General features: G+C 43.4%; 2 protein-coding genes and 1 long non-coding RNA gene across 8 annotated transcripts in view; 1 reads left to right on the top strand and 2 right to left on the bottom strand.

The window, feature by feature from the left end:
• The first annotated feature begins 63,209 nt into the window (after positions 1 to 63,209).
• Positions 63,210 to 119,720, top strand: ARHGAP20 (Rho GTPase activating protein 20). 6 transcript variants are annotated; one of them, XM_053935394.1, is made up of 15 exons: positions 63,210 to 63,346; positions 73,389 to 73,474; positions 90,796 to 90,966; positions 96,064 to 96,213; positions 97,993 to 98,034; positions 98,996 to 99,080; positions 101,769 to 101,846; positions 105,320 to 105,386; positions 107,277 to 107,459; positions 111,615 to 111,793; positions 114,810 to 114,971; positions 115,967 to 116,076; positions 116,309 to 116,498; positions 116,949 to 117,060; positions 118,609 to 119,720. In XM_053935394.1, the coding sequence occupies exons 1-15, from the start codon at positions 63,248 to 63,250 to the stop codon at positions 119,694 to 119,696; spliced, it is 2,802 nt and encodes a 933-aa protein (XP_053791369.1). In that variant the 5' UTR covers positions 63,210 to 63,247; the 3' UTR covers positions 119,697 to 119,720. The 6 variants fall into 6 exon arrangements, with proteins under 6 accessions (XP_053791369.1, XP_053791372.1, XP_053791374.1 ...); XM_053935397.1 differs by lacking the exons at positions 63,210 to 63,346; positions 73,389 to 73,474 and adding exons at positions 77,793 to 77,866; positions 78,450 to 78,521; XM_053935396.1 differs by lacking the exons at positions 63,210 to 63,346; positions 73,389 to 73,474 and adding exons at positions 78,063 to 78,248; positions 78,450 to 78,521.
• Positions 74,335 to 77,749, bottom strand: LOC128784100 (uncharacterized). The gene is made up of 3 exons (XR_008429359.1): positions 77,660 to 77,749; positions 77,236 to 77,496; positions 74,335 to 76,132 (listed from the first exon to the last, which is right to left on the bottom strand). It is a non-coding gene; the product is annotated as an uncharacterized LOC128784100 (long non-coding RNA).
• A 22,826-nt stretch (positions 119,721 to 142,546) lies between the features above and the next one.
• FDX1 (ferredoxin 1) overlaps positions 142,547 to 144,179 on the bottom strand; it is a 15,590-nt gene continuing 13,957 nt past the window's right edge. The window contains exon 4 of the mRNA XM_053936050.1: positions 142,547 to 144,179. This exon is cut by the window's right edge and continues 1,402 nt beyond it. The gene's annotated coding sequence lies outside the window, so the exon portion shown is untranslated.

The raw sequence follows: 144,179 nt of genomic DNA, 5'->3' as shown, positions 1-144,179 counted from the left end.
GAAGGCTTATTTGGGGCTGATCAATCATCCCCAAATATTCCATGTCTTTCCTATAAGCACTTTGATATGCTGGGTCATATGAATGTTGGAGAACTTTAGCTAAGATACAAAAGCAGAATTGTACTGTTCAAAACAGTTTCTTCAGAAATATTGAACAAGAGGAAACTGAGTAGTGGAGGAGGTATCTATACCAGAGGAGAGAGTCCCCACGGTGATTTCCGTGGGTGAACGCTGTCCCATCGCTGATGGCCAGTGTACCTGTCACTCCTCCCCCGTGCTCAACAGCCTGAGATGGAAGGAAAGAATGGGTGTGGGAGGACCATCCTGCCCTTCATTTCACACCATAAGCTTTTACCTAATTTCATTTGAGAAAACATAAATCTCCCTGGAGTGGGCTGTCAGTGAGCTTGTTTGGGGAGGAGGTTGTAGAGAGGTTGCCCTGGGCTAAAATCAACTTCCCCCTCCTTGTTTGTTCAAATATTTGGCAGCCCCATGGAACATAAACCAAGCAACTTTGTTGCTGTGCCTTATTAAGAACAAGTTCTACAGAACAAAAGGAACAAGTTTAAAAAGTGATAGGAGTGGTGACATGTTCCAGACCTGGTCCTGAGCGGCAGGTGGTTAACAGGAACCTTCCGAAGAGCCATGCTAGGAAAGGTGCCCCAGGTATGGTCTCTGCAATCATATATGTTAGCAATAATTTCTCCAGCAATTCTCTGAGGTTGTGAAATAAATATAGGCTCCAATAAAATAGATGGTGCTTGTATTTAATTATTACTGTGCTCAGAAAGAGCTTGCACGGTGTCAAGAGGGCCATAAGGTGAACAAAGAAAGTGAAATGTAACCTGAATATTATGCAGCTATGAATTTTGATTGATTAAATGGATGAGGAGAGGAAAAAAAAATCAATGCAGTTCTTGCACTCTGGGATAGGACTGTGAATACTTTACTCTTAAATCCTCCAAAGACACATGCCAAACAAATTCTCATGTGGGCATTTTCATTTTTCACTGACTGCCCTCAAAACAAAGTCCATTCAATGAACTCCATCACAATGCAAGATTTTTCCAGGGAACTTAGATCCCAAAAAACCAGCCTGCTATAATTTCCAAGTACAAAGCACAGATATCAGCTCTGGTTGCAGGTTCTGGGTTTGCTTCCAGGGTAATGAAAGTTGAGGTGGTGGTTTCTGCATTCAAATCAGGTGCTTCACCCAGTCTTCTGTGAAATAATGACCTATGAAAGGAACAGTGAATTTGGCCAGTTGTGAATGAAGTGTGCTTAGATAATAGTGCTAACCAACATGATACCCCTATGTCACAAATGTTTAGACAAACTCTGGTCTGTTAAAGGTTATTTCTGCTAAGAGGATAAAATTATCCCACCAAGAGGTTTTACTGTTGAATCATTCTGTTTACTTATTGAGACTGAAGAAGCTCTGTTTCTCGAACAGAGAGAAGTCAAATAGCAGTTAGCCATTCGTTTCATTTGCTTTCCGTTTCAAGTGTCTATCAATCATCTCTCAGCCCCTCATCTCTAGAGGCCTCCCTTTCAGGTTGTTCTGGGCACTATAACCTTCCACCTTTTTTTCCCATTGACACAAACTTTTGGGGATAATGCCCAGTGGCACTTCTTCATTAACATGTCATTTTAGTTTAGAGAGTTGTGCCACAGAAGCCACTGTTATTTCAGCTATTTGAGTTTGCTATGGAGTGTAGCTGTTCCTTCACAGTTTCGTGTGTGGATCTCAGCAGTTTGTAGCCCATGGATAACACTAATTCACTAGAAATAGCTGAATAACTATAATTAATTAGACATAAACTTTGTCATCAGCTAAGGTGGCTGTGCAAGGACATTAACCCAGAAGAAGAATGGTAGCAATTACCAAAGTCAAAAACTGCATTGCAAATGACTACATTGCTTGAGTAAGTAAAATCAGTGAAATATTTGGAAAGTCTCCTCAAGATGAGCCCAATTCCAATCCCCACTACCCAAAGGCTTCTGAACCGTAGTTTTCAAGTGGGATGAAGGGTTGAGTATTACAGATGGTATTCATTTTTTCTCATACCATTGTATAAACTAAATTTTTAAAAATGGGACAGTGCTGATTTTGTTGGTTTTTACCTTAGAACTTAGTCCAAATACAGTAATTTTTAAAGTTATTTTCATTATTCTGTAATCATTTTGCCACTGACATTTACTTCTCTTACAATCTACCTTGGGATTGTGGTATACAATAAAATTAAAATGTCAGCCTTCTATTTTGCTGTGCCCTGTCTTTTTTATTAAAGAGAAATTAAACTCTGTAAGGAAACACATATTCTTCTAACAGCCATCTTTAGATACTGTGTCTTATTTGATGTTTTTGGTTGGAATAACAAATAATTTAGAAAAGGCCCAATCTGTTTGGGTGTTGTGGGGTTTTAATTGAACACCTTGAATAAACTGCTATGAATCACAGTGCCACTGCAAGAGGAAGCAGCAGGTCTTGCAGCCAGGAGAGCACCATGTGAGACATACTACCTGGGCTTGGTGACACACTCCCATACTCTGTGGCTCATGGGGAGCCACTACAGACTGCCTGGGGCACTAGCACTTTATTTTGTCTGCAGCAGATGAAATGTAAAATTCCATTTTGCAAGGAAGCCCTTAAAACTCATGTCTGGTTTATCCATTTGATGCTAAGCTGCTCTGAAGAGTAGTGCCTCACTGCTATGTGGAGAAGAGGAGGTCAGTGTGAAGGTCATGCCTGGTTTGCAAGGCTGTGTGATGGGTTCACTGGGACCCACTAGCGACAGGGGCTCACATCACAGCTGTGTCACTGCAGCTGATGTGTACCGAGGGCACGGCCACCTCTGTGGGAGCGCTGACTGTGGCCCAGCCACGTTCACATACAGCTGGAAATTTAAAAGCAGATCATGCCCAAGGGCAGGGTTCATCCCTGCAACAGAAGAGCATCAGAAAGAGCTTTGAACTTTCAATAAATAAAGATGAAGCTGTTCAATAAACTTTCAATAAACAAAGAAAAGCTTGTAGTGTGCAGGCCTTCTCCAAACCTTCAGAGCTTTCACCTTTTCCACATTCCCACCAAGCTTCTCACAAATGCTGGCACCTGTGCCCATGTGTATGCCTGTGCAGCAGGCAGGAGAACATGCTAGAGACTATGCTTGGAGCAATGCCAATAAATATTTAAAAAAAAATACTAAATTAGAGGATAGTAGAGGCCAGGTAAATGGAGACAGGAGAATGCCACTTGGGAGAAAATGTACAGTGGAGAACAGGGTCATTAATGTGAAGGTAAAATGGTTTGGAGACAAAAGCATGAAGATGAGAGAGAGTTGGAAGACGTGAGAATGCAAGTCTGCTGTGGGAAATAATGAGGAGCTGGGGAAGGGCATGCCTGGCTGCACCTCTCCTAGGAAATTCAATGGGCCAGGAAACATCCTTGAGCACAGCAATTTACCTGTCTGTATTAGCCCCAGTTACTTATCAAGAGTAGTTTTCAAATGGCTACAGTTTTGGAGGCTAAGAGATCTACCTTTGGGTCACTCTGGGTCAGCTGGCTATTCGTTCATTGTCCAGTACAATCATTTTGTGTATGTTTTTTAGATCATGTGCCATCTCAAGAGGCCCTGGGTGTGACTGAAGTGCCTGCAGAGTCATAAAGGGTTGCCCTTCTTCATTAGACAGGCAATTTGGAGTCTAGTTACACTGCTCACATGATGTGGGTTGGGTTATCTTTGGAACATGAAGCCAGGTTTCAGGAAGCAGGGATCAAAGCCCCAGCCAGAGCACACACAGCAGTTCTGGTCCTTGGTGCCTTTGCAGAGTGTTGCTTGGTGTGTGTGTGTGCAATAGAGGTTTTATCAGTGGCTCAGGATATGTCCACATAAGTCCTGCTCCAAAGGACTTAGATTTTTCTGTTTAGATGAGGCTGAAGAAGTCAAGTTGGAAAACAGAAGGACAAAGGCTGCAGGAGGATGAATGAGATAATCATAGTCCAACATAAAGGTTTGTTCAGAGAGTTGAGAGGAGCCGCAGAAAAGCCCAGACCCATCAAAGCATACACAGAGGAAACATCAAATATGCTGAAGGTCCACCAAGGTGAGAACAAGAATGTGAAGCTCACTGGAGATCCTGGAAGTGGGCAGCCTCAAGCATGCCATGTTGGCAGATACAGTAGTTTAGGGTATCAGGAAAGACTTAGAAGAGGTTTGGGAGGACAGGTCTGTAGGATTTTAAAGATAAAAGGAAGGGAGAGAGAAGAGTGTTCTCTGCATGTGCTATGTGAAAGGTCGTCAGAGGGAATTTAAGGAAGAATGAGAAGATTCAATAGAACATTTGTTTGATGATATTGATGAGGTAAGGCTTTCTCTGTAACAGCACTTACCTGAAATAGTGACATGCTGCTGCAGAAACTATTCCTTCCTTCCTTCCTTCCTTCCTTCCTTCCTTCCTTCCTTCCTTCCTTCCTTCCTTCCTTCCTTCCTTCCTTCCTTCCTTCCTTCCTTCCTTCCTTCCTTCCTTCCTTCCTTCCTTCCTTCCTTCCTTCCTTCCTTCCTTCCTTCCTTCCTTCCTTCCTTCCTTCCTTCCTTCCTTCCTTCCTTCCTTCCTTCCTTCCTTCCTTCCTTCCTTCCTTCCTTCCTTCCTTCCTTCCTTCCTTCCTTCCTTCCTTCCTTCCTTCCTTCCTTCCTTCCTTCCTTCCTTCCTTCCTTCCTTCCTTCCTTCCTTCCTTCCTTCCTTCCTTCCTTCCTTCCTTCCTTCCTTCCTCCTTCCTTCCTTCCTTCCTTCCTTCCTTCCTTCCTTCCTTCCTTCCTTCCTTCCTTCCTTCCTTCCTTCCTTCCTTCCTTCCTTCCTTCCTTCCTTCCTTCCTTCCTTCCTTCCTTCCTTCCTTCCTTCCTTCCTTCCTTCCTTCCTTCCTTCCTTCCTTCCTTCCTTCCTTCCTTCCTTCCTTCCTTCCTTCCTTCCTTCCTTCCTTCCTTCCTTCCTTCCTTCCTTCCTTCCTTCCTTCCTTCCTTCCTTCCTTCCTTCCTTCCTTCCTTCTTCCTTCCTTCCTTCCTTCCTTCCTTCCTTCCTTCCTTCCTTCCTTCCTTCCTTCCTTCCTTCCTTCCTTCCTTCCTTCCTTCCTTCCTTCCTTCCTTCCTTCCTTCCTTCCTTCCTTCCTTCCTTCCTTCCTTCCTTCCTTCCTTCCTTCCTTCCTTCCTTCCTTCCTTCCTTCCTTCCTTCCTTCCTTCCTTCCTTCCTTCCTTCCTTCCTTCCTTCCTTCCTTCCTTCCTTCCTTCCTTCCTTCCTTCCTTCCTTCCTTCCTTCCTTCCTTCCTTCCTTCCTTCCTTCCTTCCTTCCTTCCTTCCTTCCTTCCTTCCTTCCTTCCTTCCTTCCTTCCTTCCTTCCTGTTACAAACTGGAACATGGCAGGTTTAAGGCAAGCAGATGGTCAGAAGGAGATGCTTAGGCTGCCTGGCCCAGAGACATCACCACACATTTATTCAGACCAGGGTCTATTTTGGGCTTGGCCCCCTTCTTGGCACAGTCCTGAGCTTCTCCTGTGACTCTGCCAAAATGTGAGCTGAGTCTCCTTTTTTTTTGACAGAACTGGCACATGTTGTTCTTCATTCACAATCTATTTTTAAGAGTCATTTTTACAGCAAATAGCCAAAGGAAACAACATTTTATTGCATAATGAGACAGCTCAGAAATAGTGATATGGAGGTGAGAAATACGTTATCAGGAATTAAATTAATAATTTAAAAAAGAGGTTTGAGACCAGATTAGTTCATGCCTTTGTGCTATTTTTGTGACTCCTACTATTGCATTGTCAGGTCCTGGCATAGCACTGTGTCTAGAGCTTCAGCTTGTGGTGCTGACTGCAAAATAAGCACTCACTTTCGAATGCTTTTCTCATTTTATAAATCATATTTCCCTAAAGAAAATCAATGAACAAGTGACCCAGACAGTCAGGTTCTCTCACTCCAATGGTGCTGTAAAGCCTGGGATGCCAAGGACCGGCTGTGCCTGGTGCTTGCTGTTCCCACCATGCATTTGAACACTGATTAAATGGAGCAGGAACAAACCCACCTCCCCCAGGCTCAAGCAAGATGTGCACATGCAGGCTCCTCTTTTGGGAAGGCACCTGCCGTGCTGCCAGGTTTGAACAAGCCACAGCCACTCAGCTGCTGAGGCCTGCATTTCCAGCATTGAATTCTCCAGCAGCCCAGCCTGAAACACAAGGATTGCTCCAATGTTCCTCTTCTTTAACATGTGCCATCAGCATTCCCCAAAGCGGTTCCATATCTCCTGTCACTGCATTTCTCCCAAACCTCCAGATGCTCCTCTGGTGCCTCCTCGCAGTGGCAGCTTCTCCTACACGAGTAGCCATGGAGCAGACAGGTTGTTCTCTGAGCCCAGGGACTGTGTCTGTTCTGGCACGTGGGGGCACGCCCAATGCTGGCTCTGAGCTGTGTCCAGCAGTTGGTTTGGGTGGGTTAGCTATTCTGCTCCAAAATGATGCTGGGATTGTGCTAACAGCTTAATGGGGTGGATGTGTTCCCAGGCACTCAGACACAAACCAGGCTGTCTAACCAAGTGGAAGTGACGATGTGGGTAAAGCGTCCTCCCTGGGTAATGGGCTAACTGGCCCCTCTGAACTTCTGTAGGGCTCAGGCTCTATGTGTCTCAGAGCAGACCAGTCCCAGTTTTCCCTGTCTTGGCCATCCTGAAGTTTCATCCATCAAAAAATGGAAAGTTTACCCAATGAAAGTAGGAACAGGCAGAAAGAGTGAGAGCTTTAACATCATGCAGGTTATTCCTACCTATAGACTGTTTTGCAGAAGGAAAAGTGCTGGCATGATGAAGGGAATCCATTTTTGGGAGGTTGTGTGAATGGATGGGTAGATAGATGGATGGATCAATGAATACATGATGAGCAGGATAAAGGCAAACTGAAAAAGAACAGTAAAAATATCTAAAGCCTGTATTCACAGACATACAAATATAAAAGAAAGGTAAGGATAAGAAAAATGCTGTCTTTTCTAGAACCATCTTTTCATTTAGTCACACCTTCTGACTGTAGGGATCCTATTTGACAACCCTCTTCTAACCACAGACCAAAGGTAATTTCCATCTATGAACATGTAAATCAGGATTAGACACATGGAACTGCCCTTAAAGTCATGGGAGACATTTCACATATAACAGCAATTATTTTTAGCCTAAAACTTATGCTACCTACCCTTATATGCTCTTAAATCTTGTTCTCCATGTCGATGCAGACAAGTACTATTGTAAACAGACCCCTGTAAACATACATCAAGAGAACCAAAATTAAGGGCACACTTTCACCTTCACATGTTTTGTTGCAAAGACTAATATAAAATGTAGTGAGTACTTTGCCGAGTGCACCACACAGGTCAAACCTAACATGCTTTGTTACAAACTGACCTTGGCTAGACTGTAACATTTTTAGAAGGTTTCAAACCTCAATGAACTGAAGAACTACAAAGACAGCTGGAAAAAATTTAGCATCTAATTTCTCTTAGAAGCTTCTGTGGTAGAAATTCAAAGTTCTCATTTTTGCCCATGGACAGGATGATGTATGTGAGAATTTATGTGACATACGCTCTAGTTCATTAGGAAAGTAATAAAACTTAAATCTTTCTACAGTCATAAAACTATTTCTCACCTGAATCACCACTGTAGAAGTTTGTGAATGTTTCTGTCTGAATTGTACTTGAAGTATAAAATGTTATTGAATCAAAATAATTTTCAACCATATTTGACATGCGCACACCAAAACACCAGCCTTACTATGTCAAAAATTTCATCCATTTATTTCCTTTGCCTCTCTTTCTTCTCTTTTTATTTGTATTATTAATTAATAAAACTCACAAAATCTATGAGGGTAGAAACAAATGTTTCAATTTCTTAGGACATTGCTTTCCATTTTTTCCACAGCAGAAGGAATATACATTCCTTGTCTTCTGTCTCCTGGCTCTCAGCCTTGAATGTCAGGTTGGGTTTACTTGGTTGGTGCAAGGAACCATGTCCCAGCCTTCTGTCTTTTCTAATGCTTTTGTAAATAATTTAATAGGGGATACCAGGACTATTCCAACACAAAAGTCCTCCATTTGATAGAGAAGGAATCATCTTCCATGCTGGCAATGGGGCTGGATGCAATAGCGGGCAGTCAGCTGCTTCTCCTGTGCTGGACAAAGCTCTTTGCATAGCAGGAGAATGTCAGGGCACAATTACGACCAGATGCCCACAGGTCTAGCCCAGAGCATATGCTTTTTTTTTTAATGTAAAACTCTGGATCTTTTTACTCCTTGCTCTAGCATACAGGACCACATCCACATCTTCCAGTGCACACAGGCACGCTGCACTCCCATCCTGTATAAGGATATCTCTACAGAGATATCAGGACTCCTGTCTCTGCCTTGGTCCTGAAGTAGTAAAGGCTTAGCTGATGCTTTCAGGATCAGTCAGTTCCTCTTTTAAACCCCAGGATGGGGTTGCTGTTTTCATGCCTCTGCATCCTCTAATGAATTTCTTTGTTTTTATGAACAAGTGTCACCAGTGCCATCATGCTGGGTCTTAGCCTGTGTCTGGTCATGCAGTAGCAGCCACAGTGAGGCTGAACAAGCAGTTTGGCAGTGGGACAGGATCCTTAGGACTTTGTGCAGCAGGCATCCCTGAAAGAATGGGAATGATCCTCACATTGGGGGAGTGGGAAAGTATTCAACTGCTGGGAAATCAGCTGAATTTAACAAATGAAAATTGTTTCTTCATTTGGATAGCGCAGACTGCCAGCTTTTCTCAGTAGCTGCCTGACAATCAAGTCCTGCACCCGATATCTGGTATGCCAAGTGTTTTCCAGTTTCTTGACTTTCACCCCAGCCTTTAGCTGTGCTTGTTAGAGCCATCACTGGTTTCTCTGGGTTCTGCCTGGTGTTTGCTTTTGACTTGAGAGGTGGATGTTATTTCCAAACTTCTGCCACAGACAGCTGATGAAAGGTGAGCCTCTTTCAGACAAGCATCACTAATAGCTTCCATTTCTTACAGGTGTTGTAGCAGGAGGTCCTTACCTCTTGCATCAACTGCAGAATCTTCTCTCAAGTTGTCTTAAATGTTTCAGCACTCCTGAACTGTGCTCAAGCTAAAAAATTGCACTGAAGAAGTTTGTGCAGATTGATCTTCTGGACAATATGTCAGAAGCATAAACCCATGGTTTTTCCTGCATCATTTCCATGCATTTTCCTTCAGTGCATTTCCTTCAACTATCTCCTCACACAATCTGCTGTAGATTAACATTGGAATGGCAACTTGTGTAGCATCTTTTCTAACACAGAAAAAAGCAACTTGCTTACACTGGTATTTGACATTTCAATGTGCATATCATCCATAGAAAATGTCAATAGCTGGGATGAGCAATTTCATCAGAGGGAATGAAATTAAAGTGAACAAATGTAATTGTAGCTAACTTCCATTCTCTGAAAGAACATGTTATTGAAAGTTGTTATAGATTAAAAAATATCTTAAACTACAAACACTGACAGGCAGCAGATCATTGGGTATGTATGTGTGAGCAAGTGGCTGTCCAAAAATGAACTTTTGAGTGCTGAAGAAGAAACTACCTGCCTGTGGGAGGCCTGGGGGGAAGAAGGGAAATGACTGCAGGATATAATGACAGAAGGCAAGAGCTTGAAATTAGGCTCTTAAATAAACCTCAGTACCCAGATCCACCATGTGTTGTTATTTACTATGTCTCACTTCTGACAAAGTTGTAATTAAACCTTGAGCAGAGCAGAGAGGACTCAATAGATGAGTAATGCAAGGAGGTTTTATTTAGACAGGCATCTGTGGAACAGAAAGAGAAGAATGTCTGACTGGACATTTTCTTTTATAAATAAATTTTGGGGTTTGTTTTGGTTTTTTTTGGTTTTTTTTTTTTTTTAATGGGAAACAGTTGGCTCAACAGCTGCCAGTTATTTGACTGCACAAGATTTTCAATGATGATATGATGAGCATATTTGGAATAAGTTTTTGCTACACTATTGAAATACGCTGGCAGGGGAAGAGACACTTAAAACTACTTTTTTAAAGTGTACAGATTTTGTTTTCTACATCTGAAAGCATTCTTATCCCAAAAGATTTCTGTCAGATTCTGAAGCAAATGGTATAGCAGGAAAATGAAGGCAAGGTAAAACCCAATAATCCTGTGTCAAACAAAATGTAGGTGTGTGAAATGCAGTTTCCTTCTGACAGGTGAGAGGAAGCAAGCTGCTCCCACAAAAAGAGCACTCCTTTTTTTTTCTGACCAGCTTTACAGTCAAAGTGTGTCTATAGTTTGAAAGAGGTGGAGGGCTCTGCATACAAGTACAAGACCATCAACTCCCCCAGCTCACACTGGTTATTCCACCTGGAGCTGTCAGGAGCAACTGGGAAAGGTTTCAATACAGTTTGTGATAAATAAACATGAAGTTCTCCGAGCTTCTGCCAATGTTTGCATTGTGCTGGATTGCAGAATCTGTTTGCACAAACTCCTGTCACCTCAGCAGCAGTGAGCTCAGCATCATGAATTTTGGGATGTGCCTGCAGAGGGATGTTGTCATGCCCTGCTGTGCCATGCCACTGATGCCTTTGGTCTCTGAGGTGTACTGATGGGTCTCAGGGATTTGGTGGGGCAAGTGAACAGGGAGGCTTGTACAGCCTGGATCAAATCTGAGTAATGCACAACTATTTACAGCTTCTGGTCCTAGCCCTCCCTTTTCTGAAGCTGACAAGACAGATAGTGAAATAATTCCTTTCAAGTTATTATCACTCTGTTAAACTATCTACTTGATGGCTTTTTTCCCATTCTTCCCTTTTATCCAGAGGGTTTGTGCTTAGAAGCATTTTTGCTGTTGATCATAGGGTTTAAAAGAAGGGTTACCCAAAATAGAAATCTTGCTGGCTTTATGTGTGACTTAGTCTTATCATTCCTGATTTTCATTTGATGAGGCTTATCCATTTTTCACGTGCTGGAAGCCCTGAGATACTCTTGGAAAACTCCAGTGTGATGAGCTTAGGAATTTTTCCATTTCAGTTGATAATATCTCTTCTCTCCTCCTCCATAATTTCTAAAGGTAAGGCTTATGTCAGACACAAACAGTGCTGCTTCTCAAATAATTCAACCTCATAGAAGGAGGTGAGCTGTCATTTATTTTTCAATCTTGCCCAAATAACTCATATAATCTGAATGACTAATTTACCCTGTGCTTGGAAAAGGACAGGAAATGTCAGGGGAGTGCAAATAAGCAGACAGATTTTGCAAAGTCAACCTTCATGTAGGCTAGATTTCTCCACTTTTAAATTAATGTCCTAGACCCCCTTCTCTCACTCCCTACACCCGGTGTTCCCAGCCTCAAAGGGTTTTGGCACAGCTGTGTGCCAAAACAAGCCCTGTGTGTTGTGCTTTACCTTAAAACACTGTTTATATGCTACCAAGAGGGTGCTCAGGCTCCATACCAGCTCTCTGGTTTCCCCTGTGCAGGGGAGCCCTCGTGCAGCTGCCAGACTCTTGGGGACTTGGGAAATGCACATTGCTCACATGGGGGACATCCAGCAAATCTGCTGCTAGTCATAGATGGTTTAATAAGCTGGATAAATGGCTGATTAAAGCCTTGCCCAGCCCTGCTGGAGGCTGAGCTTGTTACTCTGCTTAGATGGTGCCTTGGCTGAAACAAAGCACCTCCCGCAGCTCCGCGGGAAACGCCATCGTGATCCTGTGAAGGTGTCATGTCCCGAAATGTCAGCAGGGAAACGAGCAATGATTTTTCTGGCACTACAAAGATGGTTCTGCATGTACTGCCTCGTATCACAGCGGGACTGGGCAGATGATAGACAGGGCTGGTGGGAAAAGCTATTTTCTCCTGAAGCTCACAAAGCCAGAGAATGCTCATGTCACTCCAGCCAGCTTGGTTGTGCCAGCTCCTCAGATAAAAATCAGCTTCTTGACTGTGAGCTTTTAATAGCCCTTAAAAGGCATCACAAGATGGAAGAAGATTAAGGTGCTTCATAGCTTTCATTTGCTTGTAAAGCTTTTGGAGCAGGAAATTTCCTCTCTCCCATAAGTTGTCCAGCATCTACTGTGGTATAAATCTTCCCAGCAAGCAAATACATGGAGTATCCTTCCTGGCAGGGCTGCTCAACCCCTTCATCTTCCATCCATCCTCTATTGATACCAGGGGTTGCTCTGACCCAGGTGCAGCACTTTGAACTTGGCCTTGTTAAATCTTGTGAGGTTCTTATGGACCCACTTCTTGAGCTTGTCCCCGTCCCTCTGGATGGTGTTCCATCCTTCAGATGTGTCAGCCATGCCACTCAGCTGGGTGTTGTCTGAAAACTTGCTTGATCCCACTGTCTGTGTCATTGATGAAGACAATAAACAGTCAAACAGTCTGGTTCCAATATGGACCCCTGAGGGACACCACTTGTCTCCCATTTTCATCTGGAAATTGAGCTGTTGACCACTGCTCTCTGGATGTGACCACACAACCAATTTGTAATGTGGTAACAAAGTGAGGGTTTTCTGGAGGCTGTCTCCATGGACAATGACTTGGGACCAGCCCAGAAGTGGACATGCTCTCCACTGTCTCTGAGGATGCTGTGGGTAAGAGGCGAGGGACAGGATACCTTTTACAGGTACAGCGGTTCATCCATTACAGGGAGACTCTGGCTGTGGGAGATACTTGTATATTTTAATTACAGCTTGTATATTTAATTACAACTTGTATATTTTAATTACAGCTGGTAAAGCCTCGCACTGACAAGTCACAATGTTTGTGGCCAGCATATTGGGGGCAATCCCAGTTCTGACACTTCAGACCTCCTTTAATACCCAAAATTTGTTTCTTTTTAATAGTGAAACAAAATATGTCTTGCATCTACACATGCAGGTGCAATTCTGTCAAGGTTTAAAACTATTCTAAACTCGGAGAGAAAGTTGGTGCCTGAAGTGACAGCTATGTCAGTGTGAAAACTGTGACGACAAACATTGGTGGAGGTGGACTGAGAGCCTGAGCATAGTCTAGCTGCTCCTTAAGAAAAGCAGTGGATGCTCCTTCCCAGAAAGACAGCAAGTAAATTCATGACAGCAGATTTTTCCCCATGACAGTTCTTCCCTTGGCAAAGCAAAATGAATTAGAAACAAAATCCCAATACAACATCCACCCTGCCCATGTGGTGTGCAGCTGAATGAATTGGAACAGATGTCTCTGATGCCCTCTAAGAGCACAAGGACATGATTATTTTCAGCAGAGCTGAGTCCTGAGTCAGAAAAAGAGAGCACAACACCGTGGCTATGGGCTTCATGAGATAGACAGAGCCAGAAACAGACTGGAAAAAGGCAGACATCACTCCTGTCTTCAGGAAGGGCATGGAGGAGGCTGCAGACTGGTCAGCCTTGCTACAGCTCCTGGGAAGATAATGGAGCAAATCCTCCTGGAAGCCATAATTATCATCTGAAGGAAAAAAAGATGATGGGGATCCAGCCCCACTGGACTTACCAAGAGCAAATTGTGTCTGGCCAAACTTGTTGCTTTCTGTGGTGAAAACTCTGTGATTAAGAGAGAGTTGCTGAAGATTTCAGACAGATCTCAACAGTCTGGAGACATGGATGGTAGAGCCCTCATAAAATTCAGTAAAGCCAAATGGAAAATAGCTGGAAGGGAATAACCCTCTAGCACAGTGCAGGCTGGGAGCCCACTGGCTGGAAAGTAGCTTTGCAGAGGACATGAAGATCCTGGGATCAAAAAACTGGACATGTGCCAGCACTGTGTCTTTGCAGCAAATAAGTTCAACAGCATCCTGGGTTGAATTAGGCCAAGTGTTGCCATCAGATCAAGACAGGTGATCCTTCCCCTCTACTCAGCTCTGGTGGGACTCATCTGGAGGGCTGGATCCATTTCTGGGCTCCTCAGTATAAGTGAGACATGGACACATATGAGTGAGTCCAGAAGGAGCTACCAAGCTGGTGGGGACCTTCAGCACATGGCCTGAGGAGAGGCTGAGGGAGCTGGGCTTCTTCAGCCCCTGGAAGAGAAGCTCAAGGGGGACCAAGGTGCATTGTTAGTTACCTAGTGGGAGTTGCAGGAAAGATGGAGCTGGACTTTTCTTGAAGGTGAACACAGAAAGGCAAGAGACAATGGAGACAAGTAGCAAAACAGGTAATTTCTCCTGCACAAGGAGAAAATTTTCTGAATTAGGATAAAGATCAGAACAGAGGCTGAGGCAGTGAGATCTCCACCCTTTAGAAGGTTCAAAACTCATCTGGGTAACCTACTGTAACCTTGATTTGAGTGGCTGGTGGTGAAGCAAGAGTTCTTCCAGCCAAGAAGAAAATAGAGTTTCAAGATTTTAACAGGAAGATTCTATACAAAATGGTTCCTACAGTTCATCAGTTGGAGTTCTGATGATTTCACTGGTAATGTTGCCTGTCTCCATCTTCTCAGCAGTGCAGAAATTGTTAGGGGTTTGTTGGGCTTCCCTTGGCAAATGCTGCCACCAGAAAGCAGAGTATAAATACTGTGACTATGCTACATGGAGCCATCAATCCTGCTTTGTTTTTAAGGCAATTCCCATTTCTTGAAAAACACCCGTTATTTGCTTTTCTCTCCCCACCTGAGTGGGGTGACACAGGCTCCTATGGAGTTTTACATGGCGTTTGTTGTCACTAATGGACAAAAAAGAGGTAACACAATAGGAAGGACTATTTCTGCTTTGTATTTGGCTCAGTCTCTTTTTTCCTCAGCAGCTGGGATAACTAACTTGTGATGGAAAGATAGATGCACTTAGTCCACTGGCTTCACACGTGTCTGACACAACCGGATCACCAGATTTGCCCTTGAATTCAGAGAGTGACTTTGAAAACAGACTTTGGAAATATGGGTCTAGCTCTAGTACAGCTTGGAAAATCCCATGTGGCAGGGACATTTTGTACTGATGTCAAGTCTGCTTGACATCAGCAGGAGAGTGTGAATGCAGCCACAAAGCCTGTTCTCACACCAGGGGTGCATGATGGGAACGTGCCGGAGAGCTGGGGAGCAGCCTTCCTTCTCTGCAGCCTCCCTCTCTGCTGCTGCAGCAACACTTCTGCACTGCTGGGGCCTGTGCCAGCATGCTCTCAGCTGTCACTGCCCTGCCTCCTGCCCTCAGCTCCAAAATTAAATTGACAAATCACCAAAACTAAACATATGTGGCCTGACTTGCAAAATGGAGATTATTAAGTGTTTGGATGAAGGATTGCATCAACTCTGTGATGTTCAGGAGTGTCTGTGTCTGCTGCAGATATGAATTTCCTGGGGACATTCGTGCTGAGTGCTGTGGTGCAAGGCTCTAATCCATCAGGCTGAACAGCAGCTTGAGCATGGCTGGTCTCTGGACCACCAGGTAACCCAATGCATCCTTTTATTTGAGCAACAGCTGAACACAGTCTCAGTTTCTTATTGCACCCTGGCCAAAGCAGAAGGGACAATCAACTTTCAAAAAAGGGCAAATTTCCCAAAGCTGAAAAAATGTTTATGAGAAAAAGTGACTGTTAGGAAAAGTGACACAGATAAATGTGAGCAATATTTGGAAGTTAAAATCACTTTACCATGTGGTAAAAAAACCCCACGTTACTATGTGGTCCTAAAACCATTATGCCACAAATACATTAGGAGCTGTAGATGTAGGTTAAAAAAGCCATGTGGTGTAGAAAAGAGGAGAAAGAGAATAAACACAGAAGGATGTAAGTTGATCTACCTAATTTAGACACCTGACTGCTGGCAAATAATAGTAAAGCATCCCTTGAATCAACCCATTTCCCACTGCTGAGTGAGGGAGACACATAGACACCTTCTTCAGGAGGGTTTATCCATTCACTGCAAATTAGGGTCCCCAGCTGGCTCTCACAACTGGAAAAACATTCTGTGGTTAAGTAGGGAGGTTATAGAAGTGAAGATCAAAGCAATGATACCAATAAGAGCAATGAAAACAATAAGAGAAGCAGAAGAGACCAGTGAGAAATTGGTGTCCAGTGAGAATAACAAGGAGGATGTCCTCCCTTCCCACCTGAGTGGTCTTGGCATCCATCTTAAATTTAAAAATGCCTCAGTGCAGAGCTAGACATCTGGAACACAAGATCAACAACAACTCAGACAGGATGCACATGGTTAATAAACTCTGCTGGGCTGCATTTAAATGATATTTAGCACTATGTAGTGACAAGGAATTATTTTCTGTCCAGCATTAACTGAAATGGACATTAAACAGTAACTGCTAACAGATTAAAAATCTGGTCAGTGTAGCTTATATCCAAAAGATTGAGGTGCACTGGCTCTGGTACAGCAGATGTTACTCTTGAGTGAATCTTTGACACTAAGGCAGGTTCCAGCATGCAGCCCTAAGGACGAGGCTGGAGCGGTTTTCAGAAGGGGGAGAGAAATGGCCAGACAGCTTTGCTAACACCACATGCCTCTTGTACAAAATGATGGAATACCCACCTCCTCCCTGCAGCCTCCAAGCACACAGTAAGGAGCACAGAAATAGCAGGGAAAATCACACAGGCAAAATAGTTTCTGTCCCAAATCATCAGCCCTACTAATCACCCAGGAGCTGTTCCCTTACTTAGTAAAACAAAGGTATAAGAAATTATTACATTTTTCAGGATTTGTAATGGATCCAAGGGATCCATAACTACTTCTTGATTTCACTTGTGTTCGTTAACATGCACTATGCTATGCTAGTAGTGCCATATTAGCTAAAGTGGTCTAAGTTCAGTATTTTGGAGGGTGTTCTTTCCTGGATGACTCTGATACTGACTTCTTTCCAAACATTTGTTATATCCTCCATTGTTTCTTAACTGATTTTGTGTATGCATGCATTTTTCACATGTTTGTATATTTGGATTCTGTTTTTTTTCTTTACATCCATTTTTAGAAAGTAAATTTGGATTCTGTTTTGTTCTTTGCATCCATTTTTAGAAAGTAAATATAATGATTAATGCAAACATTTCCATATTCTCAACAGAGACATTTTAATAGTGGTGCGAACAATTTTCTCAAGAGAAAGAGCAGAGTTGAGGCTGTTTTATGTTAAAGCTTTCAAACACAGTTGTTTACCTTCTTTTAAGTGTCAGAAATTTATTCTTTAAATAAAGGAGAGCTCCAAAACCCTAATGGGAACTAGAAAAGTACTTAAGTGTACTGTTTAAATGTCACCTGTTTCCATTACACACGTTGTAAGGAATCCATGCAGGCTCTTCAGTAGCTGTGGTTTATGTCCTGTGGTGCCACGTCCAGCTGTGACACGGGCACAGAGGCTCCAGAGTGCACAGGAGTTCCCATGGTGTTCTCTAGAGGCAAGGACGACGTGTCTTCTAAATGACATGTACCTGAGGACCACAGCTGTGTGTTTCAGATATCCTCAGCAGGCAGCCTGATAGCAGGCTGCTTACAAAATAAGAAGCAGAAGGTGCCTTTAAAGAACATGTACTCCAGTTTGGAATGGCCCTCAGATATTGCTTCATGACCTGGAACAAGTAGGAAACAGCTTATAATGTGGACAGAATTTTCTGGACCTTGCCAGTACAATACTACTTAGCCTCATGGCTGGGATGTGTTCAGTCCGAAAAGTTGTGAGACACAGGTGTGATCCAGGGAGGGAAGAGATACAGGATTGACCTTCCTGAAAACCTAAAAAGAGTTTCATGGATCTGCTGGGACACCCCCAGGAATGGTCCCCCTCTGGCTGTCCACCAACGTCAAAGATGGGTAGGGAAGTCTAAAGTGATTGAACACCAAATTTCAGGTGTCCAAATTAAGTGCTTAAATGTAGGTGAGATGACTCTGGGCAAGGGCAACCTTACTGCAAAATGCAGGCAGTTACCTAACTTTTCCCAGCAGATATAAGGAATATTTTGATAATAAACCCCATCAGCAACAGGAAGCAGCACTTTCCTCTACCTCTTCAGCTGTGAGCAGATTACTGAGCTGGGCTGTCTGTAGGTCTTTGCTGGTCAGGGCTCCCATCTCCAGACTGGTAGGCCCTTTCACAGTCTTGATGTCTTCCAGCTCATTTTGCATGGCACATTAACTTAGAAGCAGATTCTCATGCTTTTATTCTTGATGAGAGATGCTATTCTTCACACACAGCCTCATGGATTTACCTGAAATAATTTTTGTTGACATCAGCCTCAGTAAGCATATTATTTCTGCATGTGGAAACTGCAATGAAATAAGAGGGCGTTTATATCTCCTGTCTCTGAGACAAGCATCAGCCTTGGAAGCTCCATGTACCATTTGATTTTTGCATTTCCTTGTTTTATGCAACTCTTCTTTGGCTTAGGGAAAAAGGTGCCGATCCTGATTCCTACATCCTCTTTGCTTCTGCTTGGGCCTGTGGGCTGGAGGCACACAGGTCCTGGAGAAGGGGCTGATGGCTGTTTGTTTGCTATACCATCATCTGCCTGACAATACAGATCAAAACCTCTTGACTGCTGTAGCATTTTACAAACTCATTCTCTCAAAGTCCTGCCCCTTGGGATTTCAAGAGTGGCAGGTCAGTGACAGACTCTGGGTTTTTTTTTTTTTTTTTTTTCAATCTGTCAGTATTGTGATAAGTTATTTTAAAAACACAGCCCTGGCAAGCAGTAAATTTGCCAGAAAGTATGACCCCACACTATCCTGTAATTAAGCATAAAATTAATTCACTAGAGGACTTCACTTGGAAAAGTATTTGTCTGGTTAGGACTTCCGTAATCAGAGGGCAAGATGCCGCTATGCCTCCTGCATCCCAGGGCACATCACGTTCCTCCAAAATATGCAGTCTATATTTAGTGACCCCCTGCAGCCCGAGGGAGTTGAACCCTGCCCATAGACAGCTGACTGGCAAGTGTAAGGCAGGGAGCCCTCGGGGTGACCCGGGGTGATGTGCTTGCTCTTGGTGTGGGCAGTACTTGACCAGTGCAAGCACAAGCAGTGAGGTGTGGAACAACTGCCCTGGTGGCCTTCAAACCCTCAGTGCAGGACAAGTGATGGGCACTGGGAACCCAATTGCTGGTCTTGGCTTTAAAGAGGTTGTCTCCTACTCACATGTGTGTCAGGGCTGTTTTATTGAATTCCTGATGGCAGCTTGGGGCCAGACAGCAGCTTTGGCTGGGGGTGGGCTCCTGACAGCCTGTTTGGTACCTCCTGTGCTTTATTCCTCTCCTTCCTTAGCACTGCCTCATGAGGATGAGCTGCCTGCAGGAAGCTGCACTGGGGATGCAGGGCAGCCACTGAGCAGTGCCACACGAGGCCCTGCTCACACAGGGTGGATGGGGCAAGCCAGCAGAGCTGTGCTTCCTTGGCACCCTTCTCAGGGAAAAAACTTCTCTCCATTCACCCCACAGGTTTTAATGGGCAAAGCAATGACACCCATGTGAAAAACAGCCGCTGGGATCACAGCGGGGTAAGCGCAGCTGGCTGCAGTGAGTCACTTCTCACACCTGTGTGACACTGCTGACTTTCATGGAGAGCATTCAGATTTACAGCCCTGTTGGTGGAGCAGAGCTAGTATGTCTTTATTTCTTCCCGGGGCATAATCAGCCCTAACCACTGAAGTCTCTGCAGCAAATCCTCTGGCTGACACGAACCATAGCTTGGGGCTGGTGATGACCAGAAGTATCATCAGTTGATGCAACTTTTCCTATGGAAACTGATTGTACCTCCTCAATTCCCCAACCTGTTCCAAAAATAATCAAGAAAATATAAAACCTAAGCTGCTTGAATGGCAGAAAAAGCTACAGGCACGCTCCATGTCCCCCTGCCCCCCAAATACCTGAGATCTTTGGCTGAGATCAGCTGCCACCACTGAAAGAGCAGGCTTTAAACCAAATACCTTAGGCAAAACTCTCACACAAAACTGACCTAAGCAAGTGGCTTAAAGACCTAAGGAACCTGCCCAAAAGAAACAAAGTTCCAGCTCTAATAACTACATAAACTTTACCTAAGCTGTTTTAAAAATCTTCCCTTTCCTTGTTTTATGAACACGGTTGGTTTAAAAACTCACTGATACAATAATTACTGAAAGATAGCCTGTTATACTGTTGTCTAATACAAACTGACAAATAGAAACACACTGGAGGTCATGAAGTCACCCACAGTTGGTCACAAACGCGTCCTCCATGTTGAGCAAAGGACAAGTTAGGGATCCAGCAAAATCGTCCACCCAGCGTCCACAGGGACGGGGGGTTGCCAAAATGCCAAACAGTAAAAGAGCCAGTTTCTCCTGTTCTGCAACATGACCAGGAGCACACAGCGCTCCAGGAGCAGAGATATTGTCCCAGACCACACACTTTTTATGTGCTAGGTAAGCATAAGCTGCTTTGAGTAAAAACAAACACCAAGATAGGTGTGTTCTCACTAGAAAACAGCCAAGGAAGAAGCCAAGGAATGGCCCAGTTTTGGTTACACCTTTTAGGTTTATTGAATCAAACAGGGTCCTACTACGGGCTTGCTTTGTTCCCACAGTGCCCTCATCATGTGCATGTCATTAAAACTTACTAAGCAAAGATAAAGTCTGACAGTGAGGAGCCTTTATAGAATGTGTTCCATGTAACCATATCCCTGGCAATGCCTTTCTGTTCAGATCAAAGTCCTGCCTTGACCTGTAGGGGTGAATAATGAGGGACAGGGGAGTATTTTTAACTCAGCAGCTGGAGCTGTGGGTGCATCCCAGAGAGATGCCCAGAGCAACCAGTCTATAAAAGGGATGGGAGAAGCAGCCTGGCCTTGAGCTCATAGGGCTGGGGGCAGTGACCTGGATCTGCAGATCCCCTCAGCCCCTCCCCAGACAGTGACACCACTGCAGGAATGGGAAGGAGATGCTAATCTTTAGACAGGAGCTGAATGAAAGACCAAAGTGAGAGGGCACTGGGGAGGTGACATACATTGTTATACAGGTGACATACATTTCATTTCTGACAAAGAAAACACACTTGTGTGTGATTCACACTTGGAGAGGTGACTTGGGGTCCCAGCACCACTGCTGGTTTGGAATCAACCACCCACGCTGCTGGTAGCTAGCAGTGACACACACCTGATGTGGGAAAGACAGATACGTAAACAAAAACTTCCAATTTCATATTTAAACATCTGAGTATGTCACCCAGAAAAGTTCCTTTTGATCTGCCTGTTACTAAGCATCCCAGAAAACCAATTTAAGTACCATTGGTATGAACTGTGAAATTAGTGTGAATTTAAGGGTCTAATTGTTGGCACCCAAAAAATGAAAATCTAAGTTTCCCTGGTCTAATCCATAAGGGAAAATTATTCTTTTCAGCTTTTGTGAGATTTCTCTCCTGATGTAGCTATGTCTGAGTAGTGTCACGTATTTCACTTCAATCTGTGAGACAATTTGCAACAGGGGCTAAATGTTACTTCCTATTAATACTAAACTGAAATGCTAGGAGCATTTCATTTAAAAACATTTAATTTCATAACATTTCATAACATTTAAAAAATAAATGTTATGAATAGGTGAGGAGAAAACAAAGAACAGGGGAAAGAGTGGAGGTATTTTTAACAAAGCAAAAATTGCGACAATACACTATGTATTGTACTGTATTTATTATTAATGGGACAAATCAAATGAAATGCAGATCTGCTTTCCAAGGAGACCACTGTGTGAGCCTAGGAGTGCTTACAAGTGCATGCATTTCTCATCCCCTGACGTCCTGGAGGTTTGGGAATTGGTTGATTTATGGCCACTGACTCAAGCTGCAATTCTCTTTCATGGGTTTTATTTCAGCGATATGGGCAGCACTAAATTCAGTGTGGTCATAAATCGTGTGCTGGTAATTCAGTGACAAGTGGTGATGCTTTGTCAGCCCTCATCAGGGCTGGCATGGTCCCCACTGACACTGTACCTGCAGCCCTGCCTGCACTCTCCACCCTCTCTCAGAGGGTAAAGCCAGTGTCCTGGGGAAGGACCCCTTCTGGAACAGGGAGGGCACAGCTGTGCTTGCAACAGAGCTGTTTTTTTCATGAAGAAATACTTGATTACAGTATTGTTCTCACTTAACATGAGAAATGAAATGAAGATCCTTAGATGTGAGACATATCTTAAGCATGGTGGCCCAACTGCCCCCAGTAAAGCAGGAAACAGCAATTTTATTCTAAGGGATCTGACTGCAGTATACATTTTAAAAGGGGATTACAGGATTATGTGAATTAAAAGTCTTTCTGCCCTTAGGAAAAAGCTGCAACACCTTCCTTACCATACAAACATACTCATCTACCCCTGTGCCCAATTGTTCCAATGCCTGGTCAGAAAAATCCCTCTCTAGAATAATGACAGAGCAAATGACTATGGCCAAAAGAGGGATCCCTTCCAGAAAATATATCCTGGAGATATGTCAAGGACTCCATGAGGTCTGCTCACTTTTTGTGTTTAGTTTCACATGAAAGACACTCAGCTATGACAGCAGTGGGGGCAGGGGGAGGCAGTGATGTGTTCAAAAAACTTTGCATGAAAGGGTGATGTAAAATGGGCCTAAGCATCAGAGGCTCAGCCTGATGAAGGTGTCTCATCCTTAGCAATCCAAAGTACACATCCCATGCCTCTTGCCCTGCTGTAATGGGAGTGGTGCTGCAGGTCCCCCACACAATCCACCCACATGAAACAGAGAGGGGTTTGCTCTTTGGAAATGCCTCATTATCTTGGAAATTTATATTTAAGTAAATTATCTTAATCAATTAATTAATTGTCTTAAAGTTGCCTTTACTAAAGAGGAATTGAAATTTTGTCAGTTCACATTAGATTAGACAAATGTCCCTTGATGTATTTAGCTCAGATAAACATATTGCAAGCCCTAAAGTGTTAATATTTACAGTAAGCTGAGAATGAGAGGCTCTGAGACAACAATCACTGCAAAAGTTTTAAGCATGGTCACACAAAGGTACTGAGCCATAAACAGAGCATCAGACTTTCCCACTTGAGGTTGATTTGGGTTAGAAAGCTTTTAGGAGATAATCTTTCTTTTTGTCTGAAAAAAAAAAAAAAAAAAGAAAAACCAACACATAACAAATTTCTTCTCTTTGTTGAGATGTAAGATTACATTCCTTTCAACTTCACGTTTTATGATATGCTGTCACAGCAAAGGGGTGATAAATGTCCTGTGTACAAACTATTTCCAGCTGTTGATAAAACCACACTGATCAGTGGCTTGTCCTGGCAGAATGCTGTAGGTAGCCTCTGCAGCCAGATTTAGAGCAAAGGAGCTGCTGCCTTTGTCCAGCTCAGGAAGGCAGTTTTACTGATGGGCTTTGCTGTGGCACACAGAGAACTGACTGAATTCAACCTAACCCACCAGTTTTCTGGAGTTGGGGTTCACCTAATTTTTAAGTCTGGATAGTTAATATATTTTTTTAGCACTCTTTCTTCATGTCTGTCTTTGAAAGCATAAGCAAACCCAAAATAATGCCCTGCACCACCCTCTCCTGATGGCTGCTGGTTCCTAAGGTCACAGAGGAGATGGGTTTTGCAGCCACTCGTTTGATGCAACTGGAGAAGGAGGAGAAGAATGACTTTTCATTGCAGTCCCCTGTTGCACAGGGCTGTGTGAAGGAGCCTATTCTTTGTGGGCAAGAGAGAGCAGTGACACCACTGTGCACAACAGGCTGTGTTTTCCAGGGACTGGAGTGGAGAAAAACAGCATATTGCTGACACCCTCCCAAAACTTGCACCTCTGTTCACTCTCAGTTCTGGGAAATGCCATGATGGTTTTGCTCCAGAGAAGTTTCTCAGGCTGGAAGGGCATCCACACCCACAGGGGCAGGACAAGAAGTCCGGATGCCTTGCAAAGCAAGGGGGGCACTCTGGGCCCCCAGGTGCAGGGCCAGTGTCTAATGGCACAGGCAGTGAGCAGAGGTGTAGGCTGCCCAGGGAGGCACTGGCTTGTGCACTGCTGGAACTATTGAACTAAACAGGTCAGAGGAATATATTGGGAACAGTGGTTGCCCCCCTAGGGCAAGTGGGATGAACTAGCAGGAGGCAGAGCCTGCAGATACCCAGAAAATATATCTCTAATAAAATACCTCGTGGGATCCAGAACACAATGTTTCTAAGATCACTAATATATCTTTCTTCTCCACTGGTGCCATTGCAGCTGGGGGTAATAAATATGTCTACTTAAGTAAATAAGTATGTTTGATTTTATTAAGGATTGCAGAACTGGAAATATGATATGAGATGTAAAGTGTCGTAGTGCCTTCAGTTTAACTCTTCCCTTTAAAAGTACCAGATCCCATTTATGCTGTTAACAGGAAAAAAAAAAAAAAAAAAGAAGAAGCCAAATTATTTATTGTTCTTTGAGTCTGTCTGCCAACAGTGACACCATGTTTCTTTTCCACACTTTTGGAATGATGCTGTCCTTACTTCACCAATCACAGCTGTTTTTCCAGGCTGTGCAGGATTCACAGATGTCGACAGGCAGGTCACATGCATTTCAGTGACTCAAGGCTCATCTCCAAAGGAGTAACTGCTGGCTGGAGACATTTAGTTTAAAGTAATAGAAGTCTGAAATTCTGCAAAATATATCAGGAGCTTGAGCAAGGCTAACACATAGCGCAGCCATAAGACAATTCCTCCCATCACTTGGAAACCAAAGCAGGCTCTATGCTGAAGTTTCTATACTAATTCTTTAAGTATTTTTGAACAGCAATCATATTTGTGGTTTTTTCCTTGCAGTTCACTAACATGTGTGCATGCATGTTGGTTGTGTCCTCACCACCCTCTGGTGAGCTTGACGTCTCCATTGTTGGGTGATGGAGATCTTTCATGTCTCTGTTTTGATAAATGATTTCTGACAGGGAAAATCTGAAGTCATTGTATCACAAACACATTCCCATGGGCCTCTTCTAAAGAGCAGTGGCAGAGTGGAGAGTCTGAAGTACATCTAAGTGTGATTGCTGCCTGCTGAAATTTATTCAGAGTTTTCTGGTCTGGAGAAAAGGTTCAATATGTCACGAGAACGAGATGTTCAGTTCTTACTGAGCTTTTGGCCTGGTCAGTAATAATTTAAAAACTCTGTCATCCTGTATATAACCTTATCTAGTCAACCTGCCAAGGCATGTGTGCTGTGCTTATTACACTCTGGTAATAGAGTGCTCTGGCTGAGAAAATAATTACCCGGAGAGCCTCAGAGTGCAGGGCAGGATATATTGGAAGAGACAGTATTTTCTATTAAACTTATAGACAGAAATTATGAAATGTGGACAGGCCACCCTTCCCTTGGAGCTGAAATGGGGCGGGGGTCTTCCCATCTTTTCTCTGGTGACACCTTCTGCTCTCCCAGATACTTTTTTCTAAGTGCCTGACAGATTCGCATAGCCAGACCGCACCCAGAACAGTTGCTCTGGGCCTCTCTTGGATTCTTTTGCTATGCCAGTCCTAAAGAAAGCACTGGTTTCTTCAAGACTTGTCTTCTCCAACTGTGTAAAGAGGGTATTAGCATTGCCTTAATTTGCCTCAGAAGGTGAAGATCATGAAGATCCTTCAGGCCAGAGATCACCCCAGGGCACAGAGACTTTAATAAGACATTAGTCACAATATACAGCAATATGCTGTCCACTAGCTTGACCTGTTACACTGTGATTTTGCACTATGCCTCTACTTGCAGAGCTCTTGACCTTGTAAATAGCAGCAGGTTGCTCTTTACAGCTGGCACAGGGCAGCCTCACCAGCAAGGAGCACCCACATGCTCCTGGATGGGGAGCAGCCAAGTGCGGGCTTCAGGATGGCCATCCCATCCTGCCTGTCCCTGAGGAAGCTGTCTTGTGTCTGCAGGCAGCAGTGACAGCTGCATGCCCCCATGAGCCATCCCACCAAACACCCACATCCATGGGAGCTTGCATTGGGAGTAATAGATGGGTTTATTTCAATAACCAGGTTGTGCAAACAATTCCTTTAAGAATTCCTCTTCTTTTTGTCAGTTCTCAGGGTGTTTTATTATTCTCTCTCAGCTCTTCCTTAGACTTTATCTGCATGTTTTTTCTTACTGATTTGGACGTGAATGCTAGGACGAACTATTAGGACATCAGCAGGAGCTGTAATCTGGGTATAGCTGTATTCATGTAAATGTAATAATAAATAACACCATTATAGTGCAGTGCACTTACACCACCATGCCAAGTAGATGCCACTAAATAGCAGATGTCACCCTCAGCCACAGCTTATCTCTGCCCTCACAGTTATGTAGGAAAGTCTTGCCCAGACTGATGCAGCTGAGATAGTAGTGAAAATTCATACATAGCCTGTGCAGACAGGGTGTGCTTTGACAAGGATAAATTATTTTCTCTGGGCAGAACAGGCAGCAAAGACAGGAGAGAGTCTAGACCCACCTGCTGTAGGTCCAGCATGTATACTGCTAGCAGTGCACTAGCAGGGTGCTCTTTACACTGTCCTGGCCAGGGAGTGATCCTCCTTTGAATGAATTTGCTTAGAGCACTACAAAGTTACAGTTCTTTCAGAAATACTGCCTCTGGTACAGTGATGGAGCAATGCCCGTGGGACTGTACTAGCACCCATCACCTGGCAAGCAGCATTCATCCCGCTGTTTGAGAAGGTCTAGCATGGCACAGGCTCCTCTGTGAGCAACAGAAATTACTGGAAGGACTTTGTTTTCTTTGTAAATGCCCATGACACTTCATACATGTGTGTGCATCGGATGGCAACATTTTAATTTACTGCAGTGGGTATTGCATGCCTTGCTGGTTCCTGTTACCATTCCCTTGGAGGTGGAAGTCCTATCCATCAGTGTTTTAGGCCAATAAAAAAGATATTGGTTTTCTATTTCTTTATCCAACTTCAGTCTTTCTTTGAGCATCTGTTTCCCAAATTTACCCCTCTTGTTCTGCACTGGAAACTGGTTCAAAACTAGGTAGAAGGTTTGATAGTTAGGTTACACCCAGGGCTCTAATTTCAGGGGAAAAGATTGAATAGAGGCTTGAAGGTGTGGGCTGCTTCTAACTAGAACAGGGTTTAGGGGAGATATGCCCAAAATCTGATGATGCCTGTATCTGGGAGAGGAAGGATGGTTCTAGGGAGGCTGTGGGAGTTGTGCAAGATGGATTGCCTCTCGCACATGTGTTTTTGTAAACTTAACAGGATGCTTTGCTTCACTTTCCCATCTTTACCTGAAACCTTGCTGGGTAGGACTTAACATCAAACATGCATTGCCCAGATACTGCAGGACTTTGTTCATCACTGTTGGCAAAGCACTTGGAGGAGCAAGTGTTCCAGGCATGCGTAGACATATCTTGATGTCAGATGATGTTTTTGGCAGAAAACATGAACTGTACCACTCTTGGTACAACCCCTTGTGCACATTAAGTCCTGCTTCCCCTTCCACGTTGTTGCAGCCAGGCACGCCAAGACTCGGTGCAATTCTTTATGGACTGCCAAAGAAACAAATTATTATGCACTACAAAATGAAACTGGCATTTTAAATCTAAAACATATGACATCATCATTACATGTGGAACCAGTACCATCAAATCACATGCCACCTCATAAATATTCAGGCTGGTGGGGCAAAAGAAATGAGTGGTGGATTGCTGGACAGCAATGTTCCCCAGGGTGTACTGCTTCATAAAAGGCTCTTAAGCAATATGGGGAACATACATACAGCTCATTCTGGATAACCCATGAGGAGCTGACTCTACAGTGCTTGCAGATTTGCTTGGGAGGCTGTAAGAGGGACCTTTTTGCATCAGAGCACTGGGATGGCTGTGTGTATTCAGCACAAGGCCCATAGGAGAGGACAAAGGCCAAATAGCCATTAGCAGGAACAGAAGTCATTTGGCTCAAAATCTCACAGGAGTGCATTGCTACTCAGCATCAGTCTGCCGACCTGATGGTACATGGGGGAGTGTGTGAAAGCACCTGTTCGCTGCCCCTTCCCTACAGCATCCTTCAGAACATGGAGGAATTGTCCCAAAAATTACCACTTGTGGCACTTGCTGGAAGAGAATGGGGCTTCATGTCTGCCTTGTCAAGACCCCAGAAAACTGATGTACAAGCTGGAAAATGTGGTTTAGTTTTGTTGAATCAGCCCCTAGTGCAACCTCCTTCCAAAGCAGCTTCTAGATATTTTAAAACTAACCTGAATAAACTTAGTGTTTTATTAAAATATGATTCACCAGTTTTTATGGGATTTTTTTGGTAGCAATGGAAAAAAAAAAAAATTCAGAGAAGGAACTCATCCAGAATTCAAAATGGCTTGGTACATTAGAAATTTAATCCTCCCATTATCTCCCTGCACAACCTTTGTGAGAAATTCTATTTAAATCCAATTTACATATTTCTAAGAATAGACTATTCTGCTCTTAGGATCCATCCATCCTGAATTTATTATGGGTTCAACAAATATTTGCCTTTTTTTTCCGAATGTAAAAATGATTTGAATTCAGAAAAATCTTACAGCATAACTGGAAGCTAAGCTTACAGAAGATTTGGAAAGCATACTTTTTATAAGGCACTTCAAAATTTCTCCTAAGGGCCATGACAGGGCTCTTCCAGCATTTTTGATATAACCTGTATATCAAATATGTATCAAATATGCTGCAGTAATAACAGTTCCCTGATTTTTATACTTTACTTGTGGAGGACTGTTCCCCCAAACTTAGAGCTGGCAAATAGAGCAGAGTGCTTGAAGAGAGGATGAATCAGGGTTTTCTTTGCTACTGAAAGATCTCCACTGATCTTCTGCTGCAAGCTGTGGAAGGGAACGCCTCCCCTAATTGTTCCAAAGAGAGGCATGGAGAAGATGTGTGTGTCCCCTGTAAGAGGCAGGGTGCTCCAGTTGGGCACCTCACTGCAGAGACCTGGCAGAGCTGTCACAGCCACGGCACTCCCACATTGGCTCTGTCTCCAAAGGGGAAGGCAGAAAAGCTTTCCAATGAACAAAGTTGCACAGTGTCTGCAGCCCAACATCCTCAAACCAGGTAGGTGGTGTGTATCCAACAGCTTGGGTGTCGGATGGGGGTGGAGATAGGAAAAGTTTGAGCTAAAATTTAATGCCAGAAAAAAATGTTTGATTTCATCATGAATGATCTTGCTGGAATTTTGCAGATACTTTTGCTGTCTCTCTGTGTTGTTCTAGGACAAGGAGTGGTGGTACCTGATTCTGCAGTGGTGGGCAGGAGACTCCTGTATGAGGTCCTGCTTAGACAGGGGTTTTATGTGGTGCAGGGGAAGCTGTGGGATCAATCCTTGAGGCATTGCTCCCTAAACAAGTTCCCCTGAGGCTGATTGCCAGAAAGGGCTGTAGCACACAGCAGAAGGTCCCTCAGCCAGAAACACTGGGAGCATGAGAGCTGGCTCTGGTGGCCCTGGGCTGGGATGTGCCATCTCTTGCACAACCATGGACAGGAGAATGGCAATTTTCATCTCACGTCTTACAAACAGTAGATTTCCTAGTGCAATGATTATCTGGAAAACGTGACCTGCAGAGGGTCAAACACCAGAAGGCAGGAACAAGAACCTGCTATTCATAAGTTTTATGACACTTAGAGCCAGCCCATGGCTGGGCAGCAGATCCATGCTGTTTGGACAGCTGGGGCTGGGAGCAGGGCACAGGGCAGCCTGCACCAGCCCTGGCCCGTGGATACTTCTGCCCCACCCCAACAGGCCCTCTGCCTTTCTAGAAATGAACATTCAGGAGCAATTAACAAAAATGAGGGATTAAGGCACACAGCAACAAATGACAAGCAATAAATTCACTACTAGAAATCATAACAAGACAAAAAATTAAGCTCTTTTCATTTATGTTTTGCCTTTCAATTTACATTCAGTTGCTTACAAATGCAGGAAGGGTCCCACCTTGTAATACTTTTTTTTTTTAAATGAAAATCTTTTCTCCTCTTCTGCAACTGTACAACAAACTTCTGAAGAGGGAGAATGACTGTAGATACAAAGAGGCAATAGATTGCTGCAAAGAGATAGAGAGGGCTGTGTGAATGCACGAACTGGTGTGAGGGGAGCAAAATAGCAAAGACTTCTACCTCTTCTTTTCTTTCATTTATATTGAGCTACAGCTTTATTTGTGGCAAGGGACAGTAAGTACTTTACAGGCAGAGATTCAGTAATTTTAACATTGACAGTGCCCTTGTGAGTACTTACTTGTGTCTCTAATAAATCTATTTAGGACAAGTCAAGAGAAAGGAGGTGACTTTTTTATAAATATGGCTTTTTGCTATTCTCCCAGACTTCTGGGTTCTATAATTTTCCTTGCAAGGCCAAGGGCAAAATGGCTTTTCCCCTCTCTGCTGGTAGAAAAGACAGAAACTGAAACTGAAGTGGCAGGTAAAGAAAAATATTAAATGGAACAGAATAATACATATTAAATTGCCATCACCTTTAACAAGCACAGGGAGGATTACAGAGGTTAATAAGGATGTATTTTAGAGTGTCTCCTTATCCTGAGTTCTACTCACTGTCAGTGCAAATGTTGATTAACTCAAGAGGGAGGAGCAGAGCCTTTTTTAAATGCACTTGATGAGAAGAAGCAACCAGAGAAATATAAGAAATAATAAGATAGATCCTACGCCACAGTTCTGTTCACCTACTTTTTTGTTACTCTCTCTCATGAGCACTTTCCAGCATTTGTTTCTTAAGCCTCATCTTGTTTAGGAATATAAGGCCATACAAGCAAATTTGCTTACCTGCAGTTTAGACTTTGACTTTCTCCTCTTCCCTGCCCATGGGCACTTGGAGGCTGCTCAGTTCTGGTAGGATGAGTGTATGATTTATGGGGACATCCCAAGCTGTCACCTCCTTGTTGAGGTACCAGAGCTGGCGAGCAACAGCTGCACCAGGGTTAAACTGCTGTAACCAAGCACTGAGCACATCTCAGCCTGTGTCTGATCAGGGGAAAGGAGGACATTTGGCGAGAGGACTCGTGTCCCAGAAATCTTGTTCCTGTGTGACAGCTTTGGGTGAAGCCTCCTGCAACATCTCACTGAGACGTGGCTTTTTGGAGAAGGGGAGCACACACATGACTGTGAGTGCTATCCACAAATATCACAATGCTGATAAGCCTCTTGGCAGCTCACACCAGGACCTGGCTAACCTTGCCCTCAGCTGGCTCAGGGCTGGGGTAACAGGTGAGGGGCAGGGATGGTGACCTGGGAAAAAAACTCCCACTTGCAACAAGGGGCGTGAAGCTCGCAAAGCACTTGGGAAACATCTCTACATTGCTGCTGGTGCTAAGTGAGCACCCACTGAAGGATGGTGTCTGCACACTGTCACTGGGGAAGTTGGCAATTCCTTATCCTGCATATAAACATCATTACTGTGCAAAGGAACACCATCAGTCTGCCTGCCCCTCCATACAGACACACGCAGGCAACACTCTCTGCTCGCGAGGCTCGCTATTTCCAGGGAAACAGAGGGTGTCTCTGTGAAAATCAAGGTATAGTGTGAGGCTGTGGCTTCGTGCTCTGGCTGAGTCAGTGCTATCTGTGACAAGAGGGACAGTCTGGCCCCCCTGCAGTCTGTTCCTTGCTGTGAGAGAGGGGAACACAGAGGAGCAGAGGAGGAAGGACTGCTGGGCTATTAACAGGTTTTATACTTCAGCATACACACATCCTGGTAACACAGCATGATGGGTACTAGTAGAAATAAAGTCCACTTCTGTCTGTGGCAAAATTTACTGCAATACTTGTAATATTTCCATTTGGCAGTGACGACATCACACATACTTAGTATGGAAAATGTGCTTTTTTTCCCCAAATTATTCCATTACATACTGGTCTATGGACTGCCTGACCAATTAATACCAGTGGGAAGTCTGCAAGTTTCACTTATAAACTCCTTATTTTTTTTGAGCTGCTACTAGGTTCTTAAAAAATACACAAATCTCTAGAAGTAGGTGTGATGCTGAATTGTCATGGCTTGAAGGGACCCACCTACCACAATCAAAGATTTAAATTATTCATACCTGCTTCAAGATGTTTTTAATCACAGAATAATTTGGGTTGGAAGCAACTTTTTAAGGCCAGCTAGTCCAATCCACCCTCAATGAGCAGGAACATCTTCAGGTTGATCAGGTTCTTCAGAGCCCAATCCAATCTCACCTTCAAAGTTTCCAAGGATTTGGAAAAGTTTTCCAAGGATCAACAATCTCTCTGGTCTGTTTGTCACACAAGTTTTTTTCACAGAGGATGACACAAGCATACAGTGAGCCCTTCTTTGGACATCCCTGCCTGAAATAAAGGGAATTTGCCTTTAGGTTTTCAGATAGAACAATTTAAAAACATGTTAGTTTGAGGTAAGAGATCCTAATGAAATCTTGATCTTGGGGATGGGTTATGTTTGTTAGCCAGCAAGAGAAACTTGTCTCTCCTGTTCCTGGATATTAATATACTAACAGTCCCGATTCTTCTGAATTCCAGAATGTTTGTTGGCTGGTTTTGCTTGTTTTCTTTTAATAAAAAGGGATTTAAAAGTAAAATATACTGGTCTAGTGGTGCATTGCTGCTGATTCCAGTGGGTAAAAGAGTGTACCTGGGGTTAATAGCTTCATCTGGTGTTTTCCAGGTGTTAAGTCTTCTCAAAAGTGATGCCAACTTCACAACTTACAAGATTTCCATTCTTTCATCATCAAGGGATATATCTGCTTGTCACCTCCATGCATCAGGGCACCAGAATAATTTTTCATGGTAGAACTGGATGTTTCACACTGGGATGCGTACAAGACAAACCTCAAAATGAACTCTAGCAATGCATGATTCATCCCAAAACATCTCATCAGTGAAATGAATAATGAGGAACTCCTGGTACACAAGAGTTCTCTTAGTGATGGCAAGTTGCCTAGAAAGCGCAGTTTCCAAAACAGTTGTGAACTTAAAACTCCAGAGTATGAATGTTCCTTAGAGATGCTAAACTAACTACAAATATGATAGTCCTTTCTTTTCCCCTTGATTTAGCTTCTTTAGCTATTGAAGAATAGCTTCAAGCTATTCTTGATTGACCTTCATTCAAGAATAGGGGAGCAGGTGTACAAAGGGGTGAATATTTTAATTTGGAATGAACTACTCAAGTTAAAAACCATATTTTTGAAATCCTGTCATTTGGTTAATGTTGCAGAATATTATGAATTAATATCCTAAGTTAAAGATGAATTCATCACCAAGAAAAATTAATCAAAAGTAATTTAAGCTGTTATGCTAATTTTCAAATCTCAGTTGGCTTGTGCTATTCCAAAATCAGTATGTTGCTTAGCTCCAGAGCTGGATGAAGACTCTTGGGGAATGGCATGAGCTTGTTTGGAGCTGGCTGCTTTGAGCATTTTACAACTTTCAGATTCAATTATCTGTATTTCTGGTAGCCAAGAGGCAGTCACACTTCAAATGATGATTATTTGTCTGAATCTGAAAGCTTTTTTTATTATATTGGTTTTAGTCACTAGGTATCTGGAAATGCTGCACAAGGTGTTATGGTACATTTTTATCCAAAGGGGCTTAGAATCCTTTAGCTTAACTTGTCAGCTGGCACACGGCAATGGGCTGAGTATTCAGAGCTGAGTGGTCTCTGCTCAGGATAATGGTTTCTTTACCCACCCATAGTCAGAGGTCAGCTGGGTAGGATAATTTTTATTATGCTCTATGACATATATGACATTTTCTTATGTCCTCTGACTCTTACCCTTTTTGCTTCTGCATAGGGCTGCTTAGCAGACCTCTCAGTCTGCATTTCTCTCTGAATTTGCCTCTGAAAGGTGTACAGGCAAGTAGCCTGCTGTCAGAAAAGACAAATCACTGCAAAGTTGATGAATAAGAAATGTGAGTCAAACCAATTGATTTGATTTATCCTGCTTATCACAGTGGCTGCTACTTTGGGGCTGACTTTAGACGTGACTCATATTGTACTTGCAAAATACCTGCCTTGAAAATATTTTGATAGGGTATCTCAAGTAATTGGCAGCATTTCTGTTAATGCGATATTCTGCAAGTGCCAGCTAACCTTTACAAACACAGTTCAGGGCAGGTAGAGAGGAAAAAGAGAATTTGGACTAATTTTGCTGAAGCTGAAATACACAACAGGAGCTGACACAAACCCACTGATCTGCCTGACCAGCTTCTTGTCGTGCTCCACCTTGCCAGGACATCTTGTGCTAGAGGAACCCAGTCTTGCATGAGGTGGGGGGCATTTTGACAGTTAACAAATGGCTGATTAACATCAGCTACCTACCTAATTAATCATGAGCCTCAAATTAAATGACTGAGGGACTGATTCAGGTCAGGAGCTGTGAAACTAAATGAAGGTTATTGGGGTTATGGGTGCTGATTTGCAGTGGAAACTGCTCATCACTGGAGGCTGGAAATCAGCCTGGCACATCACTTTGCCAGTTAGAACAGTTTTTCCAGGGAAACAAATAAAATTTTAAAATGTGATGATGAGGATTGTCTGCAAACAATTATCACTGGTGTCCAGTGAACTGAGCTACTGCATCTGTGTCCCTGGAACGATGCTGACTGGTGTCAAGATCTGATGCTCTGACCTTCAGTAATCTTCATTATCCTATTTTACAACCTCAGCTGGTGTTTTGCAGCTCCTTGAGCCTAATGAGACAATTGTAAGCTGTGAGGGGCTGACTGCAGGCAGCACACCCGAGGGGCACTGTGCCACAGCAGCGTGCAGGCATGGACAGCTAGCCCACCCCTTGTGCTCTTCCCAGGCAGGTTCTTTTGCTGGTCTCTGAATTTCATAAGGGAAAAAAGGAAAATAAAATGTCTGATCTGATATTTGGTAATCTGTTGGCCATGCAGAAAATGATGAGGAGTTGCAAACATGTCAATATGCAGATCTTACCACAGTGTGACTATATGGCTGGAAAACTGATTTTGTTTTCCATAATAATTTCCCTCAAGTGTCCTCAGCCTTCCAATAGCTCAGTTGTTTGGGAATCATAACATGTGAGTTGCTTGGGTAACCAAAATCTTCCTGAACCCCTACATCCAGCTGACTGGGAGACTCCACATTTCAGAATATGGATCAGTCCTGGAAAGAAACGTTGGCCAAACGTGACATGGCTTCCCTGCCATGGACTCCAACAAGGTGCTGAGAGCCATGTACGCCGACCACCTCTACGTGAGGAGATGGAATTGAACCACTGCAGTACACACTGGTCATAGGGTTTGATACTCTTGACACTATTTGGCATCATTCCACTGTTTAAGATGACGTGGGTCTATGCTACAGGCATGAGGAAACGAGCAGGAGACAATCTAGCAGAGTTCCTACCATGAGATCACTGCTTCTTTGCTCTCTTTCACTATAGCTCAAACAAACCTGCAGGAAAGGACCCATTCTGTTGTGCTGCCCAGTCCCTCTACTTGCAATGGTTTCAATGCATGTAGGATTTTGTCCATCTTCTTTGAGAGCTCTTCTGGACTTAGCCTGGACCTAGAGTTTTTTGTCCTGCTGCCATTGTGTGCCTGACCTCCATGCCATCCTCCACACACTTGTCTGTTCTGGTGAGAAAGCATCAGCCTCATTTGAGAAATGGGGACAGAGATCATGTATCATCACAAGACACTGAAAAATCTCTCAAAGGTAGGGCACTGAGTGCAGGGAAATACTGGAGACTCAGGTATGACCTAAATCATTGGACCTTTCTTAGATTCTGCTCTGTGCTCCGAAATGAGACTTTAAACTCGGTAGGAAAAGGCATTAACCATTAGCTTTACTGAAGTTTCTAGGAGCTTTATTCAAGATTTCATTGGAACCAAGAATTTATTCAGCGAGATGAGTAATAACCAGCATCTCTGTGTAAAATGGATCCTAAAGTATAGTTAGATATATCTTATACAGCAATTGCACGACTTTCTTAATTTACATTGGATTTTAAAAGCACAGCTGGATTTGTGAAGAGAAAATCCTTCAGTGCCTACATTGGGTGGTACAGTGCCAGGTGGCACTGCTTGTCCTGCAGCATGTTAACACAGCTAACCTTATAATCTATATCCCCAGATGCATCACACCCCCTGCCAGACTCCTGTCTTATTATTCTGTCTCAAAATCACTGACATTTCATTACTGATAGGTTGAATTTTCAAATAAATTTGGCAGATAGCGGATAGCATTTTTTCCTGACAGATTCAAAACTAGTTGCACATGTCCTTTCCCCATAAACTGTGGGATGTCTTACAAAAAAAAAAAAAAAAAAAAAAAAAAAAAAAAAAAAAAGCAAGTAGATGAACTTTTTCCCAGGAACATAAAAAAAAAAAAATTGATAATATTTTCTACCATGAACTGTTAGACTATAAGGTACAATGAATAGAACACTTAATCTTGGGAACAGAGGGCATGAGCAACTCCCCTAGTGCTGGACTGGACCTTCATGGTTTTCAGGACATCTCTCCTGATTGTTCTTTTATGCAGGTTTAGAGCTCTAAATTCTGATTTGGTGATTGTATGCTGGAAGGTTTCAGCATGTCCCCTGAAGATACTTCAGCAGAACTCTTCTCCTCTCTCTGATTTTCAGAATTGATGTCATTCTGCTCCTTCTTAATTAATCTGACCTGTTGTGCTGTGCTACTGCTTTTGCAGTTAGGGCTTTAACCGCTATTAGAAGTGTGATGAATCATTTGTCTTTTCCTGGAAATGTACTTGAATCTTCCATAGAATTGTCTTCAGTCCATCTTGTCCCTTCCTGTCCAAAAACCGGCATATGTTTCTGCTGTGCTCTTCGGCTGGAAAGTGTTGTTGAGTTCAGGACTGACTTGGTCTGAGCAGTTCTAACTGCTTATAATGCTCAGAGTTGTTATAACACAATGTTCTTTTGAAAAATAATTGTTTTCCCTGTTTTGTCTAAGAAGACATGCAGTGATACCAAGAAAAGTGTGAGCTCCTTGCTCCGGGTGTTTGTCCTGCCAGAGCGTTTCAGCCAGGCGGGCTGAGGGCCCGTGGCAGCAGGTTTTGCATGAGCATGGCACAGATGGTCCTAATCCAAAGCGCTTACAAGCTAATTGCCTTGTCTCTGTACTCATTAGCGTGTGGGCACTTTTCCCAGCCCGTGGTGCCGGGCTGTACGTGTGCCTGGCCAGCTGATCCACATAATCACAGCGGTGCTTCCCTGCTTCCTCAGCGCAGCCACCCGCGATGCTGGACTGGAGCCACCAACCTCCAGAGCCATGTTCACAGCTCCTCCATTGTCCCGAGGTCATCTCCTGCACATGAAGCTGCCACACAGAGCTTCTCCATCCCTGACTTCTGCCAGCTTCTCCTCCTGGGACGGGTGACTCAGGCAGCCACAAGGAGGGACTCTGCTGCACTTGTTTGACCCCACTGTCAACAGCAAGAGACACTTGAGGACTTACCTGACAGCATGCAGATTAACCAGGGAAGCATTCTCTGCTGTTACTGCCCCAAAAACACTCATGTTTCTTTAAGTGGTGGTGATGAAATAATAAGTGAACATGTACTTACCTAAAAAGGCACTTCTTTGCCCATTTTAAGCGAATTGTTTCCTAAGACTCGCTCGCCCTCCTTTTATGGCTTCCTCTTGCTAAGATGGCTGTCCTGTTTCTCTCTTGTTTTTCACACTTCTGATTGGCTTTCTCTGAAAAATATCTGCAAGTAGTTAAATGGTGCTAATATATATCCACCAAGGGATGCTGTAAAATCTTTAAATGGTGATCGGGTGTTTGGCAGGCAGAAGGTGAATTGCTCTGTCTTTCCATGATCTCACACATCGCATAAGGGTGAACAAGGAATTTTCTAAACTGCAAAGTCCCAGTGCTGCTGTCATTCAGCAAATGTTTGAGGCACACACTGAACAGCTCCTATTTTTACTGGAAATATTTCACTACAGCAAAAGGGAGTTGAAAACCAGAATACCATCCTGTTTCTCAGCCCCAGAGGTGGAACACTCCAGGTCAGGGTTGAGCAGCTCTGGAGGATGCTATGGTTGCGGAAGTTTGCACTGCTGTCCTGGGAGGATGAAATTCACTCCTAAATACAGGAATCTTTAGGTTATGGGTTAGCACCAAAGTCTTATGTCTTCCCTTTTTACTGACCTGTTCCACCCTGCAGGAACAGAAGCTATCATTCTTCAGTGCCTTCATTCTGAAAAATCACGTTAATAGTATGTAGAAATAAATAGCCTCTGTGTGTGTGTTAGACCAGGAAGATACTGCCACACAGACTGTTGTGCCCTTGCTGTCACCTAAGCTCTCTAACCTCCCCAGGACCAATAAACAAGAAAAAGTGATACACAGCTAACTTTTCCAGTCTTTCCAGTTTTAGCTGCTTCTGTGCAGAGTGATTTATCTTCCGTTTTCACCTGTTCTGAAATACACTAGCAAGGAGTGAGGACAGAATGGCTGTATTTCAGTGCTTAGGGCTGGAACAGCTTTATGTTGATGCTGAGCACATGTTTATGTTAACAATAATGACATGTAAGTCTCATTCCTACAGAGGACTACGTCCAAATTAATGCCATGCATACAAAACCAAGGGAATAACTCATCATACATAGGCCACAAAGATGATTAGAGAGCTGGAGCACCTTTCCTATGAGGAAAGGCTGAGAAAATTAGGGTTGTTCAGCCTGGAATAGAGAAGACTCTGGGGAGACCTCATTGCAGCCCTCCAGTACCTAAAGGGGGCCTACAAGAAAGATGAAGAGAGGCTATTTACACGAGCATGTAGTGACAGGAAAAGAGGAAATTGATTCAAACTGAAAGAGAGTGGGTTTAAATTAGATATTAGGAAGAAATTCATTACTGTGAGAGTGGTGAGGCACAGGTTGCCGGGAGAAGATGCCCCATCCCTGGAAATGTTCAAAGCCAGGTTGGATGGGGCTTTGAGCAACATGGTCTAGTGGAAGGTGTCCCTGACCATGGCAAGGGGGTTGGAACTAGATAATCTTTCAGGTCCCTTCCAACCCAAACGATTCTGTGATTCTTTGAGGGGATTAAGGATGCCTGTATCTGTGCAGAAGCTGTGGCTGTGGCTGGCAGACAGCAGGACACGTTGCAGTTGCACGCTGTGTGGTGATGCTGAACCCCTGCATGCCACCCCGAGCCTGTGCAGGCCTTGTGGAGCTCCTCAGGTGTGGTTTTGCTGCACAGAGAACAACCTGCCCTGAGAGCCTTCATGCAGGGTTTGCATCCAGCATTGCAGGAGTGACAGCCCAGCCCAGCTGATCTCCCACTGGAGATGGCTACATCCCAGAGAGTGCAGCCTCCCCACCACCAAAGGAAAGGTGCTTTCACCTGCTTCCAAAAAGCTCTCTTCTGGGCCAATCTGCTACATCTTTATTGTCCCTGTGGAGCTGCACCTCCTTCAGCAATTTCTGTAGCTGTGCAGGGCAGAAACTGGGACTGGGGAAGCTTTCTGAGAAACCTTTGCTTGCTGCACTGAGGAAGGGGTGAGAAGGGGACACAAGAGATCACAGGTTAATTCCTGAGGCTTGCCTGAAAGTGATTCCTCAGAAGGAAGGAGAAAAAAAGAAAAACTTACTTTGTCCTTTTTTTTTTGGTTTTCTTTTAAATGCAATCTGGTACATAGCAGCCCAAGTTACCAGCATCTCATATTGTGGGTTGCTTCATCCACTCTAAATATCACCTCTTTTCACAATCTGTCCTGACATATTTCTCTCAAATTATCTCATTTTGCTGTGTACAAATGCATCTGCGGCTTTACCTAAAATTAAAAAGGAAATATGATAAAAATGGGTTATTCATGCCAAAGCAATAAGAAAGTAAAGCTTTTCCTTAATGTCTAAGCACAACATTCTCCATAAGTATCTTTGGTACTAGAAAGCCAGTTTATTCAAGTTAAATATTGAATGTGGGTCATGATTCATCAAAAGACATTCTTAGCTTCCAGTCCATGACATCTTTATAGATGTCTAGTGAAAAACATCAGGATGTGCTGAAACCCTTCTGAAAACTTGCATAATTTGGGAATAAGTGCCTTTTGTGCCCTTGCTGCCTGAGTTGAAAAAACCTGGAAACATGGACCACAGTTTTTAGCTTTGGAAATCGGTTTCTGTGTGGGTGTCTTTAGCAGGCAGGGTAGAGAAAGCCTTGAAGGACTGGATGCCCAGTTGCAGTGGCCAGCAGCTATATTAGCCCCACACTACACAATCTGTAGTATCACTGACATGCTCTGCCAAACCCCCACGCTGCAGCGTTTCCAAGGAGACATTACACCATGTCAGAGTCTTGTAGGAGTTTGAAACCTGCTCCATCTGATATAGTATTTAATATTTCCATTAATAGAACTTGGTGAAACTACCAATTTCTGGTTGAGCTTCTCTCAGGTCAGAGGCCAATAGATACCCTTGCACATGAAAGGGAGTTTTGGTGTTCACATGTGAAAAAAATGTGGGAGAAAGTAGAAAAGAGAACTTAGAAATACTTTGAGGTAAGAGAGGGAACTTGCAGTGAAATTCCCAAGCCAACTCCTTGGTTTGCAAGGGGCAGAAATGAGAGCAGAGACTGTCAGAAAACTCAGGGAAACAAATGAAAAAATGGAAACATTTTGTGCTTTGTAACACTTCAGTAATCACGTGTTTTGGAGGAAAATGCATTAAAAGCTGCATTTTGCCACTTAAAATTCACATTTTTTTTCTTTCTCTACAGGGACATCACATCGAATAGTCATGAGCACAGAATATATAAGGGACGTGCCCAGGGCAGACTAGAAAAGCACACTCCTCCCCTGGGCCCATGGGGAGGGATGAGTGGAGCAGCATCGCTCACCTTCATGCTCTGAGATGCTCATTTGTTTTCCTATCTATTCTTGTTCTCCAAAAAATGTGACTGTGTCAATAAGAGTTTCACTAGTAAGGCTGTAATGAAATACTTTGGCCTGAATTTTGACCCTGAACCCCTATAAAATACCAATGAGATCTCAGAACTCCTCTTATCCATTGTTACATTACCTCCCTGGGGATCAGATTGGCACACAAGTGGTAGTCAGCTATATTTTGCAGCCAGAGACATTTAATTTTACAGCTTTCTAATTAGAAGGATGATTAAAAATTTTTCAAGACAAGGTCAGAGAAACATCCGTCAGGGACAGTCTGGATGTCTTGCAGCCTGTCTCAGTGTGGGGTTTGGACTGTGTGATGTCCCAAGGCGCTTTGCAGCCCTCTGCTTTCACACCTTCTGCTTTGAGCGGTTGGACGGCTGCAGCCGGCTCAGCCCCGGACGCAGCACCCTGCCTCACCAGCTGTGCCGTGTGAGGCTTTTGCTGACAGGGAAGACGGGAGCCTCTCCAGGTGTGAGAGCGTTAAAAGCAAATCTAATCTTGCATTTTAAGTGGCAGAGCCGAATGCCGTCCCATCCTTGCCAGAACCACTCACGTGTCACCTCACTCACGTTAGTTTTACTCTCACTTCATGCTGGAGAGCCGGACTGGGTTATGGATGATGACTGAAGAATGTTACTGTCCTTGGTAAAGCCTTGGGGCTGCATGCTTCTGTTTTCCAGCCTTGTGAGAGGCTCACTGTTGCTCCCCAAGGAGGGATGTAGGACAGACCTGATGAACTTGCTTACTGGATTAGTGGACAAGAGGGAAACAGTACAGTTCATCCAGCTGCCAGGGGTGCATTTAATATTGCATTGCACAACAGATTGATTTGCAAGGTCAGAAAGCATGGAATAGAATAGGCAAGAAATTGTTGAAAGGGATTAAAAAATGGCTTAAGAGCAGAGAAAAGGCAAGGTCATTAAGGAGGAAAACTTTTTTTTATTATCGTACGGCTCTGTTTTTTTGTCCCAGTTCTCTTGAGGAAGATACTTGGAAAACAGTGAAGGGGGAGGATGGTCTAGCCTGGGAGGATGGCAAAGGATACACATGCAGAGTTGAGGTGCCTTCTAGCATTCTCCTTTCTGTCCTCAGGAACTGGGTACCAGTTTACATCAGATTCAGATTGAACTCAAAGTAGAAGTTGATGAGCAGAGGAGTCAGTCTGCTTCCGTGGGAACCCAGCCTCCTGCTTGCACACACATCAGGACTGAGTTTTTCCCCTTTGCTTTCACATCTTCTCCCAGAGGTCCCCTATTGTTTGAAAAAAAAAAATATTTAAGTCCTGGGTTTCAATTAACCAAAGAGATAAATCTTTCTCCCAGTGATGCCCAAGAGCTTGTCTTTGCCACTTGCATGGCCAGGCCAGGAAGTGCTGAAGTGCTGGAACATGGAGAGACTCTGCAGAATGACCCTACACAGCTCCAGATCCTCTGCTTTGTAAGAGTCTTTGAAAAATTGGTTATAATGGGTCACTTTGAACATACCTGAGCTGTAGCCCTCTTTGAGACGTTCTGAGACCTTCTTGGCTTGAGGCAAAAAGGTGAAAGTGTAGGTTCTTGACACAGATTCATTTCTGCATGAAGTGATTAGGAAATATGGCCACGATGGTATTGCTTTTGGAAACTTAGGGCCTTTTTTTTTTTCTCCTTCTTCCTGGTTTTTAGATTTAACACATATTCTTTTTTCAGCTCTATGCTAATTAACATGAAACTGTAACGAGATAGAATAATTTAAAAAATAACTTAAACGAGCCAAGAGTTATAAAAATAACAAATCCTGTGGGCAGCATCCAAAAGACTTTCTATCATGCTGACTGATTAGAAGACTCACTGAATTGTCTGTATGGAAATTTTGTGTCACCAATCCCTGGCATTCAGAAATTTTGAGATTTTAAAATTAACAGGTTCACATCACTTATATTTGCTTTTTGACTGATTTTATAACCTCTACACTGCAGGCTCCTTTGTTTCGATATGAGGATTCTTTTTCTGAAAAGTCAAGGAAAAGGAGCTTTTTTTAATTCTTAACGACAAGCTGAGATTCTCTGATGTTCACTGGGTATCAAGAAGAGTGATCTTAAAATATTGCAGATGTTGGGCATGCCACAAAGGCTATAAGGAACTGTAGGAGTAATTTATTTTCCATATGAAGAAAATACACAAATTTCAGTTTCAAAAATTTTCTTTTTAAGTGTTAAGACATTTTCATCAGAAATTGAACTGACTGTGTGCTGTTGGGCTTTCACTAAGCTTGTGATGCAAGGTGGACAGTCTGGTTGGAAAAGCAGGCCACACAACACGATTTTTTAAAGGTTGCATCCTGGAGGATTTAAATTCTTCATTCCTAAAATGACTGGAAAGGGTCTGATTCAGGTATACCCATTACTGCTTGTCATACACACCGAGATGGTGCCCCATTTGTTTGGGTACAAGGGGTGTTTTCACCTCCATCCCACTCCACATCTCAGTTGAATACTTCCTGCAAGTCGGGGCTGGAGTCTCTCAGCAGCTCCACAGATGGGGCCAGGAGATGGATCCCAGGGAGAGCTTGACTCCCCAGGGAAGATGACGCCACGTGCTGCTGGCAGCACTACATCGTGGGAGCTGGACCCCATTGCAGCACTGGCTCCTGGGGCAGAGGACTGAAGCTCTGTGTGGCTGATGCCTCTGGGGAAAGGGATGTCAGGAGCACTGATGCTGCAGCACACATTTCAGGAGACCAGGTCTGCTCAAGGCCCTGCTAACTGCAACCAATACCTTGGGTATTAAGCAGAACTGGGAGACAAGCAGTTTATCTGCCAGCTTCTTCCCTCTAGCTGAAGACACGTGTGATAAGCCATGGTGAAGATTGCTTTACAGAAGCAGTCCCAGTAGCAGTTTAACTGGCCCCAGACAAGCTTTCTTCAAAAATTCACCATCCCCATTTCAGAGAGTTTACTTAAGGCAGGGTCTGACTTGAGCAGACAGGCAGTGCCTGAAAGCTCAGGAGACAAGGAAAAGTGACTCAGGAGGGACAGAGCTGTATCGTCATTGCTGGTATCAAGCATGGCTGTGGCCATAGCTGAGCTTTCTGTATAACAGTGTTGTTTAAAAACTGTGCTCAGGCCAGACTCTCCTTGATTAAGAGCAGCCAGATGGACACCATAAATCAGCTGGAAAACTCTGGGCCAAACTCCATGCTCACACTGATTCAAACAGCCCCATGTAATATCACAAATGGGATTTGTGAAAACGGAGCCCAGAGCAGAATTTGGCCTTTCATGTTTGTTTAGATTAAGAAATTTGGACAGCAAAAGCCCACTTATATTCTGGCTAGCAGGGTGTGTAACAGAGCATTCGAACAGTGGGAAGCCCAGACAGATGGTTACATGAATCACAGAGAGGCAGGTCTGATTATCCTGATATTTTCCATGAGATAAAGTGGGGGGATGTGGTGCCATATGGTGGAATATGGCTGGGGAACTTTCAGCAGCTGGGCAGGATGTGAGCACTTTCCAAGGCAAGTGAAAGAGTTCTCAGAGGGTCAGACAAGGAAAAGGTGGCTTTCTGGAACAGCCAGAGATGCTGAGCCACTGGAGCACCAGTGTCCTGAGAGAAGGATGACAGAATAAATGACAGAATAAAACCAGACAGGTTGGTCAGTGCAAATGCACCACAGCATGGAGGGAAATGTGTGAGGGTGAAGAAAGAAGAAGGAAAGAAGTTTTGCATGGAGGAAGAAGGAAGCCAGCGGCATTTTTGGGGCTGAGTGCTTACAGAAAGGGCAAAGGGAAAAGGAGAGCAGTGCTGCTGATGTTCTCTGTCTCCAGAGGCTGCTGTTGTTTTGCTGAACCTCACAGTTATTGCTTACAGGCCTCCCTAGAATAGAAACAACCTATGGTTTGCTAGTGCATCTTATTCTAAGGACTGCAGCAAAAAGGAAATTGCATAAAAGAAGTGGACTTCCACAGACGTCTTAAAAAAGTGACCTTGTGCACAGTCATTTAGACTCACTTACTTTCATGAGCTGAAAGTGGCTGGTTCTTGCTGATTTTGCTGAAAGTGGCTGGGATTGCTGGTTCAAGGCTTTCTGTTTTGCTTGTAGCAAATCTATTTGCAGAATATCCCATTTTAAAACAATATGCTACCTAAAAGCAAGGAAATTTACTCCTCTGAGGTAATCAAAGGATACAGTGGGCTTATTTTTTTCAGCCCAAATGACAAGAACTCTCTGGCAGACAGTGCTTAGGGGCCTGCAGGTGCACCAGGACAGTAGGTGCCTTTCACACAGAGAGTGTCAAGAAGATGACACAGTGCCACAGGACCTACCAGAAATAGCTCTCTACATCAGTAGCAAATCCAGAGCACAGTGCTAAAAAACATACTGAAGAGGTCAAAAAGATTTTAGCTGCAACTCGTTGGATAACCAAGGATGCAAGGGGCTGATCCAAGTTCTGGATACCTAAGAGTAGAGGCAGGGGCATGAGATGCAGGGAGATGTGCAGTGCTGTATCTCAGCTTGACCACTTTTTCTCAGAGAGGATGATTTGTTTTGTTTTGTTTGGTTTTTTTTTCCCCCACTGGCTGGCAGGCAAATCTCACGTGTTCAAATTGGGGAAGTGACATAGATGTTGTTTGGGTCTGGTCAGGAAAATGAGGAATGAGTTTTCTTTTGTTTGGGTTCCATGGTTTGCTTGAAGCTGGCTGCATGTTTAGCAAACCTCAGAAATAAGGTTAGCTACATCAGTGAGCAAGTGGAAAAGTACTGGGGAGGAAGTGTGCGAGGGCTGTCTGGAAGATACCACATGGGCTGGCTGGACCAAAGATACCTCATGGGCTGGCTGGGTCACAGGCTGGGCGAACCAAAGCTCATGCCCTGCAGTGCTGGATCTGGCTGTGGTCACGAAACCCACGGGACACAGCGTGTGAGCCCTGGTGACGCTGCAGCAGAGTCCCCCTGCCTCCAGGCCTTCCAGCACCAGGAGCCAGCCCAGCCTGGCAGGAAAAACTGGAAAGGCAGCATTGGAGACCACTTTAAGGGGCAAAGTATCCATAACTTGAGTTGTAAGAAAACAGCAGACTAGATGACTTGCTGGAAGTAAAATGGGACAAAGAGTTTCAAACCAGGTGCCTAACTTTACTCATCCAGCATGCAGCTAGTTGCTCTGATTTATTAACATTAGCTGATGTCCAGCAGTACAATTCCAGAGGGAAGCCATATTTCACACCTTTTTTATAACTGTAGGCATCTCAAAAAGCTACTGCTAGTACATGTGCAAGCAGTGCAGGGACAATTTTCAGAGTGAATTACATGCTGCTGTTTTATTCTAAGAATAGGAAAGGGACTGTATGCTATTTTGGTCAAGTCATTGCCCCATAGAAGGGCTGATTGTCTCTTGCATGCTGAGGAAATAGCAAATGTCTCTTTTTTTTTCTGTCAGAAGATCAAACAGACAGATTGCACAACAGAGGAACTGGACCCTTTGCATGGAGAAGTAGCTGTGTGAAGTAAGTGACAGCCTTTTGAGTCAGCAGACAGCTTCATCAAGAAATACAGTGTATATTTGCAGGGGTGTAGAAGTGCCACAGTGTGGGCAACCTCTTACCAGAGGCAGGTAATACAAGAGACCCAGAGGAATGGAAGTAGTGAGGGGCAACCTTGTTATGCTCCCAAGGTGGGGCTCATGTCATGACACATGATGTGAAAAGCAGGAATGATTAACTGTGGATGTAAAAAAGCAGGATTTAGGGTGAGAAAAGGGAATTGATTTCAGATTTAGTGACTGAGGCACTTTTACAGAATGGCTCTGGCAATTTGCTAGCCAGATCAACATATGATTTCTTACTTCGGAAATGTTCATCTCTGCTTGACACGCCGACGCAGGGATGGATGTCAGTGGAGACAAGAAAAAGGACTGCTTTGCCTTATCTGGCCTCTTTTGCAAATGTCTTCACTTTCAGCAGTTTATAGCTTCCATCTTGTCCACATAATTCAGAAACATCTCCAGACAAATCCTGACTTCAGAGGCCAAGCCACAAAATCCCTTGCCAGTCGTGACCGGTACGCAGCAGAGTTGTGAACCGGTCCTTTGCTGTTGCTATTGCCAGCAAAGGCACAGTGAGAGGCAGAGTTCTCCTCCCAGGAATCCTCTGAGCTCAGAGACAGGCATTTGAGGGATTTTGGCACACTCCCAGGTGATGGGGTCTTCATGCAAACCAGCTGTCTGCATGTGCTGTGCAAAGCCAAACTCTAGGCAGCAGGACTGAAACGGTTTCTTGGAAAGTGATGCGGACTTGCTACTTCCCTGGAGCTGCTATGAGTGCAGTACAGCACCACGTGTGCTCTGATCAAATGGCAATTACCCAGTTTCAAAGTAGAGGTCATGGTCATTAATCCAGGGACCCTTTCTGGCCACAAACAATGCAGTAAATAACAACATCCATCCAGCCCTTGAGTGGAGCACAAAAAGCACAGTCCCAGGTTTGATATTCAGGATGCTCACCCTTACCTGGGGACTGCAGCAGCTCTTTCCTGGTCAAGCTACTCTCCTGCTTGTACCACCTATGTGCTGGACTCATCTGTCCTGTGGAGATAAAGTTGTGTGGGTTTATGAAGATCATACAGTTTGGATTTTATGACTGCAGACATCTCCTGTCTCTCCAGCTGCGGGAGAGCAGGATACATGCTCTCTTCCCAGCTGAAAGCAGAGACCACCTGCTTGGCTCCTGTTGCAGCTGCCTGTGGACAGGCTGAGCAGGAGGAACATGCAAGGGCTTGCTGAAAGGGTAGGGCAAGGGCTTGCACTCTGGGACAATGCTGCCCCACAGGCAGCCAGAGCCCTTGGCTGAAAACTGCAGGATGAAACCAGAGCAGGCAGGAAAATAATGGACAGAAAAATGATGAATCCATCCAGGTGTCCGTGCACATGAATGTGTGTACATGTGGCAGAGAAAAGTGCAGAGCCAGAAATGCATAGAAGCAAACCCTCCAGGACAAGGACAGATTATAGTGCCTTTCTTTGATTTACTCTAAAGGAGGCCTTCCCATTATGTCATGGGGGAAAGCAATATGCTATTACTGTTTTATGGTGATCAAGGTAAAAATTTGTTGATCTGCCACTCTTTTGATCCAGTAAGCCTGAGCTGGTATAGTGTGATACTGAGTTTTGACAGATGAAGAGAGGGAAAATGAGCAATGCATGAACACACTGTGCTAAGGAGCAGTCACACCTAGAAAGGACAAGGGAAGCATTCCTTTCTTTTCTGATGGTGGGAAGTGGGAAGCTTACTGTAGACAGGCACAGACAGAGGTGTCATTTGCAATCACCTTTCCCATGGATGACAACAATGATAAACAACTGGAATATATGTATTTCATTGAGCTTACACACAATTACTGTCTATTTTTCACACAATTACTGCCTATTTTCTTTTCTACATTTGCATATTCATTCCAAATCCTTTCATACACAATTTAACAGATAGAAAAGAAACTCTCCCTCAAAACTCTTAGTTTTTACATAAGAAGCTAAACTGTCAATAATAATCATCTTTTCCAAAGACAGCTTAAGCAGCAGAAAACTTGTGGAAGGGCATGGAATTTACTTTTTTTGTTGTTTGAGTCACAGTCTTATTTAATAAAAAATTTCTAGAGTATCAGTTTTCTAGAAATATGTTTTGGTTGTTACCTTGTGAGATTATTTCCCCCAACAGCCATCACTAAGGTGGGAAGGGGCAGACCCACAGCATCCCTGGTTTGGGTTGCTCCTGCAGGTCTCCAGAGATGGTGACCACAGTGTTGCTGGGAAGGTGCAAAGGACACTTGAGACTCCCATCTACTGCAGTGCTTGTGAGATACTGTACCGGAATACTTGATGATTTGACTCTTTCTGAATACTAGCCAAGAAGGTGCATGGATTTTCACAGCTTCTACCCATGCAGCTGTATTTTATTAGTTAGGCTGTATTTTAGTAAGTTTTTAACTAAAGTGATGTTCAGAATCTGAAACATTTTAAACCTTGGCTTGTTTGAGATGTTTTTTACATTTTTAATAATGAATTTAGTGAGACATATTTCCCACAAACTTGAGCCTGATTATCCCCAATTACTTCTCCTATCCTGGACATTGCCCCTTCCATTTCAGCTGGGCATCACTGTTTCCCATTTGGCTGCTTCTGATGGTACCATGTGAGCTGAACTAATTTATCAAAGTGCTATGATTTCAGAACAGAAAATAGTTTTGAGTTAATTTAGAGGCTGACTCAGCAGTTTTCTGGAGGATAACTTAATTTAGAGCCAGGATCTGAATTCTCCATCCCCGAGGTATTGAAAAGTAGCATCTCTCTCACAGGTGACTCACTGCATGTCTCAGCCAAGCCCAAAGTCTGCCTGTCCAGGCATGTGGCATGGTGATCAGCGTCACATTTGGCTTCTGTGAAAGTGCAGCAGACTCAGTCAAAAATACTTCTGGGACAAACTTACAAAAATGCAGAATTGCAGATAGTTGCTAACCTTGCCCTCAGGACAACTGACATAAAATACTGGTTTAGAACTTGTCTGTAGCAAAAATCCCACAATGAGGAAAAGAAACAAACTGCTTCTGTCCTGACATTTGGTATGATTATTGCTGCAATGCTCTACAACATTGCTCTCACCTTTCCATATCAAGTGGATGCCACAAACTCTAAATCAAGTAATATTATCTCTGACGTTTTGGCTATTATAGTACCAGACCAAAAGATTTATATTTTGCTCAACATAAAGTAGTTACAGCTTGTCTCTGCTGAGGGGAAAGTCACAAGCGGAATTTGGTATCATTAAAACAATTTCTTTCTCCTTAAAACAAACCCTGTTCGTTATGGTGATTTAGTTCAACCTATCTCTTGTCCTTACCACCTGCTGCTCAGAGATGCCTAGTCAGCTTTTGGCTAGCAAAATAAACTTCTCTAGCAAATCCCACCAGTGTTCTCATTTTATCAAGGCAAAAATAGAGACTCTATATGAAGAAATGCAACTTCAGACATATCAGAAATTTGAGCCACCCCCTTCCAAACAACAAGCTCATTTGTACATTATATACTGAATACACATCTTCCATTTCCTCAAGGAAACATATCTGTAATATTTCCAAAGGCAAAAAATGTATACATATATACACCATCAGGCTCATAGAAAGCTGAAACTGCAATGTATTAACTTGTCCTTGTCGGTTCTCTATCATGTGTATATGAGCTAATTTTGAAGCCTGCTCTCCTTGCAGTCAGTAATAACCTATGCAGAAGTAGCTGAGTACACCCACAGTAATCACAAAATCTGCAAAGAGAAAATTCTTCAGTAGAGATAATATATTTAAACCTCAGGAACCTCCATGCTTATGTACTCTACATTTTCAGAGATGCAAATACACCTAAGAAGGGCTAGAAATGTATAAAGTTTAAGGTTGAAAATGGAGTTATCAATTTTGGACTACTCTTTTCCAATGTGTCAACATCCAAATGCTTCCTGTTTGTCGCCCTTTTTTCCTTCTTGTAAGGAATATGTGTAAATAACTTAAAGAATGGAAGTAAATGGGAAAACTGAGAGAAACCAGTGCATCAAATCTCTCACACAGGCCCCCTTCTCATATCCCATGTATTGTGTTTTCAAATTGGCCAAGACTTGGTTTACTAATTAAAAGCTACGCCTCTCTCCTAAATTCTGATGAGCCATGGTGTGGTGGTAAACCAGTTCTGTGTACAGAAAGTTCTTGAAACCGTTACTGTGTTGGCATTGTTCATGCATTTTACAAGTATTAGGTCTGCAATGCAAGTTATGAGAGAAATCTTTTTTGGTTTGGAAAGTAATAAACATCTGGGGGAAAGATGACCTTCTCACTGAGAACTAATGACAAAATAAACAAACAGCCTAAAGCACATGGAGAAATAACATAGCTCCCTTGCATATGTGCTGTACATTATAGGAAGTGTAAATGCATAAAAAATGATTGGTCAGGTATGAAACAAGTGTGTGTGTGTGTGTCCCTCCCTTCCCTCCACAATAATACAACATTAAAATTGAAAATATGATCATGAAACATCAACAGAGGAGTGGAATTATGTGCAATAAGCCACATGTGTTTCTAAATGAAACATCTTGGCAAACAATGTCTTGATTACATTTTATGATGGCGTTTTACTATTACTGGACAAACAATGACGTAAAGGAAATATTCTGGGATTTTAGGGAAGCAAATGATAGGGTATCTCACACCAAAGAACAATAATCAAAACTGGCCTGGAAATGAACATTGTCACATGGATTAAAAACTGGCTGGAAAGGTACAAACACAGAGCTATGAAGCATAACAAGACATTTAGTAGAGAAGCCTCATGATCGGCCGGCCTTCAATTCATTCTGCAGAAAAGCAGGACAGGCTAACAGCCAGGATCAGTGGTAGCCAAGCTGCAGGTCAGGGCGATGTACAGCCCAGAACAAATATCTGGCCTACAGCCTGCTTTCTGCTGCCAGCTAGCCTCAAAGTCCTCCAGACAGGCAGCATATGAGCACCACTGAGAAGAAATGACTAATGCTAGCAGTTATTCAGAAAGATGAACGAACAACAAATAAGGGTGAAACAAGGGAAAACAATTTGGTTTGCACCTCGGAAAATATTCCTTGCTATAGGTAACTATAGAAAGCAAAGGGGGAGAAGTGATACTGTGGCAAGAAATTTTTAACATTGAGATCAGACAAATGAAGAGTTCTTGGAGGTTTTTGGATACCACCATCCTTGTCATCCCTCATGCAGGGGAGCTAAGACACCAGTGACTTCTTATCAGCCACAATTGATCATCTGAGCTGCACTTCAATTCTCATTTTACATTTATTGCCATCCTGTGAAATTTTCTACAGTATTGTGTGAGTATTTTGCTTCAGTAACTCTATGGTCCCACTCATCAATGAACATTACAACTTTACTGGTAAGCATCATATGAAAATGCTGACCACAGCTGATATAATGCTCCAGTTTACAGGGACTGTGTAAAATTAAAGTGCTTTATGCAGACAGCTGAGTGGCTTGTGGGCCAAGAAAGCTCCTGGTTCAGATTAATTCCCACTTGAGAACAGCAACAACTAGTAGGCAAAATGATACTCCCCATTGATCAATATATAGGACAGAAAGAAAATAAGTTTTATAATGAAAATCCTACCATAATGTCATTTTAGATATTAATGTAGTAGCAGGGTATTATTATTCCCTAACATGGTATTTATTTTACTGACAAATTTTATAGCATTCAAAGCCCTGAGTAAAAGAAGGAGCACTCAGTGATGATTGTTAGCTTTCTGGTGTGACTCTCTGGAAGAGCAAATAATTTGTTATCCCCATTGCCATGCTCATAGTTCATTACCTAATGCTCTTATGACAATTAAACTTCAATCCATATGTGCCCATTAGGCAATAAAGCAGTCAAAGTAGCCAAGCTCACCTTATTTCCTGCAGTCTTTAAGACATGGGGCTTGAAGAAATACTTTTTTGGGTTGGGGTAGGCAGCAGCTGGAGGCAGAGCTGAAAACATTCATCCTCTTCGCTGGGTGCCATTCGGTCTATAGCAAGAAACACAGGGTAGCCATCCCAGAGTAGAGGGGATGGATGCAAGGGGAGACAAGGATGGAGCGTGCTGGTGTTGTGGGATAGCCAGGGCTGCCTGGTGGGATGAGATACCACCAGCAGTACTCTGTTTTCAGAGGGTTTGAAAGAGGAAGAGGCAGGCAGCTGCAATATTCTGGAATATCTCTGTCATTTAGCAGGTTAATGAGTCTGCAAATGACATCAATCTGTGGGACAGTGTCAGGGGCTGTGGTCTAAGATACTCGTTCTTATGTCACAACTTAAAGAGCTGACATTATACCTTCAGCTCCAGACTTAGGAGGCACAGGGGCAGCTCCCATGCTCTGTGTGCCACCCCACCACTTCACAAAGCACCCACCACATTTCCCAGCAAAGTCCTGCAAGGCTGTAGCACAGCTTTGCATTGGAGTGCTGGTCTCCCCCCCGGCCCAGGTCTGGGAAGGGGTCTTAAACAAAAGGCATCTTTTGGGTGAGTGAGGAACCTTTCACACTGCTGGGGTGGTCTGGAGGGCCTGGTGGCAGATGGGAAGCAGCAGGGCTGTGGTGCTTTGGGATCCATGTGGTGGAGCAGCCAGGGCTCTGGAATTTGCAGTGTAAACTATGCACGAGGTGCAATGCGGGACTTTTATTTTTCTGCCAATGGAAACTTCGGAAATAACGAGAAAGGGAGAGCTCTTGAACTGATGTAATTCCAAGGGTTTCAACTGATAACACTGATGATTTGCAACCACGTATCAACCTCCTTTCTGGCACCAGCTCCTTCTCAGACAGGGCGCTACCCCAGAGGTTTCATTAACATCAGATTATAACCCCCTGTTAAAGAAAGATGATTTACGAGTATCTTGAGTGTGAATGCAAAGGTGGAGGTTTCCTGGACTGTTTTTAATGGGTTTGCATTCAGGTGCAGGAAAAGGAAAGGTAAGCTAGGAAAGGCCTGGAATGCTGATGAATTTGTGGGTGAAATAACCTTCTTTTAGCAGCTTTTTACTTTTCCTCACCGATCCCATGAGGTAACTGTAAAATTAGGGTATCCAAAGAAAATTGCAAAGCATTAAATAAAGCACAAAACCACAATATATTGTAGAATAAGTGGATCACGTGACATCAGTGTCAGCTCAACTTTTGAAACCAGCAGAATTGTCCTGGAAACATAAAAATACGTGTCATTATTTCATACTGCAAAACACTGGAAATCCTGCAAAATCTAGAGTGTACATTTTTATACAATTTCAGTCCAATTGAAGCAGACTTTTTGCTGCCTTGGTTACTGAAATTGGCCTGGTAAGCACAAGACTCGGCCAAACCCCATAATTCACTCATTTTTCTTGACAGGCCTCTCAGGATCAACAGTTTCCACTGACCTGTAAGTCTTCGAGCCAAGAGCAAATCTCTTCAGTGCAGAAATTAATCTGTGAACCTTGAAGAGCAGCAGCAGAATCAAAATGATAGCCCTGTGATAACTACTTCAGATTTATTTTTAATAAATGCCAGTACTCTCCTTGACAATAATTTAAAGATGTTTTTTAAAATTTATTTTTTATTTTCATGACCAAGTACACATCCATACAGGCAACTATGTTTTGACAACTGCAAATACATAAGATGTGACGCTGGTAGGCTTGCCATGTTCCCCATGTTCCATGAAGATGCTCCAGGAGCACCTAACAGTGATTATCTATGCTACATGCTTTATTTCTCAGGAATGACATTAGCTTATATCCCAGTTGCACTAAAATAATTATAATGTGTTTCTGTATTGAAGTTGTGTGCAAAATGTTGTCATGTGTGGCACTGCTGTATTGCTGATGCTGCCCAAACCCATGTCAGAGAGCACCCTTGAGAGAAAACCCCCTATGAGAACTAGGTCATCTAAGTGCAACATTTAAATAGAGTCACGGGGAAAAAAAAGTCATGCTCCCTTAAGAAAAATCATGGCTTTCCGTGATTTGAAAATGCAACAGCCCTGACGTCTCCGTGTCCCCTCTCGCTGCATGTGGCATTTCTTGACTCGGCAGCTCTGTGGCTGCCGGCTCTGAGCCTCTTCTTCCTCTCCATCTCCTTCCTCCCCTTCCAGTCCTCTCTGCAGTTACTCTGGCCCAAATCCTCTGCATTCATGGCAATGAACATTTTCACTCTTCCAGCTATCTGAAGGAATCTTTCTTCCAAAACGTGTTAACCATTTTTTAATATTTTGCGTTTCCCGCTTTGTGATCGAAAAAGTTTATTTTTTAACAAAGTTTATGAAACAGTCTTTTGTTTTGAAGGATCTGGCATTTATGGCGGAGACATTGAAACCCAATGACCTTTAGGGTCTCTCCCAGCCTAAACCATTCTATGGGTCTATGATAACAGTAACAACCCTTTCTTTTTCTTCAAGCTGGAATCCTAAAATAATTCAAGCCCACTATTGTCCTGCAGCTTAGCTTTCCACCCAAATGTGTGCACCTCAGTTGCAATAACCCTTCTGTTAATTTAAAAGCAATAACCATTTACCTTTGCTTGATAACCAGGGCCCATATCCTGCTGATTCAGGAGAAATGCTGGGTCACAGCTTTCATATTGAGAAATAAGTGTGATAGGAATATCTGCTGGAATCTCATCTAAACTTGACCTATCCAAATATTTTAATGGCTTTGCGTATATTTTCTGAGTTCAACAGTTATAATGTCACTTAGGAAATGTAAAATGAATGTATTTTACTTTGTTAAATGGCTTTCCATATCATGGAGAATAACAAATATTTTTGTAAAATATTATGGATTGACTGCCAACCTCCTCGTACCTCTCCCCACAGCAACACCTGTCTTCAGTTAATAAAAAAGCAGGGAAACATTTGAGTTGGAAGTGGGGTGTGAAAGGAAGAGAAACATGTGCACATCATCCTTACAAACAAAACATATCCTGCTTTGGAAATGATGATTTAGAAAGGAAATGTACCAAAATGGAAAGAATTCAGAAAACAAGATGGATCGGAGGATCAGAAATCATGGACTGCAAGGAAAGCTGAAGGATTTGGTATTGTTTAGTCTAGAAATAAGTGTTGTGGGGACATAGTGTCCAAATATGTAGAAGGTAGCTCTAAGGAGGAAAGAATAAACTCAGTTCATATCCCCTAGGGTTAGGACATGTTGTCATAGGCTTAACTGAGGAGATGGTTTCATCAGGGAAAATAGTTCCCAGCTGAGGTGACAACGAAGAGACAGGCTCACAAGGGAGGCTGCACATCCCCATCACCCCTCATTTCTAAGAACAAGTAATTGAGGAAAGAGCGAGGGAAAGCTGCCTGATGATGAGGTTAGGTGATCTTCCTAAGTCTGCTTCTTACAATTACCATGTTGGAGTTGGGACCAGCTTGACTACACTCCAAAAACATTGGGTTTTTTTCTTAAAACATTAAGATGCTCTAAGTAGCAGTTGTGAGGCAGAGTGACTGTGGTAGGAGCCTGGCAGAGATTTTGAGCCTTGCTCCTGCTGGCCTCCCCTTTCTAGAAATTATACCCTCTGACTGTGCAGTAAAAGTCAAACTCCATTTGGAGGTCAACAGTCCTCATTGTCCATATCAGAGAGAAGATCCAGGAATTTCAGCCCTCACTGTATTTGGTTTGTGTGGCAAGGTTTTGGTATTGTGTGTATGGAGGCTACAGGGGTGGCTTCTGTGAGAAGCTGCCAGAAGCCTCCCCCATTTTCAACAGAGCCAATGCCAGCTAGCTCCAAGACAGACCCACCACTGGCCAAGGACGAGCCCATCAGCGACAGAGAAGAGTAATGGAGTGGCTTTGTAAGGACTTAGCATCCAACCAGGGTCAACCCACCCCACGTGTGTAACAGAGCATTTAATCTCTAAAATGCTGGGGGTGCTGTTATGGCTGAGACAGGCAGGAGAGCCAAGACCTTGCTCAATGGAATGCAGTGAAGCCTGGGCTCCCACCTTGGCTTACAGAGGCTGAAGATATGTACATCAGCTTATATGGAGTAATTCAACACTCTTTAAGAAAAATAGAGCTGTTTCCTTTTGGATCCCAAGTGAGTGGGAGGATGTCTAGTTCATTTTTTATTCATCTGAATCACTTTTGAAAGTATCCTAGTCTTGCAGTGAAAAATTTTGCAGTGTGTTATGAAAGGACACCTAAAAATCTTGTCCATATTTTTTTTTTTAAATGTCTGTCATTCACAGCTTGGCAGTCCCACAAGCTATTAGAAAAAGGGAGTTCTCTGTGGTGAATGGAAAATAGTAAATCCAGGGTGAGATCAGAAGTACAATACAATCCATCAGCATGTTAAAAACACAAACTGACAAAAAATATAGCCTTCAAGGTTCTTAAACACATTCAAAGTAAAATCTGTCTGGGTTGTGAATTAGAGAGACAGAGAAAGTGATGCCTGAAATGGATACAGAGCAAGGAAGATAACGTGACAATTTTTATGGATGAGTGTAGGCTACACTTGAAAGGGTCCCCTGTCTTCCTTCATGTTTCCTAAAGAGCCAATGTCAACAGTCCACTTTCTGCTTGCAATAAATTTAAGTCCCATCAGCCATAAAACAAAGATGCCCTATTCTTAGTGCAACCTCAATAACTTCCCATTCTAGTTACTATAAACGTTTCTGTTATGAATGTATAATTCTCACCAGTCCCTTATATGCCAGCCTGACTCATGTTACCTAATTTTTCACTCTGTGCCTCAAACCACTGAAGTGGGGATTTGGCTGTCTATGTGGCCAGTGCTTTGTGGAGCTCCAGGGAGTCTGTTGGCAACACCTGGCTGTAACACAAAAAACAGTGCAAGTAATTTATGATCTGTATGCTGATAACCATGTTTCTCAACTCTAATTTTGGGTCAAGCATTTGAAAACACCCTCCCCCAGCAAATTTTAGGTGATAGAATGTCTTTTCTCAAGAATATGTTGAATATGAAAAGAAACATATTCTGATGCTGAGAATCACTGTGGGTGCTGAGGACCGTGGATTTTCCAGTACTCAGGTAGTGTAACGGGCACACTGAGATTCAGTAAGGCTCAAGCTTATACTGAAGAGATGTGTGTTCTGCCCATATCTGAACACTTAGTAGATGTTTCCTAAGGTCAGTCTCCTTTGTCTTAATGGCACCTACCTTTTGTACTCAGGATTAAGCTGCAGTTATCGGTTCTGTGTGTTCCCACCACTACCCACCGACCTCAGAGCAAAGTTAAACAGCTCCAGGCAAAAGTGCTCAGATTAAGTTTGGAAATGTTGCACACAAAGGGAAGAGATTAGGCCTTATCTTAAATGAAATGCTATCCTTTCATGTCTGATACCTAGCTCCTCTGTGAGGTCCTTCTGGATGAATATCCCGTTACTGACTTTCAACTTTGCCTTGCAATTTGCAATTGAAAGACTGAACGCTGGACAAGGACAGTAAGAAAATCTTCAGTGCAGAGAATCCAAAAATAAACAATCTTATGAGGGTATTAATGTGAATGAAAGAAATAAGGCATTAAAAAATGAGAAGGAAGATATAGGAAAAACAGGGAAAATGTGCATGATAGGAGAAGTCAAATGTCACTTGCTTCTGGGAGGTGTTGATATTGGGCCATATACACATTGTGATACTTATGCCAGCCATATTTGCTCACGAGCATAGTACTGGTTTAACTACACTGATCAAAAAAATCAAACTTAATTAAATCAGAGCAATGTTTGCATGCAGGAAGCATGCAGCCCTTCAAAGGCAAACTTCTCTTTGATGTGCTGGACTGAATTTCACAGAGCATAAGGCTGAAGGGAATATTAAGAATTGGTAGAATCATTGGCTGGTTCATCCATAAGGCTGGAGCACAAAAGTCTTCCCTCGTATCTGGGCATTAGGTGTAGCCATTGGAAGATGGCCCTAGATGGCCACAGTGGTGATCCCATGCGGAGCACCCTGTGCTCACACTCTCCCTGTACTGCACTGTGCCTGTTCCTACACTGAGTTGTCAGCTGGGCTCCCCATTCAGCTCTACACTCGTCCCTGCTGCTGGAAACATGCCACGTGCTGCAAACTTGGACTCCACATTCACATGGGATCACCTGTACTTCTGGGGTAGGGAGAGAGGGTAGGTCTCTGTTTATTAGACAAGCTTTGGCAGAACAGCCCAAGTTAGGTATTTCCCAGCCCTTAAGGAGCCTTGAGGCAGAGCATCTGGCACAAAAGGCCCTGTAAACTTTACTGCTTGGGAAGGGACAGAATAAGGTTCTTCCTGTAAACGTGATACTATCTGCACAAAACATTAATAACTGCTGTGGCCTGAATCCCAGGATGTTCATGAATTCCACTTAGCAGCTACCCACATAGCATTTAGCAGTTTTATTAGCAGTTTGCTATCAAAACAGAAGGGCAGGACTTGGTACCTGGGCCACCTTCTACCCAAACCCTTTGAGACCAGAGCACAGAGGATTCTCTCAGCTTACCACAACTTTTTGGGAAAGAAGCAGCACTAAACACCATGAAGACGAGCAACGAAGGATTCACACTGTAGGGTAAATATCTGCCTCTAAAAGCTCCTGTGCTGAGTTCCAGCATCCATTCCATTAATCCTGTGTTCTTCTCCAAGTTTTCATTTCAGCTCAGCTTTTCTCCATCTGAGTAGCTCCAATACGTCCAGGATATGGTCCTATTTTTAGCTGTTCACAATGCACAAGCAGCACATGATTCTAGGTACTGGGATATTAAAACAGAAAGTCATCGCATCAGATCTCATTGAAATACAGCTGCCCCTGGAGTTTCCAATTCAGATCAACTTCACGTCTTTAATTGCATGGGGCACTTGTGTGGTTCATAACATTAGTGTTCAGGCAACTGTGCCCTTTTGGGGCAGATTTGATAGAACCATGGGTTTTGAATGCAGGTTAAGTACTGTTCATTCATTTATAGCCTCACATAGTTCCTCAGATATCACAATTTTCTTGGAAGGGAATGTCTGCTAGTGCTAATGTGCTTGGAAAGCTCATAAAACCCAGAAGTAGCAGCAGCTTGTGTATCTTGCATTTGCTAACAGTTCACTGTAGGTTTCTCTGATGTGGCAGATTTAGAGGGGTCATATTTCCACCTGGATGAATTTGCCCATGAATAATTCTCCCGTCTTGTGTACAAACGAGATTTTCCTACAACACCCATATATTTCTCTGTCCCAATTCTCCATGTCTCTCTGGTATTTTTCTTCACAGCACACCGTGGTCAAGGCAACAGAAAGAAAATCTTTTTATGAACATGCATGTTATTTTCTGAGCCTTCTACGTCTTCTTTGAGGAGGGTAGGGCTCAAGCAAGATTTTAGCTGGTGGTGATAATGGTGCAGTTTAAGGATGATTTGGTGCAGTTATACACCTTGTCTTGTCATTGTTCAGACCAACACAGGTCAGAAATACCCAGGCTGATGCTAAAACCCTGATAGCATGAGAAGCAGCACCCAGTAGGTGCTCCACAGCCTGAGCAATGTCACAGTGTGCCTGCTTTGTGCTGTGGGGTGGCAGGGACTGGGGTGGCTTAGGCAGCAATGGCCCTGTCCTCATGCCTGGCTTCACACCAGCCCGTGTGGGATTTTCTTCATCCTTGGACACTGAGAGAGAATTGGTGATTTTCCCACCTGGAATCTCTGCACAGACGCAGGTTAACCATCATGCAGAGGCACTTCTGGGAATTCTGCACAGGCTGCAATTGCATCCTGTCCCCAGCCTTGATCATGCCCCCAGTTTTCAAAGTTCTCTCAAAATCCAAATGAAAACCAACAAAGCCCTGATCTGACAGAAAGAAACTGTTGGTTAAACTCTAAACAATCTTTTGGGAAACCCTATTTTTCCTGTTTCCCATTTTTGACAGCTCTTAGCGGGTTCATTTATTTTTCCCCTTTGAGATTAATCACGGTAAGGCACAAGACCCACTTGCTGCTTGTGTTACACCAGGCAAGGTGCTCCAGGCTGCCTGGAGATTGCTCCTGTACTCTGCATGCTTCCTCCTGGTCATTTCTGCTCCAGCAAGGGGAAGAGAGGCTTGTAAAACCCTGCTCCCTCCCAGCCACTCCTGCCAGTTCACACCTCCTGCACTAAACTCCATGTCCAGGAGGTTAAGGGAAGGTATGGAAACGTTGGCTCCAGAGAAGAACTGAAGCTAACAAAAACATGTTGGCTGTATGTTTGCATATGTAAACATATTTGTGCTTCGAAGAGAAGAAAGCTTCTCAATTTTGGTCACAAAACAGCAAGATTTTGATCTATTTGCCTCTGTGAGTAGGTGAAAAAGTCAGTATTCAATGAAGAGTGTAAGAAATGTGCTCATGGTAGTAGATAAAAGAGCACCTCTATGCACATGCAAGCATTTTGGAAAGCTTATGCAACATTTCCTTTTCAAATAAACAGATACGTACAGCCCTGTTTCCAAAATGTCACCGAGAATATCACTTGCAAATGTTTTTGGAAAGGAGGTTGCCAAATTGCTAAATATATTCCATGCTTTGAATAGGCATTTTGTACTGTTTCCTTTCTACCCTGATAAATCTTTTCTTAGCCCTCCCACAGAAACTCAAAGACCTGCCTGGCGATGGCATCCCTCTGGGTTGGGTGCCTGTCCCCATGTTATAGAGCTGGGTGCTGTGCCAGGGGAAGCCTATGACCCTGCTTGCGTTCCCCTTGCTGCCAACCCCTCGCAGGACTGGCACAGTGGAAGAGGATGAAGGAGGAGAAACAGGGACACGACCAAAGGGATGGGAGCAGAAGGGCAGGAGAAGCTGTGACAGCACCAGCACGAGGTCTGCACTGCGTGGGGATGGGTGCTCACAGCTGGCCTGACGCTGGCCTGCACCAAGGCCCAGAGGTGCAGAAATTAGCTGACATCATGGTTTTCAGAGACTCATGCTTTAAAAATTCAGAAGGCTTTTTTATATACTACTTTGCCTCAGTGATGAATGGCCATCTGTCTGTAAATTAGTACAGATACCCAGAATGCATCATTTCAAGGTTTTTACACTTCAGCTGAAAGACCTTACACAGGCAATGAAGAGGAAATGGTGCAACTCATGACACATTAGCACACACTGCATACAAACCTCTGCCCTACCCATCCACTGCTTTCCCAAAGGTATCAGGGGCAGGCTGCTGGGCTTTCTGAAATCAGACACAGTGCCATCCACGAGCTATTCCTGGTGGTAACAGATATCTATGATTTTCTTTTTATTGGTCAGTCATACAGTAAGGAGGAAAAGTCAGGTCAGATCCACAAACCCCCAGTGCTTCTGAGGAGGCAGAAGAACTCATATTGCATTCCAGACTTAAATATTTCATCCTTCCTTACATGATTCCACCAACTTGCAAAAATGAGGGTACAAGGAGAGGGCAGATGCCCACATCAATCTCAACAAAGAGATCACTGAAGCACTATTACATGGACATGCTGAGCCTAAATAATGCATCCAAGGTAGCTACCTAACATGGAACCAAATTCATCATTTACTACTATTTTAGTCATATATGGCAAGAGCCACTGCCACCAAGCTGCAGAAGCAGCACATCCATTTGTGCTTCCAGGAGGAGAACCAGCTTGGGTTATCCAGATGTAAAGTAATCTTGTTAAAGCTGAATCTCTTCCCAATCCAATTCACCACAGGGATGCAAAAACTCTTCTCGCAGAAGGGAAGTGGTGGTTTTGAAAAGCTGCACATGAGATGGTAGGGCCTCTCTTTTTCTTTTGTGATCAACGTGTGAAAAAATGCATGCAGAGTCTGTAACAGCTAGAAAGGCTGGAGATAAAAATATCCCTCACAACACGTAGGAAGGGTTAGGAAGAACCTCCTGGGTGATCAGGAGTAGCCGCTCACTGTTGAAGACACCAGGTTTAATGAGGGTACACAATAATGTACCAACATGACAGCTGTATCAAACCAGCACCATTTGGAGCGCTACACCTTCTGCTCCTGGCTGGCAGGGATCCTCCAGAACCTCCTCCTCTTAGGATCAGTATGATCAGTACACTTTCTTCCCTTCTCCAGCTGAGATTTATTTATAGCCTACTTACAACCATTTGTTCTTGAGCCAGCACCATCCATTAGTGGAACTAGTGGCTCCTCCTCCTTATTGCTCATGGCTTTCTGGAGCACGATGACATCCCCTTGGCCTCCCCCAGCGCACTGGGAGCCTGTGGTGCCATGGTCGCTTGTCCTCTGCACCGGGGACCTGCACCCAACCCACTGCCTGCTCCTCAGACGGGCACCCTCCTGCGGGAAGGCCCCGGGGAGAACCATGCGTGGTGCTGAACTGGCTGCTGCACGGACATACGGAGGACCACAGCTCTGGCACAGCGCAACACCCGCCCCACTCCCGGGACGCCACAGCAGTTCCCCGGTGCTGACCCTGCAGCGCTCCGAGCCCACAACACCCGCGCCACTTCTGGGGCCCTGCAACACGCACCCCAGCGCTGTGACCCACGACACGCCCCGCAGCTCTGCCCCCGGCACACCCGTCCCAATTCCCGGCAAACCCGTCCCAATTCCCGGCACCCCGCAGCTCCCGGTTCCCCGCCGTCCCCGCGCGCCCCCGACCCCGCAGCGCGCGCAGGCGCGGGACGCGAGCGCGCGCACCGCCGCCCCCCGCCGTCCTCGTCTCCCCGCGCCTCGCGGAGGCCGCGCATGCGCGCCGCCGCCCTCCCGCTGCGGGACTCCCCCTGCACGGCGCGGGCCGGGCGCGGCGGAGGGGGCGTGGCTTCCGAGGGCGTGTCCCGCGGGGGCGTGTGCCGCGCGCGGGGGGCGGGGCGCGGCGCGGCGCGCCCTGTCCATGGTGCGGGTGGCGGCGCGGGTGTCCCCGCGGCGGGAGCGCGGCGGCGCGGGGCTGTATGGACGTGATGTCCCCGCAACAGGAGCACCTCGGCCCGGGCCGCTCGTCCTCGGTGAGCGGCGAGAGCAGGGGCTTCGCCGCCGCCGACAGCAAGAAGGTGAGGCCGCCCCTGGAGACCACCCGGGAAAGCGCCCCCCGGTCCTCGTCCGTATCCCGGAGCTTCCTGCGGCGGGCACCGCAGGTCAGCGCGGTCCCACCGCGTGCTCCGCCGCGCCATCTCTCTGGGTCCTGCACGCCGCCGTCGGAACCGGGGTCGGGGGAGCCGCTGGCGGAGCCGGGGCTGTCGGCGGGAAGGGTTCGTGCACGGGCTCCCCGGGGAGCTGGGAGTGCGGCTGTGCCCGGTGTGGCCGAGGGGCTTCTGACGGGTGGATTACCCGGGGACCTCAGGGGGGTGGCTGCACGCATGTCCCGGGAGCACAGGGAGGCTGCTGCCTGGATGTCCGGGGTAGGTACGGAGCGCCGCTGCACAGCTGTCCCGGGCAGCTCGGGAAGGGTTTGCTGGGTGCTGTTCGGTGCAGTCACAGAGCTTTGCTGCATGGATTTCCCGGTGATCTGGTGCGGAGGGTGCTGCTGCATGGATGTGCTGGACCGACAAGGGGGTTTGCTACATGCATTTCGTGGGGAAACCTAAAGGGCGTTTTGCTGGATGGATTTCTAGAGGTTTTCCTCGGTGGGTATCAGAGAGAGCTGGGGAAAGGTTTGCAGAGCGGTTATCCAGGGAATCGAAGAGGGATCTGCTGCCTGTGTGCCTGGAGAGAGCGAGGGAAGGGTTTGGTAGAGATGAGGGTGTTTGTTGGCTGCTCTCTCACGTGCTTTGTGCAAGAGAAATACAAGAAGCTCCCTGAAGAAGCATCTTGTGCAAAGTGTATACAATTGATAGCAGAAGAACCTCATCCCATCTTCAAAACTGATTGTAAAATCTGTTTGATGTCTCAAATTGCTTTTCAGCATCTGACACAATCAAGTGCAAAATGCTCTCTTCTGCATACAGCCAAGCACTTGTTTCTTTCTGCCTTTTATTTAGCTGTAACAAGCGAGCTGTGATAACCAGATCCTTCCTGCTGTATAAAACAGGAATTCTTTTTTTCTCTTGGGTTTAGCAAGTGCTGAAGTGTTTTTCTGTCCAAAGTAGAGCTGGTACCTTGCTGCCTTGCAGATTTTGCTTCACAATGACATTTAAATCTATTCACTGCCTTGTCTTTAGAGGTTCACTTCAGACGGCTGCCAAATAGGCTGGCAGGATTAGAATGACTGGCCAGGTTTCAGTGTCCCTTAGTAAATCTGTCCACCTGGTGACAATTTAGGATGGTAGTAAAGTCTGAGCTTGTGTCCAATCCTGTGGCTAAGCGGTCTCTGGGATTTTGCTGGCCGTGGCTCAGCAGTGCTGATGTGTCTCTTTGGGCTGGGAGGTGATGCTGTGTGTTTCCATGGGTTGTGTCCATGTGTGCTGTGTCTCATCAAGCCACATAGTGCTCCAGCCTGACTGCAGCCCTGGGGACCTCTTCTAATGGCAGCTGCTGTCAGTGGTGGAATGGTTGCCTGGAGAGAGTTTCGCCAAGATTTCTACTACACTTTGCTGCAGTTAATACCTGATTGGTTTCTGAACTGGGCATGTGATACACCTACACAAGGTGATGGAGTACCTTCTGCTGCCCAGCTGGGCAAAATGATGGAGTAGATACTCACCCTTTCCAAGTGCTGTGATCTAATTTGAGATGGCTACATGTGCAGCTTTGATTTTTATCAAAAATTTATTTCATTTTTGCTGAAGACAGAATACCATATACCTTCCAACCTGGCAGAGCCCTGATGCTAGGCACCCACCTGAAATGAGAAGTTATGTTCAAGTACTGCAAAGATGAACATTTTTATCGTGCAAGTTCCACTTCATTATTTAGCATTCTGAGGACAAATATTAATGGCAGCACTTGTGTTTCCTATTCCTGCTCCAAAGAGCCCACAGTCAAAGGAATGCAGACCTTGTTTTTGCCAACGCTGACAAGAGAGCAGGGATATTACTTTTTACAGATCTTGGCAGCCCTTTTGGAATTCCTCAGCGTGGAGGCACATGCAGCGGGGGTACAGATGGAGATCCTCCTGTGGAGAAGCAGCTTGAGACCCTGGCTGGGCCCTGCAGCATATGGCAGCTTTGTACACCATGCACAGCCAACACAGGCAGCCACCAACATCCAGCCAGCAGCTCAGCTGCTTGTCCACAGTTGTGGTGCTTCCTTGAGACTGCTAGCGTGTCACCTCTTTATGTCTCTCTGGGAAAGAAGATTCCTACCTTTATCCATGTACAGGAAAGGAGTATTCCAAATTTTGCCTGAAGCTGGATCTCAGTGACAGTTCAAATATTTCTTTTACTGTTTGTGTCCTTTGGACTCTGTATACCCCTATATACTCTATACCTCTGTGTTGTTTTCCACTCAGTGCCAAAGCATCATTTTTTCACAATACAGAAAGTCCTTTTTGGTAACAGGGAGCTTAACTTGTTTGTATTGGTTGCATACAGTGAAATGGAAGAATGTGTTGGCAAGAAATCAGTTTTGATACTAGTGACACAGCATGTCAAGTTAAACAATTTCGTTGCAAATATGTATTTAACATCAACTGTTTTGCTTTCTGGCAAAAGCTACCCTTAAATATGTGATGCTAGGCGACCACTGAACCTTTCTCCCTTTTTATTATCATGACTATGTTTTCTCAAATTAGCTGAGATTTGCTGCATTGTTCTGTGGTTTTCTGAACTCCTACTTCATCTTCCACTTGGCTGTCATAACGAAGCTGAAGGATCACGTGCTTGATCACACCACAGAACCAGAATAGGGACAGAAAATGTCTAGGGCTTTTTTCATGTATTTTATGTGACCATTTAAACTAATATCCTGGAAACGTTTCTGTGCCTATTCTTGGCATGCAAAATAATTTGCACTGCTAACCTACCTCACAGTCTGTGGGAGGTTCTCTCTGTTAAATGCTTACAATGCTCTGCTAAAAGGCGACATTGAAGTGCAGTGTTTTAGTTCATGCTTTTGGAAAATTCTGGGCTAGTTTCCCTCTTTTACTGGACTTATTGGAGTCACTGTGTGTGACTGACCTACAGAGAAGTTTTGTATTGACTGTTTAGCTTAGAAACAAATACCAGTAAATTGATGCAACTCTGAAGTAGATTGCAGCAGCATGAGTAAAAGTGATTATACAGATAGAGCTTATTTCTACAAATTTGTCACAACAAACTATGCAGCAGAGATGTCTTTTATGCCAATGTAACTGTGTCAGCAGTAGCAGCTGGGTCATTTAACCATATTTATAAGTTCCTGGTGTTTCACTTCTCTCTTCTCAGAGGGGCTAGATTCCAACCAACCCTGAAGATTTTATGCAAAACAATATCTGGTAGCACGAGGAGTCAGTCCTAGGATTTTTGCTGCCTCCTTGAAGATCTCAAGTAACTGCTTAAAATATTTTGGAGGCTCAGCAGTTTTTAATATTTACACCTACAAAGTGTGCAAAAAAAATTATTTTGAATACTAATCAAAGTAGCATTTATGGTTTGAGACTTGAAATCTGGCAATTCTGTCACCGTAAATATGTGTTTCTTTGTGAGTCTGATCACAAGTGCAGCAACAGTTTACTGGCAGGGAAAAGGGAGTTATAGTGTTCCTCAACAGTGTATTAAATGGATCAATTCAAGCAAATTAATGGCATTGGAAGAGTAATCATAGATAATCTTCATCCCTTGTTTTACTCTGAAAAGATGAATCAAGTAGGTATTTACCATTATATTTTATGATACCTTGATCTCATGCCAATATATATATGTTTTTTTTAAGATAAATCTTCTTAAGCAGGTATTTCTTCTTCCTGCAAGAGTGTCCTGTTTACTATGGTCCTGGCTGATGATCTGGTGGGTTTTTTCTAGAATCACACCTGGTAGTGCTGGAAATTTCAGACACATAGGAACACTTCTGGCACTATTTAGTGGAGTGGGGAACAATTCCTATCATCCTGCAGACATATCCTGTAGCTATTTTGTCTCTGATGAGGACTGAAAAAGCCTCTACTTTAATGAAATCACTCGCAAAGTGGGTCATTAAGTTAAAATCACCTTGGTGGGCTGTGCTGGCTTGTGGTAACTTCCTGTTGTGATGTGCCTCCTGGTGCTGATTTAATTACGAACTAGTGTTAGCAATCCTTCATTTCTCTGTCCATGAGAGAAACTGAAAATTATGCAGAAAACAATGTGTTCTAGTTCTTGAGTCTCCTGTTCGTGGGATTTTTGTTTGCCCCTCCTGGTGGCAGTAGGAAAGAGAGGGGCATGATAGGTCATGTGGTATATAATACTCAAGAACCACAAATAACAAATTATTGCCTCATTACTTAATGTTGCTTGAAGTATGGATATGGAATGGGGGGAATCTCCTCTCTGTCATCTGTAAACTGCTCCTGAGAAAGTCTTTATGCACAGAAACTGGGGCAGAATTTTATCCATGTGTTAACCTTCATGCTTTGTGGCGAGCTTGAAAGGAAGCTTTGGGCTTCAACAAGACCACCACAAACAGTGTCACTGGTCTGAGCAGTGCCCTGACTCACTGTAGGACCCACAAGCAACATACTCAATGTTCCCCTCCTCTATGATGTGTTTACTAATCTTTCACATCTTCATCTTGTGATGTAGATGAGTGGAATCTTTTGAAGACATCCATAGCAGTGCTTCCAAAGATTTGTATCCTTCGGGAAGTATGGTGAAACATGTTTTGCTCTTAGCTTCTTTTATCCATTTTTCTTTCTGCTCTGAGATGGCCTTCAGTCTTTGCTGTGCTCTCTAGCAGCTGCTGTTCCATGATGATGCGCTTTTGGTTCCACTGTGTTGATAGCTCTTTCTCTTGTGCCCCTGCAATTGTTTTCTCCACAATTATCCATCCAAAAATGGCTTTCTTTCTAGGAAGGTCCTTGTAAGTAAAAGTATTCTGCCAGCATAAACAAAAGCACATAGTTTTGTCACCTGCTCTGCCTTTATGGTAAATGGTCTCTCTGTGGGATCTGCGTCTCTGCTGCTTGAGCCAGCAGTTCAAATGCAGTCATCTTCTCACCCTGTTTATGAGGGCTCAGGAATGTAATAGGTCAGCATAGGTCCATTTCTTGCTTTAACAAAGTATAAGAATTCTTGTTATTTTTGGTACTTTTTGACAACTCTAGTCTGTAAGTCTAACAAATACTGCATTATAGTATGTAGGAAAATATAATCTGTTGCCTCTCATAAGTGGCCAGTGATACAGGGGCAAGAGTGATGCCCAGTTGTCCTGCAAAATTAACTGCTATATGCTGAGGGTTGTTGTGATTTTTCTGATTTTCAGGCATTTAGCTGAACTTTGTCTCATAGTTTCTAGTAAGGATTTATTGTCTGTGCTTTGGTTCATATCTAGCTAAACCAGGAGTGTGTGCCACAGATATGTTTTGTTGCTCAGACAACAAGAGCAGAGTTTGCATGGGTGAAATCCCTCACAGTTATTAACTTAAATACATTTAGAGAGTAGGATTTGTTAAAATCAGACTTCCTTTCATTAGAAAAATAAAGCAGTGAAAGGGAGAGCTTAGCCACTTGAAAGCAATCCTCAGCTAGAGGCATTGGCACATCTGAGGGTTATCCCTGTCATCCAGTTAAATGACCCAGGCAGATGTCCCAGCCTTGACCCATTTCTGGAGCGAGCCTGTAAATCAGGAGCCTGAAATCCTTCAGTGTCTGGGGAGGCTTTAACAAGGTTATCTGCACATTGCTGAGGAGGCATTTCTGTTGTGTTTACCTGTCACTCAGGAACTAAGTAAATTTTTCAACTGTTTTGTGTGTCTGTTCTTAAACAGACCTCAAGTAACATTTTCTCATCCTAAGCTCAAACCACTGCAAGAAGACAGTTTTTCCTTGTGTTACTGAGCATATACATTTTTCTGTTCCCTGTCCTTTGCTCAAATAGCAAGGAGAGGATTGATGATGATTAACTCTTATTTTCTTGGTCACCTTACTTTTCTTTTACAGTCAGTGGAGAAAAACTTATTCAGACAAGATGAGCCGTGCCCTAAATTGTCCTTTTCTCTCTGTCAGCTATAAAAGGAGCACGGGGCAGACAGCTCAGGTGTGTGAATCGGAGCCTGGGGAGAGGAATCTTCCTGCATGTGTCTGACCATGGCATGGCTCAGGTAGCACAGCCTGGCAATGTGGGCAGTGTGCGCCCAGGGAATCACTGCACAAAGTCCCTATCTTAGCCTGCCTGCTCTGACCAGTAGCTGCAGCAGGGTATTCACTTAGTGCAGAGATTTTAACTTCTCTAGACACTTGAAAATATTATAAACACTCTATATGTACTACTTAAGTTACTTGTCATCACAAAATAAATTGTAAGTACCATTAATTTTTTTCATACATTTTTTATTTAATTCACACTCTGCCATTCTCTTTAGAAGCGTGATATAGTAAAGTGATACACATAAAGTACAGAAACACTTACAGGTTTTTTTTTTATCTTACCACATGTTACCTTTTCCACGGTGGAAATCAATATTGTAACTTGGCAATATATTAATCTATATAAATTTCATATAGTACCATCATCCACTTCAACTGCGAGGCAAAATTAGTTGAATGCTGGCATCCAGCATGATGACTTGGGAGATACTTGTGCACGTTTTACTGTAATCCATAGGGGTTCTGGTTCTGGTTCCTGAGGAGAGACAGCATATTTTCATGATGTTTTGCAAGCTTTCTGTCCTCAGCATGGTGGGCTGGTCTGCTCATAAACCGCCTACCATCACAGTTTACAAAACAGTGCATCACATTGTAGGTCTGATCGATATCTGGTGTAAATTCATTCTTTTCCAGTCTACAGGCCTATGACTTTTTTATACCAGATGTGAAACTGGCCAAATACTACCACCAGTCCAACAACTGAAAATGCAAAACCCTTTTGTTTCTGTTAAAAAGTCAAGACAACGACAATCAGAAATGCAGAAAGTATGAAGTTAAACCTGAATTGGAGGGGAAGGGGCAGCAACTCAAGCTTTTGGATGTGAGGAAGTCAGCAACAGCTCTAGTTTGTCCTGATTGATACAAGATTATCATCTTTGCATCTGGCACACTGTAAACATTCATTATAGATATTGATTTTATGATACATTTCACATGGGTCTGAATCAGCCAGCAAGTATGAGAATTTCTGTCTGTGTTGACCTTTCTAATATTTACATGAAAAAAATGGGAGATAATGATGTAGGACACATGTTGAGAAATGCTTCTCTGTGTCTCATGCTTAGATAATTGGTCAGTGCATCTCCTTTTCCTCCCAAACATCTGCTCTCACAACAGCTGTTCAGGATATATCTCCTCTTTTCCACATTGCCATCCTTGCACATAATAAAAGCAAAAAAAAAAAAAGAGGATAGCAGGCAACTGGATCCAACTCAATGAAAAGGGAATTTATCCTCTCCCTTCTCAAAGTTAATCAATTCAAGTTGTCATGATGGTCACTTATTTTCTCTTCCCAAACTCTGTACATAGAAAAATAAAAATAAAACACCCCTTTCTGCCTGTAATCAATGTCTCTGTGTATTGTGTTTATTTGCATACAGCTGACCTGACTCACTTGAGTGCTGTGAAAATTTTCCTTTTCTCATCAGTGATCTTTTTATGTTTTGAGGCTATATTTTTTTTCTGTTAAAATCTGCTTAGTAGCTGTGCTAAGAGTTTGCCCAGAGAGGCTGTAGAATCTCATCCTTGGAGATGAGACCTGCACTGGAGGTGGCCCAGAGTGGCCTGCTTGAATGGGTCTTGCTGGCAGCAGGTTCAGAGAGGCTGGGTCACAGACCTGCTGGGCTCCCCTCCGACTGGGATTATCTGTCAGCTATTTGAGCTCTTACTAAACTCGCTGTAGTCTAGACTTTACTTTGGTCTTCAGACTTTTGAGTCAAGACTAGAATCTCACTGGCACAGATGCTATTCAACACTGCTAACCCAAGCTTGAAAAAAAATTCTGTAATTGCCATAGATTTTAAAATACTGCAGGTGGTTTCCCCCAGTGGCTTTCTTTTCAGACCTGAAGATCTCTTTGAAAACGCAACCAAACTTCCACTGCGTTTGCAGGAGCTGAGATGCTCCAGTTTTTACCCCCACAAAAGCCACCTGCCCAGTAATGTGTAAATTGCAGTAAATTTCCCACTGGGAGTTGATGCTTTATATAAACTCCTGAAATCTGCCTGTTGTGTGACATATGTGGCTGGTCTTCCATAGTATGTTACACTGCATTGTTAGATCTCTTTTTGTCTTTGTATTTACAGGTATGCTACTTTTAAAACCTCTAACAGCTTTTCAGATTTGCTAGCAATAAGACAAACAGATTTATTTCACTAGAACAATTTATCTTATTTATTTATTTAAAAAAATATTAAAAGTGGGCATCTCTTTTATTAGTAATCTTTTATTGTTCAGTTATAGTCCAGTTGGAGACAGCTAAATGTTCCCAGACTTAATTTATCAGTCTTGAGAAGGTTATTTTTTGATAAAATAGGGAGGAGGGGATAATTTTTAAAGGTGAATTGAAATTACACAGTTGAATTTATAACAATTGCTGCACAATAGCTGTAACTGAGTGACAAAACAAACAAGCATGCTCTATGTCAATAAAGAGAGAACCAAAAAAATGACGCAATAACAGATGGACTGCAGTGAGTAAAATAAATGCACTTGTCACAAGCAAGTAAAATACGCAGAGTTCAGTTTCTCCGAGGGGAGCACACTGTGCACCTGCCCAAACACAATGTGTGCCACATCCAGCACATACATTGGCAGAAGAGTCAGTTGTTCTGACTGTCCTGACATATTTGTCCTGGTAGTCAGTGGTTATTTTTGGTATGAAGGAAGAGAGTCATGCTTTGTGATTAGCTGAGAACAGGGATTTCATGACTGTCAGAAGTTCACCTGTTTGTGGGCTCTCAGTGGTGGCCAGGGCGGTGTAAGGTACCACTGCATCATTGGATATTCTCCTGTGAGGGTCTCAGGAGGAGTTTGACCCTTGTTCTTTTGTTCACCAGTTTATTCTGAAAAGTGTTTGAGCTAAATAAGGTAACAGTCACCCTTCTGGCGGAGGGTCAGTGACAGGAGAGGTCATGCACCTTGGCAGCAGGCTGCACAACCAGTTCAAGACGGCCCTCCAGGGTTAGGGCCAGGACTACTCAGTCCTGCTTCTGGCTGCAGGAAGGAGACTGAATGCATTGTGGTGAATACATTTGCATTCAGGAAAACGTGTATTTTTGTCTCCTGTGGGTGCTTTTGAAAATTCCTACCTCTGGGGAAAACGGTGGTATTTATTTGCTCAGTATTTTTATTGTAGTGTTCAACTTCACTGACTGGAAATCCATGCTCTCTTGTTAGCTACTGACATTTTCATCTCTTCCTTGTGCTTTTTTTTTTATTTTCCCTGCGGTGTTCTCTGAGTGTCTCATTTTTCTCATTCTCTTCCTAGTTCTGTGCTAGCAACTGTCCTGCCTCTCTCTGTTTTATTTTTCTCATACATAATCAGCAATGAAAAAAATGTCATTGTTGACTACTGAGGGGCAAGATATGCACCAGATTGAGTAGTAGGGTAAGAAAATGCTGTTATCTCTAAAGATTTGTTAAAAAAGGGTAGCCTAATATAATGTGTAAGGTCAGGTGGGTAGAATCCAAACCTTAATTTACGGTAGATGTCGGATCTGACACAGAAATGTATGAAGCATTTGAAATTTACACCACCACCTGGATATTTGATAAATTTAAAGTACAATAAATTACTAAGGGACAAAAAAGTGGGTGAGGACCAGCTCTAGGTGTTTATTTCATGTGTACAGGGTACCTCAAGTATCTGTGTATAGACATTAACTTTCAGCTTTTCTTTTCACTGGCTTTCTGGTAATGCTCCTGCTTTTTTTACCATATTTTCCCCCTCCAAGGGGAATTTCCCTGTGATATTTTCCCCCTCCAGGGTTGCTGAGGGCAATAACTTAGCCTTTTTCCCATGGCCTGTAATTGGAGTCTGGCTCTGGCCAGTCTGTATGCATACAGTTACTGTTCCGAATCTCACCTGTGATTTCATTTTGTTTCTTTTTCCAATCAGAAGATGAAGAGTTTGGCCCAAAGACGCCAGTCTGCACCATCTTTGATCTTTGTCAAAGCACTCAGCAGATCCAGATCGGCCTCAAGGTGAGTCGGTGACTTCTGCTGGCTGTACTGTTTTGCAGTTTCTCAGCCCAAAACTTGAAATGTTTTTGAGCTGTTGTCTGCACCATTGTTGAATATACTTCAGGCTCCTCGGTAACTGCACAGCTATAAAGGCTGCTGAAAGATGTGACAGAACCAGCCCAGGCACCTGGTGGTCTCCTAGAGGTGGTTTCCCCAGTGCTGCCACACTGAGCTGTTTATACCTGGCTGGGTGGGCAGGGCTGCTCTGCAATTTGTAACCAGGCGTGCGACATTTGGGCTGCTCAGCTGTGAACAGTTTGTGACTGGCTGTGATTGCCTCCTGTGGAGATGGCATGGGCAGAAGAAGATGAATGCTTTCTGCCTTGGACACTTCCACAGTGCTGGGCGTAACTCAGGATTGTTCACTGTAGAATTGCACAATTTAATTTAACCTAAGTTTCTTCTGTCATTGCCTGCTGTATGGCACAGGCTGTCCAGGGCTCTGGAAGCACCTGCTGATTCAGGACAATGCTGTGGCCCAGGACCTGGTGATCACAGCCTTCCCCTGTCCAGTATTAGCACTTGTGGGGCTGGATTTGTGGGTGTTAAGCATTCAGCCTTTTTTGTCCTTGTCTTCTGCCAGAATTGGCTATTTCCCCTCCCTCCCTCTCTCTCTCTCTCTCTCTCCTTCTCTCCCTCCCTCTCTCCCTCCTCCAATGTAAAGTTGCCACAGAAATGGAAGTTTCTGTGGAGCTAGTCCCCTCTCCAGCCCCAGCCCTGACCTGCCATTTGAACCACTCTGCATACATAACTTTTTTCTCCCTGCACTACAGTTCATTAGACTTTAAACTTACAAAACGTGTTTATCGAGAAGTGAGCCATCTGGTCGGCTGTTAATGCTTCCAGCTGTGTATTGCTCTTTATGGAGAAATGTTATTGAGGGAAATAAAAGTATGGCTTTGTAAGGAATATTTTTTCCTACTCTGTGGTGCGTTAAGTAATCAGTACGTGAGCTTTGGAAAGTGTTTTGTCTTTGATCTAATTAATACCTGGTTTAACATCATGCAGATTTCCACAGTATTTCAGAAACCTGTGAAAGTATTCTGTGAAAAAATCAGAGTTGCAAAACAGGAAAGTCAAATTTCATTTACCTGCTGGTATTCAGACAATATTTTTCTTCAATTCTATTTTTTAAATTTACTTTATTACCTCCTCCATAAGTATCAGAAATCAGAAATAGTTGGAGAGACACCGAGTGTAATACACACTACATTTTCACCTAAGAATTTTATGCTTTCTTAAGTGTCTTGCTTGTATAGCCCAGATCAGAATTATTTCCAAATCTAGTGTGTGAAGGATTCTTTCGTAAGGCCAGTTGGCAGAAACTGTGTGGCGGAGAGACCAAAGAGGGGAATGCATTTCCTTGTTCTGCAGTAAGCAATGCTTATCCTACACAACAATGCCTCAGTCATGTCTGTCCTCTGCCTGTGGCATGCAACAATTTAGCTGCTTTCTGTTTTCAGCTGAAGTCTGTGGCCTTTGTGAGAGGTATTGGGTGAAGTCTGAGGACTCTGAAGTCAGAGCAGGCGATTTTGTAGCTTCAGAGTATTTCAGTTTAGAGTGTGACACTTTGGATGGTGTTTATTATTGTTCACAGGAGCAGCAATTCTCACCTGTGCCTGACTTCCTTGTTTGGCTGTGCAAAGCACATTCCTCTTCATCACCAAACTGATGGATAAGTTTGATCTTTCCACTCGGTTTGTTGTGTAAACGCTTAACACTGGTGAAGTGCTTTCTCTGAAGGAGAGCTGAAGAGTAACAAAATGACTTCTCATGTTTTCTAATCTCCTCCAAATGTTTTACCTCAGACCCTCTCTGCTCTTAGTTCTTATAGACACAGCCAGTCTGCAAATTCTATCATTCTTCTCTGGCAGTGAACCTTAATACTGCAACTCCATAATACTTACTTGTTAATGGTTGATTAATGATTTGTAGATAATAAAGCTCCTATCTGAAGTTAACAAACATCTGTGAGGGATTTATTTGAATACTCTCACCTCAGCAGCTGGCTCACCTCAATATTTGTTGAAATTAATGAACAAGTGCAAAGTTTAAAAGGGCAGGAAATACTTAGAAGCCGAGTCAGTTTGTATTTTTATACCACTTTATATGTCAGGTGTCCCTGGTTTATATACAGGGCACTTTCATAAAATGTAGTGGCACTTTGGACAGACTTACTCTGGGGCATTTTAAAGTTTATTAATGCTATTTATTCAAAGAAACCATTGTGACATCTGGAGATGGCTATTTAGCATTTAGATGACTAAGGTTTTTGATGGTAGTGTTATCGTAGCTGTGATGACACAAGGATGTGAGCAAGACAAGAGGATCTAGCTGGAAAAACCCATGCTTGTTTGTGACATTGTCCTCTTGTCCAGTCCTGAAAGAGAAGCAAGTCTGAAAGTCTTGCGTGCTTAACAGCTTGTCATCTTTTTCTCCAGCTGTATCATTGGGTTTAATGAACATTCAGCTTTCATTACAAATCTTGCCCTGCCTTGTCAATCATACAGAAGGAGTCACGTGATACTTGGCCTGCAGAAGAATTCTGGGATGGCTGTATGGCATGGTGGTGCACAGAAGGGAAAGCTTGCTGTAATCCATGCCTCATTTGACTTGTACCTGCCGGCAGAAGAGAAACATAGTAAATAGTGCAGATATTATAGTGGAATTTGGGCCCTTACATCCAAGAGATGACGCAGACCAACATTGCCACATTGTTCTTGCTTCTCTTCCTTTTTTCCCTGTACAGCTTCTTTTTCATCACAAAATTATGATGAATAGCCATGTAAAGACTCTTCACATCATCAGGTGTACTCTTCGGAAGCACTTTGAGCAAGGTTATTGTAGAAATACATTGGAAAAGTAAGCTTTTGGTATTTTTCTTGGCTCATATTCAGGTGCAGAAAAAATAAATTTGATTGTTAACTCCATTAATGTGTATGAAATCAGCAAAGGATTTGGGTTAGTTATATTTGTCCGCAGACCTGTTCCACAGTTGTAATCTTCCTCTTACTTTTTCTTGGTGTCTTTCAGTGAAACTTGAACAACTTAATGATACAGTTCAATGCAATACGAATTACATGCTTGAAACAGAAATGTCTGAGGCCTGGATTTAAAGCATGGGGTATTGTCATCCCAAATAATTGATACAGAATAATAAAGACTTGTTTCAAGTAAAATTTTCAGCTTTTGTTCTGCTGTCTCTCAAAACAATTTTCACACGTGACAAAACACAAGTTTTTGCTCTGCATTGGTGGTCTTCTGCTTGCATCTCTAATATTTCACAGGGACAGCCAAACTCTGTGCTGCAGCTGCCAGCAGCTTCCCCTTTTCTATTGCACACCTCAACAGATCTTTGAAAGTGATATTTTTACATGCTGAAACCAATTAATATAATTTCACAATTTCTGAGTCTGGAAGACCATTTCTAGATCTGTGTCTCTACACATTAAAGGTGTTAAAATACTGAAAATGTAACAACTCTTTTTTACAGTATGAAGAGTGTTTGTGATATTATTTTGGTGTAAGCTGGAAGGATAAGCTGTTTAAAAAAAAAATACCAAAGGATATTTTTTAGAAAGTTTTATGAATAAATCCCTTAAGAACCTGAAAAGGAAGTTCCTAAAATGCTACCTTTACTCAATTTTGTTATGTGGCTTTTATGGTTGGAGAAGTGGAAGGTAAAAACTGAAGATTCAGCAAGCTTCCAAGGTGTTTCATACCCTTGTTTACATAGAAGTAATGTTATGCCATTCAGAGAGAGGCTGTTCTTCCTTCTTCCAGTGCACAGTAAGTGATTCTGGCATGTCATCTTCTAGGGGTCCTGTGCCAAAGGCTAAATATCCCAGATAACGAAGATCATATGTGTAATCTAGTAATACGTTCCACTTGGCGCGAGTCAAATACAGAGTGTTCCCAGAGTCTTGGACATGGTGTTTTCAGGGTTTTAGTCGGAAGAAATGTGGATGATCCAAGCTATGGGACTAGAAGAAGACAAAAATAGAGACTTTTAATAAATGTAAATTGCCAGAAGGCCTTAACTGTCTCTTTTTCACAGGGAAGGGGAATAGTTGGTGTTTCAGGCAAAACTGATGGCAGGGACGAAGGGGATGAAAGTTCATTGCAAGTAACCAGCTTGTTATATACCTATTTGCTCGTTCTTCAGTCATTTCCATGCTGGTGAATAATTTTGCCTTGCAGTGTAATCTCTGTGAGGCGAGCTTGGCTGGTGAGGCAATGGAGAGGGAGCACGGGCCCCTGGGCCACACGCCACGGCCGTTTTTACCTGCTGGCGCAGGATGAGGCCCTGATGCAGAAGCTCTCCTGCCCGCTCTCCTGTCTGCCCACGCGAAGGTGGGTGCTGCTCTTGCACAGACCCCAGGCACCATGGCAGCATTTGCTGGAGCGTGGGCTGTGGATGGCACCTCCCTGGCAGAGGCCGTCCATGCCATGCCAGGCAGAGGAGCGGCGCCCTGGGCCAAGGCCGCCATGGCCTGGCCGGCGATGGTGCCACTGCTGCCGGGGACACGGCTTAGGGTCGGCCCTGGGGTGGCGTGGGACAGGCAGTGCCAGGGAGCTTGCAGGGCTGTGAGGGGCAAAGGCCGTGCTCTGTGTGCCTGCCAGTTTCCAGGTGTGCCTTCCACATGTGGTCGGTGGGAATTTGCCTCTGGAGCAGCTGCATGCCAGCAGCGGGGAGAGCTGGGCTCAGAAGCAGAGCGGGGGTTGGCATGCACAGGTACGATCCCAGCTGGCTCCAGCTAGTCATCAAAAAGGAGGGAAAATCCTATTCCTAGAGACTCAGTCACCAAAACAAATGAAGGTGCCTTTGCTTCTGGATCTAATTCTTAGATTTCATTCAGCCTTGAAATCAGGATTTTTTCTGAGATTTTTCATTTCATGAAAAGTTTTGATGTTTTAACATTTTGTGCTTAATCAGAATAGGCAGAAATCTCTGTATGAGAATTGCCCTGGATTTCTCCCCTCAATGTGTCATGTTTCCCTGTGTAAGGTAAGCATATGTGAATTTGTAGAAAAATAGTAATTTTTTTTAAATTGCTATTTTGTATTTAATGCTCTTCCTTTTAATGGAATTATAATTAAAACAACTTGTGATGATATTCTACAAGTTGTCAGTTTCTGGTATATCCAATTCATGCTTGATTAATGCTAATTATAACACTGGAGTATTGCTTCCTTAAACCATGTGTTTGAACACAAAAGTTACTTTTACATAATAATAGCTGAGGATAAAATTTTATTAGCTGTTAACAAGGTGAACTTTCTGAGGGCTCAGATGGCCTTTTAACTCAGAGACTGGCAATCCTGCCCCTCTGCTGTGTTTTTTCTGTTTTGTTTTGTGTGAGTGTAAGTGTGCATATGTTTGTTTTTGATAAAACCCCTCAGTTCTTCATTTACGACCTACAAACTGGCTTTTAGTGATGTTTGTACATCTGGATATCGAAATGAGCTGTGGCTTTCGGAGATATGCTGCTTTTTTATTAAAAGGAAAGGACGAGAGGTAAGAAGAAGGAAGGCTTGGAAGCAGGATTTTGGAGGGATTGGAGTTTAAATAAGGGATTAATTTTACAATAAATGACTAATAGTTTAACACCAGGGCCTTAAGCCAATTCTCTTTTGGAGAGAGTTGTGGCAGTGTGAAGAAAGTGAGGGGCAGTGCTCATCAGAATGAGTGCAGGGCTCTGCTTGTCCAGATGTCTCAGTGTCCACATGTGCTTTTGGCTGCAGCCCATTTAAAGGACTTTTTGGATTAGGCCTTGAGGTCTGGCAGAACGCAGCTGTCGTCCAGCCATTGTATAGCGCTGATTTTAGACAATAAAATCTCTGCCAAGTGACAGTCCGGCCGAGCAGTTTGGGCAACAACATACCTGAGGAAATCAGAGACCAACTTCTCAGTTTGCTTTGTGATCATTTATCTTGTGTGAACAAGCAGAAAGGTTCTAACGATGTGCAGGTTGATGTGCAGCCTCTGGTGGTCCCACCTCAGACAGGGGCCAGCGTTAAATACCCATTGGACTCTCCATGGCATTGCTTCTCCTGGTCCAGCTGCGCCCTCGTGGTGCAAAAAGCTGCTGGTGAGGGGTTTTAATCACATTGTGGGAGTAAGTCTGTATTTAGGTATCTTCTATGCCCACTCTTTAGTGTTTGAGTACTGGGGGCTAGATCAAATAAAGGATAATAAGCCTCAGGGGCAAGACTCTAAACCCATGACAGAAAGACAGCATCTCAGAGGCTTCCTGACCTCTCAAGTGCCTCTGTTGTTTAGACACGTCCTGCTGACCAGACAGCTTACCAAACACCTGGGGTTTTGCTTTTGCACATCCCAGTACAGCTTAACTGTTGGCAGCACTGAACAGGTAATTATCATCAAAAGGCATAGAGATGTGGGCGATCCTCTAACAGCTTTTTTCCCCAGCTCAGATCACTAGTGGAGTAGGAACCTCTGACTAATCTGCCTGAGTAGCTCTGTGAAAAACTTGTTGAATAAATAGGTGGGCAGTGAGTTATGGGAGAGCTAACAGGTGCGTATGGCTCCATGCATGTTCATAAAGAATCTGGGTCACTCCACTTGCCATAGCTGGCAGCAGCAGGCATATTAAATAACCTCTTCACTGTAATAGGATAATTCCTGTGCTGTAGTACAAGTATCAAAATAGAATTCAAAGCCCTGGAGGCACAATTGGACAGATGAAGTGACAGTCCTGTCTTCCATGTTGGCATCCATACTGGTCATCTCTATTAGAGAAGTGGTTCTTACAAACTGCAGCCAATACAGGGGCTGAGCAGATCTTCCCTTCATGTCTGTGGTGGGGCTTTGTGGAGTTCACCCCACTGTGTCCCACAGTTTGTAGACTCATAGGATGACTTGTGTTGGAAGAGACCTTGAAGATCATCTACTTCTAAGCTCCCTACCATGGACAGGGACACCTTCCACTAGAGCAGGTTGCTCAGGGTCCCATCCAGCCTGGCCTTGAACACTGCCAGGGACTGGGTGTCTGCAGCTTCCCCGGACAACCTATGCCAGTGCCTAACCACAGTCACAGTATAGAATTCTTCCTAAGATCTAATCTAAACGTACCTATCTGAATTACTTCTTCAATAATGGGACAATCAGAGCCTAAAGGGGAAGGGCTGTTGGGCAGTGAAACTCTGAGAGACCATGAGCAGCCCCACTGGTATTATGCAATGATTGAGTGGGGTGACTGACAGGCAGTAAACCCAGGCAGTCAACTAGAAAATGCCATTTCCCTCTTGAAAGGACATGGTCACACAAGTGCCTTACTCTTGCCAATCTGCAGCCTGTGTGACACAGACCTGGGGATGTTAGGGTCAGCAGAAACATGTAGGCTCACTGATAGCCATTCAGGATGGTCCAGAAGGGATTTCTAAAGATGTCCACACCAGTCTTTTTACCTCATGTGCACACCAGCTTTAAATTACCTGTTTCTGTAGAGATCTGTAGCATGTCCTAGCTATTTTTGGTCACCCAGAATTCCTGGCTGTTCCATGACCTGTGCTGGACTCTAGTAATACACTTTACAAGAAGATATATGAAAACACCTTTTGAATAAAAGGTCAGTTTCATCCATGAGGTAAGTCAAAGTCAATGGAGTTGAGCCAGGCTTTTAAATATTCCAGTTGTGATTAAGTGGGATTAATTCTCCTAATTGCAATTACTGCTTCTCAAAAAAGTTAAGGTAGGACAAAAACTGTATCTCTTCAGCCAACGAAAATAATATGGGGTCTCCTAGTTGGCCTGAGATCCCAGAGTGCTCCTCTGTATGCCTCCTCGGAACGGGTAGGAAGAAGCTTGGTTGGTAGTAGGAAAGGTAGCCTGTGCATCCAGGCTTCTTGTAGGCCACGAGAAGCTCCAAAAACCCATACATCCATGGTGCAGAACTGTAGACCTGAGGTGTTAGGTTTTGGGCTTTTATTTCCCCTCAGTTCATCCTACTATTTTTCTTTTTTTTTTTTTTTTCTTTATTATTGCTTTCCCCTCTAAAGGTCACTTTTTTGGTGGCTTTTTTTTTTTTTTTTTTTTCGGTTTGATCAATAAGATCTCTGTTTGTGTAGACACTGCCTGTAATGGCATTTCCCTGGTGCAACTGCAAAGAGAGAGTAACTCAAGGTGGTGCTGCTATGTCGGTCAGTAAAAGAGAGTGGGAACTCCAGTGAGGAACAGAGGATTGATTCTTCCAAAGGCCAAAAAGCTTTTATTGACTTCTGCATGTGAATGTGTCCTCTCCCAAATGTCTCTCCTGCTCAGGGGGACATAGACCAAAACCCCTTGAACTTGCTGACTGACTGGAGAACACCCACACTGCAAGAGCTTTTCAATAGGATTTACATCACTTGCCCTAAATTGTTTTCTGGTGGAAATAGGCAAAATATGACCAAAACGTGTGGTGCTAATTTATACCAATAGAAAATTTTGCCCTTGTGTTAAATTTTCAGAGTAAACACCTTGCAGCTGTTTATTAAAATAAAACAAAAAGCCTTGGAAGCAAACCAAACCACAAGCATGTTTCCTGTCTCCAGCCTCCACGCTGTAGTGCATGCTTGTTCTGCAGAGAATAGTGTCCTTTTGGCTATGTAAAAATTACTTCAGTGCAGCTTTGTTTACAGTTAAGCTGCCAAGCTTCCATCCTGAAAAGTGTGAGGATTTTGTTTTAATGATGCATTTTACCCTACAGTTATGTGATATTTTACTGTCAGACTACAGAAAAGTAGTTTGTTATGTGCCTCAGCATCTGAAACATTTTGTGCAAACCACCTTATTCTCCATAGTAATTTTTATTGTTTCATAAGGTTTTGACAAAGATGATACAAGACAATTTTTAGAATCCTATTATAATTTAAATTGGAATATTTTTCTCAATATATATTGCATTAAAATGTGCACACTGAGTTTTAGAAGCAGAGGAGTGATATCCAATTTCATAAATATAAGTTTTAACCTTGATTTCTGCCCTAAAATGTAAATTTGTATTTATCTGAGTAAAACTTGCTCCCAATCTCAATTAATATACATCTTCCTTCCATTGTCCAGGCTTGTGCTTGCCCTGCCAGTGCTGGAGAGTGGGTTACAGCACATTTTGGTGGGAAGTCTTTTGTGACCCTGCTGGGACTCACTGCTTGATCTTGGATATAATTTTCTGAGGTCCAGCTGCTTGCCTGTGTAGAATGAGGACAGCCCTGTGCTGGAGGCTGTGAACTGAGGCTGATACGTGCTCCAGGTCAGAGGACTCCCTATGAGATCCAGAGGCACAGTCCATAAGGGAAAATGCAGGGGTGAGGTGACTGCTCCATATTGTTCAAATACATTACTTTCTTCAAATACATTACTTGTAAAAAAGAAGTTGCAACCAGTAAAGAGCACTTGTAAAGTAGAATCAGGCATTGTGACACTTAGCAACTAATGCTCTTTGAAAAACCAAGCAGATCTCAATTGTTTCATGGTACAAAAGCTACTGTACCCGCAACGGTGATGGCCTAGGGGACTTTAAAGGAGTGGTGCAGAAAATAGACTTGCTATTTTTGGAATGCTGCACTGTTTTCACAAAGTGCTGCTTCAACTGCATAAGTTTTACCAAAGATAACAGCACGCAAACATGCCCAGCATCCTCAGAACGAAGCTCCCTTGGCATAGCAGGGATCAATTGACAGCAGATTTTCAGAAATGGGTTGGCAGCCCATGTGATTAAGAGAGTTTCATGCTTGTTTATTAAAGTCCCTTCTATAAATAGTCCGTGTAAGTTTACAACTGCCTACTAGCTTTGTGCTGGCCCACATCTTACCTACCACCTTCCTGGGAAACACTCCTACCCTCCAAGCTCATATTTTTTGTGCTTTTGCCCTCCAAGTGTAATTATTATTTATTACAATAAAGTGCCGTACAAATGTAGATGAAGTGCATATTCAGGATCACGAAGATTTGAAGTGGGCAGATCTGAGCACGTGGGCGACTCACCGAGGGCACTGGTTGTGGTTCGGAGGCAGTGACAGAAAGGAGCAGTTAGCACCTTTAAAAATGCAGAGGATTTTATATCTCTATCTCTATATATGCCTATAGCTATATATATCTGCCTGTCTAAGTAGGGCTCTGAGCTGCAGCTTGCTCCGTGTGGGTGAGCCTTGTCTGTGTTACCTTGTTCGTGGCAATGGGAGCTGTGAACGCTCGTCCCTGAGGCCAGCAGGGCTTTGCGTGGTTGTGCTGAACAGGCAGTGGCGATGGAGCAGGCTGGACTGAGCAAGTCATGGGAAATGGACATGGCTGTTGGCATCCCTGTTTTTAGCTCCTTTCTCCATCTATAGATAGTTTGTGCCAAGCCAGAACTGTCAGAAGGACATCTCCAGATAGATAGTGTTATTGAGGAGTACCGTGTTGTATCTCCCTGTTTCTTCCCTTTTCCGTCTACAGCTGGGAATGATCAAGAACTTGATCAAGAACTTTCCATCTACAGCTCAATGATCAAGAACATTTGAAGGAATGGTCAAGAACTTACACAGGGCTTTGCTTGTTCCTCAACTGTTTTTCAAAGCCCCTTGCTGACAGATTTTGGAGGTAGGTCTGCAGATGGGTGTAGTGCAGTTGTAGCCTCCTTTCTCTTCATGGCCGTTCTTGCCTGAGGAGTGATGATTCTTCAACTCATATGCTTTAATAAGCTGACAGCATGATAGAAACTAAATTAATCAGGAGCATGAACAGGACTATCTCCATTGTCCTGTGTCCAGGCCTGAGCATAGGCAGTTGTTTTCAGTGTACAAGAAAAGCTCTTCTTTCATTTAGTTTTTCACTGTTCTCCTTTAGTGTTCAGAACACAATGATCCATTTTGTGTGATTATTTTGGCAAAATCTGGGATGATTTTGTCAAGTTGGCTATAATACAGTTCAAGGCACATCCAGATTACCATTTATAATGAAATTCAATGTGTGTTGAAGTCCTGAAACCTTAACATTGCCCTTTGTTGCAACATTGCCCTTTGGTGCACTATAAGGAGTGCTGCAAAGTGAGTCAGTACTCACTGCTGATTTACAGATTTGGTTGGGTTTTTTGTTCCACCTTATCTCACTTTATTTGGTGAGCTCTTGCACACCAAATTGGAACTATTTGCTTTTGGTTGCTTAAAAACTGTTCTCACTACCTTAGTAGGTTAATTATCTTGAATGCAAAATACCCTCTAGCCACAGATTGGGTAACATGTCTGAGTGTTAACTGATTTCCAGCAGTAAACCATCTTGGCTTCCATGCTCAGGTTAGCAGGTCCTGCATCATTAGCAAAAAAAACAAGGAAACCATCTATTAAGCTCCTATTGAAATTCCTTCTCACAGGACTCTTTAGGAGCTTAAGGGTCGGAGTAGGAGGCACAGAAAAAAAGTACAAGTACTGTTACCTGATATAAGCGCTATTAATACTTACCTTCTAGATCTTGCTTGCTTTTGGGGGAATCTCTGCTGGTCAGAAATGACATGTTTTCCCTGACTGATAATCCATTTTGGCAAAATTCCGTAATGTGGGCTGTACTGTAGGCATTTCTCAGTGTGCAGATAGCTGCTGTTTTCACTAGCCTTGAAAGGATGTGGGTAGCTCCTGCTTCTCTCAGTGGGCTGCTCTAGCCCAAAGCTGTGATTCAGCAATGGTAAAGTAAATACTTTACTGAGAGACACTGAAGTTGAAAGTTCATTGGCTTTATGAAGGATAAATTTATCCTAAAGGATAAATTGCTTATTCTTTAGATCCATGCAAAACTGGCCTTTGAGATATACAAAGTAAGTCTGATGTCTCTGAACACTCTGAGGAAGGTTGGCAGGTGCTCTGCTTGGTGGCCTCTCTAGCCTGTAGCCAAAACAAGGTTAGATTTATGCTGCAAGCTGCAAGCTCTATGCCTGTAGGCAGATCCTCCTCTTCACTGTCTGCCTAAATGACTTGGACACAGGACTTGAAAGTACACTTACATCAGTTTGCTGATGACACCAAACTGGGAGGAGCTGTTGCCTCCCTGGAAGGCAGAGAGGCCCTGCAGAGAGACGTAGGCAAATTAGAGACATGGGCAATCACCAACTGTGTGAAGTTTTACGTGGGCAAGCACTGGATTCTGCACCTGGGATGGGGCAACCATGGGTATAGGGACTGACTGGGGAGTGAGAGGCTGGGAAGCAGCCCAGGGGAAAGGGATCTGGGAATCCTGGTCAGTGAGAAACTGAATATGAGTCAGCAGTGCCCTGGCAGCCAGGAGGGCCAAGCGTGGGCATCCTGGGGTGCATCAAAAGCAGCGTGGGTAGCAGGTCGAGGAAGGGCATTCTCCCCCTCTACTCCACTCTGGTGAGACCCCACCTGGAGTTTTGTGTCCAGTTCTGGGGTCCCCAGCACAGAAAGAGCATGAACCTACTGGAGGCAGGAGAGGAAAGCCATGAAGATTACTAGAAGGATGGAACACCTCTCCTAAGAGGAAAGGCTAATAGAATTGGAACTGTTCAGCCTGGAGAAGAGCTCTGTGGAGACCTTAGAGCAGCCTTCCAGTACCTAAAGGTGGCCTGTAAGATAGGTTTCCTTGAGGGATGTTAAGATACTCCATGCCTGGAAAGATTCAGTGTCAGTTTGGTCAGGGCTCTGAGCAACTTGATGTAGAGGAAGCTAGATGACCTTTAAGTGTCCCTTCCAACCCAGGCTATTCTGTGACTCTGTGATTGAATGATTCTCACGGGTCCCTTCCACCTCAGGATATTCTATGTTTCTGTGATTGATTGTATGAAAACTGGAAAGAACCTCTGGTCCTTACTTGAGTTTCAGCACCAGTGGAGGCATGCAGGATTTATACCTACAATACATATTTGTGAAATGACTGTAGGCCAAGTTGCTTACTGTAAGAGGAATTTGGAAAGATATTACATATGTGTTAGACACACCAAATGCAGCCTTACACGTGGCTGGGCCGGCTCAGGTTTCAGCCTTTTGAACAGCTATAATTTGACTGGTCTGCTGATGAAAAGGTGAATTTCTCACCTACATCTTGAGAAGGACTTCAGAGGTTAAAAAGAGAAATGGCATTTTATTTCAATAGGTATCGGTCGTGCAGAGAGCACTGGTGCTGCATCATAAGAGGAAATCAACTAACGTGGCTGCAGAGAGATCATCAGTGGAGGAAAGTTCTGGCAGAGAACAGTAACCAAAACAATGGAGTGAGGTGTAGGGTGGAGCATGAGCAGTCTGTGAGAAGGATGTCATATAGCTGAGATACCTGCAGCAGCTCATTCCAGCTTAGCTACCTTGGAACAGGTTGTTCCCCTGAGGCATCTTAGGGCTTAATCTAAACCAATCATAGGCTGAAGTCATGATCAGTTGAAATCAGGGGAAAGCTTCCTATTGGAATAAATGGCATTTGGATCATGGATTTAATAACCACTTAGCATGAACTGTTCAGCTCTCCTTCAAAACATATTTTCTTTCATTGTTTTCGCTATAAACAGAATAATGCTGACATCTCCATTAACACCAAGAATAAACATTTTCTGGGTAATGCTATTCAGCTTTATTGGAAACCCAAGGAAGCTCTTCAGGGGAAGAAATATTTTTGTTTTGTTTCTCTGGTTTCTGGTAAATACAGGGTCAGTGAAGTGAGCTCTGATGTTTGCTTTCACACGGAATACAGCCAGAATGTGTTTTTCAGTATTTGGCAGACTACTGTAGATTTCACCCTCATATGTTTCACCTACAAAATTTGTCTTTTAAATCATAGTGTCTTTTGAATAGGCCCAAAACTACAATTTTGATTAATTTGAAAAATAAGAGGTATAAAAATTTATGTTCTGGAAACATCCAGAGAGAAATCTTCAATTATCTTTCTTCTAATTTCATCCAGCACAGTGATTTTAGTATTTTCCTGAAGAGCTCAAGAATATCTCTGTAGATATCCTCCAATTACAAAATTTTCTCCTTAGTTAAAATACACATGGAAATTTCAGACCCCCCAAAATAGTACTCTTAGGGAAAAATGTCCACTTAACACTAGAGTTTCATAATGGCAACTCCATTGAAACATCAGAGTCAGCCTTGCTTCCTCACAAAATAGAACATGACTGATTGCTGGCTCTACAGGATTCCCATCTAACCCCATCTTTCAGGAATCAGTTCACAGTTCCGTCTTAACAAACCTGGATAACAGCTTTTTTTTCCTGCCAAAATGGAAAGATGTTACTGTGTGGGTTTTCATGTCTGCTAATCATAAAGTGATTTTAAGGGAAACACAGGAAAGGCAGAGAGAACCCTACATCACTGATTTTCATTTTTTATTTATATCAGAAATCATGTTGACCTGACTTTTGTCTAATTTTATTGAAAGGAATTTTCAAAGAATCAGTATTTATGTACTTAGCACTTTTTCAGAATTAGACCCATCTAATGGCCAGAAAAATCATTGAGCCATTAAAAACTGAACTGCAAAAATACCTCTCCCATATAAATCCCTATGCCTGAGGATATTGCTGATCTGCATTTTCAATGTAACAACACTTGGGTTTCATTCATGTCTTGTAACAAAGGAACATTAATTGAGAGGATCAAAAGCCTGCTTTCAAAAAGCCATTTTTGTCACTGCTGATATGAATTTCCTCCATGTTCCTTGTTCCTGGGGCGTTAGAATATTCTGGCTAAATTAATGGCTTTGTTTTTTTTTCCACTTTGAAGAAAATATTGGCACTTTGTTTTTGAAATAAGGCGTATCAGGTAAGGTCTATTATTAGTGTATGTGAGACTGCTTATTAGAGTTCAGCTGACAGACGTGCATGAAAGTCACTGGCTCAAAAGACAGTTCAATTTGCTTGACCCTTCTGGCATTACTAAACCTACTACACCTTCATTTGTGTACCAACATGGCAAAGATTTTGCTTAGTTTAATTTGAGAGGCTTCTGGGCTTATGAATCATGATTTAGAAAATGTACAAATAGGAATAATCACACAGAATTGCCTATATGGAGACATAAAAGCCAGACCTTACGATTGTAAGAATGCTTACAGCAGTGTAACATGAAAAGGGTTTTCCTCACATTTGCTGTTACTGGGTTCAAGTACAGGTGAGTGTATTCCTGATTTAATCTTTGAGGTAAAAGCCATGCATGGCTTTCACGCAGGTGGACTCATCAGCATTCTGAGTTCTGCTTGAGTTTCTGTGCCAAGTGCTGCTAGGGAGCTTATGAATTGGAGTCCCAGTTATCTAACACTCATTGATGAACTGGTGAGGTGGCAATTTCTAGTCCCATGGGAGTGGCGGGGTAGGAGAGGTGCTTGTTGTTCCCCTGGCTCCTGTTGCTGGCCACACAGTGTGTATCCCTGTTATGCTGGATCAAAATTCCTCCCTCTGCTTTAACCTCCACACCCCTGGACACCCCTTCTGCATAGGAATGACCAAATAACTTAGGTTTGCATTATTCATTCTGTAAGTCATTCATCTTCTTTCTCTCTTACCTGAAGGAGTAGGTAATGAAAGACAAGATTAAGACAGTTTAAGACAAAACAAGTTGAGGAATTCTTTTAAAAACTGAAGACTCCCAGTCATAAAGGGGAATCCAAGGCCCTTCCCAGCAGGTAGGGATCCTTGCCAGCTCCTTATACATCAGTGAAAGTGTGTCCTGCTAATGTAGGCCAATCTTAGAGCTTATCCTTTCTCTCCCAGCTGTCAGGATTTCCTAAATAACTTTCTGCATAATCCAGCCACAAGTATCAAGGAGAGGAGGGTCATGAGTCATCCAGGCTCTAACAGAAGTACGAGGTTTATGACCTTCTTTGAAGGTTTCCTGTGCTTACTCTTGTTTTCTTTCATTCCTCCCCCCCACAATTTGTTTTGTGACTTTCACCATATAAGCTCCATTTCTTCTCCCAGAAAAGTCATTAGGTGTTTGTCATCCATTCCAGTGGGACCAAGAATCAACTGGAATTGCAAAGTTGTTCACTTCAGTCTGCCCTTGCCAAGCTGATCCTGCCAAGTGTTAGCTTAACTTTTTTAACAAGAAAAAAATAAGTACATATATTTGAAAAAAATTGACTTGATTTGTTTTGCCAGAGGGAAATGATTTGTTTGAAGGCGTAGCTTGGGAAAGCAAATAATAGCAAAGCTGGATTTTAAAATCACGAGTAAAGATACTGATGGTACCTGGATTTAAACCAGAAATTCATTATTTGAGGTACACCAGGGTATAGGAGACCCAGGTTCAGTTCTCTCAGCTTAGTGTGAGAACTTGAGGCCATGCCTCTGGCTTTGCAAGGGAGAGCCTGACCTGCTACAGGCTTCTAGGGAACCCTAGAGAAGGAGTGTCCTCCTCTCAGACCCTCACATTCGTTTGGCTTGGCTCCATATAAATGGTTACTTGTTACAGCAAGGCTCAGAAAGTAGGGATATCCTGTCTGGGTAAGTAAGCTGACCATCATGCTAGAGAAAATCTATTTCTGCTTCAATAACTAGTCAGCTGCTTTATGTAGAACAGTTAGATCAGGAGAGTTTGAGAGAATCATGTCTCCACCCTGTGCTGCAACTTATTCAATACCTCCTTAGAAAAGATCAGTGTCTTCTAGGAGAGAGCCTGGTATTTCCCCCACAGGCTTGGGTTTGGATTACCCAGCAGCCTTAGATGAGCATAGCTGTGCTCCAGCCAAACAACCAAACCCTGCAGCAGAAGCTTATTCAGTGCTTGTGGGTTGTGTGCTGGGAGAGAGAAAGGCTGAGCAGCCTTCTCATGTTGCATCTAGTATGTGGTGTGTCTCTAGCAAGGTTCAGTAACACCTTATATTTGTCATTGTTTCTCAATAATTTCTATAAATGGCTTTTAACCCTGAGCATGAGTCCTATTCTGATCAAGGTGGGTGTGCAGTTCTCTGTTCATCACGCATTATGTGTCCTCTCTCTATTTGGAGAGCCTACAGGAGATGAAATATTTTCTCTAAGACTTCAATGCAAAGGGAAACAAATACAAATGGCAAAAATGGGGAGGGCTGTGGCTATATTATTGTCCTTTGCTAAATGCTACTCATGCTGAATGCTACAGCTTTTACAGCTTGGGCTATAAAGGTTCAGTGAGGACAATCCCTAAAAGATTTTGTGTCAGAGTCTGACTGCTGAATTATCCTGTAAGTGCCTCTCACCTTTCACTGAAATGTGGTCAAATAAATTCCTTTATGGCAGCAGATATGGGAAGTCACTGCCTGGTTCTCACTCTCAGCCAAGTAGCTGATTTGCTTTCCTTTATTCCATTTATTTTATGTCCTTTTGCAGGGAAGGCTGCTTGTCCCCCATCAGCCCAGAGTCATGGCCCCTTGTGCAGTCTTTCATATGCCACAACCGAACGTTCATCCTGGACGGCCACGTGCAGCTGAAGACGAGTCTGCAAACCCAGGAGCGACACCTTTTCCTCTTCACAGACCTTCTGGTTGTTGCCAAGTCCAAGTAAGTAAGGCCCCTCAGGCACTGCTCCTGCAGAGCAGATCTTTTCTTCTGGCACATAGCATGGATTTCCAGAATGCTTTTTTAGTAGCAAGTCTTCCCTAAATCATAAGGAAACATTTTATTTTGACCTCTCCAGGGACCTTTGAAAGCCTTATAGCCATAGAGGAATTTCAGGATGCAGCATTTTATGGAAGTATCAGATATTCTTTGATATATTTCTTGTTTTCTGTCATCTTCTCCACTTTTGGAGTACAGGGTCACAAAAGACTCATTGGCACTCAGCTATGTCCAATGTGCAACCTTCAACTTCTTGTTTTAGACAGGTCATCTTCAGTCCTGTGGGGTTTGGATAACACCAGTGGTTGTGTTATAGAGGGATTAGAGGTTTTAACCCTTACCTGGAAGCTGCTTTGATACACACCAGGGATGAGCAGTTGTATAAAAATAGAGATTGCAGGCAGCACTGCGGTGTCTGTCTCTGTAGGTTGTCCTGTGCCAGAAGGAGCATGGGGAATGGGAAGCCATGCTGAGCAGTCTGGGTAGTGTTCATGTGTAATCAGGCTTGCTGTTGAGCTCTGATTATTCACTCCACCATTTACAATTAAATCACATTTACAAGCTGTGTCGAGCATGCCGGCTTCATGTGGCATTTGTGGTTTAAGGCAGTCTTAGAGGATGCTTTCACTTGTTGTTATGGGTTATGGAGAAATAATAATAAAAATCCTGATGTAGCTTCACTCTCTGTTAGGCACTGTGTTGTGGTTTCACAGGGTGGGCAGTCTCAGTTTGAATCCTGGGCTTTTGCAATGTGTTGTTTTGCTTAAGCAATTGTTTCAGGGGCTTCTGGGAAAAGCCAGAAGAAATCTGTGTTTTCTGTAGAAATCTGAGCTGTGTCTGTTTGAATCACACATAATAAACGTAACCCCCCCCAGCTGAACTCCCTCACTTGATGTGGTGTGACAACACAGAGGACATTTTACACAAAACATGTTCTGCTATGGGTGGGTGGAGAACATAAGGATGTTTAGGGGAAATCTTGGTGTTCTACCAGCACTAGAAGTAACAGCATTGTTACTGTATTGATTTTTGTTTGTTGCTGGTTTAGGGTGGAATTCACCTCACCTAATTTCGACTGTAAAGTTAAATACTTGCAACTTATATAGGTTTCTGGGTTCCTCTTACAGTCACTGAGGCAAAACCAGCTCCTTACTGTGGCAAACACACTTGTGCTGAAAGAGCATTGATGGTGGGTGAAGGGAGTCATGCTCTTGGGAGTTTCTCTCTCTGTCCAGTGGCTATTCAGTGGGCATGCTCCACTAGCTTAGCTCCTTAATTGTGGAAGAGTACATCAGGAGGGATAAAGCCCCTCTCCCTGGTCAGCGTGCTGAGCACAAGCTGTGTTACAGCTCCTGAGCTGCACATTACTGCAGGTTTGGCTGGGTCCCAGTGGGACTATTTGCATAGGAAAACGCTAGTTGGTGTAACCACACAAAAATCTGGTCCCCAGGGAGTAATAACAGCTCCTACAGCATGTGATTTAATGTGGTGAAGAGAAACAATGTTAAAAAAGGTGGAAGAGAACAATTTGTGCTTCTGCATGTGAAAAGGGGGGGGGGGAGCAAGTCTTTTCTAGAAACGGCAAAAATAGTATTTTGAGTGATTTTACTTCATGTATTTTGAAGAACTAATTGGGATGTTCTCTCTACAGCTGCCCTGTCAGCAATTAAAGCATCAGAGCTGTCACTAATGAATACTACCTAAAAATCAGCATTTTTAAAGCTGTCTCACACTAAAATGCCAATGCTGATTCCTAGAAGGAAAACCCAAGTGTGTGCATTGCTATGTGGCTGTGGCTGTTGATTGCTATTGACTTTTTAATAGCTGGTACAGAGTCAAAGCAGTAAGACTAGGACAAAATTAGTGATACCGTTGAATCTGACTTAACCTCAGAATTATTCCTTGTGAATAATTCTGTCTTAAGTAGTTTTTCAGCTTGGGGCACATGAGCCCCTAAGGTATCATCGGTCCAGCTGGGCCCCGTGCGGGTGGGAGCTCAGCTGCAGGTGACCGGTCACTGTACAAATGGAGCTCATGTACAATCAGGCTTTGTATGACCAGCAAATGGGTACAAGTTTTTGCTAAAGAGAACAAGTATCTTGTGTCCTCTGAGCTTGCTGAGTAAACTGCTTGTACAGGACTGAGCTCCTGCTTAAAGGCAACAAATTGGCATTGCTCCCATTGGAATTTGTGAAGGGTAAGTCAGTCCTCTCCATAACTGGTCCATGTATGACTTTGGACAAGGGGCCTGTGGGTTCATTTTTTTGCTATTTTCAAATAATATCTGAAATACAGACTCCTACAGTTTCCTATGATGTATTATACTAGTTTATAAAAAGTAAGAATGGTACTCACATGCTGTGCTCCTCTGGTGCCCTGTCCACTACCTTCATGTGAGGCTTAAGTCACAAATGAATTTATTGAAAGAGTTTTTCTAACTAAACCAAAGTCAACTACATAAAATGTACTCTTTTTTATATATTGATTAGATTTCTTACAGAGAGTGTATGTTTTTATTTGGCATAGTAAATATTTCAAGGATCTGTTAGTTCAATGATGAAAGTACATTTTTGTGTAGGAGGCACAGAGAAATGGTTTCCTTTTTCTCCTTTGTGATGTGCACCTGTGTGCATATACGTGCCTTTTAAGGGTATTTTCCTGAAGTGGCTGGACATAGAAATTAATGGCTGAGCTCATACATGGAATGACAGCAGCAGTCTCACAGTAGATCCATAAATGCTTTTGTCAGAGAATTCAGTTAAGGAGATTAGCAAATCTGGAGAGAAATTAATCTTCCATCTGTTATTGGCCGCAAGGTATCCAATTGTAAGCAAAAGGAACTGTGTGTACTCTGCAGAGGTGGCATAATTTGGGGTGTGCCAGTATTTACAGCATTGATCTTCATGATTTTCCTGTTGATTTCAGTTGATTTGGAATCTGCCTGGTATTCACAGTAACATTTGCTAGGGGACTTCCTTAAAAAATATACAATACTCATTAGATTGTTACTGTGCCAATTTTTTTAATGTTCTGTCATGCTGCTTCCTTAGTCAGCAATATATTCATTTCTAAAGGTAATGCTTTGGCATTTAAACAGAAAACCCATGTTTCAGAAATGCTAAGAATCCATGGATTGCATAAAGAACATGGCAGATGGGGATAAAATTATACTTTGGGTTCTTTAGATGTTAATGGTGGCTACTGTTTTAGCACCTCTGGAAACCAGGCCCCTTGAATACTGATAATAGCTGAAAGCTGTGACTAGGCATGGCAAACAGGGAAGAATATACATCAAGATGACTGGAGAGCATCCTTGTGTTTCTGCCAACACCCTGCTGACACCTGCTACTGGCACTGTAGGGATCTGGCTTTATGGACTGTAAATATTAAAAAAAAATGAAACAGCATGTAGAGTGTTCAATGTGTACTGGGTAATGGCAAAAAGAAGTTGAGGAGAAAGGGAGGGTCAACAGATTGATTTGGTGGAGTCAGACCAGACATCCATTTATTAAGATCTACATTAGAATTCACAGCTGTATTTTTTTGTAAATCTACGTTTTCACAATTCATTCCACGGTCAGTCAGAATACAGTTATTTTTGTATTCTTGACACACCTTATTTGTTGCATCATAAACTGGTTTGCTAACAAGCATGTTGAAATATGCTCCTGTACTTTAAGTTTCTCTTTAATTGGGATGCAAAATGCCATAAAGAGAGGTGAGATGTTCAGCTGATCAGGAGACACCATAGCCTTAGGTTTGATATGTACTGATGGTTCTTCCTTGACCTTCCTCTGAATGTGTTGCTGTATCCCACCACACCTGTTAGCACAATGTCAGCTGGAAAACTCAGACCAGCCAGGTTCATCTCTGTCCTCTTTAAAGCCACAAGGGTCAAGTGCTTTCATGTTTCAGACTGTGTTTGTTCAGTCTGTCCCAAATCAAATACTTTGTAAACGAGGCTAATCTCAGAGAAGGTAGTCTGTGTGTGCCAAAGCCCTAAAAAACTGCTCACCTGGCATATTTATTTGTAGAGCTAATCACCATGGTGCCCAGCACTGTCCCCATCCACATTTGCAACACAGTGGTGAGCTGATGTGCTCTTGATTCCAGGGAGGGGATGCTTTTCCTCCAGCCTTTCCCTGCTGGCCCAGGAGAACCATAGCTCAGGTAATTCTGCAAGGCTTGAAGTGAGTGGCTCTGGCAGTGCTGCAGAGCTGCATTGGCTTTGGGAGTTTTTACTTGTTTCTCACATAGCACTAGCACTTGCTAATCCTACAAAGGAAGGATACTTGTAAAGAGAAATCTATTGGAAGAAAAGACTCGAAGTTAAAATGTGAAATTCTGTAAATATGTCCTTTACTCAGTTGTTTAGTAGCATAAAACATAGGAAGGGCCAAGTTCTTAAAAACTGGGAAAATTATGTATCTTCCTTGTAGATGAGTAAATATTTTGAGAATGCGCAAGGTCTTGGCTCATTCTCCAAGTGATGTGTTTTTAAAGCTACCATGTAGAAACTTTGTGAAGGCTGTGTGGTGACCTGTGCTGTACTTAACACAAATGGCAATTTTTTGCTTGTTTTTTCTTCAGGTTTGCTTCATTTGCCCTGGCCTAGTTGTCACTACTTAAACTCATCATCATTTTTGATGCTGAGACTAAGCAATAGAACTGTATTGTGAACTCCTCAAGCATTAAAGTCACTGAAAGGAGAGTCAAAAACAACTGGCAACCTTTGCCTCGTAGCAAGATTTGGAGGGCAACTCTAGACATGGACAGCTTTCCCCCGAGAAGGGGGATGTACAGGGATGCCAGAAGCAATCTGTTTATCCCACAAATAAGAGAATTGTTATTCCCATTTAAATGAAAAATTGTTATGTTTATGCAACCCAATAAAACATTTTCTTTAACTGAAGCAGAAGTGCTTCTTCTATCAGCTCCAGTCCAAGCCTCTCATGTGCCTGAAGGAAGAAAAACTCTAGTTGTTTAATCTGCTGTCTGTGTTTTCATGTGTGTGACACACCTGTGAATTTCCACCTGCAGGTCACACTCTCATTTCAAACTGAAGTGCCAAGCACGTCTCTGTGAGATGTGGACAGCATTTTGTACAGAAGAAGTGTGTGAAGGCAGCACAGACCCAGAATGCTCCTTTGTTTTGGGCTGGCCCACCACAAACTGTGTGGCAAATTTCAGGTAAGAATTGAGATATATTTTAGTTACCAAGTTATGTAAATGTTTCTGGGTTGACAGGTCATGAGACTATCACAGATTCATTTCAGCACCAGTGAATGTGGGAGGCAGGAACTTGCTGATTCTCAAACCAATTCCTTCTACTGCTCTGAGCAAGTTGCCCTCCATTGCCCTCCACAAAGCACTTTCTGTGCTGCAAACTTGCTCAGTGGAAATTACCTTTTTTTGGTATAACTCAGCAAACACCTTGGCTAATTACGAAGATGAACTACAAATATTAAACAGCCAAGCTAATGAAAGGATCAAAGACACTCTTGTATGACAATTTTAAACAGAAGGCCACATATTGGAAGTAGCAGGTAAAGTTACAGTGAAATACTGACCTTTGTCCTGTTTCTCTTTTTTATTTAATTGTGCCAGAGAAAATGTCAAAATTCCTCTTAAAGCAGAATCTCTGAATTTTAATATCAAGAAAAAGAATTTGGCTGTCTTTGCAGCATTGACTGTAAGACACATAAGGGCTGTGGAGGTAATTTCAGTGATTAGGATAATTTTAGTCTCAGCAGGAGGGCTCTTTCAGCACTCTGGATGAGGGAGGGCACCATCCCCCTGAAATCCCAGCTGCTTTGCCTGAGTCTTAGGAATCGCATTTCCTTCTTTATCAACACAGAGCAAAAGCTGGAGTATCTGGCTTAATTTCCATGTTCCATTGTCCATACCTAAGGACAATGTTGTCTACAAATTGCACTCTCCTGAGCTGGTTGTGCTGTTTATGTTTTTTACACTTAATAGTCCTGAAACAAAGATGAAATTTTCTGTTGATTTTCAATTGAAATCTTGCCAATAAACAGGAGCTTTGATCTTAAGACAGTATGTGATCCTTTTTAGATAACTGAAAGTAGTTGAATAGGAAAGCTTCAGTCAAAAAGAGCCAGAGATTTTACTGAAGTGAAATTATTTGATGTCTGGAGGTACACAGAAAAATCTAAAGGGCCATGCGTGAGTGCATAGATGTCTGTCCAGCAGAACTGGAACAACCAAATCAGAATCATATTTTTTACATTTATAAAGTGCATTTCCCTCACAGCATCATTGAGCAGGTTTTTAGTTCCCTAAATGCCTGCTGTGTAAATTTGAAAAACTTGATTTGCAAAAGCAGCAGTGAGAAGAGCAGTTATGTCTGGGATAGGATTTGAATCAAGAAAGTTGAAGCAAAATTAGGTTAGATTCCTGGAACTGTCATATTATTAGCTATATTTTACTGGACAGCTTTTTATCCTTCCAAGTATACACATGAGATAAAGATAAATGAGATAAGCCTCAAAATGTCCAAAGTTAAACCCTACTGAGTGCAGTGGGCTTTTATGTAATTTGTGATATGCTGATAAAACAAGTAATAAATAAGAATTAGAGTGGAAAGAAATCTGTGTACCTGAGGAAATACCTTTAAACTTTTGAATTAAGCTTTTTTTTTAAAGTGCTCTTTTCTTCTCTTTGGACATTACTTTCAGAGTTCAACACATTTCATATGAAATTCACTGGTGAAGCTTTACCTTCTGTGGCAAAAATGGTAACTGGGGCTTTTGATCTCCCTGGCGGGCTTTGCAGTTGACTTTGCAGGAAAGCAGACTTTTCATTCAAATCTGGATATACCTTTTCGTTTTTGTAGGTATTTATGAAATTGCAACCAAGAAAAGGTCCATTCCATTGTGGTTTGTAGAAGGACTGTTTTGGTATTAGAATGATGGCTGATTTGTCCTGTTTTTCCTTTAATTCTTTCAGGTCTGCAGAACAAAAGGAAACATGGCTGTCTTGTTTACAAAGGTACTTTATTATATGGTCTTTAAAGACACTGGAAAGAGTCCTGGTCTAGACCAGTGATTCCCAAGCTGTGGTGCTTATGCCATCATGATAGATAAGCTCTTTCAAATATTAAGAAAAAAAAAAAATCCCATGTCTTCTCCCTCAGAAGATGTTGTGTGCTTTATGCAACAATCCCTGTGCAAGGAGGGAATCGCTTCTCTGTGCCCAGCAGTAAACTGGAGCAATTCCTATCACACATTGTTCCTTCCCAACAGAGCAGCAGGAGCATCTGCCACCATGGCTCGAGTTGAGCTTGGAGCTCTTTCCATGGTGATGGCATTCAAGCAAGCCCAGATCAGAAACCTCTGCTCTAATCTATCTGCTGCTCAAGGCTGGCTGTATTTTGTTCTGAAAAAACATACCCAGTGCTGGAGGGTAAGGTGGAGGGTTTGCATAAACAGAGATGTTTTATTTTCAGTGTTTGGACAGAAAACTACTAGTGATGGTTCTGTTTTCTGATCGCCCAGTTCTTCTGGTTGAGGCTTGTCTTTACCTGATTCTTCAGAGTACCTGGATTGTTTAAATCATCCTTGCTGGGATGATTTCCAATTCAGTGTTCTCCTGTTCAGTCCTTTGAACTAGTCTGTACTGATGTAACTGATTCGAGTAGGAGTCTGTAGTGCAGACTCAGGCACCACAATGATGGGTAGTTTTAGCCTGATTTTTTTCCATTTCTTTCTCTGCTGCTTACTCAGATTTCTGCAGTGAACTTCAGTACAAGAGGGCATTACTGCAGGCCACAGTCAGCCTCTCTTCCAGATACTGCTGGATGCTTTCTTGTCCTCAGAGATCTTTCTACTGCAGTACATCTGAAAACAATCTCCTTCTTACCAAGTTACTGCTTGATTGCTGTATAAATCTATGTCTTGCTATTTATGTGTGCAATATTAAAAATTTACTTGTTTTCTACTTGTTTTGTCAGTCGAATAAGAGAAGAGAAGGAAAAAGACAATCCTAAAAGCATTCCTCTGACAATAATTGCAAAGGACGTGGGAACCTGTGCATACGTAAGTGCTCTTGAGCTAAACAGAGGTCTAAATCCACATCACCTATGAGTGCTATTCACCTGCATCCTTTGGATATTGAGAGGTTTCCTTTGGTTTGCAATCTCCTTTAAGGATTCAGCCCCTTGAAAAGTCTTGGCATAGACAGCCCTGAAATGTTTATTCTCTGTCTTTAATACACAATTTCTGTTTTAAGGGCAGAGTGCTTGATAAGAAATACTGGTTCTGGCACATGAACTAAAGACTGTACAGTGTGAAGTCCTAAGAAACACCTCTAGTAGAATTTATGCATAAGCATCTCCAGAAATGTCAATGTTCCCTTTTTTTTTTTGCTTGTAAAACTTACCTAACCCCACAGCTGCCTTCATTAAATTCTGAAAGGTTGCAGTTGTTTTACTGTTTATAATAATCTTAAGTCAGTAAAGCAGTGTATAAGAACACCCTGAAATTGCCTTAAGCACGTTAATCATCAAATGATTGATACTGTTGAATTTATAGGCAAAGAGTAGATGGTAAAAGAAGGTCATCCATAGAGTGATTTGTACCTGTTTGACTATATAACTTTTAACCAATTTAAGCTAAATTCTTGTATGTAGCCAGTTCCATAGAGATACCCTAGCATTTGGTGATAATCAATCCATTCTTCCTCTGCTTTTTGTCTTTTCTTTCTATCTGTGCTTGTGACATCTGTATTTCCAGCTCAGAATCCTAAGGAGCATGGGCAAGGGCATAAGATATTTTCACAGAAGTTAGATTTCACTGTAAGTCTTGTCCAATAATGACTCTCCACTCAGAATTCTATATTTGCATAAATGTAAGCATAAAGGAGTCTGCTTTTTTTTTTTTTTTTTTTTTTTTCCAGAAAATCATTATTAAGGTAAACAATGACAGAATTGCCAGGTTGCTAAGACAAAAGTTAATAAGCAATACTAATAATTGTGACAGTTGAAATGCAGGACTGCAGATCAAGGTCTGCTCAGGTGTGAAAGTCTATAAATCATACATGCACTCAGGTGTTGCAGTCTTGTGCCAGGGTTTGTTGGGGCAGTGTCTTTTCTCCTTAGCTATATTCAGCTCTTGTGCCATATATGGTCTCTTGATACTGACAGTCCTAGGAGCGACACACTGTAGATATTATCAGTAATAAAGCAGAGGAGGAACAGATGGAAAGTTTGTGATGCACATAGTTCTTACGGTGCTGTGGCTCCTGTGCTACAACAGCTGGAGATGCCCAAGAATTATTTCATTTTTGGACAGTAGGGAAGGCTGAACACAAGGCACAAACTATATTCTAGCCAAGGGCAAAACTTATGCAAATGTGCTGACCTACTCCTGAGAGCCAGATGTCATTGCTTCAGGCAAATGTTAAATTTTTTATGGTATGAGCATTCAGATCTGCCCTGAAGCAAGATACACAGTATTCTCACTACTTTCCTTTCATTGCCATGGCAGCTTGTTACTGTCAGGGTCTTACACAAAGGTACAGCTCAGATCTTTTTTAAATGCAAAATGTCAGGGGTTTGTTTCACCTGAACTTCTTATGGCCAACATAAAACTGACGTGCTACACAAGGTGTCAGGGTGTTGCAGACTGTGTTGGGACTGGCAGTAAACATCTACATGCCAGCTCTGCTGCCTTCTGTTCTTTAAGGTGGGCCTGGGTGGTTTGTTGCAGTGGGCTTGCCTGGGTTCTGCCAAGGCTTTAGTCTGGCCATGAACCAGCTGCAGTCACAAGCTGTGTAGTCCTGGTGGCAGAGCCAAGCCAGCCTCTAACAGGGGCTCTGTGACCTGTGCTTGGTATGTGGGAGTTGGCTGGGAAGCGAGGCTGGCATGGGTGTGGTGCTGCAAGCACTGGAGCAACCCATGGAGCTGAGGTACAGAGCACTGCCCAGCAGGACAGGAGCAACACTGGTGCCAGGCAGCAGGTGCTGAAATCTCCCTCTAGAAAGACAGCTGTGGAAAGTGGCACTTTGGCTGACACAAAGCTTGGCACTTTGTGCTGGTCTCCATAGCTGGTTAGAAAGTGGGGTCTCTGCTGCTCCGTGCCATATCAAACTGCCTATCAGCAGATTCTGGAGGATACTGGAGAGGTCGTGTTTTAACTGGATGGAACATTGCCAAGAGGAAGTGCTTCTGGTACTAAGCCAAATCTAGCTTTGAGAAATCTATATAGAATGTGGGAAAGGTTATGGGGATGAACAGCCTCTGTACAATACTTTCTTACCACTGAGATCTTCAGTTGAAAAGGACAGAAATTAACAACTGATGTTTCACTGAAAAAAAATTCCCTGAAATGTTTCATTTTTCAAAGGAAACTTCCATGCTTTTAAATTAATCAAACCATTATGTTTCCCTTATGCAGTGTCTAAAAGTGCAGTTAGTTGTTCTGACTTCTTGCATATTTTAATGTGGAAGTCATGTCCCAGTAATTGCAATACTCTCTCTTCTGACTGAGCTGTTGGGGAAGCAGGAAGCAAATACGCAAAGTATTGACAAAGCAGAGGAATCAAACCTTGGTCTCAGACAGCTGGACCTTTATCTATGTAGTATGATTTATTTATCAAGTAAAATTTTAACAAGATATTCTCATTTTTACTAAAAATGAATTATGCAGAGCTACTGCACTTCAGATACTCTTTGCAAATCCAGACTCTTAATGTGACTTTCCCCTTCTCTTTTTTTCTGTTCACAGTCAAAAACCCTAAGTGTAACCAATGTTGATACAGCAAATGATGTAATTCTGATGGCCCTGCAGCAGCTGGGAATTAATGTAAGTCCTTGCACCAATTTTAATGAGTCTTTCTTTGTAGTTACTTTTAACAATTAGATCTTCCCTTGCACTTTTTCCAAGTTTTAGGATATGAACATTAATTAAATCCTTTAACATAGTAGTTCAGAGGTGTTGAAATGCAGCAAAAGTGCCTTGTTAACATAGAGACCTCTAGAGATTATCAAGTGCCTTAAAAGTTTTGAGTAAGCCTCTCATCCCTATAAGGGATCAGTCACGTTTCAAGTTGCTTTTAAATCTCTTTTGCTGATGGCTAAGAGGAGATATCTTGACACAAGAAGTGAGAATTTGATAGAGCTCCTTTTGCATGCTTCAGTGTGAACAAGAAGCCTACTGGTCTGCCTGTTAGTTGGTTTCAAAGTGTGCAGACGTGCTTGATCAGCTGTGTCCCCAGACTGCACTGCTCTCAAGTGTCCCAATCAGGTACTCTAAATATCCGTGGACCTTTGGAGTTACGTGATACACGAATATAACCAAGTGATTGCATGGAGTCTGAATGCACCCAATTTAAACAGTATCCTGAAACTGTTTTGGAAAAAAGCTTTTACAGAACTTACGATAATGCAGGGTAGTTACCAGATAGATGCAGTGATCCCTCCTAGATCAAGTACTGCCTCAACTAGCTTCCTTTGCCCTAAACCAGACTAGGTAGTGCCTCAGGTGTGGTAGAGGATCAGTGCCAGGGACAAGAATTCTGGCTCTCTCACTGTGTTTCACAGCATGGCTCCAACCAGTACCGGTGATCATACAGAAGCTCCTGGATGACAGCTTTTTAACTGGTCTATCAGCTTGCTGTTTGCATAACAGGATTTTTAAAAATGTTTTACTCATGATGCATATGTTGGTCTCATTGCATGGAATCTGACGAATCTTTCCTTACTACAGCCCTGACTGTGAAGAGTCAAATATGGTGAGCAAAATGCCACTGTTATGCTTCCCTGGGGCTTCTGGAGACTCACAGCAAAAGTTGGAGTAACCTCAGAATTTTCCTTCCCCAGCATCCATTATCCCTAATTTACACAGGCTTTTAATTCAGGAGTCTATTCTGCTAGCTTGGCATTTCCCAGGCAAAGCAATTTGTGTCTACCCATCTTGTTATGGCTCAGACATCTCATTTACACCAGGGCTGGGGGCCTGGCTCAGAATCCAGTAGTCCATTTAATTAAGGGATCTCTGGAGTCGATAGAGGGATTGCAAGGTGAAAAGGATAAAAGGTGAATTAAAATTAGGATTTTAATTGCAGATTGTCTCCCCCACTCTGCACCCAAAATCAGGACACTTAAGTGCTATTATACCTGCAAGTCTTTATTGTGATGTGCTTCATTTTTACCCGTTTTATGGGTGTCATTTCCTCACTTTGTGTACAGAAAAAAAACCAGGAAAATGGTAATATTTAAAGAGAATACTTTGAGACTAGCAGGACAAGGAGCTGGTTGGGTTTCAGCAGTGTGTTCTTTTGTATGTATCACAATCAACCTTTTCCTCCTCTTTACATTTTTATTTCATAGAAAAAGAATGAAAGCCATCTGAAGGATGTAACATCTTGCCTGCAGAATTATTTGCCCAGCTAATATACTACATTTTTTACTGCTTCTTTATAGCAAAAAGCCCTTTTTTTTTCATTAGAGGTGTATCATAAGATTAGCAATAAAATCAAACAAGCTAAATAAATTAAGCTGTAGCCCACATATCAATCAAACACCCAGCCCCCTGGTAGGATTGTTCTGGCTGTAAGGAAGCTCTGCCTTACGTGCTGTATCAAGGTTTTTTATTTCTGTCCACAGAGAACCACTTGAAAGGAGCTCCATGACTTTTCAATGGCAGTTATAAAAACTACATTTCACATATTGTGTGATTAATGGGGCTATTACTTTGGCTGAGTTCACTCTGGTTTAACACATCAGGGTTTTTTCCTCTGTGGTGTCTCTGGTAAAATGACAGCTAGCTCGTGCAAAATGGCATTGATCATCTGTTCCAAATTATCAAGTGAGGCAGAAGGAAGGGCCTTGGGTTTCCCAGCTCTGTAAGTACACTTGCTGACTTTTCTGGGACAGTCACATTTATCCTGACAATTGGCCTCATAAAGCCATAAAGGACAGCATTTGCAGTCAGAGATGAACAGTCTGCCTCCTGCAACCATGCTTACTGGCCCTTCCCTTCCCTGCTTCCCTTCACAGCAATGAACTCTTTCATATTTGTCTGTCAAAGGAAAAGCAAATACCCTTTCTTGTGCTCTTCAGCTGTATTTATTTGCTCCTGGCTGCTTGCCCTGAGGCATCAGAGATGTCTCCAAAGCCTATTTATTTTTCTTCTGCCCCCTGCTAGCTGACTTAACAGCAGTGCTAATATGGGCCAGAAAGCTCTGTCAGTCAGAGAGCAAACTGCAAAGGCTTTGTTGGGTGTATCAGCATTACATCAGGTGCATGCAGGAAGTAGGAAGAGTCTCAAAAGCCTTAGGAACACTGGGTGAAAGTCCAGAAAATGCAAGATAGTAGGCAAGTCTGTTTGAAAGGAGGTAGGAATTAACTTTGGATCTAAATAAATGCTGTCATGAGGTTTTAACACTTTTTATAGCCGGACAACTTTTAGATTTTTAACTAGCCTGATTTAGTAGTGTCACCAAAAAGGGATTTAAGGTAAAATAGATCACTTTTAATGAAGCATTTTTATCCACTTTTTCTTTTGCACATTTATGCTGGAGGCAACATTTAGAATTCGCTTTAATTTGATTTTATTTAAATCAGAGGTTTTCACAGCTTTTCCCAAAAATGATCATATGCCCCAGTCTTTTGAAAATTGTCTCTTTTGATGTAAATTTATCCTCTCTGCTGTACACTTTAAAGAGGGCTCTGTAGTCTTAAAACACCATCCAGCAGTCCCAAGCTCTTCCACACATAAGGGCTGCACAAAAAGGCTGACAGCAGCCCTACAACAAGATATTTGGGACAGCACTGAGTGCCATGAGCCTGGGGCTGCCATCCTTGCCTCAGCATCATTAGGGTGGGCTCAGCTCTCAGGTGAAGTTGCTCCTGCCCTGTCAGTCACAGGATGCTGTTGGCTTACCAGCCTGAGCTCCTCCTGCTTAGAGATGTAGAAAATCTGTGGAGAGGGTGGAGCAGAGTAGTGAAGTGGGCTCTGACATCCATCCCTCTGCTGCTAGGAGGCACTCCAGTCTGAGGGAAAGAATTGGAGTCAAGTCTCCCCCATTTTCTTCAGAAATGATGAGCTCCAGCACCTCTCACTGCTCAGAGCTGAACCCAGGTCACAAAAACCACATTGCACATGACAGACACACAGAAGAAATTTTTCTGGTGTCAGACTTGGGCACTGCAAAAGTAAAGGGGCTTCCTTTGACCCTGCTGGCAAGGTGCATATTATCCTTACATTGTGAGAAACTTTATTTGAGAACCTGTCCTTAATGGCTGAGAAACTGATTCTTAATATTGGTTTTAAAGGGCTCTGAAAAAGACTACAAGCTATGGGTGATTTCAGGAAGAGAACATGCTCCTTACCCTCTTATTGGTAAGTTGTTGACTTTGTTTTTTTGTCAGTACTCGCTCAGTTACTACTGCTGTAGGAAGCAAGAAATAGAAAGAAGACTGAAATTCAGTTCCTTCTTTTGTTTTTCCTGTTTCTTCTCTTACTTCCCTATCACGCGAGTTTGTCTATCTGGGGAGCAAATGAAATGGTCATCCTCTGTTTTGAAGAGCAATTGTCTGCTTGTGTCACTAAGAGGTTGAAAAAGTTCATTTATTTCTGCCTCAGTTTTGCTGCATGAGCCCCAGTGTTTCTGCAGAGTTGGCCTCTCCAGTCACCTCCTCTTCTGGAGGTTGTCCAGCTTTCCTGTATTTCTTCCTACAACCTCCATAATACTGTCCCCTCCTCAGAAAACTCAGCAGAGTTTTGAGAAATGATCTTTCCTTCCACAACTCAAGCTAACTGATTCAAGGGGTCTTTTCCAATCCTGCATTTCTCATTCTGGCTGATAGCTCCCTTATTTACTTTCTAAAATGCTTTTCAAAGCATTTCAGGACCAGGAATCAACACAAATCTCAGAAGTGATTGGATGGAGTGATTTGATTTTGGCCCATGATTCACTAAGAACAAATCCCTTTCCATTAGTAAGAACATTTCCCTGTAGAAGCCCAGCATTACTTGTGCTGTATGAGTTTGCAGATGATTAGAACAAGAAAAACTTGTGGATTTTCTGGGTTTTTTTTCCTGCAAATCTAATCCCAGTAAATCTTAGCATTCCTTCTCAAAGTGGCCTTAGCTACAAATGCTTCACTGGAGTCAGACAACATTAATATTTATAAAATGTCTAACTTGTGCACCTTATAGAGAGTGCAAACTGTTTTGCCTTTGAAACATACCAGACTTTGGGTTTCTGACCATTATTGTGTATCTTCTTCAGATCAAATCACATCCATGGCTTTAAGCATAGAACCAGAGAATTCAGAAATGGGAAAGGCCTTTCTAATTGACTGATTCTCACTGCAAATTCAAGTTGCAATCCTTGGAAAAGAAGAATCTGACTTGAAAGTGATGCTGTTCTTGATACTTATGCAAATGTTTATTAGATAAGGCAAAATTTTATTATAGATGCACATCAGAAGCAGGGTTTGACTGTGCCATAGCTTCATACTATAATCTCAAATAACCTCTCTTCCATTCTCTTAGTTTTCAAGTCTAACTGCAAGCTAACATCTTAGCATTGCACCCACATTTAATATATTTAATCCACCAGTCTTTAGACAAGTCGGAAAACCATCTTTCCGGTGGCATTTGTGAAAGCTCCTCCAGAAATGAATTGCCTCTGTGTAGTCCCCAAAGATGCTGGTTAAAGCCAAGCATAGCTCATTTGCATCAGCCCTGTGATTAATGTTTCCTTCCTGTTTCAGCCTCAGACAGGAACCATAATTGTGTCTCATTTGACTGAGTTGATGGCTGTTGGACTTAACATGTTGAGGGAGGGAAGATCACTTCCACACTGGAATTTTTTGGTTTTGCATACTCAGCTTGATGTGACTGATCCCAAAATCTCATTTCTCTCCAGAATGATGTGAGCAAGCAGTACCTAAACTTTCAGTGCCACAATAAAAGCAGTAGAAAGAGTAAACACTGAATTCAGAAATAGTCACTTTTATTTTTTTCTGACAGGCTCTTATGTGATACAGCTGTAATAGATCCGATTTTACTTTTACGTCTGTTTAACTATGCCAAACACGGTAACTCCCTATCTGCCAGTGTATGATTTATGCCCGTGCAAATATGGAGAAAAGCAACAATTCTTAGGTTACTGAGAAAGTGCTGCAGGCCAGCAAGCAAAATCTGCTTTTCCTCCAGGGCAGATGGAGTTTTGCAAGTCTCCAGTCAATCCAACAGAGATTATTACGATTTCTCTTTGAACAGGACATGAATATCCCTTTGGAATTAAAATGAGCCACATTCGTGACGCTATGCCCCACGGATCAAAGCACTGTGCCTGCCCCAGGCAGCTTCAGGGCCCTTTCTTGACGGAGCAGCTGCCCCAGGAGCTGCAGTGCCAGTTTGTGCTGAAGCCCAGCCAGGTGGCCGTGTGCCAGCAGCTGAACGGTACGTTGTCCTCTCACCCCCGATCTCTCCCCATAGCCTGGCCACCTGGCTCTGCTACAGAAGGCAAATGTGCCGGGCTGGGGGCGCAGGGGAGCGTGCAGGTGTATCTTCCAGCTGCTCGGGGGATTTTGCAGTGTAGCTCTCACTGATCTGAGTGTGCTGTTGTATGTGTGTCATCTTTGTAAGTTACATTTTGACAAGCTGCCTGTCAAGTGATTGTTCTAAAGTCAGCAAAAGAAAGACAGAATCTCTCCCCTGCAATTTTTGTGAGTCTGTTAGCTGCGCTTTTCTCTGCAGCCCTTGCTGTGCTCTGTAACAAGGCAGGGTGGTTTCACGGTTCAAGAGTCAAGGCTTGACTTTGGCACAGCATTCCCATGCAACATTTGGCAGCATCCTTCATGTCAATAACGTACTTGGGATCACACACCTACCTCACTGGGACTCTCAAGTGGCAAAGTCTAGGCAGGTAACTTAGGTAGCTAGATGAGGTGAGCAAACAGAACTTTATTTCAGTGCTCTTTGAGTAAAATAAAGAAGGTAATATTTTCTTCTGCCTTTGGCCTTGATGCTGTAGAAATATACGCACCTACTCTCTGTTTTGCACTCTGTTGTCAATGACACAATGACTGCTCTCTGCTCACGATAAAACAAATAAGGAGATAGTGACAGGATTGGGAAATTAGACTTAGGGTAAGGATACATCCCATGGTGTGTTTTTGTTGTTCTTAACACTAGCATTCTCAGCTCATTTAGGAACTCTGCCCTACTTCACCATTAATAACCATATCATAGAAAAAATAACATCTACACTGTTATCTTGGGCACTCCCCAATACTTAAGATCTCCCACGATATATTAATAGAATCCATTTGTAATGGTTTTAGAAATTAAATAGAGTGGAGCTATACCAGAGTCCATTACAAATTATTCTGGAAATTGATTATATTCTATATAAATTAATTTCCTTTCCACATGCATTTATCCACCCCCTTCCCAGTAATTTGTATCATATATTACTTCATGGCATATTTTAAGAATGAGGCAATCTAGCAAAGGGGTGTAATTAGGTTTACAGGCCCTGCTTTGGCAGCTGATGTTGACTGGCAAAAGAAAATAGAAATGCAAATCAGGCCTGTAGAGTTCTAATGCAGATGTGTTGTCATCAGTGCTGTGCAAGCTGCAGGAGTGGAGTGAGCCTGGCTTGGGGCAGCAGAAGCCTGGGGCAGCCTGCAGGTCATGCACAGGGACTGCACTAAACGGGAGAAAGAGGCTTTCAGTCCATTCAGCTTTCCTTCTTTCATCAGACAAAACCTGTTAAAGTGATGCAGAGGTGTAACTGCTTGCAAAGCAGGTTAGCTCCCATACAGCGCTGTTCTTTGTGCTTTTCCTAACTGTTTTGGGTTTGGAAAATGGCAAAAATTACCTGCATGTAAGCTAAGGCTATGATCTGGCATTTGAGCTTCAAATCAGCAAGCCAAAATCTGTGTTGGGTACCCACTGGGCATACTGCCACAAACAGAGAAAATTCACTATCTGTAACCTCACACTTCACTGCTACATGCTGTGCTGTCCTCCCTGCCATCACTTCCCTGCAGCGGGATACCACTGTGCTGGATGTGCTGTCCCTCCTGGAGGCAGCCAGGAGCAGCTGCCCAGCTCCACCAGTGTGCACCACAGTGAGACAGCAGTGTAGGTGCTGACTGGCAGGCATGACTGACAGCTGGCCCTCATGTCAAGTAAGTGGCTGTGTGGACACCAAATGTGGTGGTGTAATTGCATCAACTGTCCTGGCAGGATGGTTAAAAAAGTACAGGAGAATTTTCTATGTGGGAGAAATGGAATGTTTCTGTTGCCTCTGCTGTAGCCTCTCAGCATGTAACAGGAATGGTCACCTACCAGTTAAACATAGCCATTAAATGATGCTCATGAGCACATTGTTAAATAGAGCTGAAGATTTATTTAGAAGTTTCTGGTTGGTTTCAAGTAGAGTAAATGCCATTTCCATGGCTAGGACACTAACTATGAATAGACATTCCCTTCATGTAAAATATGAGCAGAAGAGGTGGCTGCTCGGAGCTCTGACCAAAATTTTCCAACAAACTGGTATTACTTTTTTCTGATTCTGGCTTAGAATAATCCACCAGAGAAAGGCCATGAGGTCTTTATGTGGAAGTACTTCTGCAGAACAATAATTGGCATCTGTCTTGGCTGAGAGCAATGTGGCCTTCTCCTAGTGTTATAACTTTGCACAGGTTCAAGGAAAGAAAGTGTACACCCACCCCTTCTCATCTTCTCTTCAGCTTAAGGACCACCCTTAAAAAGATGATATGAAAAGGATGAGTTTTCCTGTATTTCAGTGAATGTTAGTTTTTAAGGGACAGGGCATTTCATTGCCATTCACCAGTTGTTGGTTTCTGCCCTGGTATGCTGAAGAACACTGGCTAAGATTTCCTTCCTGTCCCAGGAGAGAGCTGCAGTTCGTTGCAATGACTCCTTGTTCACATTCTCAGTTTGAGACATGGCTGTTAAGGGAGGAACCATCAGTAAGAGACTGAGAAGAGTTCCTAATTTTAAGACTTTTTTTAAAATTCACTTCTGCTATTCCTTGTTCTCCAAAATACCATCCTAATTTTTGCTTCCACTGAGATCTACAGGGTTTACAGAAAAAAAACTAGTACGTATTTGACATTGTGTCACTAAAATGCTGGCAAACCTCAGTTTGCGAAGCAAACCTTATTCAGGTGCTAATATCCAGCTCATCTGAAGGAAAAAAAAATGTCATTTTGGAAGTTACAGGTCAGTTATGGTCTCCCAAAACATGATGTGTCAAATAAAGCCTTAGACACTGCCAGACTTACATTTCTTGAAGCTTTGGACTACTTAAAATGTATAGCCTCATTATTTTTTTATGAAAAGCATTTTTCTTCAGGCTTTCACATTCATATGTTCACATTTTGAGTTACACTGTAACTTTTCATCCTGTAAGCATCTAATGAAAAGACTTCCACCCATTCCCAAAGGGAGCATGATCTGGAATGGAATGGCGTATAATGAAAATCACTCTTAGAGCTAAAAACCAAATTCTAATAAAGTACAGGAGAGAAAAGTATTGGAGAGAAAAATCTGGTATTGTACCACAGTCCTTAATTCTGCAAGCCTTGGTTCTGGCCTCCACAACAGCAGAAGTAAAATGTTTGGGAGAACCAGCTAATTAAAATGTGTATGGGGTAGGCAAGCAACTAAATCAATGCTGATTGGCTTTGAAAACATCTCAGAAAGGAAAAATATATCAGAATAAGTTTTTCCCATTTAGCACTTCTGTCATAAACAGTCTGCACTCCTTTTCCTTTCAGCAGTAACCCATGCTGTTAAGAAGACTTCACAGTGGCTGATGTTGAGAAAGGCCATATAAAAACCCCCTTTTTGTGACCCAATACCAGTATTTCCTTCTCTCCACAGTGCAAACGAGAGTTTCAGTTAGTACACCTGTGTCGATATCGGATGAGATATGTTACAATGGAGACAAGCAGAACCCATCAGTGTGCTGGCAGCATGCTGCAATGCCATCTGGAAGGCATTGATTAAAGGGCAGGCACCGTCCCTGGGCCACGGTCAGCAAATGCTTGGAGTGAGGACACTGATGATACTCTTGCATTGTGGAGAAGAGAGCAAAGGCAGTGGCTTTTCTTGGCCTGAAAATGCCCTACCCCATTAGTTGACTCTCTGGTGGTATTTGTGGGGAGAGTCTCCCACATTGTCAGGAGAGCTAGGATCACCCTGGACAGCATGCTGAGGTGAGGGCAGTGGATTTGCCCCCATGGGTGGAAAATGAGTTATTTAGCAGAGTGCAGGTCTGTGTGAAGTCAGTAGGCTGAGGTTTGCCAACCTGCACTTGGTGGAGAGTGCTGACGCCGCTCCAGCAGTGCAGGGCAGATCCTGGTGATCCCCTTCAGGGCATGAGTGAGGCAACACATTCTACACACACACACACACACACAGAGGTATGTACATGGTGGATTAGGCTTAGATGGATGCAAGGAGTTGGTGGAGTTCATGACATTTTTTCCTTTGAAACCATAGCAACCACCAAAACCCAAACACTGGAACTAGAATTGAAATGCATTTCTCATAATAAACACCTTTCTCTTTCCCTAGACTTAAGCCAAAAGTCATTTAAAAGGAAAAGATCTATCATAAATTGGGCTTTTTGGCGTGGCCCAGGCAGTCACTTGGACAATGCACCCCTCTCCTCAACATCTGCTGCTCCTGGGAAGCTCTTTGGCCTCTTACTAACAACCATCTGTGAGGATGACAACCTGCCCAAACCCCTCTTGGTGAGTCCCAAGCTCAGGGTTGGGTCTTACAGTGGTGGAATTTCTCTGTATGGTAAATATGGATATGTATGTGGAGGTGGATATGGATATGGATATGGAGGATATGTTTGTAAATGGGACATTGAAATTACCCAAATAAAGAAACCAGAAGGGTTTCCATAGGGAAACCTCATTTGTGATTCCCAGCAAGAACTTTGGTTTTGAACATATACTGTGGTCAGCCCCAGTTAATAACAGCTGGAGAAATGCATGTGATCAGTCTGCTGCTCTGGGCTATTTCTCCTTTATAGCCCATGCTGTAAGACTGATTTCCTAATCCTCACACAGTGTAAATAAATGCCACATTCACACATAGTTTTTAAACCACTCCCAAGACCTTTGAAAAATCCCCACATCCATAAATGTCTCATCTGCTGTCCCATGTAGGCAGCCCACGCATGCATAAAAATGCCACCTGCCCATAACTAGGCAATTTCAGAGCCTTTCTTGAAGTCATTCCAGGGCAGGCAAGCACTCCTGACTCCTCATTTTTGGTCTGACAGCACCACTGCAAAAAATAGGTGGCAATGTGGAGGCTACAGTAGCATCTTTTCATCCTGTCTTGAGGGAGCACTGGTGCTGTGGGTGCTCTGAAAACCAGCCTAGGACCATGAAAAGGTTGTCCTAGAGCCCGTTCCTAGGCGTAATTAGGGCATGTATGTGGCATTTTTTGGTCATTAGAAAGCCCTGTTGTCAGTACAGCAGCTGAAGTATTTACAGAGTGGGAATGAGCCCTGCAAGACTGGGCCCTTCATCCTAACAGCCTGACTTCTGGCTGGGGGAAATTGCCAGAACCCCACTGAAGTCAGTGGGGTCATACTAGTTTACAAGAAGAGATGTTCTGTCTCCTGAGCTGGTGCTTGATGTGCAGCTTTATCACTGCCTCAATAATGAATCATACCACAGTGTTTCAGGTCTTTTAATAGTGTTTCAGTTTGAAGGAGAAGTGTGATTTTTATTATTTAGGTTATTTAAATAAGCCCTCCAGAGATGGACTCTGTATGGCTATGATCACCTTCTCTCTGTTTAAGAGATGAGCCAATGCTGCATTTCAGAACTTTCTCCAAAACATAAATAATAGTAAATTTTTATTTGAAAAAAATCCCCAAAGTTACTAAGCATAGAATCACAGCTTGGTAGACTTTGTGCTTTGAATTTTAATTTGAATTTTAAATTTGTGTTTATACCACAAAATATAACTTACTTCTGAATTCATGCAGCATCTCTGGAGAACAGAATGCTGGGAGACTGAATGGGATTTACCTGCAAGAGAAAGAAAAGATCTGGGATGAATGCTGAAGGCATGCTGGATAACTGCTTCAGAGCTTCCAGCTTGCTTTCACAGCTGAAGGGCTCTCTTTTAGCCATTGCAAAAGATCTTTGTAAAGTGTTTCTTTTAGCCATTGCTAAAAGAGACACTGAATTTTCTTGCACCATAGCTTCATTCTTGTAATTTCATCTTGGCACGGTTAGTTTGATGGGGGCTTCCCATTTTTATCTTGTGAATACTTTGTTTAAAATGTATTTTCAAAGGGTTTGTTCATGTGCTAACATCCTGTGCTGTGGGACTCAGCTTGTTTTGATGGGAGAGCTCTAAGTTCCTGCAAAGAGAATGAAAATGCTGACATGAGTCCTGACATGGAGGTGCTCCTCCAAAGCATCTGCACTTCTATAAATTCTTGATCTTGGACTTCTGCAAGAGTGAGAAAGAAACATTAAAGAATAAAAGCAAAAATAATAGCTTCCATTAGACTTATTTCCTCTGCTGTGTGGCAGGAAGACCTACCTTACAGCCCAGACCAAGAAAGTCCCCAAACTCCATTCCTTATCCATTACTATTCACTAATTCAGTTTAATGGTGATGGACCAGTGTCCCAGGACCCTCCCTCCGTGTCCCTTTTCTTGCTATCATTTTTGATAGCTTGGTCCTCAGGCCACTGTGTGTATACAGATAATCCCAGAGATGTCTGCACGTGTTTCCCCTTTCGAAGAGATACACATGACACATTCTACATTGCATGGAGCAGGCCTGCAAGAGTTGGCCTGCATGTCTGAGAGATGGCCCTCAGGAGACTGCAGAGAACTAAGCATCTGGCAAATATCCTGAACCTGTTATCTCAGGAGAATTTTCTGCATTTCCTATTCTCCTTGTTTTCTTCTTACTATTTAATATAAAAAATCAGTCCCTCCTGTTATTTTAAAAGCTAGGCAGGAATCTGCCTGTTTTCCCTTCTCTGTAATAAGCTGTCTACTTGTTTAATCCTATGCACCCTCACTGGCTTCAGGGAAGCCACAAGCTGAGCTTTATCCCCCTTGGAGTGACCTCCCAAGCAGGAGCACCTTGCCTCAGAGCTGGTTCTGCTGACAGTCCTGAGCTGCTTGCAGAGTCTGATACCGCTCACGAGCAGCAAAGGGGTAAAAACCTGACTCTGATCTGCTGTAGAAGTGCAGATATATATTAACAAACAAAGCACTTTCTAGATTAGATTAAATTCTCTTTTTTTTTCAGATATCAACAGTGAAACAGAATTCTGTCTGTGGTTGGTGATAATATTAACTACAATGATGAGCAGTGAGGGTCTCATATCTTTCTGCAAAGCAGTGTCTGGCTGAGGCCACTGTCAAATGCAAAGCTTTGAATTAGACAAACCACTCTCCTTCTCCCATACCACAGCATTTATATGTTTAAATGACTTGGCTGAAACTTGCACAGGTCCTGGTTTATGAAGAAAGTTCGTGCTCAGCAGTGGCAGCAGAGTATTTCGGAGGGGATGTTTTCAAAAATGAGAGCCCCAAATCACAATTTTGCTGTGCAGTTTGGCATGGTTTGGAGGGTGAGCCTTAACTTGTGATTTCTGATATTTTTTAGGACTAAAAGGTTTTTAGCTGTGGCAAAAATGGCAAAACTACATTTTAATGGCACTGGACAATAAAATATACTTATGAGAAATCCTCTCTGCCTTTTTAATTTTTTTAGGACATGCTTTCCCTCCTCTACCAAGAGGGGCCTTCCACCAAGGGTATTTTCAGACGCTCTGGAAATGCAAAAACATTCAAAGAGCTAAAGGAGAAGCTTGATTCAGGCACTGAAGTGGACCTGGCCCACGAATCCATATTTGTGACAGCATCTTTGTTTAAGGTATGTGAAGAATATTCCTGTCTCTCTTCTTGAGTGAGAGCAGCACAGATCCTGTGCTCAACCAGGGAAGGCTTTTCTCCAGGGACAGGCCCAAAGAGGAATAAACTAACAAGAGTAGGGTGGCACATTAACCTTGTGAGGATCTCCACAAGAGGCTACCACTGAATTAGGATGAGGAAGAGGAGTAGCCAGCTTGTTTTGCTGACAGCTTTCCTGAGGTCTGTACTACAGCCTGGTCCTGTTACTCTGCATATGAAACACTAAAAGGCATGTATGCAGACCAGTCTCTTTACACATCAGTACTACCCTATACTGCAAATCCTAGTGAGTTTATAGTGTTGCATAAAGATTTGGATTATTTTTTCCATGCATTATACAGTCTTGTATGTCAAAACGAATGTCCCTTGTGCAAAGAAAGCATCATAGCTTCCCTTACCCTAGCTATTTTGGGAAGCTGAGATTTGACCTTCTTCCTAAACTTCAATGATTTCCATGCCCATGGTTGAGATGTTAGGAAAGAGGAGTAGCAGGACTATCAATGACTAGTTTAAGTACTCCTTTGATTAGGGGAAGGAAGGTAGTGATGCCTTAGAGTGCTTATGGTCTGGAGGTATTTGAGCTTGTCAGCTGAGGAGAAGAAACAGAGACTAAAGATGAAATAAAGCGATAAGTAAAGACACACTTTATGTAACACCAAAATATCTGGTCTCACTGCAGATCTTTTAGTTCAGCAAAATCAGATGAAGCATTCAAATACCTCTATTTTGACAGGAAAGGGTAGAGAAAGGCTGGAAATTAATCACTTTAAGCATAATCTAAAGTGCCTCTATCTCAGATGATTTTCTTCTGGTTTTGGTGATTGTGTGTAACAATATACTTGCCAGTGAGTGCTGTCCTATTGATACATCCTCTTGTATCTGTGTTTCTTATTCCTACTCCCACACATGCCCCAGAACAGCTGCTCACCTGTTTTGTTCTTCTTTTCTCTTGATAAGGATTTTCTTCGCAACATCCCAGGCAGTATTTTATCATCCCAGCTGTGTGATAAGTGGGTCTCTGTGCTGGATCAAGGAAATAATGAAGAGAAGATAAAAAACATCCAAAGGTAGTTATTTATATTCTCTACGTTATTTTCTTATAAATGTATATACCAGAATGCAGAATCACAAATTTTTAACTTGCAATTATATTTTTTAACAATAACATCTCTTTGACGCCTTCCCTGGTTTAATTAGTGGACCATGTTACCCTGTTTCTGCATTTCCATTATATTGACTTGTGTATATCTATGGAAAGTGGTCACTAATGTGAAGAATTCTGTTTTTATATGTTTTCAGGTTAATAGAGCATCTCCCCAGAGCTAATGTTGTTCTTTTACGTTACATCTTTGGAGTACTGCATGGGATAGAAATGCGATCCGAAGAGAACCAGATGAATGCCTTTAATCTAGCTGTCTGCATTGCACCTAGCCTGCTCTGGCCTCCTGTATCCTCCACTCCTGATATAGAAAGTGAATTTATTAAAAAGGTAAGAAACACTTAGGTGTAGCAGCAAACCAAACTACCCTTCATCCCATTCAACCAGACTGTGGGTTGCAAACATGAAAACACCCAGTACCTCTTCAAATCAGGACTTGTCCTCTTATCATGGCTCCAGCAACATTCATCAATCCATTGTCATAACCTTCCTGGAAGAAGGGGAGAGAGGTCATAAAGCAATGCCCAGTGTATCAGCAAAATGCTTCTCTCATCAAGAAGACTTCTGGTTGTGGTGACCTTGTAGCAGGACAGAGTTGAATGGAAAAGATGTTTACAAGGATGTGTACCAGGACAGTTTATCAGGCCCAGGAGACGGAGAGAGTAGTATCTGGCTGCCTTCATGGATGACAGTTTGCTCCTGTTCTTCATCTGTATGGTGAGCTTGTCCTGAGTTGAGTAATAGAAGATCTGACATCTCTCTCCCATTGCTTTGTTGCAGATTTCTAGTCTGGTACAGTTCCTAATTGAGAATTGCTGCAGGATTTTTGGAGATGAAATTACCTCTCTCTTTGGAGACATACTGATGACATGCAAGAGAGAGAACAGCTCAGGTAATGCAGTTTGATGTTTTGATCCCATTAAGACAGATAAAGTCAGCCAGGCAAAAGATTAGTATATTCCATGGAAGAATGCTGTTCCTTCTTCATATGGTGTTCCCAGATACTTCTGTTCTCTTTCCATTCAATTCCCCAAAGAATTAGTCATAATCACTCATTCAACTTACCATAGACCTTGATCATATCACAAAATGCTTTCACAAACACTCTTGCTCCTATACCGGTCATCTGAACCACTACGGTTAAAAAAGGAGGGAGGGGAAACAAAGAAAATAAAAACAGAAAAAAATCTCTCAAATCTAGAATTTTTGCATCAGCCTGTGTTTTCCTAAAATATCAGGAGGTCAGTGATCAACAATGGTCATAATACAGCTGTCATACCATTACGTTAGGGTTGAAAGTGTCTATTCACTATCAAAAGAGACAGATCTCCAGAGTTTCAATGGGACATCCAGATTTTGCTGCTAGCACAGAAAAATCATGGAACTGGTGACTGAAAGTGTTTGGCAGACTAGTTGACAGAGGTTTCCAGTTTATCATTAATGCTTTTTTTCTCTCCAACCCTCTAATTTTGGCTGGAGTTTTGTGGCTCTCCTTAAAGTATTTCTAAAGCAGCATTTTTGTAAAATCAATTTTGTCACAGGTGGCCTGTACTGAAAGTGGTAACGGCACTTGTGTCAGCATGTCTGACTGACTGTGTGTGCCTGTTTCAAACTCCTCATGCTCTGCCTCCAGTGAGATTGGGTGAAATTTGGCCTGCCCCCTTCCCAGGAGTGAAGCACTTGGGATCTGCTGTGCTGGGATGTGCTGGCAGTGAGAGCTCAGACCCACGACAGGTCACAGCAGCTGAAGGAGCTTTCAGGCAGGCACTGAGGCATGGTGGCTGCCCATGCATGAACCGTGTCTGCTGCAAATGTGAGATAAGGCAGCTTAACCTGACCCAGAGCAAAAGAAATTTAATGTAATTCCAATTATTGCAGATAGAGTCCAGGTGTGCACTGCTCAGTGCAAATGAGGTGGCTGTTTAAGCTGACCTTAAAACTTCACAGTGTTGCTCTTAGAAATTGTATTTTCTGGAAGAAGTAGAGGTAAGAAGTATGCTCTGTTCTCTTCATTTGTCTAAAAGAAGGAAAGAAAGGTTAAATGTTGCTTTTAATGTCCAATAATGAAAAGAAAAAAGAAATAAATTACCATATATGTATGTATATACATAAATTATTGTTTACAGCTGGATTAGCCACTATCCACTTAAAAAAACCAAACCAAAGCAAAATCACAACAAAAACCCCCTAACCCTTATTTGTGCCATTATCCTGTATTTCTTGACTGTACAGTAGCTTAGTACTCACTTCAGCTTCTCCAGTTCAAAATTAAGAGAGTAATTTTTAATGAAATTACTAGTACTTTTGCTTGAAGAATCTTTACAGGGCAAATGCTCCTTAAAGGATATTTGCCAGAAAAAAAAAAAAAAAAAAAAAAGAAGCTGCTTGTCAAAAGGGTGGTTCAGTCACTGATGTGTTAATGCTTGGTTTGTCCTTGCAGATGTTGCTTCTCTCCATCAGAATGACTCTTCCTATGACAGCCTGGAAAATGAGGCAAATGATGAAGCTGACTCTTCCTCCAGTGACTGGATTAAAACCCGTGATCTGGATAACAGAAGCAGGGAGTCTGTCTTCACTCTGAGCGATGGCGATTCGGAGCAGACAGAGGTGGATGAAATCCAAAGCCAAACCAAACTGAAGCAGTTGGCAATTTCTGCCGACGTGCACCCGCAGTTTTCCGTGCAAGAAAACTCAAATGAGTCTCCCTACTCCAGTGGTTTCCCCTCAGCAGCTACCTCGGGTGCTCCCAAGACTGTGAGGAGGCACCGGCGCTCCTCCGAGCCTGCAGTTGGCCTCCAGAGCTCCAGCTCCGCCCGCGCCGATGCTGGGCGCGAGAAGGCAATGCGCAAAGCCAGCTGTGACGTTGTCCTGTCTCATGAAGATGAAGAGTGTCTCTGCCAGCGCCGGTCGTTGCAGGTGGAAAGGCAAAAGCTCAGCAATCAGAGCTTGCTTGTAGGGATTAACGTTGGTAAAAGTGACAACACAAACGAAAACGTTGAAAGGAAAGACCTGTCTCATTGTCTCCTGCCTCCAACGCCAGAGGGATTAAATATTTGCTCAGGATTTAGCTCTTTTAGCCGGTCTTCTTCTGGGACATCTCCATCTGTGTCATCAATCTGCTCCCTGGACAGCGCTTTCTCCCACTTTTCAGACCAGGCTCTGTTTACCTTAAGCGAAACCTCCTCCCCTTTCGATAGCGCTTTCCAGTTGCTAAAGAAACACGAGGACACTGCTGCTGCTGTGGCTGATGACTGTTTTCTTCCACCCACCGCGGTGCCACCATCTCCACAACCTACTGACACTGGGGCTGACAGGGGCTTGGTGGGGCCCAGCAGCAGGTCAGCACCCCTGAAACCTACCGACGGAGTTGATGGCTGTTTCATTAAGCCTGACCTTCAGCCATTGCCTCTGAAAGTCACTGGGAGAGACAGACTTCATGATCAAAGAGGTGGTCTAGAAAAGCATTACAGCAATCCAAAGTTTGAAGAGACTGACCAAAGCTTTTTGCAGAGGAATCTTAATGCTTAAAATAAACACCATAAAGAAAATGCCTTTGGTGTTGATGTGTGTTCATTTTAAGTTTAACATCCAGATTGTTCAAATTTAATTGAGCAGTCTCCGGACTCACAGGTTTTCTTTTTTTAGGAAACTGAATGAACATTGCAGGAATAATAAAACTTGCTGAGAAGCAAGCAAAAAGAAATCTCCTGAAAATCTGGAAGGGACCCAGGAGGTAACTAAGGCCAGTGTCCTCTTCCCTGACCCTGCGAGGGCAGCGGGCTGCCTGCTGGGCCTCTCTCCTTGACCACTTGAGTGTTGAGCCTTGCAGATGTGAGTCCCAGTCCTTTGTGCTTTTGATGTAGCGTGCAAAGTCAGCATAGCTTCCATAACTGTGGTAATATACTACTGTTCTGAAACTGATAAATATGACCTTCATTGTCCTCTAAGGAATAAGTGTGTTGTTTTCTGTATGTTTATACAGTATGTTCAATAGGTGTAGTTATTTCTTTCATGCTGCAAAAGAAAGAAAAAAGTAAGCCCAAAAATATGTAAAGGGAAATGCTGAATCTTGTAACTAACACCTTGCAACTCTGTGTTTCATTTATTGTGCTTTGTTGGCTGTTCTGTTCATGTTTAAGTTGTGAATAGTTTCTTAACATTGCTGTAAATGGCATTATGTATTATTGCAAGCAGAACACATGTAATTTTATTATGCAACATCTAAAACATAAAACCACAGAATGGATTGGGTTGGAAAGGACCTTAAAGATCATCCAGGTCCAACCTCCTGCCATAGAGACAGGGATACCTCCCACTAGACCGGGTTGCTCAGAGCCCCATCCAACCCGGCCTTGAGTACTTCCAGGGATGGGGCATCCACAACTTCTCGGGGCAACCTGTTCTAGTGCTTCACCACTCTCTGAATAGAATTTCTTCCTAATCTAATCCTGCTCTCTTACAGTTTAAAACCATGCCCCTTGTCCTGCTGCTATCTGCCTATGTAAAAAGTCACCTCCCTTCTTTTTATAAGCCCGCTTAAAGTACTGGAAGGCCTAAGTGAGGTTTTCCTGAAGCCTCCTCTTCTCTAGGCTTAACAATCCCAACTCTCTCAACCTTTCCTCACAGAAGAATTTTCCATTCCTCTAATGTTCTTTATGGTCCTTCTCTGTGCTTGCTCTAACGGGTCCATGCTCTTCCAGAGCTGATGCAGCCCTGCAGGTGGGGGCTGAGCAGAGCAGAGGGGCAGAATCCCCTCCCTTCTCAGCAGGGCTGCTCTCAGTGAGTTCTTCTCCCAGTCTGTACCTGTATCTGGGCTTGTCCTGACCCAGGGCAATGTGCAGCACCTTGCGCTTAGACTTGTTGAACTTCCTGAAGTTCTCATGGGCCCACTTCTTTAGTTTGTCCCGGTCCCTCTGGGTGGCATCCTGTCCTTCTGTTGTGTCAGCTGCACCTCTCAGCATCCTGTCACCTACCAACCTGCCGAGGGTGCACTCAGTCTCACTGTCTATGTCCTACATATAATATATTGGAATAATGCATTATCTAAATGCTTTGAGTTTGTATAATATATCCTGTTAAATTTTGCTATTATATATGTTCTGAAAAAAATGTGTATTTTTGTACTTGCAAAAAACTGCTGCTAATTTTACAAGTTTTGTTTTGTTGTTATGGCACTGGTATTGATGTGTATGCATTCAATGCTATCTATTAAATATTATTTGTTATGTCATAAATTCAGTTTATATTCGTGAAATTTTTTGTGTCAGTTCTACAAGCTATTGCTGAAGCAGAATTCCCGATGATACCACTGAAAATCTTGTGTGAGAAAGGACTGAAGCATTTTTCTTCCACTTTGGGTGACATCATTCCTACTGCATGTCATCATCCTGTTGATTTTGTAAATTCTAGTAATTCTCAAGCAAGAATTCCTACTCTTTTTCTCTTCATCTAGTGGTAGGAGGATGTTTTCAGCTAATGGGATTCAGTCAACAATATGGAGGTGAAGAGAGATCTCGTGGGATAATCCCTACTAAGACTGGGAACAAGGAAAGGAGTGGAGTAAACTAATGAATGAGAGCAAGATTTATTCTTTAATATTAGCAGGTTCTTCTTTTTCATATTCAGCTATTTTAATGAAAACAGTAGTATGCAGAATCTGATCTGTAACAGTCACCTTCCAAAGGTAAAATGTATGCATTTTGATACCTGTCATCTAGCAGCCCTACATACACACCTCCTTCAAAACAAACAAAGAAGACTGATCGATGTGATGCTATTTTGAAATAAAACAGCTACTCTGCATTTCCATTTCTTTTCAAAACAGTAAAAAGCGTATTGCCATGCTGCCAAGTTTACATCGAGTAGCAAATACTGATTCATTGCATCAATAATAAAGCTTTAGAAAATCTCTAGTCTCTGCAACATAAATTTTCTGTCCCGCAAATGGTATCTTCCTGCAAGTCATTTATCTTTGCTGTCTGAAGAAAGAGAATATCAAGAGTATATCAAAGTGTGCTTCGATGTAAAGTGAGTTATGTGTCTGCTTTTGAGCTGTAGCTAATGCTGGAGTGATTTCAGCTTTAAATGTATGGCAGACAAGCTGGATGTAGACCCAGCACAGTTTGAAATGCCCTTCTGTCTTACAAGATGTACACCCTTCTGCTGCACGAGGCGTGTTCTGTGACAATCACAAAAAAGAGCACTAATGGGGAAAATCACTGTCTGCAACACCTCCGGGCTGTGAGCACACAGTGAAGGAATTAAATGCTGCCAAGACCCAAAATGGGTCTTAATAATACTGAACCTTTTTAGAGTGTCAGATGCAACTGAGCACTGCAGTAAGCATCCCCCTGGCTCTGCTGTGGGTCTCCTCCATGGGCTCCAGGTGGATCTCTGCATCCCCATGGATCTCCGTGGGCTGCAAGGGCACAGCTGCCTCACCATGATCTGCTCCAAGGGCTGCAGGGGAATCGCAGCTCTGGTACCTGGAGCACCTCCTGCCCCTGCTGTGCACCGAGCTGAGTGTCTGCAGAGCCATCCCTTTCACATACTCACTCCTCTCTCCAGCTGCCAATGTGCATTTTTTCACCTTTCTTTAACCCTGTTATCCCAGCTGCTGGGCTCAGCCATGACCATCTTGGAGCAGGCTGGCATTGGCTCTGTTGGATACAGGGAAGCTTCTGACAGCATTTCACACATGCACACACACATCCCCTCACATCCATACGCACACACATCCTTCTGTAGCCCCCTGCTAACAAAACCCTGCCAGGTACATCCAATACATTCTGTGAGAGGGTGGTGGGCTAGAGGTGGCCCCAAGCACTGAGGCCTCTCTTCTGTGCTGAGTGTCCCCCACACATCCTGCTCACTGTGGGTCACCTGTCTCCATAAACTCCATGTAAGCCTGTCTCCATAAACTAGGGTGGCTGCTTTGGAGGGGCTGGTCAAGTTTTTGTGACAAATGGTTGGTGAGATGTTTCCCAAATGCTTACTTCTTTCGTGAAGTACCAAAACCTCACCAAAAAAAACCATAAAATAAAAAGATGACTGAGTTAGGGAAGAAACAGTGGCTGTGACTTCTCATTTACTGCAGTCTAAGACAGAAAATGAAGCAAACTGACAAATTACCTCACTACTTGGACTTTCTGTCCCACAGGGGTTAATGTTCTCATTGTTAATGAGCATCCTGCCTCTGTTTCACAAGTGCTAGCCATCATTCCTTTCAGGTAATTTCAGAGATTACTATAATGTGAATTTAGAGCAATTTGTTCTCAGCTTGCTTTGAAGGTTTTTTGAGTTTTTTTTTTTTTTTTGGTTTGGTGTTTTTTTTTTTTTTTTGTTTTTTTATTTTGGGTTTTTTTTTTGTTTGTTTGTTTTTTTTTTTTTTGTGGGCTCTTCCATTCTTCTTCATCAATCTCATAAATGCTATTGCTTCATCCCTGCAAGTTTTATCTCTCTAGCACAGCCCAATTCAGGAAGCAGGAAGACAGGTGCCATCTAATCCTTGCCTAAACGAGTTTGTAGAGTTCAAGCAAAATGGATTATAGATCCAAGAAATGAAACATGACCTTTAAACTGAAGGTGTCTCTCTATCCAAAACTCCGAATCACTGAATTTCTGTTGATAGCTGCTGTTTCACCCTTTTTTGTTCTGGGGACATATGTGGTCCCAGAACCTGGTAGCTGACATCTCATTTCCAGATCTGCTCATGATCTACACTATGATATTTGACAAATTTGTTTGCATCTTCTGCTGCCTGTTTTGCACCACTTGTCTTTTCTCTAAGTATTCTGGTGTGCTGGGTCACGGTGGTGGTTAGTGTTCCTCCCATCCTAAACATAACTGTTCACCCATGCACAAGCAGACATGGGGGGCTGGGAGGTGGCTGGTGCTTTTGGGGACCACATTCAGGCAGTTGTAGAGAGTGATGAGGTCCCCTGAGCCTCCTTTTCTCCGGGCTGAACAGCCCCAGCTCCCTCAGCTGCTCCTCACAGGACTTGTGCTCCAGACCCTTCCCCAGCTCTGTTGCCCTTCTCTGGACACGCTCCAGCCCCTCAATGTCTTTCTTGCAGTGAGGGGCCCAGAACTGAACACAGGATTGGAGCTGTGGCCTCACCAGTGCTGAGTGCAGGGGGACGGTCACTGCCCTGCTCCTGCTGGCCACACCAGTGCTGATCCAGGCCAGGATGCCATCGGCCTTCTTGGCCACCTGGGCACACCCTGGCCCATGCTCAGCTGTTGTTGACCAGCACCCCCAGGTCCTTTTCCACCAGGCAGCTTTCCAGCCACTGCCCCCAGCCTGCAGCGCTGCCTGGGCTTGTTGTGACCCCAGTGCAGAACCTGGCACTTGGCCTTGTTGAACCTCATACAATTGGTCTTGACCCATCATCCATCCAGCCTGTCCAGATCCCTCCAGCAAATCAACAACTGCAAACTGACTGAGGGGCATCTCAATTCCTTCACCAAGATCATTGATAAAGGTATTAAACAGAGCTGATTGCAAAACTGATCCCTGAGGAACATCACTTGTGACCGGCCACCTGTTGGATTTATCTCTATTCCCCTCCACTCTCTGGCCCCACACATCCAGCCAGCAAAGAGTTTTCACCAGCAAAGAGTTCACCTGTCCAAGACATGAGCAGGCTGCTTGCTCCAGACGAATGCTTCAGGTGACAGCGTTGAAGGCTTGTGTCAAAGACAGATAGCTCATGTCCAGATAAGAGATAGCAATGTTCATCACAGCTGGAGAAATTTAGTTAAAAGCACCTGCCTCAGACAATTAAATAAACATAATGTTTTGGAACAATGATTACAGAATCACATATCACAGAATATGCTGGACTGGAAGGGACCCACAAGAATCAATGAGTCCAACTCTTGGCCCTGCACAGCAGCATCCCCAAGAGTCACACCACGTGACCAAGAGTATTGATGATGATGTCTTAAATAACCCAGAAAAGGTCTAAGGAATCAGCAAAAGCTGTAGTCTTACATCCAATCTTCAGGTTATCCCAAAAAACATATATTAGGAGCAGAGACTATGACACATTTTCCCTCAGTATTTAGCATCTCTCCATATCCTGTGTTTGGAATACCTGAACATGCCTAAGGACACAGCCTCAGTCCAGACACCAGCGGCCATCCTCAAGCACTCTCATCTGGAGGGAGACCCAAGGCACAAGCCACACTGAGGCTTTTCCCTCTCCAGGGTCTGATGTGGGAAGAGGCTGAGCAAGGGGCTGCGGCTGCGCTGAGCCTCATCTTTGTGCAAGGCCACTTCTGCGTGGTAGAGTCCTGCGCTCGTGCCAAGTGTGAGAGGCACTGGAGCATGATGTCTGCCGGCTGAGCAGAGCCTCACATCGACATCGGGGGAAGGGAGCCAGCTCTCCCTTTCACAGACGTGCTTGCATGATTTCACTTGCTCCCAAGATCAGTTACCAACATCTCTGTATTGAGGCCACTGTCAAGCTAAACTGATTGACCCACTGGTGTCCAAAGGGGAAGATTCTTTGGTTAAAGGTGTTGAATATTTCTGTTAAAGCATGGTTGCCACACAAGGCCTAAAGGTTTTGGACATCATTTGTGTTTTATAAATGTGTACAATGCAGTCTGTACTGTCATTTTTCCTTGAGAGTAGGTTTGCTCCAGGCCCTATTTTGTCGGTTTCATTGTGGCTTCACTGCAAATGTCAGCAGTTCCTCGAGGACAAGTACTCGGTTGCTGCTGCCAGTTTCATTAAGTTAAATATTTCAGAATTTAGCCATTCTGTGACCCTGCATGGGAGAGGTGTTTTCAGTACAGAAATTATTTCTCTGCACTTGATTCTCATGTCACAAACTATTTCTGTCAATGTGCTACAAATCTGCTCTCAGGCTCGGCAATAATTCTGATATGACCATTGAAGGCAAGGCTCTCTTGCTCCTCCTCCTTCTCATTCTCTTGGCTTTTTAGAGTTCCCACAGGGTTCCCTGCTGCCCCAGAGGCTGGGATGGGTGGGGAGGCTGGGTGGTCTGCCAGCCAGGGAGAGAAGGGACAGGAATGTGCTGCCAGCATGCACAGCTGAGGCTACACCATCCCAGCTGAGAGTTTAGACAATGACCTGACAGTAAGGGCTGGTAAAGACAGAGTGACCTGTCTTTAAAGAAAGTGGAGAGTGACTCACTGGTGCCTGAAGCCTGGACTCAAGAGGATCCCCACAGGAATTAAAGGGCAATGCTGGCTGTAGGATCCCAGTCACTCCACCTATACCAAGGGAGTCCCATCCCATTCTCTTAGGCTGTCAGAGGAGAGTGGTCAGCTCAGGGTTCCTGGGTGAACCCCACCAAGGCATTAGTGGGACCGTGCAGGAACCTGAGGTTCATGGGGGGCTGTGGGGGAAAAGTGTTTGAGGACGCTGGATGGATGGACAACCTCTTAGGAGATGTTCCAAGTGGCCTACAGCACTGTGCCAGGCTTATTATGGGAGGTTTAGGGTAAAGATCAAAGGTAGGGACAGGGAGGGATTAAGATGGACAGCGGAGGAACCAGCATGAAAAAATAGAGGGAAAAAGATATTAAAGGGCTGGTGTGGATGACAGCTGGCTGGTCAGAACAGTCCTCTGAGCCCTGTACCTCATCACCACAGCCTGCCCTAGTCTTACTAAATATTCAGAGGTAATGATGTAACTAATTATATGTTACTACTACTAATTATTGTTTCCTTCTCTCAGCTGACTGTCTATGTGAGCACATGTTCTTCTCTGGGTCCATGTGAGAGACCAGCACCAACCTTCAAGCCAGACAAATGAGCAGCTGCAACTGAGCCAAGTGCCAGCAGCTGGAATGAGACCACCAACTTCAGAGATTGGAGGGTGCCAATGCCAGCACTTGGGACCAGCTCTGGGGCACACAGAGTAGCCAATGCCAGATATTGGAGAGACCCGTTTTCCATGTGTGTGTGCATATTTGCCTGGTGGACGTCAATCCTGATGAGCTGGAAGGAGCAGTACCTGTCACATGTGCTGCTCACCTGTATGCCAGCACTGTGTGCAAGTGGCTGCCTCACAACAGAGTGAGCAGTTTTGAACAAGAAAGGGGGGGTTAAAATGTCAAGTGCTCCATGGACAGCTTGTGCAGATGTAGTCAAAATTGCTTTGAAAGGACCTAATGCAGGAGAGGGATGAATTCCCCAAATTCAAAGCCACCAAGGGGTCAGTCACCATTTGCTACAGGGAACACCTCATGTGCAGCCTGACCTTGAGAAGGCAACAGCAGCTCTGTTAGTGCTACGAGTTAAATGCTTTCCCTGAAGAAATGGTTTTTACCTGAAACCCCACTGAAAGCACCATTGGAAGTTCCCTTAGCTGGGGAACTTAGTTCCCTCCCAGAGCTGGGAGCCTGACTGGGTGGGGTAGCAGGAAGGAGGTGAGGCTGAGCTTAACTGCTTTATTGGCACAACTGCTCAGGAAAGGGACATCTGACACCAAGCCCAAAGGTGTCCATGACTTGAGGAACCTGAGGCGACGAGGCAGACAAGGAAGTTCATAGCCCAAAGTCATCTTTTCAAGAAGGACTTGGTCTCCACAGATGGCTGCCATTGAAAGATTGTCTTCATTGCTCAGGCCCAGCTGAATACTTCCATGGCAGTGCTATCCCTCTACTGAATGTCCAAATACTTGCAGAAATGTGCAGCATCTAAATGATGTCATGCTTTTTATCCAGAGATAGATGAGGAGTCTGGAAGGTCACCTTCAGCAGAGTTCCTGGGCTTGGGCTTAGCTCCTATGTGTAAATAGTCCCAGAGAAACCCAATAAAATTGCTTATGCACTTAAATTCCTTACTGGGCTGGAGCTGTGCCTATTTTCTGAATAAACTAGAAACCATACCAGATGTTCCTGTTTTATTGAAAAAAAATTATTCTTATGAAGCTTCCATTTACAATTTTAATTTATATTAGAGAGGTCTATGTATTATTTGATAGAGACTTTCAAAATATTCTTTTATGGTGTAAGAAATAATAAAAAGTATTCAGTACTTATGGATCCTATCTAGCTATAATAATATATATTTTTTTAAAAGGATTTTTCCAATAAAATGTTTGGCAAAGCCAAAGTCTGAATTTTTTCCATTTTTTTATCTTGGGATATGAATTTACTGTCAACTTGTCTGAAGTGTGTAAATTCAACAACATGGTAATTGGTTTACTACGCAGAAACTGGAGGCTCGGACTTTGCCAAGAATTTTTACTGTGTAAATTCTTCACTTTCTTCACATTCAAAAAGGCCATAAAAGCCATAATTCTGAAAACAGATCTCAGTGAACAAAATCTCAGCCCTGCCTCAGGGTGAGGAGACCTGCATGATGTGGGTGCAGAGGAGGTCCCACTGTAAAGTGGGTTGTTAGTCCAAACTCATCACTCCAAGGTATTTATGGCCTCAGTACAGCCCCCATACTTCCCTTTCTGTTAGGAATGCTTAGCCTCCCATCTCATAAAAAGATGAGTGCTCTCAACTCTGATTTTCTTCTGTGGCTGATGCAGAAGCAGGCCCTAAAACCTAATTATTTTATAACAAATTTATTTTATTTGGGTTTATTGCAATGAATGGGAGAAGGTGGGATTGGCTGCCAAACTTCCAAAGCAGGGTACAACACCTCTCTGCTCTTCGGATCTGTGTCACCAGGTGGCTGTGAAATACTTTCTGAGGAGGCACAGGGAAAGGACAGTCCTCCAGAGCAGGACAGAGACAGAGGTGGCCAGGAACACTTGGACTCTGGATTCAGGCCCAGAACAAACATTCATCTACTTCTCTGTCCTTGAAGCATCCCAGGAGACATTTTGCTGCTTGTATCCAAGAGAAGCAGTTCAGAAACATCTTCTGAATTGTTTTCTGAAAAAAAAAAAAATCAAAACCAAAAAAAGGTGTATTGGGCTTGCATGGCCAGGCCTGCTTCCTGACTGCACTTTAGGTGTACAGTCCATGCAGGACATAAGAGGGAACTAGCTACTCTACCCCAGACTGGTAAACTGGTCTGGGGACAAGGACACAGACAATGGACAAGCAGAAGGCTGAGGTACTCAACTTTTTTGCCTCATTCTTCAATGGCAGCCTCTCTTCCCACACCTCTCACATGGGTGGACTGCAAGATGGGGGCTGGGCCAGCAAAGAGATGCCCACTGTAAGAGAAGATCAGGTTCATGACCACCTGAGGAACATGAATGTACATAAATCTGTGGAACCTTATGAGGTGCATCCCCGAGGGAACTGGCTGATGTAGTTGCCAAGCCACTCTCCATGGTATTGAAAAAGTCATAGCAGTCGGGTGAAGTCCCAGGTTACTGGGAAAAGGAAAATATTGTACCCAATTTTAAAAACAGTAGAAAGGAAGAGTCTGGGAATTATCCTGTGTGAGAGACTAGATCCCATCCTTGAAGAGAGAACCTGTCTCTGGACATGTGGATCATTTAGCTCATAGGAGAGAGACTCCACCACACCTGAAGTCACCAGATCCTGATGCTTCCTGTACGTCCAGTGACAAAGTGGCTCCAACAACACGCTTGTCACCTCCACTGGAAGAACTTGCCATCATCCTGTTGTTGCAAGCCCACGGCTCCTTTGGCTCTGCCGATCTCTTTGATCTGCTCTCCAGGTGCCGCTGGAACAACTGAACTCCCCAACATGGAATGTATCAGACCCAGCAGGTCAGGGCTCAGTTCCAGCAGGTGAGTCCTTAGGGAAGAGGACAGCTATTTTACCACGGATTTCCATACATTTGGAAGTCAAAATGAAAACATCCTACATGGATCAACTGAAAAGGGAATTCAGGAATGGACCAGATTTGGGAAGCACATTCCTGCCATGGAGAATCCTTGCTCTTGTCATCCCTTGAGCAACACATCCTCACTGAGCCCAGTCCAGGTATCTGAGCACTTTCCTTGCTTGGTGCTTGGAGGGCCTTTGGGTGACCACCCAAAAAACCCAAAATAATCCATCAAGTTTGAGGCAGGAGGCAGATTACTTTCATTTATTTTCCTCTCAGTAAATGTGATTACAAAATACCAACCCAACAATTACAGATTTGGCCTGTTTCCTTGCTGATTTCAGCTTTTTTTAGATGGGTGTTATTGATTACAAGGAACTGACAAAAAATGCACCTATGATTTCTTTTTTTTTTTTTTTTTTTTTTTTTTTTGGCTTAGCTATTTCCAAAGAAAAAGAATTTGCATAGAATGATCTTTTTAAAGAAAAACCCAAAGAGTTCATACAAAGGTGAGCTTATTTTTTAAAAGAAATAGAGAAAACAAAAAACAGCAGGCAGATGTTTTTAAGTTAAAATCTTGGAAATCATAATTTTCAGTGACATATTTATGTACCACGATATTTAACCTAGAGGTTTAGTGACGCTTTGCCCAGGGTTTCAGCTGTTGATTGGGGAATATCCACGTCCAGCCCAGCTCCTAATAGGGAGCCCTCCTGGAGAGGCTCCCCAGGGGCTGCCAGATCATTGCTCAAGAACACACAGACCCATGTTAAATACTAAAGTAAACCAGTGCTCTTAGCAAAATTGCTCAGAGCAGCAACTGCTTCTGGAGGTGGGAAGATGAGGACAGGGCTGCCCCGTGCATCTGCTCCACAATGGGCTATCCATGCAGGAAAAGCCTCCCTGCAACACTGGGGCTGGTGCCAGCACTGGCTCTGCCCCCCTTCTCCCTCCTTGAGGGCAGGCAGTGAGGACATGGGAGAGGAGCACCAGCTGTGGTGGTGGCTTCTGCCTCCTCACACAGGTGATACCTGCATGTTTCTATGCAGGGGAATGCTGCAAAAAGCTTTTTGGGTCCACATGAGATTTTGGCATCTTGGACTTGCTGGTAGCAGTGAGTTCAAGGCTGCACAAGAAAGGTCTTTTGGGGCTTTGTTCCAAACCTGCTGCCTGCAATCAAATGCTGATGAAGGGTTGGCTAAAACCACAACCAAAGTTTCAAACCTGCCCCCTCCCTAGGCCTAGGGCATCCAAAAAGCCCTGGATCCACAGGTGGACAGGCCTGAACCTGTGCTGCAAGACCTTGCAGAACCTCAAGCAAGCAGGTCACACACAGCCTGTCGCTTTCCTGGAGCAATGGAGCTCACACTCTTCGAGCAACCAGCGCTTTTCACTGGTTGAGAGTGCTGGGGAGAGGTTTTTATTTGCCTGAATATCAGGGAGTAGATGCATTCTGTATGCAACATTGAGCATTATACCAAAAATCAATCCAGAAGGATGTCATCTGAACCCCTTATTTGCCGATTTACCATACGAAATTGGTCTTAATTAGAGTCTGGGCACTTGGTGAGCGCCAGAAAATGCATACGAAAAGCTCCATATACATATGCATGTGCGTGTATTCATCTGTGTGGGCAGAGGAGGAACATGCTCAGCATTGCTTATTGCCTCCTTCGCCCTTCAGCGGCTGGCTCAGGGCAGGAGCAGGACCTGCGTTCTGCCGCCCGTCCCACGGCACACGCACTCCCGCAATTAGCCAGCGGCACAAAACGAGCCGCGCACTGCGGGGCAGTTGCCCAAATTGTGGCGAAGACACTGCTGGCTGTGGAAAAGGGCATCAAAGAAAGCGGGCTGGGCTCACAGGCAGCGAAAAAACAGGACTGTATTCTTCAGATAATTTATTTGCAATGAATAATTCAGCTAGCTTTAGCTGGGAAGCTGGATTAAATACAGCATTAGGCACGCTGAGAGCCCCCAATAAAGGGCTCTATTCACTCCTAGCACAAAGGAATATTATTTACTATCATTAATTAACTTCCACACAAAGCCACAGCCATTTCCTTGGGTTCTGAGAAAGAATAAGAGGAGAATGCGAGCACAGAGCTGCTGTAATTTCCCTTTGGTTTTCCTCTCTGCAGACGCACGCTGGCTGCAGGCTGAGCTTTGCTCTCCACGGCATTTTCGGCAGCGCTGTCCCTGTGCTGGAGCACAGGCAGGTCGCTCGTTGTGGCGGGGATGGATGAGCGGAGCCCGCTGCGGGGCTGTGCTGGGCTTGGGGCTGCCCCAGCCCTCCTGGTCCCCCAGGCAGCCCAGCGCGGCTGCACAAGCCCGGCGGATGATGGAAGCTGGCATTCCCTACGCTCCTGCAGCTCAGGGATGCAGACTGCTAAAAGCCTAAGGAGGCAGGGAGGCGTTTGCCTTTGGGAAATGGGTTAAGAGCCTGAATGTTCAATCCACCTAGTGAGAGCATTTTTTTAGATTTAATGAACCCCTGTGCTAATTAGTTCTCTGAAGTGTCTGCTTTGAAATACCAAGCTTTAGGATAAGTAGAAATGCAAATTCTTGGCAATTATTATTACTGCCGCAGTAGTGACTAGAGAGCAGCTCTTTGCAAGCAAAAAGGGAGACAGGCGGCTTGTGCCGGCTGATTACAGAGCTTGTTTTCATCTGTTACATTGTGCTCTTGGCAGGTGATGTTGTAGATCACACAAAAGGCTGGGTGGAGATTCTTGGTCAAAATATTTTTCTGTTGGAAGACATGGGTTTAAGTTATATTGGAATATTTCATAAATACACATTGATTTTTTTAAATTATTTTTTCTGTTTTAGTGCTGAAGCCCTGTTCTCTTTATCCATGAAAGTCCACATTTTTCCTCTGAGATTTTAGATGAAAAAGGCAAAATGAAATTCTAAGTCAGATCTTGCTTCAACGAATGACATATTTTTAGAAATGTCAAGAAAAGAAGTCAGAAAATAAAGTCTCAAATGGAATTAGAGGTTCCATTTGATTCCATGTGATTTCCCTCTACTTTTTTTATTTGCTGAGAAATCTTGAGGGCTTTGCAGCCCAAGCATTCTGCTGGGAGAAAGATGTGGGGTGGCTGAGTGAGAAACAGATCTGTCTGCAATCCCACAGTGCTGCACCAACCAACTCAGGCTGAACCTGGAGACAGATCCCTGGCAGAAGGCAGGATGTGGGGTAGAATTAATTGTCTTCAAAGTGGCTGGTATGGGGCTGTGTTTTGGATTTGTGCTGAGCAGAGCTTACACAGGGATGTTTTTGTTATTGCTGAGCAGGGCTTACACAGAGTGAAGGGCTTTTCTGCTTTTGTACTGCCATGCTGGGGCAGGGGGCTGGGGGTGCTTGTGAGGCTGGGAGGGGACACAGCCAGGACAGGTGACCCCAACTGACCAAAGGGACATTCCAGACCATGTGACATCATGCTCTGTGCATAACGTGGGAGGAAGAAAGAGGAAGAGGTGGGGGGGTGTTTGGAGTGATGGCTTTTGTCTTCCCAAGTCTCCATTACATGTGGTGGGTCCCTGCTCTGGTGGGGCTGGCTGAACAGGGCCTGCCCATGGGAAGCAGTGAATTCCTTGTTTTGCTTTGCTTGTGCGCATGGCTTTTGCTTTGCCTATTAAAATGTCTCTGTCTCAACCCATGGGTTTTTCCATCTTTCACCCTTGTGATTTTCTCCCTGATCCCACTGTTGGGGCAGTGAGTGGCTGCGTGGGGCTTGGCCACTGGCTGGGGTTACACCATGACAGAGACGTGCACAGGTGTCATGCCACATAGGTCTAGGCAGGAGCCTAAGTGGTTCTCTAGGATTTGGGTGCCTTTAGGTGAAATTTAGGTTAAATCCCATTGTAGCTGGGATTTAGAAGGATCAGCTCTAGCCATTGCTACCTCTGTTTTACTGTCTGAAGTGCACTGACAGGCAGTCACAAACCTGCTAGACATGACCGCGGTGTGGTGGGGTGATGTGGGAGAGGGTTTGTGCACTGCCCATCCCAGAGGCTGCCTGAAGCCAGAGGTGCCTTTGGCAGAAGCCCTGCATCCCACCCTCTGGCAGCAGCAGCCAACACTCACCATGTGCCTCCTGCTTTGGGCTGCCGAGGGGGCTGCTGTGTGTGCATGGGCCCTTTGAACCCCTCAAGCTGCACTTCTCTTGGTCTTGCAGAGGTAAGAGCAAGGTGTGGTAGGGAGAGGGAATTTTCACATGGAGAAACCTGGCACAAAGCAGGAGTTGAGTTTTCTCATATTGGTTCTTTCTGTTCCCATACAAGAGCTCCATCATCCTACCGAGCTTCTGAGACAGGGAACAAGCTGTGATTTTTAAAAGTAATTGCCTGTGGGAGATATTAATTCTATTTTTATCCTTCCCTATAACAAAAGCTTTTCAATAATGTCCTCACCACTCATCAGCATTACCCACTAAATACATTTAAATAACACAGTTTCTGTACTACCCTTTTAACTCCCTGCTTGCCTCTTAATATTTGGCCCAAGAAATAAATGGCACATTTGTGTTTCCAACACTATTGTACTTAACACTCTGGGGACACCTTCCAAAGATCATTTCCTAAGACAGAAAGATACTGTGTTGTGAAGGAGACTGTCCTAACCTGGAAAACAAGAAAGTAGCACACACACACTCAACTCAGAGATCAATTGAAAATGCACATGGTAAAAAAGAAGAGCTTATGAGTCAATTTGAGCTTCAAATTCCATTTGAACAACAAAGATTAGGTAGAGAGGATTCATGAAGCCACTCGGTTGCATAGTCCCAAATAAAACTGGGATTAGCAAATAATTTGAGCGTAGAACTCCATTAAATACAAAATGTAGACCCATCCTAAACCACACACAGGCACAGCAAACACATAGTGAGCAGAAAGATCTGTCATAAAGCACTGGACTAGACTTAAGGTGACTGTCAACTTTCATCAAAACTCCCCAAACAATTTAAAAAAAAACCAAAAAAACCCAAAAAGTCTGCCTGCAGAGATTAAGGAGAAAGAAATGAACCATAAAGACTCCCCAGATCACCCCTTATCCTGTGTCACTGTTAGGGACTTTGCCAGACAGAAGTGCCTTGGTGGTCACAGGGCTGTGAGTGTGCCCTAGCACTGTCCCTGAGCCTCCAGCTCCCATCAGGGGTCAGCGAGGCAGGACAGTGCAGGCAGGGAGTGGGCACACAGCCCTGGGAGCAGAGGTGCACCATATCAAACCCCCTTCATACTGAAATAGCCCGAGATCCACACATGGAGAGATTAAAAGTCAACCTTTCAGCAGGGGGAAATGGACCTAAGGCTTTGCACCTTCTGAGGCACAGTGTAGAAGTTCCTTGTCAATGATGAAGATGAATCACAAAAAAAATCCTTGGATGCAGAGCCAGGGGTGATTAAAACTGTCTCTAATCCTCCCACTCTAAGTTCCTTAATTTCCCAAGACAAATTATAGCATCTGAGTATTTACTCTGTGCAGACTGATGGGAAAACAAAAAGATTCACCCAAGATCATAAAGATTTCTCTTCCTTCTGGGTATCTCTTGAAAAATGTTGAATAATTACAACCTAGTTGGAAGATCATACTTAAAAATAGCTTTTCTTAGATCTATGTTGGGTTTTTTTACCCACAACCTCTCTGGCCCTCCAGGCACCTCTCATGCACTCCAATCTCATAACCAGAAGCAAGATTCATAAGATTAGAAATTACTTGGGTAAAAACTATCTGACCATCAGTCACCACACCTGACTAACTGGGAGAGCTGATAAAGACCCAGAAGAACCCAGTTACCCACAAAGGATGTGCATTCACAGCACTCCACTTCTGTCTCTCAGCTTTCATTTCTCAAGGGATCCAGCTGCTTTCAAAAGGTAAAAATTCAAAGAGAAATTCATGATTACTTCAGATACTAAAAATTATGGACTCCATGAACTTGGCTATTTTTTCCAGCTGAGTGGTTTCCTAACAATTTTTTTTTCCTTCTCAGCCTTGATCTCTGAAGAGCTTTCCCTAGATTTTTTTTTTTTTTGCTTTGCTAAGAGAATAGTTTTGCCTTCTAAAGCCACTTATCCCCATGGTGATTATTCAGCTATTGCCAGAGTAGGACACATTGGGTTTGCATATGTCACACCAGAAACACTACACTAAGAATAACCTTTCAACTAACTCTTCAACTGAATCCTTATTCCTGGGATTTATATTTATGAAAAACAGCAATAAAACCACTTTTAAAGCCCATTGAGAAAGTGTCTGGGGCAATACTCCTGGTATCCTGAAGTAATTTTTTTTACCCCTCCTAGAGTGAAAAAAATTGTTAAGGACAACTGCTTTATAATGTACCATGAATTATTTAACATATTAAACTAATAAAGTCTGTAAAAATATACCAAATTTCAGTAATCAACTTCCTCAAGAAAAAAATCAGGACAAGTTTAGCAGTAAACTTATCAGATACACTGGAAATTTTATGCAACAAACTTACCAGATGCACAAAGTTTATGCAGTTGCCTAATCAAGTGCACTGGGGGCTGAAATCGGTGATCTCTGAACATTCCTTCCATCCCAAACTGTTCTGAGATTGTGTCACTCACCAGGCAGATAGCTGGGGTTTATACTCTTCTGTCCATCATTTTGAGAAATAATGCAACATTAGAAAAGACCTTTTAGATCCTGTGCTATAGAGAGATAATTTCAGTATTTACCAGACTTGGAAAACATCATGAACATGCTTATCAGAATTAAATGGTATCATGTGCCAACCAGAATTGATTTTCTACACGCATTCTAAATTAACTGCTTCACGGAAGAGCATGTGTGAAGAACAATACAAAAAGAAAAATATTCCAATTCCACACTTTTTTTTTCCCCAAGGAAAAAAAAGAATTAGAAAAATTCAGCAGTTAATTTACATTTTCCACGAGAAGAGAAAAAAGGTAATTGTGAAAACACTGTAGACTGAAATTCAGTTTGGAAGGCAAAAAGCTCCCAGCCAGGACTTGAAGAAGTTGTCAGCAAAGGGGATATTTTTCAAAAGCCCTACTACCAAGGCTGTAAAATTAGAAAAAGAGCACTTTGACATTACAGATGGCCTCAGAGCCATGGATAACCTGGCAGAAAGTGGAGAAGTAGGTCCCAGACTTCTGCTGCTTCATCTTTTCAGAAGAAATGCTGGTAGTATTTCTCAGGAGCACATCCAAGCCAGCAGCACGAGCAGAGAGCCGTGCCTGGCAGAGGCAGAGTACGGAGGCCGTGGGGCGGGATGGAGCTGTTTGGATGTGGCTTTTTTGTGCAGTCACCAATTAAATTGTCTCCTGCTCTCTGCTCAGCCACCCAACGCAGCTCCAGCACTTCCAGCAGGAGCTTTGGCAGAAGCCACGCAGCAGAGACCTGAGGTTTTCTGGCTTTGTGTGGCTCTGGGAATGTTTGCTCCACTAGTTCATTTGGGCAGCTCCTCCAGTGCTGAGCTGTGCAGCAGTGTCATGCTGGGGTCAAACCACGGGTTCCTCCTCCAGCTCCTGCGCATGGAATAGAGGACACAGCCAGTGACGCGGCACAGCAGCCAGGAGCTGCTCCTGCACCCCTTCCCTCTTTCCTCTGGCAGCTCCTGCAGAGCTTGTATTTCTACCAGCAGTTTACCCCACCAGGATTCCAGGCATCACGGTTCTCTTACTTGGAAAGTAAGATAAAGCTGAACATTTTCATTATTGAAATGAGCAGAGCTCGCTTTCAATGCAAATATTGACTTGTGTGGTATAAAGAAAATTTTTGCAGCATACCTCATGTCTCTCTGACAAAGGAACACCATAAAAAGGACATAAATTGAGCAGAAGAAAAACCTAACAGATGTACCCTCTGAGTGAGTGGAAGTCATGGGAAGCTGCAGGCAATGGAGTGGGAGGGAAACAGTCAATAAATCACAGGCTCTCCTGCACAATCAGTGTAGGAAGTAACAGCAGAGAGGGCTGGGAGCTCAGTGCATGCCCCAGTGGGGTCTGGCCAAGAGGGGTTTTTTTATATCTAAATATTCAGCGTGCTCTTGAAGGAATATTGTGGTTTTCACTTTTGAAATATGAATGAATTTGACTTGTGTCAAATGCAATTTGTTTAAATACTTTTGCTAAATCAAAATATACCAGCCTGTTTATTTTGGAGAGATGAGGAGCAAGTGGCAAGGACTGGCAAAGGGTCTTTTCCTTCCCTCAGTGGATTTGGGTCAATTCACACATGCTGTCAGGGCAGCATCCACCCAAATTTTCTGGCAGGAATGAACTCCTTAAACAACGTGGGTCTCCATCCAGGCTTGAAGGCGACCATGAGTTTACAGCAAAAGGACCTTCCTGTGCATTTTTGAGTGCACTCCAGATTTGAAGGAGCTAAAAAATCCCTATTGGTCTGGTAAACAGCACCTCATTGCAGAAAGCACAAATTGCTGCCTGTGCCTGCACTGGGCCCTACGTCAGGTCCTGGGTCAGTTGCACTTGCACAGATTACACTGCAACTCAAGCTGAGCTGATTTTTTATTCATTGGCTAAAAGATTTGGGGAAATTATTTTGCAGAGAGTAAGAATTTCTGGTACCTGACCCTCAGGGGAATGTTAATGCTACAAGTTTCCTGTGATTAGAGCCATTATGGAGACTCTTCAGCTGGAAGGAAGTAGAAATGGATTAAAAGTATTATATATGGTGGCTTTATGGTAAACCAAGAGCAGCCCAGTGCTGGGCAGTTGGCAGCACTGATTAACCAGTTATATAAGCAGTGAAATACCACAGCAAATATCTGGTGGTTACTCTACTTTTACTCTAAGAATTAACTCCTGTTCCCCAGTAATTGGCTTTCCCCCTTCATTTCTGTGTGCTGCTGTAAAGATCTCTGAAGTCTTGTGCCCCCTTTAAGCATTTTTACCTCCAAAAGTAAGTGCTATAGCAGGCAACTCAGAAGCTAGGTATTTTCCAACATTTTTAACCAAATATTTGATAAAAGGCAAAATAGTAGAGAATAAAAGACCAGTGATGAGGTGTTTAATGAAGGTAATATTTAATGTGAAGCTCACATTGAATGCTCAGACACAAGCTCTTCAAGCTGAAAAAACATTTTCTGTGAACATCACTTAGCAAAGGGAGATCCCAGATTCCTGAGCTTCCCTACCAGGACAACATTCACCCTCAGGGCAGCTCTGCTCTGCTCCCCACACCTCTGCCTCAGAGACTCCTGTTGCTGCCCTCCTCCTTGAAGGATGGCCCCAGAAGGGCAGGAAACTTCAAGACAAGGGACATTGATTGCTTTTATTTCTCCATGCCAGGAAAAAAACATGTTTTTCCTGATTTTCTGATGCAATTCCAAAGGCTGTTATGATCATAACAACTCAATTAGGCTGGAAGAAAAAAAAACAAAAAGTGCTGAAAACTGAAGCAGAGACTCTCCTGCTCCAGCCATCCCCTGCTGTGCTCCCTCCTGACAGTCATCAGTCCCTGGAACTGAACCACAGCCTGAACAAACTTCCCTGTCACTCTGAGCTACCCTATTCCTTGTCTCTGTGACTCCATTTGTTTTCTCTTATAGCTATTTTCATCTGTTGCTAAACGTTCCTCTGAAATGACACCTTCTCCTTTAATCTGCAGCCAAAACCCATTGCTTGCTCCCTGGGTGGGACATGTCTGCCTCTCTCCTGGATCTGAGAAGCTGCAGCTGCATCACTGTGATCCTGTGTCCGGTCTTCTCTTTCTCCCTTCCAGTCAAAGTTTTTTAGAAAGGGAACGCCCTTCTTCTTCCAATCCATTCCCAGTAAAGCTGTGAGCACTCATCATATCAAAAGCTAGTGCTAGCTTACCTATGCAAAGCAGGGCTGCTCCTTGAAGAAGAGTAAAATGAAAACGAGCTGCTAACCTGAGCTGAGTCTGCTCAGATGCACTTGGATGGAGCAAGAACATCCAACTTATCTGGATATTTGTTTGATCCAAAACTGGATCCTTCAGAAGAGGCATTTTTCATCAAACACATCCTGAAGGAGGAATGCCATCTGTGGCCTGGTATTTCCTTCAGTGAGATGGCAGACTTCTCCAAACTCAGAGATTTCAGCCCAATAGCTGCCAGTGGCAGTTTGCTGCCAACAGGAGGAGAACCTGCTGCAAGCAGGTACAGCTGCCACAGGTGCCTGCAGACTTCCCTGGAGTATCTGGAAGAGGTTACTTAACATGGCACCAGCATCCCCGGTTGTTACCACTTCCCACGTATAATACACGCTCTGCTGCCTGCTGCAGTGCCAGAGAAACCAGGAGCACAAATGTCCCACGCTGAATAGTGTTAGGTTATGTGACTGATGGATCACTGCCCCCAAGACATGGAAGCAGACGCACCAGAGCCGCCTGAGCCCGTGATGGGGCTGCTCCCAGGACTGGCCCGGGAAGCCACCAGTCCCACGGCCACCGGCAGGGCTCCCCGGCAGCTCACAGCCGAAGGCGTGGGTGCCTGCGGGGCTGGGGCTCACGGGGCAGACGGCGGGCGACGCGTTCCGTGTGCGTGCGACCGATGGCTGTGCGTCCGTGCATCCGTGTGTCTCCTGTCGGCTGTGGCTGATTTGGCGCACACGCCAAGCCTTGCCGCAGCGGCAGCCCGGCCTGGTGCAGCAATGGCGCTTTGCCAGTGCCAGCCCCGCGTTCCCCGCACTGCCACAGGCAGCCGAGCTGGCCGCACAGCGAGCAGCTCCCTCCGGGGCGGTGCCTGAGCGGGGCTGTCCCACGCGGCTGCTCTAGCACGCTGCGCTGCTCCCACGCGCGAGTTTTAATCCCTGGAGCGCTGCGCTGCAGGGATTTACCGCCTGGGGTCAGCACCAGCCGAGGCAATGTCTGGAACACACGTTCTCTAAGAGAACCACAAACGAGACGGCTCCGCTGTACCTGAGCGGACCCAAAGAAGGCGGCACCGAGGCTGTTCAGACCCCTAGAGTTTCTCATCCCTCGCGGATGCGGCCTAGTGCCGGCTCGGGGAGGAGGTAGGTGCAGGGAACATGATGCCGGCTGGACCTGAGCACATGGAAGCACAGGGACAGTGCAAATGCACAGAATAGCCTTTCCCTGGCTGGGCTGGGGTCAAGGGAGCTTCCAGAACTGTGAAGGGCAGCCCCAGAGACGCTTGGCCGAACACAATAAACCAACAGCTTTTTGATGAAGAGTTGAAGCTGCAAATGCTAAACCACTGCTGGCTAGAAATTACTTTTAAAAGACATTTTGAAATGTGGACTACTTCACATCAAAAACCTCTGCTTAACTCTATAAAAAGCAAGCAGTGGCCAGTGGATTAGAAAGTAAATCTCAGGGTTACTTTTAATGTCATAGTTTATATCTCTAATGCCTGTTTGCCTATGGCTGGACCATGCCACTTGTCGCTCTCCAGGCAGTACAACAGGGAGAGAAAGCACCGAGGCACTGCAGCCTGCAGCAGGATGTGGATCTACATGGCCACCCTGAGAGGCCACAGCCCCAGCCACGATGCAGGAAATTCACTCTCACAACTTTTCAGATCACTTGATGAGAAGTCATCTTAAGCAGCTGCACTCTTCCCAATGTTTGGTAACTGACTGACTCAGCCTGAGCATCTCTTCTCCTCCTTTAAAGATTTATTTCTCCTTTTTTCTCCCAAGAAATCAGGATTTTTTTTTTTTTTGTATACCATATTGTCCATTGCAAGGGCAAAATAAAGGCTGCAGGAAATCTCCTCTACACTCTAGCCTGGACCTGTGAAAAGGGTAAGCACTGCTTCTTCCCTGCAGCTTTTTTGGACACAGCCTTTTCAACTTGCCCCCAACTGGGACATGAATTGGGTTTGGACATGGGTGTCTTAAATCCTCTGGAGCCCCCTAGCCAAAAATAATGAACTTTCAAGATTTCATTTTTGTCTGAGAAGCCACAAACTGCCTACAGAGCTTGCCTTTTTCACTCTCACAACAGCCTGCAGTCTAAGTGATGGCAACTTCTGCCATATCAAGATGTGGTGTGGGAATGATGCAAGGCACACCGTTCTTTCCCCTTCGCACACCACACAAACACACCAAATGTCACAGACTCTGCTGGCTTGGGTCTGACTGCAGTTTAGGGCGGCAGAGGGAAGGGACACAGTCTAGAGCCACAGAAATGTTCCCCCACACTCTTGAAAAGGCAGAGGGATGGGTTTTGGCCTTTCTCACAAACACAACCCAATCCAAAGAACCTTTTTACCCACCAGCAACAGAAGACACTGCAACCCACCACTCCCTCAATGCTTGTGAAATAAAGGTCTGTACCAGCCCCAGACTTTGAGTATGCTTCTAAACTTTAGTTTTCAACACAAAGGAAACAGTTCATTTACGTTTGCTCCTTATTTTTTGATGGGGGAGAGACAGAAGAAACCCACTGACTCCATCTTTTAACAGAGAAAGGAAATGGTTTTAGAAAGCAAATTACCTGAAATCTTTATTTAAAATAAACAGGGAAGTTAACATGTATTCAACTAATTTCAATGCTATAATTGTGTGTCACTGCAAAAGAATTCAAATTTACACTTTAAAGTGCACCATTAATGGATAAGTTCCATTTTTCACCCAGAAATATAGTCAACAGCTTAGAGAAGAAGAAAAAGCCACAAAACAAGAGGTGTCAGAAAGAGGTTAAAAATAAGATTTATTTGCAAATAATTTTGACAATAAACTAGTATCTCTGAGCTGTGCATTTTGGGGACTACAAGTCAGTTCCTTTGTGTTCTGAGATTTCCATTTGCATGCAGTATGGGATACCTCTAGAATTCAAAATGAACTTCGAAGTGTCCTTTTTTGCCTTGCTGTGATGAGTGATTCATTCCACAGGCACACTGTAGGAGAGTCAAAGTCTTTGTAATGAGAAGCTGTCACACAAAACACACAACAAAACCACCTTGGCTTAGAAAGAAAACTCACTTGGGAGCTGTTCCACATTTGTTTAACACAGTGTTAAGCACTTCAAGATTCCCACAAGTACCTGGTGCTGTATGAAAAAATCCCCATGAAACAAAGCCAAAAAACCAAGAAGAGCCCAAAACTCAACACATATCAACATCTATCCCTAAACTTCACCGGTATATTGAAACCTCATATTTCTTTCTGATATACAAATGCACAACACATCTGGTTATGACCCAAGTTCCCTCTCTTGGAAGCTGATGAGGCTGTCTCATGTGAAAAAAAAAAACAAAACCTCAAGATTTAATAATAATAACTGTATATAAATGAGCTCAGGACAAAGGCAATACAAGGTGAGATTTACTTTAATGTCTGACTATGTGAGGGCAACCTCTCAGTCATGGTTAGCATCACAGCAGCAGAAGAGGAAGACAGCAGCATCTTCAGAACATTTCTTCAACTTCTCCCTAACCTTCCTCTCTCTTCCAGACCCTTCATAAAAGCCTGGAAATTTTAATTTTGAAGTCTTAGTTTGAATCAGATTACATTAGAAGTGTATTGTGAAACTCCTACATGATTAAGTTTTGAGCAGACCATAATTAGTATACCTTGCATTAAGACAAAGGTGAAAGGTAACAAAAGGAAATGAGGTAACTAAGAGAGAAAATAAAAGAATCTAACCCACATCTATTTTCAATACAGTTCTAGAAAATATTCATTCTTATAACAAAGAGGAACTTTTTCCTCTTTACAAAGCTCAAAATAATCCCAATATTTGACACCAGAAAAATAATTTTTCTCTCCTCCATACATATAATAACACAAGAAAAAATGTCCAGATGGCATTGTTACCAGTTCAAACCATTAATGAATGCACTAGATCATCCAAATGTAAACAAACATGGTTTATATATATATATATATATATATATATATATATATATATATATATATGCCCAAAAAATCAGAAGTTAATAACTACTGGTGACAACCAGTTCACGTAAGTATTTATGTAAAGTTAGAGATAATAGTAGTCTTCGAAACATTATTTTATTTGGGCTACTTTAGAAAGTCTAAAACAATATTCAACTGGAAGCCCTTCATCTGGGGAACCTTGGCCATTTTTATGAAACAAATAAACTTGGTCATTTTGCATCACCCATTACTGAAAGGATCCTGCAAGCAAGGCCCAGAATCAAGCAATTTCTTCAAGCTGAACACCCTAGCTAACGTCAGACTGCCTCCTGCACAAGCTCAAAACTAAAAAGGAATAAAGATTTCAGAACAAATCTGATATTGGCAAACATTGCCCTGTTCAATCCCAACTCAGCCACATTCAGAGAACAATAAGAGCT

Source organism: Vidua chalybeata, chromosome 2 (genome assembly GCF_026979565.1).
Source record: "Vidua chalybeata isolate OUT-0048 chromosome 2, bVidCha1 merged haplotype, whole genome shotgun sequence".
NCBI classification, from domain to species: Eukaryota; Metazoa; Chordata; class Aves; order Passeriformes; family Viduidae; genus Vidua; species Vidua chalybeata.
This window is presented reverse-complemented; position numbering and strand designations above follow the sequence as displayed.

Coding starts and splice junctions, on each gene's coding strand:
- ARHGAP20 (XM_053935394.1), top strand. CDS start 63,248: ATGGACGTGATGTCCCCGCAACAGGAGCACCTCGGCCCGGGCCGCTCG. Junction 99,081..101,768: donor ACGTGGGAACCTGTGCATAC/GTAAGTGCTCTT, acceptor TTCTGTTCACAG/TCAAAAACCCTAAGTGTAAC. Junction 105,387..107,276: donor TGCTCCTTACCCTCTTATTG/GTAAGTTGTTGA, acceptor CTCTTTGAACAG/GACATGAATATCCCTTTGGA.